Source organism: Moschus berezovskii, chromosome 1 (genome assembly GCF_049115385.1).
Source record: "Moschus berezovskii isolate FMDL1 chromosome 1, NW_MosBer_1.0, whole genome shotgun sequence".
NCBI lineage: Eukaryota > Metazoa > Chordata > Mammalia > Artiodactyla > Moschidae > Moschus > Moschus berezovskii.
The window spans coordinates 101,439,708-101,583,886 of NC_142460.1; the positions used below are offsets into that span (position 1 = coordinate 101,439,708).

Below are 144,179 nucleotides of genomic sequence, written 5' to 3' on the forward strand. Positions count from 1 at the left end.
GTCTTGTAGGTCTTCATAGAACCGTTCAACTTCGGCTTCTTCAGCATTACTGGTTGGGGCATAGGCCTGGATTACTGTAACATTGAACGGTTTGCCTTGGAAACGAACAGAGATCATTCAGTCGTTTTTAAGATTGCATCCAAGTACTGCATTTCGGACTCTTTTGTTGACCATGATGGCCACTCCATTTCTTCTAAGGGATTCCTGCCCACAGTAGTAGATATAATGGTCATCTGAGTTAAATTCACCCATTCCAGTCAATTTTAATTCACTGATTCCTAGAATGTCTATGTTCACTCTTGCCATCTCCTGTTTGACCACTTCCAATTTGCCTTGATTCAAGGACCTAACATTCCAGGTTCCTATCCAATATTGCTCTTTACAGCACCGGACCTTGCTTCTATCACCGGTCACATGCACAACTGGGTATTGGTTTTGCTTTTGCTCCATCCCTTCATTCCTTCTGGAGTTATTTCTCCACTGATCTCCAGTAGCATACTGGGCACCTACTGACCTGGGGAATTCCTCATTTAGTATCCTATCATTTTGCCCTTTGTTACTGTTCATGGGGTTCTCAAGGCAAGTATACTGAAGTGGTTTGCCATTCCCTTCTCCAGTGGACCACATTCGGACCACATTCAGTCCATGTGATCAGATCAACTAGTTTCCTGTGATTATGATTTCAGTGTGTCTGCCCTCTGATGCCCCCTCGCAATACCTACAGTCTTATTTGGGTTTCTCTTACCTTGGGCGTGGGATATCTCTTCACAGCTGCTCCAGGAAAGCACAGCTGCTGCACCTTACCTTGGATGAGGGGTAGCTCCTCAAGGCCGCTCCTCCTGACCTTGAACGTGGGGTAGCTCCTCTCGCCCTCTTGCGCCCGCGCAGCCACCGCCTGTTGGACGTAGGATAGCTCCTCTCGGCTGCCGGCCCTGGCCTCAGGCGTGGGGTAGCTCCTCACGGCCGCGCCTCTTTGCTTGGTCGGTTACGCCGGGGCCGGCGTGTCTCACGTCTGCGCCACCTGGGGTAAGAGAAATTAAACAATTAATTACCTTGTCACATCCTTCCTCTCAGATGACATAAATATAATAGATCCTTAATAAGAAAGTAGTGCTGAGTGTCCATTTTCTTGCTTCTCTTCATGCTCTAATTCGTGACTCTGGAAGTAGTTCTGAATTAGTATGGATTTCTGGCAGTTTTTCATGGCAGTTGAGGAATATTTTACAAAACAATTCATATTACTCTTAAATTTGCATATTCTCTGGTGGCTCAGATAGTAAAGAATCTGCCTGCAATGCAGCAGACCTGGGTATAATCCCTAGGTTGGGAAGATTTCCTGGAGAAGAAAATGGCTACCCACTCTAGTATTCTTGCCTGGAGAATTCTATGGACACAGGAGCCTGGTGGACTACAGTCCATGGCGTTGCAAAGAGTTGGACATGACTGAGTGACTAACACTTTCACTTTACTTTCAGGTTGAGATAATCTCTCTGACAAGTGTGACATAGATTCATAACATTTGCCATAACATAGTCATTAGAAGCTGGTATTTTCAATAGTTTAATTTTTTACAGAAATAAATACAATTTGTTTTTTTATTTCAGTTTTTTTTAATTAATTAATTTCTTTATTTTACTTTACAATATTGTATTGGTTTTGCCATACATTGACTTGAATCTGCCATGAGTGTACATGTATGTGTTCCCCATCCTGAACCCCCCTACAATTTGATTAAGTTAAAAATAAACTTAAATATTAGCTTTACTTAATTTTTATTTAAAATGTTAACATCTATTAATTGTAACATGTTTAGTTTCGTTTTTAATTTGAATTATTAATTTCTGATATTTGAGATATTTTTGAAAATATACATGTAAAGTAATTTTAATTTTTAAATGTATTACATTTACTTTCATTTACATTTTTGATGAAAATATATTCAAATTTTGTACCCTTTGAATACAATTAACAATTTCTTTTATAACCCTTTATCAATGTTGCCCAGTAGAACATCCTGCTATTATGGATGTGGTCTATGTCTGTGCTGCCGAAATGGTAAGACACACATTGCTGCTGAGCATGTGAAATGTGGCTAGTGCAACTGAGGAGATTTCATTTTAATTTCTATTCGATTGTAACTGATTTAAATTTAAATATCCACATGTAGCTGGTGGCAATTATATTGAGCTGCATGTTTCTAGATCATTAAAAATAAGAATACGTCTAGATAATAGAAATTGAAAAAGTATTGGAAGACTTCAGAAAAGATGAAAGTTTAAGGATAAAAAGAAATAGAGAGATTGTCTGCCTAGTTCTTTAAAATAGAAATGATGAAAGTTAGCAAACTAACTTGCACAAAGAAAAGCCCACACAAGATTACATGGACTGAAAAATTTTAAAGGCTGGAAAAATAAACAACAGTTGATAAAATACAACAGAGACAAAGCAATGTTAACATTTTCTTTGAATATTAGCATGAAGTTTTTAGGATGATATTATTTAGCCAATACTTAGCCAAACATAATGTCTATTTTCACAGCATAAATGGATCAATCATTTCAGGAAAATTTCTGGATTTAGTAAAAACTATTTGGAATGTCCAAAACATTGCTGTTGTTGTTTTGTAGCTCAGTAGTGTCTGACTCTTTGCTACCCCATTGGCTGCTGCACTCCAGGCTTCTCTGTCCTTCACTATCTCGTGGAGTTTGCTCAGACTCATGTCCTTTGAGTCGGTGATGCCATCCAACCATCTCATCCTCTGTCAGCCACTTCACCTCCTGGCCTCAGTCTTTCCCAGCATTAGGGCCTTTTTCGATGAGTAGGCTCTTCATATCAGTAGGCCAAAGAGTTGGAGCTTCGGCTTCAGCATCAGTCCTTCCAGTGAATATTCAGGATTGATTTTCTTTAGGATTGACTGGTTTAATCTCCTTGCTGTCCAAAGGACTCTCAAGAGTCTTCTCCAGCACCACACTTTGATAGCATCGATACTTTGTCTCCCAGCCTTCTTTAGGTCCAACTCTCACACCAGTGCATGACTACTGGGAAAACTATAGCTTTGACTATATGGACCTTTGTCGGCAAAGTGATGATGTGTCTGCTTTTAATACACTATCTAGATTTGTCATAACTTTTCTTCCAAGGAGCAATTGTCTTTTAATTTCATGGCTTCAGTCACCATCTACAGTAATTTTGGAGCCCTAGAAAATAAAAGCTGCCACTGTTTCCACTTTTTCCTCATCTATTTGCCATGAAGTGATGTGACTGGATGCCATGATCTTAGTTTTTTGAATGTTGAGTTTTAAGCCAACTTTTTCACTCTTGTCTTTCACCATCATCAAGAGGCTTTTTAGTTCCTCTTCACTTTCTCCCATTAGAGTGGTATCATCTGCATATCTGAGGTTGGAAGACAGATTAAAAAGTAAGAAAATGAATTTTGATTATTTGGGATGGAAATTTCAAAATTATATTACTCATAAAATGGATAGTAAAGTGCAAAAAAGATATGTAAAATTTTAAAATGCAAATATCCAGTACAACTAGATTATTTCAAGGATAAATGTCATGAACAACTAACAGTTATTATACATGTTATTGAGCTCTACCAGTTAGGAAAATAAAGAAATCAAAATTAATTTCCTTGGTTTTATGTCTCTTGTAAAAAAAAAAGTTCAGGTTTTGATTTAAATAAAAAAATAAAAAGGAATTTTCATATTCTGGTGTTTATTTAAACAATTACCTTTTGTATGTCTTCTTTGGTGAAATGTCTATTCAATTCCTTTGCCCATTTTTAGACTGGATTATTTATTGTTTGCCATTGGATTGTAGGAGTTTCTTATAAATTTTGGATAACTCTTTATCAGATACATGATTTGCAACTATTTCTCTCACTCTGTTGGTTGCCTTTTCATTTTATGGATTGATTCCTTCACTCTGCAGAAACTCTAGTCTGATGTAATCCCACTTGTCTATTTTGCTTTCATGGCCTGTGTTTTCGATGCCGAACAGAAGAAATCACTGCAAAGGCCAACGTCAAGAAGCTTTCTCCCTATATTTTCTTCTAGAAGTTTTATGGTTTCAGATTTGATGTTTAAGTTTTTTTAATATGTTTTGACATAGTACCACTTATATGAGGAATATAAAACAGTCAAACTCATAGAAGCAAAGAGTAGGATGATGGCTGCTAGGGGTTGAAGAGCCAGAGAAACGGGGAGGTATTAGTCAAAGGGTACAGAGTTTCAGTTATAGAAGATGCAAGTCCTAGAGATCTACTGTAGAGCATAGTGGCTGTAGCTAATAAGACCATATTGTAATCTTAGAATATTGTGAAGAGGGTAGATACTATGTTGTGTTGTTATCACACACATAAAAACGATAACCCTTATAAAAATATTAATAACAAATAAGAATGCAAAAAGAAACTTCTGGAGGGAATGGATATGTTTTTTTGACATGGATTGTAGTGATGATTTCATGGATGGATACTTATCTCCAAACTCATTAAACCATGTATATAAAATAACTTTTTGTAAGTCAATTATATCTCATTAAAGTGGTTAAAAATGTTGCCAAAGGCAAGTCTAAATGAAACTTGGATAAAAAGGAAATAATGGCAGGGATAATAAGGAAATAATGACAGGGGTAATAGGGAAAAAGTTTATGAATTGGGATTCTACCCCCAAATTCAAAGCACTCTGTGCTATATGTGGTTCACAGTTTAAATTTGTTACTGGAAGATGAGCCTCCATTGTGCCCATTGAAATCACATTCTTTGGAACAATTCAAAGATGATATTCCCTTTTTCTTTCTTGATCTACGTAAAAATAAAGCAACATATAACTTATTTGACCTGCCAAGCATTCTTGAATACATGATGGGGAATGCTATTATCCAATTAGATTTGATAGAAATAAGATATGAAATGCTCTAGAAAAAAGAAGAAAAAAGTAGAATATTCTCAAAGAAACGCTGAATTATGGTCTTTGAAGAAAAATATAATTAATTTTGACTCTACCTTCTGTTATTTGGTATAAATGATTGTTTGCTTTTAATACTACTAAAATCACTGCGGATGCTGATTGCAGCCATGAAATTCAAAGACGCTTACTCCTTGGAAGGAAAGTTATGACCAACCTAGATAGTATATTAAAGAGCAGAGACATTACTTTGCCAACAAAGGTCCGTCTAATCAAGGCTATGGTTTTTCCAGTGGTCATGTATGGATGTGAGAGTTGGACTGTGAAGAAAGCTGATCGCTGAAGAATTGATGCTTTTGAACTGTGGTGTTGGAGAAGACTCTTGAGAGTCCCTTGTACTGCAAGGAGATCCACCAGTCCATTCTAAAGGAGATCAATCCTGGGTGTTCATTGGAAGGACTGATGCTAAAGCTGAAACTGCAATACTTTGGCCACCTCATGCGACGAGCTGACTCACTGGAAAAGAGTCTGATGCTGGGAAGGATTAGGGGCGGGAGGAGAGGGGGACAACAGAGAATGAGATGGCTGGATGGCATCACCAACTTGATGGACATGAGTTTGAGTGAACTCTGGCAGTTGGTGATGGACAGGGAGGCCTGGCGTGCTGTGATTCATGGGGTCGCAAAGAGTCGGACACGACTGAGCGACTGAACTGAACTGAACAACCTTATGTTGTTGTTTAGTCCCTAAGTTGTGTCTGACTCTTTTGTGACCCCTATGGACTGTAGCTCGCCAGGCTCCTCTGTCCATGGGATTTCCCAGGCAAGAATACTTCAGTGGGTTGCCATTTCCTTTTCCAGAGGATCTGATCCAGGGATTGAACTTGCATCTCCTGCATTGCAGGCTGATTCTTTACCACTGAGTCACCTGGGAAGCCCTAGCAAACTTTTACAACCAAACAAATCAATGTTTGACTTTTTCACTTTAAAATGTTTGTTTATTTAAAGAAAATGGTTTCTCTAAATTGAAAAAGGTTTCTAAATTTGAAATGTCAAATATGCAACATAAGTGATACTCCAATAAAATATAAAGTCAAAAGAAAAGATCATAAGAGATACAAATTGTGTATAAATAATCCCCAAACTAACTATCAAATCTATTTCCTGGCTATTATATGAACTCTATTAAAAAGAATTTTGAATAAATTGAGTAATATATTTTTATATTCAATCTTTTGTTAATGATATTTCAGTATTTTTAAAAGTAGAAAAAAATTAAATGCTGTGGGCACCAGAATTTTACTGGTCTGTGAAAACCGTGATGTAGAAACAGAGATACAAAATCACTTTCCGTGATGATGATACTCTGTATGTAATATGCGACCCATAATAATACTTAAAAGTGACATGGAAAACTTACTGGTTCATTTTCTAATCTAACATTTCTTTAATCATTTTATTAACAATTCCAGTCGCTAATTATCTGGGGCAAGAGGATGAATAGGATAGTCTGATGTTGAGGACCCCCGCCTCCCTTTGGAAAAACCCTGAAATTCCTTTCTGAGAGCTATAGGACTCCTGAAAGACAGATATCCAGGTCTTTGAGGATGAGCATGGAGTGTTTCTGGTTTTGCTGTGATTATTTCCTTCTTATTGTTGACTTTTTACTTATTGAGGACACAGATTGCTAATCTTCTGTGACCTCAAAGATATCTGGGTTTTCCCATTGCTAAGATATTTGGCAGTAACTCTTAGGACTAAATGACAAGGAGACCTGAGAAAGACTGGTGGTATCTGAGTATCTGGAAACACTGGAAATAAGACCAGAACTTTTTCCCACTAGGATCGCTTAACCATTGTCTCCCTTAATTTTTACTTTCTCTTGCTTTTTGCGGGGCATTGAAATCCACACATTCATAATCTTTCCACTCTTCATATACATTTATCACTTTGCATGAGGCATTTGATACTCATGAGAGGACTCATGAAGTCTATCCATCCATACCTGTATGTGTATCCATATCCGTATTGATAACTGTGGGTTCTAAGTCTTTCTGACTTTTCAAGTGCACAATTTCAAACTTGTCACCAGTGAAAGAAATCTAATCTGAACCTGTGTTTGAAGATGAGGGAATGGAAAGGATCATGTCTAGTGTTTAGCATCACTGAAATACTGCTGGGTGCAACATACCTTATGTTAAGGTGTTTTTCTTTTAAGTATCTGATTAACATAAAAAATTTTTTACATTATACAAATACATAATATACCATGATTATGGAAATAAAAAGCCACCCACAAGCTTACTATCTTTATAAATCATCTATTTCCATTCTTTCCTGTCTTTTCCAGAAAAGCATATTTTCTCACAGCGTTGGACATGTAGCACAAATATACTTCTGCATTCTAATCTTTGTCATAAGCACCGAACAATGAGCAAGTCCAATGTGGTCTTTAGAACAACCTATCTGAATGCTTCAAAATACGTTCAGTCACTAAGTTGTGTCTGACTCTTTTTGACCCCATAGACTGCAGCACACCAGGCTTCCCTGTCCTTCATTATCTCCCAGAGTTTGCTCAAATTCATGTTCATTGATTCAGTGACGCTATCTAACCATCTCATCCTCTGCCACCCCCTTCTCCTTTTGCCTTCAACATTTCCCAGTGTTAGGGTCTTTTCTAATGAGTCAGCTGTTCACATCAGGTGGCCAAAGTATTGGAGCTTCACCTTCAAAATAGAACGTTGGTGAATATATTGTCATTTATATCAGCATTTTGAAATGATTCTTCAAATAACTGGGATATTTATGTTATCTCCATTTCACCTCAATAATACCTCCATGGGCACTTTCCTGCCATCCCTTTTCCTAGGCTTGGATTATTTTCTTAGAATAAATCTCCAACAGTGCAACAGTTGAGCCTAAAGACATGGGAACTTGATGAAGTTTTTGATGGTTTCTTCCTTCAATGTATTTATTTTTAATTATGGTCTTCTTCTCTCATTTAAGAAAACTACCTTACTAGTTCACCAAGTCACCTTTCCCAGTCTGTACCTTTTCACATCTTACTGATTCACAGAATCCCTCATATTTGCTCTTTCTGAAAATGAAGCTCTGGTTCACATATTTTTACACAAATAAGTTGCACTGGTAATTTTTCTCCCTGAAGCTTCATCACTTCACAGATCTATCATCTGGCTTCAAGGAATTCCCCATCTACAAAAGTGTCCATGAGACATAGTTTCAGTGATTGTGAAAGGAGCATGTTGATAAGCCAGGTAAGGACTGGGCTCTTGGCCATCTGCTTTTCTGCCTCTTATCAATTAAGTCTCTGCAAGACACCTTGGGCTCTGCCACCAACTTGTTCCACCAGCTCTTGCCAAACTTCAGGCAACCATGTGAACGTGGGCGTGGGTACTCTTCAAACACCCACTCTACCTAGCATTGGCCTAGATCTCATGAAGGACCCACTCGGATTTAATCTTTACCCTCAAGAACCCTTTAAAGAAATAAGATATATACAATCTAAAGATATTGCTGAGAGTCTATGACTCTTCAGAGGTTCGGAAGAGATAGATAACATCATGGGCCTTCAGATGGGGCTAGAAAGAAGATAAAAATAGAAGAGGCAGAAAGGTATACAAAGGACATTTAGTTTAGAGGCATTAATTTATTTATCGTTCAATCTATAAGCATCTATTGCATAGCAGGCTCTGGGCTAGGTACCGGGCATACACAGATGAGTTAAAAATAGTCCTTCAGGAGATCACAGTCCATGAGACAGACACTCATAAGAAGATCCACAGCGTGTGGTGTAATATGCCATCCAGAGAAGTTGACAGAGCAATAGTCACGCAGTGGCCAGATCTGCCTGAGAAAGGCAAAAGGAGTAACATAAAAGAAAACTTCCCTCTAGACCAAAGGGATCTGGGGTGTTTTATGAGGATCACATAAACAAAATGGGAGTTAGCAGTGGTAGAGTGGGAAGAAGACTCTGCTTTTAGCTGGAAGACCTAGGTTTTCACCTAACTCTACTCTTTTCCAGCTGTGTGATGGAATCAGGTTCCTCAAAGTCTCTCAGCCTCTATTTTGTCAAAATTCAAGTGGGAGTCATAATATTGGCACAGAACTGCTGGGAGATTTAAAAAGAAAGGAGGTGATAAAGGGCCAGGTCAAGAATTGATTATTAATTATCATCATTACCAGGTACAAAAGCACTTTGGAAATTCTCTGTCCCTGTACACATGAGCAAAGTTATTGGTGCGATGATTTTCATCACCACAGTTACCTGCCCTCGTCCTCCAGGCTCTGCTTTACATCTGGAAGCAGAAGGATTGGCCGTGAATGAGCACGGTTCACTCCTGTCACTCACCACATCTTTTTGCTTTGGGTAAACCTCACCCTGGAAGGCCTCAGAATGTTACCTTTGCATCTATAAGGCCTTCTAAGCTTGATTCTCTGCAATTTTTTTTTTCTTTAAGGAAATTGAATCATGTGGAGTTCAATAAACCTAAGGATATTTAAAGTGCATGGAGTGTTGGCCACAAGCCCAGGGCTCACCTAGTCAACCAGGCATTACTTCACAGGCCATTTATTTCATAATTTCTCACAAGAAACTGTGGCAATAGCCAGAGATGACAGAGGTGACAGATGAGTCAAGGAGAGAGACTGACTCAGAGGCAACCATCTTAGCCTCCGCCAACCCTCTGCAACTGGCAGCCTTGAGTGTTCCGGCTTCTATAGAGATTTATACTTTTGTTTGGATATTGCTTTAAGGAGATTAAAGGATCTGTATTCCTGGAAGCCTCCTTTCTCATTTCTTCCCTGGGGCCCTTCAGACCATGCTCCAATTCATTCCTTTGTAATGAGAAGAGCTCACATTCCTTGGGAATCTATTCTATGCCAAAAATTCTACTCTGTCTTCACACTCATTGCCTTATTTACTGCTCATCACTGCCACACAGGTATGATGGTTAACCTCAATTTACAGATGAGGAAACTGTGGTGTAAAGAAAGTAAGGAACTGGGCTAAGGTGAGTGACTCCAGGAAAACCTGGTAGAAGCGTAGATGTATCAATAGATTGTCAGAGCCCATGCCTCTGACCATTCTGCTTCCTTCAGGTAGGAGAGCCTGGAGCTTCCATGTCAAAACGACAATCTCAGTCACTTCTGTGGTGAGTCAAAGCTGAGGACTGTTTTATGAATGGCTTCTCATAAAGCGAGAACTGGGGAAGAGAGGAAATCATGAAGGATGTTCTAGGCAATCTTTTTCCTGTGCAGGTAGTCAAAGAAAGCCTGGCCCTGGGAACGTGTCCTGCAGAGCTCCTGCAGGTAGATGGAGGCCACCCGTGGCTTACCTTAGTAGGGAAGAGAACAACATCTCCCAAAGAGGAAGTTCCAAGTTTAATGACTGTCTTCCAGACTCCACCTCTCTGATTTCTTGTGCAACACTTTTTTCCCCCTTGAGAAAACATGACTAAGTTTATCACCCCAAACACAGCTCTGATCATGTCTCCCACTGTTGAAGGACTTCCAATAATTCTTATATCTCCCCTATTGAAGGACCTCCAGTGTTTCCTATGTCTCCAATCAGTTGTCTCTAAACTTATCTGAGTATGGAGCCCTACTGGTTAAAAAGGTTTATAATTTGTGTGCCCAAACAGATTTACAGTATGTTGTATGCATGTGTATCAAACCATGCCAATATATTATGTGCACTATAAAAATAAATAAAAACTAGAAATGATAAAAGGAGAGTTAACTATGAAATAAAGAATGCTTTAAAATGTATGCTAATTTTCATCACATCATACTATCTTTTCTACCATCTCAATACATAATTAACATTGTAGGCACGGCTCACCATTAATCACAGGAATGTAAACCCATATTTCAAACATTCTTCCTGAGAATTTTGAGGTTTTTTTTTTTTTTTTTTTGCCTACAGCTTGTTATATGTGATTAGATCATCATTGGCTTTAACCCCTGAAATGTAGCCAGTGGGAAGCCAAGAAAAGGAGAAAAGTTCGTTCTGCATTTTCTTGTTGTTTGCTTGTATTTGTTACACGAATCATTCTCAATTCTCAAGTTCTTTGTGGGAATCTTTCAAAACCATTTGTCCATTTAGTGAGGATTTATTTAATTAAATCCAGGTAAAGTTTCCATAAATCCAAGAAACTAGCTAAATGAGAACAGCATGGGTACCTCTTGGACACTCTGGAGCATAGAATCCCTACCCCTCCCTCAGAATAACCTCAGTTGGAGATGTGACATTAGGGATCTAAAGTGGGTTCCCTATTCAACCTATGTTGGAAATAATAGGAATTTTAACTTCTTTTATATAAATGAAAATAGATAAAAATGAAGATTCCAATATGATTTGCACACCCTCCTGGGAGCATGCATGCCTCTTTGGAAATCCTTATCTACCAAAATCAGGGCCCTCAGCTTCTAAGATTGGTGACCTACTTCTTTAGCCATACCTCCAACCATCACTAATCCTACCCATTCTCATGATCACCCACACATCACACTATGCAAACACACAGAACCAGGCATCTTTCTCTGAAAACTTTACTCTCCTGAGCCTTTGCCCAGAACCTTCCTTGTGCTTGGAACACCTTTGTTTTCCCTTGTTATCTTTTGAAATTTTACTCAGCCCTAGAAGTTCACCTCAGCCTCCACCTTCCATGGAAAATACTAACAACATCAACAGACAGTCACTGACGCCTAACTACATGTTGGACACTGCATTATCTCATTTAACCTTCACAACAGTTCCAGGAAATAGGTACTATTATGAGAAAGCTGAGGGATAGAAGAGTTGCCCACAGCCACACAGCTAAGAAATGGGGATACCAGGAACCAAACCCAGAAGGGCTTGAAATTCCCACATTCTAGCACTGTATGTGTGTTTGGATTTGATTGAACAGGTAAAGCCTGCACTAAACCCTCCCCTTTTCCTACTTGTGAGGAGCTTGAGGAGTTGTTCTCTCCTCAAGTTTCCGAAGCAGCTCGTTTGTAAGTACTACTTACTTCACTCTGCTGTACGCTGCTGTTGTGTGTGCTCATCTCTCAAATCCCCAGCTATACAGTAAATTCTTTAGACAAGGGACCACATTGAATACTTTACAGCACAACAGCAGAGACATAGTAAATGTGTCCAATGAGTGGGTGAGTTAATGGATGAAAGTATAAATGGATGGATGGAAGAAACCAACAACAACAAAGGTCCTGAGTCAGATGTGATTTCTTTACACTTGGTGTTTCCTGGTGGCCTGAGGAGCAAACTACAAATATCCATGTGTGTGGGTCAGCAATGTATTACAAAGATTTCAAATTAAAATGGAAGACACAAATTCCATCTCCCAAGATTTATAAAAGCACTTAAGAGCTGTGTCATACTCTTTAATGAGTACTGACTGGCTGATAAAAACTTAAACCTGTTTATGTAATCTACCTTTCAAAAAAACCTGAATGCAGTAAAGGCTGTCATCTTACAAACTACTTTCAAAAAAACCCAAATGCAGTAAAGGCTATCACCTGACAAACTACCACTTGCTATGTTAAACGGTGGAGAAGGACGTTTGGACAGACCATTCTAAAGATGACAGTAGTTGGCACCATTTACAGAAGAAACTTTAGCACACTTAATCCTGAAAAGAGTGATCTTGAACACTTGAACACACACACACACACACAACCACACACCCCACTGTTTAGACATTTTTTTCTTCAACTTACTGATTCAGAACCAGGCTTATAGGGGTGAAGTGACTTGCCCAGTAATCACATTGCCAAGAAGTAACAGAGCCTATAGCCAAACCCAGGCTTTGGAACTCAAATCCCTTAATCCTTCCCCACTCTGCTCCTTCAACACAGAATGAATCGTAGAATGTCAGGCATCTGAGCCATCAGAAACTCTTTACCACAGGCATAGAATACATAGTCTCCAACGGGGTGTCTTTGAAATGCTGTTTCATATAAGCCCGCAGTCTTGAGGATTGCGCATGGGAGGGAGGGACCAGTGACTTCTAATCCCTAGATGTCTAAACAGAAGCCCAGTCCATCTGTGATAAATATCCCTTCCAAGGGCCACAGGTGCGCATGAGAGAGCAAGTATTTTTTTTTCTGCCTTAGTGCTGAAACCATCTTAGAAGCATTCCGTCCTCCAAGTAATTAATCCCTCCTTTCTAAATTTTCTTATTAATGTTTTACTGTGTCCTTTTGCAGAGGTACAATCCACAGTGCTCTGACAATAAGCTGCACGGTAAAATGGTCTGGCTGCCTGAACCTACTGGAGTCAGGGATGTAAGGGTATAGGGGAAGGGCTTCATTATTAGTCGTTGAAGGCTGGAAAAGACAAAGGCAGGGCCTAATTCCTCAATGCCACCCTTCCAACCTTCTCTGAACATGGCATCCATGGGCTCCCTTGAAAGAAAGGCCATTAAGGCCACCTTCAAGTACATCTTATACATAAAGGATGGAAATAGGGGTATATGCTAGATTTACTTTGGGGAGTCCCTGGAGGACAGAAATAGAGGAAAGGGATGACAATTACAGGCAGCCAGCATCATAAGACAGAGCTTCCTGGCAAATGGATAACAGAGCAGTGAGCTGCCTTCCAGACTAGTGAACTTGCCGTCACTGGAGGCTGGACCATCCCTCCTTGAGAGTGGTGTACAAAGCATATATTTAGATAGTAGATGATTTGGCTAGATTACTGCTAAAATATCCCTTCCAGCAATGGCTGATATTTTGTATGCCTCCACGTTCTCCCCACATGAATGCTTTGGGAGATGGGTTCAGACAAAACTCGTCTGGTCCATAATACTTGGCCACAATGCAACGGCTGCTGCCTGGTCACAAAGCATTTCATAGGCAGCTGTTACCACCCTTATTTCAGAAATGTGGTGAAAAGGGAATGAGAGACAGGTGAGGGGCCTGCTACCATGAGAGCAGGTGCAAAGAAGCCCCTAGCTCCAGAGCTGGCCAGGGCCTGAGCCAACACACTTCTCAACTGGATCGGAGCTCAGTGATTTCCAACCACCAGCAATGACACCATCACCCCTAAAATGCCTTTGAGTTGTTCCTTTCTAGGTTATAAAGTCACCCAATCTTGGGATTTGAATAGCCTTTGAAGTCATAGAGTCATTTGGGCTCTGGAAGCCACAGCAGAGTAATGTTTCCCACTGACTCTAGTGGAGACCTAGAAAATGGAATGAGTCCCAGGGAACCCTGAGGAGTTGTCTGGGCTCAGGGATAAATAGGGCAAAAGTCACAGCCGAGTCTCTTGCCAGCTTGCTCCAAGGAAGCACTGAGCCAGTCTTTGTGGCGGGAAAAGACTGAATTCCAGGAGTGGGGCAAATGTAATAAAGTTTAAGGCTGCAAGTATTTGGAGCAACAAGAAATAATAACAGCACAGCTAGGAGCACTCTTTTTCTCTTGAAAGGTCTTTGCCTGTCACAGATGGGGAAGCAGCAGGATCTAAGAGAAAGCAATGAACTGAGTATCAGAAAACCTGTGCCACCACCGACTTGCTGTGTGATCTCAGAAGAACACTTAACCTTTCAGAGCCTTAACAGTTAACCTCACGAGGATGACAATCTGCACCCAAGCTTGAATAGCAGATCCATGAGACGAAGGATGTGAGGCACTTTGTTGTCGTTCAGCAGCTGAGTCGTGTCTGACTCTTTGCAGCCCCATGGACTGCGGCACGCCAGGCTCCCCTGTCCTCCACCGTCTCCCGGAGTTTGCCCAGATTCATGTCCACTGGTGCAGCACTTTACCATTAGACAAATGGGAGGTGCTAATAGTCAGGCCCGCTTTGTGTGCTTTTCCTGAAGTGACTTGATGGTATTATTGTATAAGTCTCTATTTCCAGATGTGGAAATCAAGGTCCAGTGATATGATGGGATGTGGGTCTCATTCCTTAGTGCCAGGACTAAGAGAAGGGGTCTCCCCACATTGGGAGGACCCCTGTGCCTGCCCATGGCCAGGTGCTTCCTCTCTCGAGACGAACCCTGTTCCATGCCTGTCTGGGGCAGCACTCCAGACCAGGGAGTTTCTTCTGCTCGGCAGTGTGAGGTACGCATCCCCTGGCGGGGTTTCAGGAAATGGCCACTTCCACATTCATTTGGAAGCCCTGACACCCACCTCTCCTCTACCCACACATCCACTGTCCCCCACCCACCCATGCTCACCCCCACTGAGATGATAGTCCCTGCTACTGAGTAAAGGTTGCACCCTCCAGTGCCACCTCTGATCAGCGGAAAAATTCTCTGGCCTCTGTCTGGCTCTCTGCCTCAGAGAAAGTCCCACCATCAGCTGCACCTTCTAACAGTCCCCAGAGTCTTCTCCCTTCTGCTTCCCCACCAACGTGGCCTCTTCTGCGAAGTTCTTTACCCATGGGTTTCCCCAACATCCCCCCCACCCGCAGGCTCCCCCTCACCATCATCTTCATTTCAGAAAATGAAATAAAAAAGAAATTCGTATGACTCATCAGTCCACATGGCAGGAAGGGGAGAAGCAGAGAGAGTGAGTTTGTGGGTCCAGATGAGGATTTCTGCAGGCCTCTTGCCTGCTTCCCGTGATCAGCTGAGCTTCACTAGAGGGAAGATATAAAAATCTGAGCGATGCCATATTGTCTCCAAAAGCAGCTAGAGTGAAAATGAAGTGTGACTGCCGCCTCCCCAAAACGCAGGGCAGCTCCTGCCTTGCGGGCTCAAACGTGGCTCAGTGGCTGGAGGGGCAGCCTCAGGACAGATGCCATCTAGGTTAGTGCCACTGAGTCTCAGCCGCCGTCCTTGCCTGGGGCTCCCCCAGGCCTCAACGCCACCCTCCGTGAGGCTGGAGGTCCACTCCTATTGGGCGCCCTGGGTATGCAGCAGTATTTGCTAGGGACACTGAGCAAGGAGCCAACAAAGGGTGCCTTCTTGGGAGGCACAGCCCACTGGCAGTCCAGGGTTTGGCAAGCCCCAAATTCTATGCCCGTCAGTTGGCTGGAGGCCTGTTAGACCAACAGTTTGTATCAGGCAGAGTGTGCTTGATGGGAAGAGTCAGAGATGGTAGGCCCAACCCTGCCATCAAAACGAGGGGCTCTGCTCTCATCTGCTTTACATACTGGGCAATGCCTGAGATTTCACTGGAGTGGGGGGAGCGGGGAACAAACAAAACCAGAATCCATTGAAATTACAAACCAAAAAATGCAAACAACCTTAAAAACCCCCACCTATCTAGCCCTGTGCTCTTCAAACTTAAACATGGCTCAGATCTCCTGGAGGGCTAGATATAACACATATGTCTGCGTCCCTCCCCAAAGTTGCTGGTTCAGTATTTCAGGATGAGGCTGATAATCTGTATTACTAGTAAGATCATAGGAGAGCCCAGTGCTGCTATTCTGGGGACAAATTTGAAGAACCAGGGATCTAGCCCAAATTTTCTCTTCAGACCTGGGATAGATGATTACTCCAGGCTTTCTTAGCAAGTTAGAAGTGAGCTAGAACAGACCCTGGGTGCCACTAGTGGTAACAAATCTGCCTGCCAATGCAGGAGACATTAAGAGATATGGGTCCGATCACCGGGTCAGGAAGATCCCCTGGAGGAGGGCGCAGCAACTCACTCCAGTATGCTTGCCTGGAGAATCCCATGGACAGAGGAGCCTGACAAGCTCCATGGGGTCGCAAAGAGTTGGACATGACTGAAGAGACTTAGCACACAGCACTTACCAAATAGACCCCACTCTCTGCCAGGCTCTCCCTGCCTTGTCCAGGCCTTGGACGTCATACCTGCACCTGCTCTAGCACATAGGGCTTGGGATGCAGAAGACTACTCTTGCCTAGGCTCTCTGGGGGCTTTATCCCCCGGACAGTGATCCAAGGGGAGCATTCCTAACTCAGAGCCCACACTCAGCTCATCAGTATTGATGACCAGAGGCTACTGCAGAATCTCAGAAAACCAAGCCTGGCAAACTTGCAAGGAGACTCAAAGCTAATGTTCTTCTCACCACTATTAATACAAAGGTTTACTGACCACAGAAAATACTATACTAATTCATTTAATCCTGACAGCAGCTTCTACATTTGATCTCTGTCCTTCTGACGTTTCTTGCCCTTTTATCTCTACTGATAGGTCCCCGTGCCTGGCAAAGTTTTCCTATTAGGGGATCAGGGCTTGAGACTTACTCCTTGAAGAAAAATCATGGACCGAGACAACCTCAGAATCAAGAAATCATGATCGCTGTTGGAATTATTTATTCTCCTCATTTTACAGGTGAAGACGCTGAGTCTGAAGGGGATCAGTATCTTGTCTCCTCTGGACGAGAGTCAAGCAGCCTCTCCCTACACCTTCATCTTGCTCCCCTCCTCCCACTTCGTGAGGCCAGGCTGAAGGCCCTGCAGCTGTGGCGAGTGCCAGATGGCATCTCAGCCACAGGGCCAAGGGCGCCTGAGGACCTCGCGGTCGGTCAGCCCCAGGCTGGCAGCCCGTCTCCACGTCGCTGCTGCGGGCACAGGACAGAGGCCTGAGTGAAGAGAGCACGTGCACGGAGAGGGCGAGAATGCAGTGACTCACACCGTGTGCAGAGCTGCTCACAGCTGTTCGCAGAGCATCCTGGCCTGGGCAAGGCAGCTGCCAGCCTCGGCTGCTACCATGGTAAGAGCAGAGGAGGGGGAATCAGGTTGTCAATGGGCAGCACCGGGCAGAAGAGCTCGTGCCCACCAGGGAGCTAGAAAACTTCAGCCCTGCCCCTGCTCTTTCCAGGAGTGTGACCTTGGGCATGATGTCACCTGGATTTGATGAGCCTGACTTCTCTCACATGTTCATGGGTGCATTGCCCGATGTGGAGAGTGACCGGTAGACTAACGCATGAAAGAAAAAAAGCCTTTTGCAAATCTAGAGGGATTCACACACGTGTTTGAGTCTGTTCAGGCTGCTATAACTTAACACCACAGGCTGAGTGGCTTCTGAAGAACAGAAACTCATTTCTCACAGTTCAGGAAGGTGGGAAGTCCAAGGTCTGGGCGCAGTCAGCATGGTGGCCTTCTGGTGACAACCCACTGTCCTCAGATGGAGGAAGGAGAAAGAGAGCCCTCTTTCATAAGGCACTAATCCCATTCCTGAGAACTGGTCCTTCCTGACCTAATCACCTCCCAAAGGCCCTGCTTCCTAACATCACCTTAGGGCTAAGATTTCAGCACGTGAATTTCGGTGTTATTGTCGTTGTGAATGATCATTGTTGACAATTAACCATTCTCAAAGGCAACACGATGGTAAAATATTAATATCTCTCTGCGAAGGATATATTTGAACCCTTTGTGCTGTTTTTGCAATACTCCTGTCAACTTTAAATCACTTCCAAATAAAACGTTTTCAAAACGCTACATTCTCTGTAATTATATTCTGTTTCATTCAGCCTGGTTCACCATGAGACAGGCAGACCTCAGGAAGATCACTGTCTTGTAGAGTTGACGTTCCAACAGGCAGAAACAAATATTAACCATCACAAGAAATATGAAAAGCACCTGTGGTATCAGAGGGTGTTAATCTAACCAGGGACACAAGTAGGATAGCAGAAGAGGGCACGGATGTCCTAGGTTTGGGGTGGTATGGAGGGACTTGCAGCTGATAACATCTCAAGGTGGGCCTGAGTAAGCAGATATCCAGGAAGAATCTACGGGCCAGCAGACACGAGGCCAACATGACTGGAGCAGCATGGTTGGACGGTGGCATGGAGAGTCGGAGGAGATTAGGTCAGCAGGGCCCTGCGTAGCTACAACCTGTGGGCCCATGAAGTCTATTTTGAGGCCCTGGGGTTTCTCTCTGAGAAAAATGGGGCAATAAGACAGAGATTTCAGCAGAGGAGTGACACAATCTGATCCACATCCCTCAAGGCTTATTCTGAAAACATACCAAGGAGCACAGGCTAGAAGCAGGGAGACCAGGTAGGAGGTGACTGCAGCAACCCAGAGAGATGGCTGCAGGGGTGAAAAGTGACGAGGTTTGCGATTTGTATTCTAAAGGCGGGGCCGACACAGTTGCTTTGACTCAAATTCAGTTTCTAAGGCTCCTTCCAGTCCCAAACCCTTTGGACTAGAATTCCATCATCACCTCCACAAACTACTCTGCCCAAGTGTGGAGAGAGAGACACCAGGCTACTTTTAAAAATAGATTCAGATTCTTTCAAGGGTCTTGCTTCTTCACATGGTATTTTTTTCCCTTTCCTTTTCTTTCTTTTAAAAAACTGAAGTGTAGTTGATGTGCAATATTTTATAAGTTACAGGTGCATGGTAGAATGACTCATAATTTTTAAAGGTTATCCTCCATTTATTTTTTATGAAATATGGGTTATACTTCCCATGTTGCACAATACATCCTTGTAGCTTCTTTTATGCCTAATAGTTTGTACCTTTGAATCCTCTACCCCTGTGTGCCCCTCCTCCCTTCCCTCTCCCCACTGGTAACTACCAGTTTGTTCTTTATATCTGTGTCTTTATTTTTTGTTATTATTCACTAGCTTGTTGTATTTTTTTCTGGATTCCAATAGTTTGTTCCTCCTGCCCTCCCATTCCTATACTGTTCCTCTCTCCCTCCCCAGTGGTAACTACTGGTTTGTTCTTTAAATCTGTGAATCTGCTTCTTTTTTGTTATATTCGCTAGTTTGTCATATTTTTTTGATTCCACGTTTAAGTGATATCACACAGTATTTGTCTTTCTTGGCCTGACTTATTTCACTTTAGCATAATGCCCTCCACCTCCATCTATGTTGCTGCAAATGGCAAATTTTCATTATTTTTGATGGCCGAGCAGTATTTCATTGTGTGTAATGTATATATATATATAGCATATCTTCTTTAAACATTCATCTGTTGACAAGCACGTTGCTTCCATGTCTTAGTCACTATAAATAATGCTGCTATGAACACTAGGGTGCATGTATATTTTTGAATTAGTGTTTTTGCTTTTCGACATGATTATTAAGCCCACATGGAAGTTGTGACTCCCATTGCATGACTCAAGGTTTCTGGAATGATGTTTATTCAATCCTATTCTGTGCCCAAGTATGAATATGGCAAGAAAGACAGACAAAAGTCTGTCTTTTTCTCTACCAAAGGAACTGCCAAGCCCAGAGGCCAACCCAGAGGACAATGGAGAGGCTGAAAGTGTCCACAGAAAACAGCTGAGTAAGAAGGTATCCTCCATATGAAGTGTCTGGCCCCCTAAGAAAAAACTTCATCCAAGTCACTGTTTCTAAGACAAACGTATATGATTCGTCATCTAGACAATTACTGTAATCTGCTACCTGGGCCCCTGACCCAGTGATGACTCCTGTCCCTCCACATTGCCCCCAGCTGCCTGGTTCCCAAGCACAATGGGAATGCATTCTTCTTCTCTTGTCCTGTCCTTGCTCCCCAGAATCTATGCTGGGTCACAGCTTTAAGGACTCTCCTCTTTAGAACCTCCCTCACCCCCAACTCTCTCAGGTGCCTTGTCAGTGGTGAAGAACATTCAGTTGGAACATGAGGCAGAGTGCCACTGAGAGGCATTGCAGCCTCTTGACCTCAATTCTACCTCGGCAGTTTCAGCACCATGCAGCCTTCTTTACTTCCTGCCCTAATTGCCATGCAGCGTTACTATGGGTTGTTAAACAGCTGCCACCTTCCACCCCAGACATGGATGCCATCCAAGGGCAGGTAGAAATATTCCTCCCTTCACATAAGTTGATGGAGGAGACTTCTGGAAGAAACAGGCTCAGAAAATTTGCAACATCTCCGGGGCCATCCAATGGTTTGGGCCTGTCCCCATCCATAGCTTTGTTCTTTGGAACTGGTCACCCTGTTGGCCTTTCTTCCCCAATCACACCCTTTTGTCCTTCCTTTTTAAAGTCTGTGGGTGAGCTTGAGAGTTCTAGCCTAGGATCATGGGGGAGCACAAAACACTTCAGCAATGGGGACTTCAGAAGCCACCCATTTCTTCTAAGAAGTGAAACCTCCTCCTTTCCCATCCCACCCCCAAACATAATTTACATCCCCAATATATGGTGCATGTGAAGGTGAGGTGCCTTTGGTTGAAGAGCATTTGGGGGGCCCAGTTTGCCTCCCCCCCAACTCACCTTCATTGTTGTAGAAACCAAGTTAACAAACCCGTGAGCCCCTAATTTGTTCAAAACTTTTCATTTTACAGATGATGATCTTTGAGGCCTAGAGGCTTATCCCAGTTGGCCCAGTGCATCAAAAAAAGAGGCGGGATTAGGACCTTGACTTCTTGCTGTTCAGCTCAGGTGGTTTAGAGCTTAGCAGTCAGGTCCTCAGGTGCAAAGATTTCCTTGTCTGGACTGTAGGGCCCTGGGAAGGCCGTGGCCACCATGTGCTAGAGTTGCTCCTGCCACCTGCTAGAGCCTCAGCATACATATCCCATCTCTCCTTTCAATGAGTTCATGTCGAAATCTTGAAATTGACCCTGGTGGGAAACTGGCAAATACTACAGATCAGGGCTTCACCTCTCTCTCACCACAAGAGCTGATTATTAAGCACCACTGGCTTTGGTATGTTGAGTCTGTTTTACCAGGTCCTGAAATAGACCTTCTCATGGAATGTGACCCTTGCTTCTCAGTCTTTCAAGACTTCCAGGGAATAGTCATGAAATGTGAGCACTCAAGGAGACCTTTGGGTTGATCTTTATCCAGAAAAGAGAGACTTAAATGCCAGAAGAATCAGTTGAGAAAGTAAATGGGCCAAGCAGCTCCGTGGAAGAAAATAGAGAATAATGAGGAATGTGGTAAAAGACCCCAAAGTGTTTAATTTAAAAACAACAACAAAGGTGGAGTTCACTAGGGCTGCTATAGCAAAGTTACAGACTGAGTGGCTTAAACAAATTTATCACCAAGGTTTTGGCAGCATTGGTTCCTTATAAGGGCTGTGAGGGAAGAATCTGCCCCAAGTCTCTCTCCTTGGTTTATGGATAGCAGTCTTCAGGTTCACATGGCATTCTTCCTGTAGGTGCATCTATTTAATACGGAGACCAGTCATACTGGATTAGAACTCACCCTAAAAATCTCATTTTGACTTGGTTCTCTCTGTAAAGACCTCCATCAAAGGACATATTCTGAGATGCTAAGAGTTAGGACTGCAGCAGATGAATGTGGGGGGAAACACAATTCAATCCGTAATATACGGGCAGGACAAAAAAAAGAAAACAAATCTGAGAATCAGATCTGACCTGCTCACTGCCCCAGTTATAATCCATTGGCTAAATTTGGCAGGTGTGGAAATTAAAGCACTGAGGGATGCAAGTGGCTCTCCAGAGGTCACAGGTAGAAAAAGGCAGAGGCAGGCCTCCAGCCAAGCTCCTCTTATCACCTCCCCGACCTGAGGCTATTTCACCTTGCATGCCTTCTTGACACCCCTGGAGAGCCTGTGAAGCAGCCCTAGGGTCAAGATGTATCTGAAACCCATCTCCAAACTCCCCACAGCCCACAGCATGGGGAAACACACATAAGACACTAGAAAATGCATGCTGAGACTTTATAGACCTCAACCTCAATTCTCTGGGCTTAGTAGAAGTTCTTGGTATTTTGGGGCTCAAGGTTAATTGCTGGCTCCAGCTACAGTCCATGGGATCACAGAGGAGTCAGACATGACTTAGTTATTAAACAACAGCAACAACACTATCGGTTGGCCTTAGATACTTTGAGGTCTCTGGTTTTCATTCATTCTTTCTCACTACTGAACAACAAAGTGAGATCAGGGGAGGACTTCAGGATCCTCCCATTCTTGTTTATAGTAAGAACAAGAAGAGTCAGACAATTTGGTTGAAATCCTAGATTTGATAGAACAAATATCTACTGTAGGGTGATCACTTACAAACTTTCTCTGAGCCTCATTTTTCTTACCTGAAAACTGGAGACAAATAATATTTGGCTCATTCAATAACTCATTCATGTGTTCCTTCAACCAATACTTGCCCTTCTAACAACATGCCTATAGATTTTATTTTCTCCAACTCAAGACTAGAGATATAAGCTTAAGATGAAAAATTATATTTTAGTAATATGGCCTTAAAATGATTGAAGTCCACAGCTTGGTTTATGATATTCTAGTCAAGGCATAGATTTTTTTATCGGAAAAACCTACACTTCAGTTTTCAGATACATCTTTTAATATATATACTTTATTAATTGTTTTTGGTATAAAACAAGCACTCTTCCTTGTCCACACAGGAATGTACTATCTTCTGACTTCAGATTTGAGTGAACACAATGTTATTATCTGTTTTGTAACCTCTGATGACCTCTACACATCTTTCCCTCTTTGACCATTCTAGGCTTTTTCACACCAGGATTCTTAGCACGACTGGAGCCTGGACTAAAGAATCTTCGTGAACCATCAGACTGCAGGGAACTCACTGAAGGTTCTGTTAATAAAACCAAGAATGAGAGCACCAACCTCCAATGCACATGTATTTTTCTTGGAGTTTCTTCATAAAGTATGTGCCAACAGAAAATAAGCCCTTCTTTTTTCAAAGTAATTTTGGCTTATATCACACAAATGAGTACTACCATTTTGACTGATTCATAGTCTGGTAACAGAATACCAGTATGAATAGGGACAAGAGGGGTAGGAAAATCAGGAAAGGATTTGTAAAGCATTTAGTATTTATTTTAAAAATATTCATATAAAGACTAAAGATAGTCCTCCCTTCCCCATTTCCTTCTTCCTTCTCTTTTTTAAAAAATAAAACATCTCTCTAATAATGTCTCTTTGTCCAGGACTTTGCCAGTGATAACACACATCCTCATTTTTCTCTTGCCAGCATACTGTAAGGAAGGTAACTTTTATTTTTATCATCATTCTCATTTTGCAGTAACATGAACTAGTCCCAGGTTGTATAGGTTGTGACAGAGAGACTGAATTATCACTCCAAGTTCTGGCCTCTATTTGTTGCTTCATATTTCTTCTCCCATTATCTAAGATCTCTTCTGAGCTCTGAAATTTGGTGGAGTAAAAGCTTCATGAGGGCAGAAACCTTAACTGTTTGGCTCAGCATTCTATCTCCATTGCTTAGCACAGTGCCTGACATGTCCAAGGAGTTCAATAAACAGTTGGTTATTCATTAAATTGAAATCCATGCCCTCTATACATTTTATTGCCTCAAGAGTTGATGCTGAAGTGATGATTTGAATGATAATAAGCAGCTGGTGCCCAAGAAAGTGACAAACTAAAACCCTATGTGAGACCCAAGGATAAGAAATTTACACATACCCATGCCAGAGCAGCAAACCCAGCATCCTAAAGTGCATAGAGATTTATTCCACTTGCAAGCATCACCACTGCTGGTGAGTTGGAGTGGGGTAAAGAGGCTGGTGGGACAACCCCTGACTTCCACTCTTGCATCTTCCTTTCCCTAAAGACATCACTACAGGATGTTGGAGCTCTGAGGGTTTCCTATAATTTGCTCTAAAAAAAATTCACTGGGTTTTTCCAATCTGTTAGTACTTCCTCCTAAAGCTTTAGCTTCTAAAATTGGTAAGCATTTAATTTCAGTTACAAAATTAGTTGCTTATTGGTATGACATATTAAACTGATAATCTACCCGAGAACAACCCGTTATAATTTACACAGCATTTTCACAAGATGACCATTTTATGAAGAAAGAAAGATCAGGAAAGTTAAGTGTTCTGCCCTAGATTACGCAGCTAGTAATTTAAACCACCAAACCCAGACCTTTCAACTCAAGATGCTCAAGTCCTTATATTATAACATTGCCAACGTGACATTGGTAATTGTCTACCAAACATTCCACGAAAATAATGGTCTGTAAAGGAATCAGGGAAGCCGACTCACTCCTACTGAGGATCCTTCATTTACTCACGATGGATTCCATAAACACAGCACCCTCTTTCCCAATTCCTCTTCTTCAATCCCTCTTTATTATGCCTGCAATGGCAGTGGTGGCTGTAACAATGTCTGTGAATTTTAAGGGTGAAACCAGAGGACCTCTCTTCTGAGCATTTTGCCTTCTTGTCAGCTTCATGAGAATATGCCCTGAACACGTACCCCCAGCATATAAAAGGTTAAGCTCATTATACCCTCCCCAGATTTTTTTCCTTCTTCTGCAGTCCCTGTTCCTTGTCTGCTCAGCCACCTAGTTACCTCAGTTGCTGACCCAGAAGTCAGCACGGGCTCTCTAACTCGCTGGTCTTCTCTCCATCATGCAGTCCCTAAGACTGGTTGATTCTTCCTCTGATGTCTTTTTTTTTGGTCTGTATCCGCATTCTGACCCTGATGCTACTTTTAAGTCCCCATTGTATCCCTTTTGGGTTTCTGCAGTAGTCTCCCGACTGATCTCCCTGGCGTTACCCCCCATCAGCGTCTCTAAACCTAACCCTAACCCTAACCCTAACCCTAACCCTCCCTGGTGTTACCTCCCATCAGCGTCTAAGAGTGTGATGTTTGGCTCTACTGTCTACATGGTGGAAGGACAGGGCAGCAGAACATGCTCAAAACCCTTTCTGACAACAAGCAGATAACGCCAGTGTCTGTGTGCTTGTCCTCTCTTACCAACTTCCTCCACCTTCCTCTGTCCACATTTTTCTTCAGAGAAACCACACTGCTGAATGACAGTTGGACATTCTAAAGAAGGACCCTCTGCCTGGTCAGTCGAAAGTGATATCCTGACCCAGACCAGAAGGAAGATCACAGGCAACAACATCGAAGAGGAAGTGGACATGACCTCAAAACATACACTGTACCCTCTTGCAGGGCAGGGGCTGGGACTCCCCCAGGAAGCGTCTCAGCAGATGTACCCAAAGCATTTGTCTGCAGCCCTCTTAGGGAGCGCCCAATCAGTTCTGGATCTTTGTTGTTCTTGCTCTGTTCACGATTCCTCCCTCTCTGGGGAGCTATTACACAGCAGAGACCAGGTGAGGAGGAAGGAGCAGTGGATGCGGAGCTAGAAGGTCCTGGTGCCTGGCTGTCTTCACTCTCAGGGCCTGTTGCCCCACCTGTTAAAGGAGAATAGTGAGCTGCAGCAGCCTCACCACCTGAGTCAGTAAGAATTGAGACTCACATAACACGTCGAGGTCAGTCATTGAGAGGGTCGGGGATAATGGTTTTGGAGTCAGAAGAGCCGGGTTTTAGAGTCAAGCTGTGCTGTTGCTGCTGCTGCTAAGTCGCTTCAGTCATGTCCAACTCTGTGCAACCCCATAGACGGCAGCCCACCAGGCTCCTCCATCCCTGGGACTCTCCGGGCAAGAATACTAGGGCGGGTTGCCATTTCCTTCTCCAATGCATGAAAGTGAAAAGTGAAAGTGAAGTTATTCAGTCATGCTGACTCTTAGCGACCCCATGGACTGTAGTTTGCCAGCCTCCTCCGTCCATGGGATTTTCCAGGCAAGAGTACTGGCTACTCAGCATCTAATCTAGGCCCAGTCAATGAGCTTCTCTGAAACTCAGTGTCTTCATCTGTTAAATAAATTAACAATACACCCTCATCCAAAGCTCGAGCTTCCTTGATGGCTCAGACTGTAAAGAATCTGCCAGCAATGCAGAACACATGGGTCCGATGCCTGGCTTGGGAAGATCCCCTGGAGAAGGGAATGACAACCCACTCCGGTATTCTTGCCTGGAAAATTCCATGGACAGAGGAGCCTGGCGAGCTGCAGTCCATGGGGTTGCAAACAGTCAGACACAACTGAGCAACTAACAGACACACACTTTCAGAGCTCATGCAGACGAGACATTGCCTGTGAATCATAGAACCCAATCATATATATAGTGAGGTGATCTGATTCTAATGTATGTGGAGTGCTTTCTAGAGCACTAGATCATCTCAGGGTACACTCCACAGCCCAACCCTGCTTCTTGCCCTTCAGAGGTTCTTGCTGGGTGTCGGTCATCTAGGGTTCTCTGCACTGAGGCTCCTGACTCCACCTGCTAGCAGAGAGCATGTCCCTGGGGTATGTGTGATGCTGGCCTGGAAACTCCCTGTTGAAGGGATCCTAGCATGTCTGGAGATGGTCTCTTGCCAGAGGTGGGAGGTGGGGGCAGAGGGGATCTGGTCCCAGTAATCATTAAGTATGAATCAGGCTCCAGCAATGGTCCAAGGACCACCAGACGAGGCAGATCCTGCCAGGGTGGGAGCACTGGCAGAATTCCCGGGAGCATTTTGGTTAAGATTGCCTGTTTCTCCGTGAGGGCACTCGTGTGTGTTTCAGGGGTGAGTATGTGTGTGCACGTACATATAAGAAGAGCAGACAGCAGTGGCCTGTCTTTGATCCATTCAGGTCTTTCAGCCCAGTCAGCCATGCCTCCAGTGGAGGCGGGTGAGGATAGGAAGAACACTACACTGGCATCACCAGGGCTTGGCTTCATCCTGGCCCTGCTCTCTCTCTAACAGCCTGGGCCTCAGCCACTCACCACCTTTCTTGCCCCCGCCTCACAGAAGTCTGTGTGGGTCCTGGCAGGTGTCAGGGAACAGAAAGCCGTCTCTGGAACTGGAAGGGTCCTTGTGCTTCAAGGATCCTCCAGCACAAAGAAGAGCTGTATTTCCAAAACCCAAGATTTATTTCTACCTGTAGGACTGCTAGCAGGTGCAGCTGCCCTGGGAAAAGCTTTGCTTCCACGACTTCCTGGAAACTGCTCTGTCAGGCCATTCCAGGTCTCACTGAATATAAAAGGCAGGCTAACTTCCAGTTCTCTTTGTATTGGAGTAACATAGTTGAGTAACAATGTTGTGTTCGTTTCAGGTATGGCAAGGTAGTTCAGTTATATGTATACACGTATGTATTCTTTTTCAATTCTTTTCCCACTTAGGTTATTACAGAATAATGAGCAGAGTTTCTGCAGAATAAACCCAAAGAGGAATGGGCGGAGACACAGAGTAATTAAATTCACAAAAATTGAAGACCAAGAAAAAATATTAAAAGCAACAACGGAAAAGCAACATAACATGCAAGGGAACTCTCAGATGCTCGATTCTTTATGGATCAAAAGTAAATAAATATGGGTACTTCTCTGGTGGTCGAGCAGTTATGACTCCATAAAGACTCAATGCAGGGGATCTGAATTCAATCCTTGGCTGGGGAACTAAGATCCCACACGCTGTGTGGTGTGACCAAAAAAAGAAAAAAGTAAATAAGTAGGACACTGTGACCTAAAGACAAATTTAAGAAAACAGTGATCTAAAATTGCTAGGCTTGTAAAATTAAATAAATAAATGAAAAACTCACTAAGGAGTCAAACTTTTCCTGGTAATGAAAGCAAACCAGAAGAAAGGGTGCTGGACCAGGGTGCAGGGATCATGCAGTTTTTCCCATTCTTTCTAGTTTGGCCTTGGATCTTGTTTTGCTCATAGCTATCTCACTGCACCTGTCACATACTAGGAAGTTGATTAAAAGTAGGTACAGTAGTGTCCCCTTATCTGTGGTTTCACTTTCCAGGGTTTCACTTACCTGTAGCCAAACTTGGTCTGAAAATATTAAATAGAAGATTCTAGAAATAAGTAACTCATAGGTTGTAAGATTCGAGCTGTTTTGAGTAGCATGTGGCAATCTCATTCTATCTTGCTCTATCCCACCCAGATCATGAACCATCCCTCTGTCCATTAACTCTACACGCTACCTGCAAAAAACCTAGTATATTTAGGGTTTGGTACTATCTGTGGTTTCAGGCATCCACTGGGTGTCTTGAAACATATCCCTGGGGATCAGAGGGTCTACTGTACTTACTGGCATGATGATACATTCATAGCATATCATTGTGGATTATAAAAGAACTCTGGACAATAGGTATATATTTCTTTAGAGAAATGACTAGAATGATATTAATACTGTTAATAGTAATAGCATTATTTTTTATGATGTGATTGCAAGTTACTTTAATTTTCTTCCTTTTTATTTCTACTCTATAACTTTCTACATATAACATGCATTCATTGTATAATAAAAAAGTTGGAAATGTACATATTAATATACAACTTTGTCTTCAATACATCATTCAATTTTTCTCTTTTTGGGCAATCATCAGTTCAGTTCAGTTCAGTCACTCAGTCGTGTCCGACTCTTTGCGACCCCATGAATCACAGCACGCCAGGCCTCCCTGTCCTTCACCAACTCATAGTAAACTGAAAAATAGAGATCTGGGGTTTGAGAAAAAATACAATTTAATTCATAAAAAGATTAAAATGTTTTCAAAAATTGGCATGCAGAAGCAATCATGGAAGCTGCTTTGTTCCTGGTGATACACAGAGCACAGTTCAGTATGATCTACCAACATGTAACAGGAACTAAGAAAGACTTCATACTCTCTACCTACTAATTCCAATCAAATTGAAAACAACTCAAATACGCAAAAATAAAGACCTGGCTCACCAAACGACGGGCTACTATACTTCAGAACCCTGAAGTGTATGTAAAGTCATGACTGACTAATGGTTTTGTATGGCAGAAACCAACACAAACCAACACAATATTGTAAAGCAATTTTCCTTCAATTAAAAAATAAATATAAAAAGTCAAGTATGCAAATTAAAGCATTTATATTTACTAAGTTGCCTGTAGATACTTATTTACAGTTCTGTGAAAAGTCATGTTTATTAAGAAAGATCAAACTTCAAACAATATAAAATGGAACAAAGTATTTTGTAGTATTATTTAGTTTTATAATTTTTATAAAAGTCAAGTGGAAAATAGTGAATGTCTATATACCAATAATTAAATAATTCTAACATTCCTTGGAATTCCACAGAATTGTAAGCAAAATGAATAATGAAGCTAATGCTTACCTGCCTCCTGAGAAATTGGTATGCATATCAAGAAGCAACAGTTAGAATTGGATATGGAACAACAGACTGGTTCCAAATTGGGAAAAAAGTACATCAAGGCTGTATATTGTCACCTGTTTATTTAACTTATACGCAGAGTACAGTATATGAAATGCCAGTCTGGATGAAGCACAAGCTGGAATCAAGATTGCCAGGAAAAATATCAATAATCTCAGATATGCTGATGACACCACCCTTATGGCAGAAAGAGAAGAAGAACTAAAGAACCTCTTAATGAAAGTGAAAGAGGAGAGTGAAAAGGTTGGCTTAAAGCTCAACATTCAGAAAACTAAGATCATGGCATCCATCATGGCATCCGTCACTTCATGGCAAATAGATGGGGAAACAATGGAAATAGTGACAGACTTTATTTTGGGGGGCTCCAAAATCACTGCAGATGTTGACTGTAGCCATGAAATTAAAAGACGCTTGCTCCTTGGAAGAAAAGCTTTGACAACCTAGACAACGTATTAAAAATCAGAGACATTACTTTGCCAACAAAAGTCCACCTAGTCAAAGCTATGGTTTTTCCAGTAGTCATGTATGGATGTGAGAGTTGGACTATAAAGAAAGCTGAGCACCAAAGAATTGATGCTTTTGAACTGTGGTGTTGGAGTTTTGAACTGTGGCCTTGGACTGCAAGGAGATCCAACCAGTCCATCCTAAAGGAAAGCAGTCCTGAATATTCATTGGAAGGACTGATGCTGCAGCTGAAACTCCAATACTTTGGCCACCTGATGCAAAGAACTGACTCATTTGAAAAGACCCTGATTCTGGGCAAGATTGAAGGCAGGAGAAAGGGAAAACAGGATAAGATTGTTGAATGGCATTACCAACTCAATGGACGTGAGTTTGAGTAAGCTCCAGGAGTTGGTGATGGACGTGGAAGCCTGGCATGCTGCAGTCCATGGGGTCACATAGAGTCAGACACAACTGAGCGATTGAACTGAACTGAATGCTCTGATGCTACAGTGTTGCTAAGAATGTGAAAATGTAAATTAAAGTTTTCTGAAGAGTGACTTGGAAAAAAAAATGTCAAATTTTTAAAGTGTCATTGTCTTCATTCCACTGATTCTATCTTGAGACTCTCATCCAAGAATAACCAAAGATCAAGAGACATTTATCTTACTATTATTTGTGATGGGAGAAAAGAGGCATTACTAAACTGTCCAGCAGTAATGACCGGGTTGAATGGATAAACCAACAGCATAATTAACTAGGCAACCATTGAAAACACCCCACAGGGGAGTATTTAATATCATGAAAACAAAATTTCACTAGAACATGAAAATATTAGATCACCAAACATGCCACATAATTGCAGTTTTGTTTTTTTTTAAGACTAGGAAGAATGGAAGGGCTTCCCTGGTGGCTCAGACTGTAAATAATTTGCCCGCAATGCTGGAGACCTGGGTTCGATCCCTGGGTTGTGAAGATCCCCTGCAGAAGGGAATGGCTACCCACTCCAGTATTCTTGCCTGGAGAATCCCATGGGAGGAGCCTGGCGAGCTATAGTCCATGAAGTGACAGAGTCATAAACCAAAACATTGATAAGGGTGGTTTCTAGGTGGTGGAATGATGGGTAGTTTTAATTCTCTCACATTTCTTCTAACTTCTAAATTTTTTATAACAAACATACATTGCTTTCCAGTTAATGATTGTTCAAAATAGGTAATAGGTAAAATTGTGAGGTGGAGTCTTTATTTCTCATTCAATGGAAGATAAGAGTGTCATCTGCAAGTCCTTTTGAACCTATCTGCAGGCAAACCCCTTCTCCCCTCCACCCCTCCATGATGTACAAGAAACCTCTCAGAGCAATCCAGGTTCCCGGCAACAAATATACACTTGTACACACACACACACACATATTTGAGTGGATGTTCCTTGTGGGAGGAGTGGTGCCCAGAGACCAAGGACTCTTCTGCAGCCCCAGCCCACCTCACTGTTTGTAAGCCCTTAGGCAATGCACGCGGAGAAGGCAATGGCACCCCACTCCAGTACTCTTGCCTGGAAAATCCCATGGATGGAGGAGCCTGGTGGGCTACAGTTCATGGTGTTGCTAAGAGTCAGACACGACTGAGCGACTTCACTTTCACTTTTCACTTTCATGCATTGGAGAAGGAAATGGCAACCCACTCCAGTGTTCTTGCTTGGAGAATCCCAGGGACGGGGGAGCCTGGTGGGCTGACGTCTATGGGGTCGCACAGAGTCGGACACGACTGAAGCGACTTAGCAGCAGGCAATGCATGCCCTTTTTCTGGGTCCCAATAAATGAGTGAATTGAACTGGAATGTCTTTAAAGACAGTCTGCACTTGATGTTATTTCATTCCTGGATGGGGAGATCTGTAAGGGAAAGGGAAATAAATCTCCTTAGTGGTACTGTTCCAACCTCTGGATCCCATTTCTCCTTTGGATTCGAAGTGAAGAAGGAGCTCTTGAGGCTCCTCTCTGGAGGTTCGGGGTGGGGTGGCAGGGGCTATTTTCAAAAGCTAGTTTTCAGAAATTGTGGGGATAATGAAAAGGGTTTATAAGTTTGGGTTGAAGTCCCTGGACGGTATGAACAGGACTTTCCTGGGCAACAGGACTTTACTGCCAGCAGAGCCTCAGGTCAGCCCTCTCAGAATCCCTTGTTTAGCATCCTGCATGGGAGGCATGGGAGTGCTTCAGGGCTCCAGGGAGCAGGTGGAACCCTGCAAGAATGGCAGCTGCTATGCTGGAGCTGGAGCCCTGGATCTCACCCGATTCCCATTTTCTAGGCTGGGATGCCTTTACTCTGGACCTCTTCCCAAGATAGCTAGAGTCAGTCCAGGATCTGAGGATCTATCTTCTCAGAGACTCAGTTTCCTCATCTGTGAATGAACTAGGTCCTCTCCAAGTCTGACCTCAAATAAAAGCCCTAAATTTGAATATTATAAGCCCTTCTGGTTGTTTGGCTTATATAGGGCAAGTGCATTACGTTGATACTGTCCATTAATGGTTCACTGAATGTGAGTTCTCTCCTCCTATGTGAATAGCGGAACATTTCAAGCTGCATGAAGCTTCCAGACCTTTATGTGCCTTCCTCCTGTGTCCCAGAAGAGCAGTCCAGGCATTGTACCTCACTGATGTAGCAGTTGAGTTTTGCTTCTCACCGTTTTTCCTGCACATTTTAATTTCTTTTGCATTTCTTTCTTTTTTTTTTTAAATTGGTGCATTGTTTATAAGATAGAGGCCATCAATTTTCCCCTGCCTCTTCTAGATAAGGGAACAGGAAACAACCAATTTAATATTGACAGACTCTATGGTACAAGATACTCTGGTGTAAAGTCCAAACTTGAATTTTCATTCAAGTTTGCTATCTAGAAATCGGCAGTCACTTTAAAAATTAAATGGGAGTCCCAGTCCATATTTGCTACATACAAAGGGCAGTTTTGAAGTTGCATATAAGAAATGAAGTATTAAACAGGAATTGTGTGCCGGGAACCTGTGTGAGAATTCTGCCCTCCAGTCAGGCTGAATTCCGGGAGACTCACGGGGTTGAGAGGGCTCCACCCAGGGGAGGTGTCTGCCTGGACTGGAGAGAAAAACAGGCCCATCTGGTGGTGTGCTCATTGTCAGTCTGCTGCTCCCAGAAAGCATGCTGATGGCCTTCAGGTGATGCAAACTTCATGTGTAAACAGGTCTCTGGTCTTCTAACAAGACCTTGACTATGGACTGTTTACAATCTCACCTTCCAGTCTGGGGGGATATCATTCAAGGTACTGTAGGACCCTAGGTCCCAAAGCTTCCATTGTCATCCACCCGCCATCAACTGGGTAGAAAAGTTATTCTATCCTCAGATGAAGTAGACAGATCATTATTTCATTCTAGTGCCAAAGCTGGGTAACAGATGAGACTTGCTTCTTGAAGAGCTCATTCAGGGGGGCTCATAGTGCTGGCGCTGGGCCAGGCTGCCGGGTTTTGAATCCTGGGTCCTCCTCTTTCTAGTTGGGAAAGCCTGGGCAAATCACTGAACTTTTCTGGTCCCCTATTGCCTAGTCTATAAAATGGAAATAATAAGAACAACACTGACCTCATTCAGTTGTAAGAATTAATAGTGCCTGGCACAAAGTCAGCAAGCAGTAAATGCCAACTATCCCGGCTAACGAGACAGAGAGACTGTCCATAGTGAAAGTACAACACACTCTGTTTCATGCATTACTAGAAGGGTTCAGGCTAGAAATGCTGGGCTTTTGAGGCTTTACAGAAGACTCTTGATCACTTAGGGTTCCATCAGAGAAGCAGGACCGATCCGTGCGGTGCAGAATTAGAGATCCATTATCAGGGCTCAGTCCTCACAACTGTAGGATCTACCTGTCCAGTTAAGGTAAGGCAGTTGCTTCAGAGTTTGGCACTGGACTTGGAATCCTGGAGTCCACTTCCACCTCTCATTGCCTTTAAGTGATAATCTTGGTGACCTGCAGGAGAAGCTGACCTCCCCCATGAAGCCCTACCTGCTGGCCCAGGACTCAGAGGCACTACGATAGCTCTGATAGGAACTGGAGAAGCCAAGGACTCAGCCAGGGCTTCACTCTAAAATATGGTGCCCTACACCAACCTTTTAAATATTATAACATAGTATAATAGCTTCACTTCTATATTCCAAATATTGTGAAAATTATCTCTTGTAGCCAACACTGCTGTGTAAAGGGAGTCTAGGAACATAATTCCAGCTTAACTAAGTTGTCCCAGAACAAATCCACCACAGTCCCATAGAGGAAGTAATGGAATTGGTTCTGAAAGAGCATTTGCCACATGGGGAAAGGGGAAGGATATCCCAGACCCAGAGAACATGATTTTCAAAGCATGAAAAGGTCTGGTGTGTTCAGGATGTTCATAACGGGGCAGCATAAGGTGTTTTTGTTCCTAAACCATAGAACTTGTCCAGTGTAACCATGAGCCACTGCAGAATGAGGAAATACAGATCTATCCATTCAGTTACAATTTTTCATTAAACAAAGAATGACTTCTTTTCCTTCTAGGCTAATGTCTCACCCACTACCAAGGCAATTAGACAACCGCAGTGAAAGAAGCATTGAGCCTACAGCCAAAAGACCTGGATCTTAGGTCCAGCCTTGTCCCACACTCTATGGGTGACCTTGGACAACCTTCCTACCCTCTGAACCCCAGTAACAACCTCATCTCTAAAGGGAGAAATTTAAGACGAAGCGATAGCCAGCTCTCTGGAGTCATTTCAAACTGTGACGTTCTCTGATTTTCGGGCAATTACCAGGAGTTAGAATGGGCACAGATATTTAATTCTGGTTAAAGCCAAAACAAAATACAAGGCCCTTTGCCATATCACTTGACTGTTATCTCTAGAGCCTAGAGGCAGATACAGGTCAATGAAGCCTTCCACGACTGTTTCTGGGGTCTAGGTCTGACATGAGTTGGGTGTCCAAAGTCATGTCAGGACTAAATTGTGTTTGTTTTGGTAACACTAGCCTTGCAGTATGATAGAAGCATCAGGGCTGTCAAAGAATGTTGGATGAAAAAACCTGTGATCTGGTCCCAGCTTCTCCATAGATTTGGAAACTGATGTATGGGTCATTTTGAGAAGACACTGTACAGATTCCTGTCTTAGGGGAAACTATGGATCTGCAAAAGTTTCTTCCAGCCCACTCTAATCTTGCCCTATATTCCTGGGAGGACTACAGGATTGAATAAGAGGGAAGGGGCCAGGACAAAAGCCTGGTGTCTGGTACGTGTTTGAAGTGACATAAATACTAAACAAAGAAGCAATCACCTCACCTTTTATCTTGTGGCTATATTAATAAGTATTTTGATTAAAATATTTATAGACATAGGTATTCCCCTCTCTTTAAAATTCCTGGGGAATGTCAGACTAAATGTCAGACTAAAGCCTCACATTTTTTGCCTGTTTCCAAAGACATTCTTTGTGGGAAAACGGGGAAGCTATGATGTTGTTCTTTGTGGAACCCAATAAAATGCAGATACATCTAATTTCTCTCTCTTATGGTAAATCACTTTTGCTCAGAAAACATGGCTGTGTTTTATCACGCAAATTTTTGATTGTGAAAATTCATGTAGGCTTTGGAGTCAGAAAAACTGACTTCAAATCTGCGCTTTACTACTCATGTGTATAACAGGCAAGTCATTTCATTTCTGAGCCTTGGTGCTTTCTTCTGATTGAAAAAAAGGCAGGATAACACTGATTGCTTAAAGATCTTAAATAAGATGCTGTATATAAACTGTGGGAAACGTTCAATAAATATTATTTATTTCTCTGTTCTGCTTTTAAAAGTAAAAAGGATAGATCATATTTCTGAGTTCTCCTATTGCTATTTGCCTGCTATTTGTTGTGTTAATACGCTTGTAAGCAGACAAGTGATAACAGGTACAAAGAGCTTGAGGGAAAAAGAGTTATGGAAAAAAATAAAACTGAACTTAGTTATTTTTTTTTTTTGTATGCAAATTGCTGAAAGATACCGTTACTATGTTTCGGATGTAGAGTCCATTTATCCCTTACAGGTTGAGGAATCTTGAGGTATATCATGGTAGCAGTCAATTTCTGCCTTCAAAGGACCACATTTTAGGCATGACAAAGCTCTGAGTCTTGTCTCCGAGACACATGGTCCATCAGAACTGAAAGGTTCCTAGATGTCACCCAGCAAAACCCTCCCATGAAGTGGAAGACTGAGACCCTCAGAAAAGGAAGTGACTAGCCCCGGATCTCCGGCGTGTCTAGACACAAAGCAAGGACTGGAATTGATGTCTTCTGATTTCTCATCCAGTAGCAGTGTTTTGCTTCAGAGCCTTTGCTGATTCATCATGAAATCTTGAGAAATGTCCTTGTTTTCTGTCTACTGATCTTTCTATGAAGCAAAAGATGGCAAGGATAACTCATGATCCATATCTCATGGAGGTGCCTGTGGATTAGTCACACCCAGGCTGCAATAAGCATTCAGCTCCCTGGAGTTAGACGCAACCATTAACTATTTATAAAAAACACCTGAGTATTACAAAAGGCGCTGCTTTCTAATTCTCAGGTGGAAGGACCCTCCTTCTATACGGTGGGGAGAATCAATGGTATGGTCCATGAATGTGCTGAATAACCCACTTGCCTTCTCTCAGGTCCATTACACTCATCTGTAAATGGAAAAGCATGGTCCAGAGAATCCCTGAGCTTCCTTCTAGCCCTAATAGTCCAACATTTCATCAGTTTCTTCAAATTAGGACCTGATTATGGGCTGACTGACTACACTTCTGAGCAATAGGGACCCTGACCACCTAAAATCACTAGCTAGAAAATCACAAAAGTTAATGAATGAGATTGAAATTGAAAGTAAGAAAGGAATACTGTGTTGATATTTATAGCATTGCTTATCTGGTCTATAATCATAACCACGTAAGAAAACACTAAGTTCTCTTAAACTTGAAGATTTCCAATCACTGTTAAGGAAGTATTTTTTGGTTCTCATCTGTCTTCTTTCTCAGGGTAAAAACACTTTCCATGGACTCAATATGTGGATCTATATTGATAAACAGTAGTGAAAAGCTAGGCTAAGTGAGTCCAGGTTAGGATTTAAGACAAGGTTTTCGTCTTTATTCAATTTCACTTTCTCCCAGGATGAAAGACAGCATAGGGGAAAGCTATGAGCCCCGACCAGGGTTTTGGGTAGGTCTGTCGCTGGCTGGCTGTGTCAGCCTCGGTCTTGCATGTTCCAATCTGAGCCTTGTTTCCTCCTCTGTATGAGAAAGAGCTTGGGTTAAATCTCTTTGAAGTTTATTTAAGGGCTAACATTCCATTATTTTGCTTACCTGAGTTTTTAAAGCAGAGTCCCCAAAGCTAGCATCCTTGACCAATCTTTGTCTCACAGCACAGAGACCCCCATCTTTTTTCCCTCAAGGTTTCCAGCACTGGGATTCTCTTAAATCCATTTGCAACTCATATCTGTTTCATTACAATGAGTATTTGTGTTCCAATAATTTCTTAAAAGTTTGAAATAACTAAAGCCAAAAACATTCCTCAAGGAGTTGCAATTAAAGATGCATTAATGGTAGAGGGTAACGATAGGAGGGGAGAAAAAGTTCAGAGATGGAGGAGGGGGACCCAGCTTTCCCTTCAAAAGGTAAAGACACAAGCTGTCACAGCTCTGGTACCCTGAAACTGCTGAGTTGACAATGCCTTATTGACATCACCTTTCTCTAGCCTCAGTTTAATATGTTCCCGCAAGGAATCCTTCATCTGTGAAGACAGGCACAATCTGACACATTCATAGAAACTTTTTAAAAAATAAGCCTAATGAGTTCACTCCCATTTTAGAGACCTGGGAATTAATTTGTGGATGAAGAGTTAAAATTTCACCAGGTTGAACTGTACAGCAGGCAAGCCCCCACTGAATGACTGAGAAGTGAATGCGCCAACAGCAACAGTCAAAGTTCTTCAGGTTGAAAGATTTGTTCTGGAAGAGAACCCCCAAAATTCAGATGCTTTTGCTGAAGCTTATCTGATTTATTCAAGCTGGGAATGGGGGCTGCAGAGGCATTTGTGGAGCCAACCAAACCTAAGATGTGCTCCGCTGTCCCTGCCTTTGTTTTCTATTTATTTGTTTTTAATTGGAGGATAATTGCTTTACAATATTGTGTTGGTTTCTGCCACACACCAATACGAATCAGTCATAGGTACACATATGTCCCCTCCCTCACAAGCCTCCCTCCCACCTCCCACCTCATCCTACCCCTCTAGGTTGTCACAGAGCACTGGGTTGGAGCTTCCTGCATCATACAGCAAATTCCCACTGGTTATCTGTTTCCCATATGGTGATGCATATGTTTCAGTGCTAGTCTCTCTGTTCATCCCACCCTCTCCTCCCCCACTGTGTCCACAAGTCTGTTCTCTATGTCTGCATCTCCCTTACTACTCTTATAGGTTCATTAGTACCATCTGTCTACCTTCCTTCAGTTAAGTTCACTTCAGTCATTCAGTCGTGTCTGACTCTTTGGGACCCCATGGACTGCACCACGCCAGGCCTCCCTGTCCATCACCAGCTCCCACAGTTTACTCAAACTCATGTCCATCAAGTCGGTGACACCATCCAACCATTTCATCCTCTGTCATCCCCTTCTCCTCCCACCCTCAATCTTTCCCAATATCAGGGTATTTTCAAATGAGTCAGTTCTTCTCATCAGATGGCCAAAGTATTGGAGTTTCAGCTTCAGCATCAGTACCTCTAATGAACATTCAGGACTGATCTCCTTTGGGATGGACTGGTTGGATCTCCTTGCAGTCCAAGGGACTCTCAAGAGTCTTCTCCAACACCACAGTTCAAAAGCATCAATTCTTTGGTGCTCAGCTTTCTTTATAGTCTAACTCTCATATCCATTCATGGCTACTGGAAAAACCATAGCCTTACTAGACAGACTTTTGTTGGCAAAGTAATGCCTCTGCTTTTTAATATGCTGTCTAGGTTGGTCATAACTTTTCTTCCAAGGAGCAAGTGTCTTTTAATTTCATGTTTGCAATCACCAGCTGTAGTGATTTTGGAGCCCCCCAAAATAAAGTCTGACACTGTTTCCACTGTTTCCCCATCTACTTACCATGAAGTGATGGGACCGGCTGCCATGATCTTAGTTTCCTGAATGTTGAGCTTTAAGTCAACTTTTTCACTCTCCTCTTTCACTTTCATCAAGAGGCTCTTTAGTTCTTCATTTTCTGCTATAAGGGCGATGTCATCTGCATACCTAAGGTTACTGATATTTCTCCCAGCAATCTTGATTACAGCTTATGCTTCGTCCAGCCCAGCGTTTCTCATGATGTACTCTGCATATAAGTTAAACAAGCAGGGTGACAATATACAGCCTTGATGTACTCCTTTTCCTGTTTGGAACCAGTCTGTTGTTTCATCTCCAGTTCTAACTGTTGTTTCCTGACCTGCATACAGATTTCTCAGGAGGCAGGTCAGGTTGTCTGGTATTCCCATCTCTTTCAGAATTTTCCACAGTTTATTATGATCCACACAGTCAAAGACTTTGGCATAGTCAATAAAGCAGAGATAGATGTTTTTGTGGAACTCTCTTGCTTTTTCCATGATCCAGCGGATGTTTGCAATTTGATCTCTGGTTCCTCTGCCTTTTCTAAAACCAGCTTGAACATCTGGAAGTTCACGGTTCATGTATTGTTGAAGCCTGACTTGGAGAATTTTGAGCATCACTTTACTAACATGTGAGATGAGTGCAATTGTGTAGTAGCTTGAGCATTCTTTGGCGTTGCCTGTTTTGGGGACTGAAATGAAAACTGACATTTTCCAGTCCTGTGGCCACTGCTGAGTTCTCCAAATTTGCTGGCATGAGTGCAGCACTTCCACAGCATCATCTTTTAGGATTCAAAATAGCTCAGCTGACATTCCATGACCTCCAGTAGCTTTGTTTGTAGGGATGCTTCCTAAGGCCCACTTGACTTCACATTCCAGGATGTCTGGCTCTAGGTGAGTGATCACACCGTCATGATTATCTGGGTCATGAAGATCTTTTTTGTACAGTTCTTCTGTGTATTCTTGCCACCTCCTTTTAATATCCTCTGCTTCTGTTAGGCCCATACCATTTCTGTCCTTTATTGAGCCCATCTTTGCATTAAATAGTCTCTTGGTATCTATAATTTCCTTGAAGAGATCTCTAGTCTTTCCGATTCTATTGTTTTCCTCTATTTCTTTGCACTGATCACTTAAGAAGGCTTTCTTGTCTCTCCTTGCTATTCTTTGGAACTCTGCTTTCAAATGGGAATATCTTTCCTTTTCTCCTTTGCTTTTCACTTCTCTTCTTTTCACAGCTATTTGTAAGGCCTCCTCAGACAGCCATTTTGCTTATTTGCATTTCTTTGTCTTGGGGATGGTCTTGATACCTGTCTCCTATACAATATCATGAACCTCCGTCCATAGTTCATCAGGCAATCTGTCTATCAGATTTATTCCCTGAAATCTGTTTCTCACTTCCCCTATATAATTGTAAGGGATTCGATTTAGGTCCTACCTGAATGGTCTAGTGGTTTTCCCTACACTCTTCAATTTAAGTCTGGATTTGGCAATAAGGAAGTGGTCAAACAGGAGATGGCAAGAGTGAATGCTGACATTTTAGGAATCAGCGAACTAAAATGGACTGGAATGGGTGAATTTAACTCAGATGACCATTATATCTACTACTGGGGGCAAGAATCCCTTAGAAAAAATGGAGTAGCCATCATAGTCAACCAAAGAGTCTGAAATGCAGTACTTGGATACAGTCTCAAAAATGACAGAATGATCTCTGTTCATTTCCAAGGCAAACCATTCAATATTGCAGTAATCCAAGTCTATGCCCCAACCAGTAATGCTGAAGAAGCTGAAGCTGAATGGTTCTATGAAGACCTACAAGACCTTCTAGAACTAACACCCCCAAAAGATGTCCTTTTCATTATAGGGAACTGGAAGACACAAGTAGGAAGTCAAGAAACACCTGGAGTAAAAGGCAATTTGTGATCTGAGCCACATTCAGCTCCTGGTCTTGTTTTTGCTGACTGTATACAACTTCTCCATCTTTGACTACAAAGAATATTATCAGTCTGATTTCGGTGTTGACCATCTGGTGATGTCCAAGTGTAGAGTCTTCTGTTGTGTTGTTGGAAAGGGTGTTTGCTATGACCAGTGCAGTCTCTTGGCAAAACTCTATTAGCCTTTGCCCTGCTTCATTCCATGCTCCAAGGCCGAATTTGCCTGTTACTCCAGGTGTTTCTTGACTTCCTACTTGTGCATTCCAGTTCCCTATAATGAAAAGTACATCTTTTGGGGGGTGTTAGTTATAGAAGGTCTTGTAGGTCTTCATAGAACCATTCAGCTTCACTTTCTTCAGCTTTACTGGTCGGGGCATAAGCTTGGATTACTGTAATATTGAATGGTTTGCCTTGGAAATGAACAGAGATCATTCTGTCATTTTTGAGATTGCATCCAAGTACTGCATTTCAGACTCTTTGGTTGACTATGATGGCTACTCCATTTTTTCTAAGGGATTCTTGCCCCCAGTAGTAGATATAATGGTCATCTGAGTTAAATTCACCCATTCCAGTCCATTTTAGTTCGCTGATTCCTAAAATGTCAGCATTCACTCTTGCCATCTCTTGTTTGACCACTTCCAATTTGCCTTGATTCATGGACCTAACATTCCTGGTTCCTATGCAATATTGCTCTTTACAGCATCAAACCTTGCTTCCATCACCAGTCACATCCACAACTGGGTGTTGTTTTTGCTTTGGCTCCGTCTCTTCATTCTTTCTGCAAGTATTAATATAGAATATTTGTTTTTCTCTTTTTGATTTACTCCATTCTGTATAAAATAGGCTCTAGGGTGATACACCTCATCAGAATTGACTCAAACGTGTTCCTTTTTTATAGCCGAGTAATATTCCATTGTATATATGTACCATGACTTCTTTATTCATTCATATGTTGATGGACATCTAGGTTGCTTCCATGTCCTAACTATTGTAAACAGTGCTTCAGTGAACAGTGGGAAATGTGTGTCTCTTTCAATTATGTTTTCCTTAGGGTATACGGCCAGTAGTGGGATTGTTGGGTCATATAGTTTTATTCCTCGTTGATTTTTTTTTAAGGAATCTCCACACTGTTCTCCATAGTGGCTACATCAATTTATATTTCCACCAACAGTGCAAGAGGGTTCCCTTTTCTCCACACTCTCTCCAGAATTTATCATTTGTAGAATTTTTGATGATTGCCATTTTGACTGGTGTGAGGTGATACCTCATTGTCATTTTGATTTGTATTTTTCTAATAAAGGGTGATGTTGAGCATCTTTTCATGTGTTTATTAGCATTTGTCTGTATTTTTTGGAGAAATCCTACCTTTGCTCTTAAGCTTATGAGTATTTTGAGGGAAAATCTAATACGTGGGTATTTCAAGTCCTTTGCACTTGAATGCATGGAAATGCTAGTTGGTGAGAGAGCAACTCAGATGGCTAGGTGACTGCTAAATAGTAGGGAAACTCTCTACGCAGAAATGCATCAAAGAATGGAGAAGAGTCGTTTCCCCAGCTGCAGCAGAGAATGAGAAAGTAAAAATAGTGTATACAGACCCAGTGGAAGAACACAGCCAAGTCTGTGACCCCACATAGAAGCTGGAGGTTACTACAGAGAACTCTAAAGTTGGATTTAGAAAACTGTGGCTTGAATTTCTTTAGCAAAGTTAGCCTTAGTTTCCTTATCTATAAATGGCAATTTTCATCAGCAATTTCTTTTCCATGTAGTTGTGAAGATATAATAATGTTTATTAAAATTCATTTTTCTATGCCTGTCATATAATAGGCACTGAATAAATATTTATTATGTTTTTAATATTTCATTTAAGTTCAAGGCAAATCCTGATTCCTGTGTGTGTTCCCCAAACTGGTTTACCCTGTCTCCGACCCTCAAATCCTAATTGTCACCCTGAAAGTAGCAAGAAGTACACTCTTCCTGGAAAACAATATAAATTGGCTCACAGGTTTGTTGGGTTTTTTTTTTCCCCACACCAAACAGCATGATTTCCAAATGCTCAAAAAATCAGAGCCAAAGCAAATTCCCTCTCTGTACCCCCCAACACAGACACGCACACACACGTGAACTTTTAAACCCTGGAAATCAGATGAGAGAGAGAGAGAGGCCAGCCTTCCATTGCTTCACATCATATACATATATATATTGAGTTCACATTGCACACACAAGGTGCACTGTCAGAAGTGCCTTGGGCAAAGTTTGTACTCTGCTTTGAATTCAGACTTTTGTTTACCAAGGCAATAAACTGGTCCTCTGCTGCTCCAGGTGTAAAGCTATTATGAAAAGGCCTATTTGTATTTCACCCCACCTCAGATGTACGGTATGTGGGACGTCCCACACTGTAAGAGCAGCCGGGATTTATTTACAGACAGAGGCACACAAGCAGGTACGGGTGTCTTCAGGCTGGGAAAGGCTGGGCCCTGGCAGAGACGGGCCACCTCACTCGCCTCTTCCTCTTCACGGGCCCCTCAATCGCCAGCATTTGCCTCCTCCAGCATTGGCAAATAACCCAGCCTACAGGTGACCCTCCAGGGCCTTTGATATTTCTGTTTAGACAAATTATTAATACATCCTCTTGGGCTTTTTGTCCTAAGCTTTCCAACCGACCCATTCCTGACACACTTTGCACAGCCAGGAGAGGGTGGAGAAAAGCAGTAGCTGCGAAACTTTTGCTCCAATCCCAGGCCGGAAAGTCTCCACGGCGTTCCTTCCTCTTCATTCCTGCAGGTTGTCACACCCTGATGGGTTATCTGAGGCCTAGCGTGGGTGGGAGGAAACTTTCACCCAAATTTCTGACTGAGCTAAATGGCCTGGAACCCACTCTCAACTGTCTGCTGCAATCTTGGCATGAGAAGGATGAAAGAATGTATGGAAAAGGGCAGACTCAGACTGCCAGGGCCGTTAGCTTGGGCAAGTGGGAGAGCCGCTGAGGGGTTCCAGCCGCGCTGTGGCCTCTAGGCAGGTCTGAGAGACCACCCAGAAACTTATACTAAGGCACACAGCTGTGGCAGCGTCGCAGCTAAACACATAAGCTGCAAGACATAAGCAAAGCTCTCAGTCCTGGGCTGGAATTGGGGCCTGTCTTATTTTTTGGGAGGTTATTCCAACTTCTTTAAAACTTTGGGTTCCCATGTTTCCTAAGCCCCCACTAGGTACAGGAGCTTTAACCAGAGCCTAGCACATTGTGTTATGGTTGTTGTTTAGTCACTAAGTTGTGTCCTACTCCTTGAAGACCCTAAGGACTGTAGCCTGCTAGGATCCTCTGTCTATAGATTTCCCAAGCAAGAATACTAGAGTGGGTTGCTATTTCCTTCTCCAGGGGATCTTCCTGACCCAGGGATCAAATGCATGTCTCCTGCTTGGGAGGCAGATTCTTCACCACTGAGCCACCTGGGAAATCCCCTAGCACATTTTTCAGTTCAGTTCAGTTCATTTCAGTCGCTCAGACGTGTCCGACTCTTTGCGACCCCATGAATCACAGCACACCAGGCCTCCCTGTCCATCACCAACTCCCGGAGTTCACTCAAACTCATGTCCATCGAGTCGGTGATGCCATCTAGCCATCTCATTCTCTGTTGTCCCCTTCTCCTCCCGCCCCCAATCCCTCCCAGCATCAGAGTCTTTTCCAGTGAGTCAACTCTTCGCATGAGGTGGCCAAAGTATTGGAGTTTCAGCTTTAGCATCAGTCCTTCCAATGAAAAGCCGGGACTGATCTCCTTTAGAATGGACTGGTTGAATCTCCTTGCAGTGCAAGGGACTCTCAAGAGTCTTCTCCAGCACCACAGTTCAAAAGCATCAATTCTTCAGTGCTCAGCTTTCTTCACAGTCCAACTCTCACATCCCTACATGACCACGGGAAAAACCATAGCCTTGACTAGACGGACCTTTGTTGGCAAAGTAATGTCTCTGCTTTTTAACACCAACTTCGTTCCTTGAAAAAGCAAGATCTTGAATGAGATAATTAAGCTCTATGAGCTCGGGTTTATCATCTGTAAAGTGGGGTCGTATTAGCCATTTCCTTTCAGAGTAATTGTAAGGATCAAGTGAGTAACCCTTTGCTAATTCTAAAGAACTACACAAATCATTGGTAGTTATAGCAACACAGAGCACCCTCTTAAACTCACAAGGTCAAGACAGACCCTGTCTTGTCACTGTCTCCCTCGTGCTGCCTAGAAACCCAATGTAACACACACCCATCAAGCATCTATAAAGGCTGAGGCTCCATGGAAGCCATCAAGAGTCCAGAGATAAATATACAGGGAGTTTGGCAGGTAAGCATGAGCGCAAGGAAAAGACACTCCATCATTGAACATATAATTACTGAGTGTTTAGCAGTCAGTCAGTCAGTAGCTGTTAAGAGCCAATTATGGACAAAGCTCTGGGAATTCTTGGCAGTGGGAGTTGTTTTGGTTAGGATGACTCAACACAAAACACATTTATTTCTTATTCACACAACAGTCCCAGATGGGTATGCAGGTTGCTGGGGCAACCCTTCCTCACTTAGTCATTCAACAGCCCAGGTTCCTTTCACCTCGTGCCTCCACCATCCCAAAGGGCCTTGTCATCATCTGGCAGAAAGGGGGAAACATGCAGGAGTGTGCATGAGAGGTTTTCATGGGCCATGTCTGGGAAGCAGCACTGACTGTTTCCACTCCTGCCTCACTAGCTACAACTCTGTCCCACCTAACCACAAAGGAATATGACATGAGCCTTACTTTGCTTCCAGGAAGAAGAGATAGATTTTGGTGAACACCTAGCCAATGTTGATACAAGGACATAGCAAGTAGCAAGACAGATCCTTACCCTCAAGGAGCTTACAGTTTGGGGAAGGTTATGATAAATAGGTACACATGTAACCAAGATAATTTCACATAATATTATAATAGCTACTCTGAAGAAAATAAACAGGGGAATATGACGGTGACTTTGGGTGAGGGGGCTTATTTTAGATGGGAGAGGTTATTATATAAGCTGAGACTCCAATGATAAAAAGTTATCAGTTAGGGGAGAGGCGAGAGGAGGAGCAGAGGCCTACAGCAAACAAGTACAAGGTGGCAAGACGGGACTTGCCTTGGCTGTTGAGGATGGAACAAAGGCCAGCATGGTTGGGATGTTGTGAGTGAAGGGAGAACTTTATAGGATGAGGGCACAGAAGTTAGAGAAGGGCTAGGTTAGGTCAGGTCTTAGAGGCCAAGGTGAAGAATTTGGATTTTTAAACAATAAACTGCTAAAGATTCAAGGTGATCAAAGTAGGAAAGAGTTGTGTATCAGTCTGGGACCTATTCAACAACAGATTCTTGCTTCCATTTGGTATTATTTCCCAGCTCTTTTCTGACCTGCAGAAGGGCTGTGTACCCAGGCTCCCATGTCACCCACCTTCCAGCTGGTAACAGTCAATGGAAGATGTTGGCGGGAGATTGGAGGGTAGGAGAAAGGGTGAAACTGGATGTGTACCTCTGTCCCCTTGCTGTCTCAGGAAGCTTCTACAGCAGGCCTCTGTCCCCTCCATAGACAGGCCCACCATGGGCCAGCTTCTGCCAGGTGATCCTCTGGACTCAGTGTATGACCTTCTCTCTATGTCCCTCTCTAGCCCAGCCTGGGAGAATCCTAGTAGCAACCACTTTTATGGCTAATGGCTGGATTGGCTTTGTGGCTTCTTCCTATCACCTGTTTAGCCAAAGACTGGCCTTATATTTCCTGCTTTTAGACACTTAGACTGGCTTTAGTTTCCCTGATGGACCCTGATGATTGATGCAAGGTAGAAATCACATGCTTGGGGGAAGTTCCTTCAGCTCGCCACCTGGTCCCAGGCTGGGTACATGGCAAGTACATGGTGACTGTCTTAGTTTCCTATGACTACTGTCACAGCACAAATATTACAGCTCTGGAGGTCAGAAGTCTGAATAGGTCTGTCTCACTGGATTAAAATCAAGGAGGCTCTAGGGGAAAATCTGTTTCCTTGTCTTTTCCAGATTGAAGAGACCACTCATATTCTTTCTTGGTCCATGTTTCCTTCCTACATCTTCAAGGGCAGCCACAGCAGGTCAAGTCTTTCTCACCAAACCACCACTCTGCTTCTGACTCTTGTGCCTGCCTCTTCTGTATTTAAGGACTTTTGTGAATACATTGTGGGCACATGATTAGTCCTGGATAATATTCCTAGTTTTTAAGGTAGGATGATGAGCAAGCTTAATTCCATCTGCAGCCTTAATTAGCCCTCACCATTTAATATAACATATTCATGGGTTCTGGGAATTAGGACATGGACATCTTTGGGGGCCATTATTCTGCCTGCCGCAGTGACTCACTAAGCAAATAAGTCAGAATAGGAGGAGAGAGGTCATGGAGGTTTGCTGAAGGGGACAGTTGCTTGGTACCTTACCCTGCACACAGGGACAATTGATGCCCATGAGCTGAAAGGAACACAGAGTGTCTAGTCCTGTGGAGAGAGCATGTGTCCTGTGTTTCAGAGGGTTTCTCCAGATACCCTTGTGGCTAGCCTTGCTGTCAGGAACCCCTCTGAATCTTCTCTTGCCTATCATTCCAGGGATGTGATGCTGGGACCCAGTTCCCGTTAATCTCTCACCCAGGATGGCATGTAGGTTTATTGTTTTCTCAGAGGAAGGTTCATTTCAGAGAGGGGAGTGGGTGAAGGCAAACTGTTGGCTGAACCATGTGAGGCCCATCAGTTCCAATTCGGGGACAACTGGAGTTGATGCGGGCACTCCAGCCAAATGTAATCAAACGCCTCCTGCTGCCAGACGATGTGTTGTTCAGAGAGGGGCTGGTGGGGCTGGGTGGGGTGGGGGGACGGGAGGGTTGTTGTGAATCCAAGATGCCTCTGTAAGTTTATCAGATGGATCCTCGGAGGCAAGGAGGGGAATTCACTGTACTGGCAAAGGAACTTCAAAATTGCAGCCGATTCCTGAAAAACTCTGAAAACTGCCTACAGGGGAGAAAATCTGCAAGCTGTGGTGGCCGGCACACACTCGGAGTGGGAGGACTTGTGACCACATAAGCCCATGGGGCACCACGTGGCACCAGATCTTCAGGAAAGAATCCTGGGCCCCTCCACCACTTCATCGTGTTTAGGGTGGGGAGGCGAGTTTGAAGAGGACAGAATGTGGGTAAGTATAGAATGGCTTTCTCTATTTTGAGCTAAATTTTATGGAAATGACTTTTTAAAAACCGCTTCATTGGAGCTGGAATTCCCCCACCCACCCTTCCTCCACCTCCCAGCCCAGCAAGCACACGAGGGCAGAACACCATGAGGATGGCCCTGCCAGGTCTGAGCCCGGGAGTAGGAGGGGCCTGGGACGTGGGCCTGGGGTTAATGTCTTAGTCACTGCAATCCAGACACACAGAGACTCTGATTTCAAGTTCTGAGCTTTGTGAAGATTCAGATAAATCTTTAGAGCAGAGAGCTGTTTTTAAGGGAGCATATCATGGTTGAGAACCTCCAACTGTCTTTGTGGGTTAAGAATGATCTTTAGGAAGAGATACAGGATGCAATTCTGGTTATGTAACTGGCATCCAGGTGGTATAATTGCATCTTTCTCAGCACAGATTACATTACATTAGTGGCAAGCTTTGATCTGATAGTTTTGGGTTCTTGAGAACCTTGAAGGACTAAGGGACTTTTTAAGGATTAACTTTAAAAATGGACAGATATAAGCATCAGGGCTTCCCCAATGGCTCAGGGGGTAAAGAATCTGCCTACAATGCAGGAGACACAGGAGACGTCGGTTCTATCCTTAGGCTGGGAAGATCCCCTGGAGGAGGAGATGGCTACCCACGCCAGTATTCTTGCCCGGAGAATCCCATGAACAGAGGAGCCTTACAGGCTACAGTCTGTGGGGTCACAAAGAGACAGACACAACTTAGTAACTGAGCACACATGAGCATCAGACTCATCTCAAAGGAGATGTAGGCAACTTGGGAGGAATTTGGGTGATGAGGAACAGGAGCAAGAGAGAGACTGTCTTCTCCCTGCCCCCTTTTGTGCCTTTTAAATTGTGTATGTTATGTGTGTGTTATTTACTCTAAAAATAAACTTAGAACACTTTTTAATCCACAGAATCAATATCATCTCCACAAAGTCAAAAAGGTAGAACAAGGTAACTATAGTGAAATTTAATAGTACCCACTTGCCATGAAGAGATTGCTTTTCTTATATCTACCTTTGGATATTTTCTGTATCTTCCTCAATGAACAATCATAATAAATGGAGTTTTTGTAGTGATTGTGAAAGTTATATTTTTGAAGCAATCAGAGGAAGCAACATTTCCATAGGCCACGGCTACCTTAATCTTTAGATCAGACCGAAGCTGATAAGATGGTCCCCACCCAAATGCCTTTTCCATTTTCCAGTTTCTTCTCAGCTTACCAGTGAGTGGGCCGTGTTTCTAGGTCTGATGCATGGATCTCCTGTTGTTTTCTCAGTCATAGTGAAACGTGCGTACAGCGCCCTTCGTGACGGCTGGGTTTCGGTTCAGTTAACCTCCTTCCTATCACTGTTATCTTCGCCGTCAATCCAGCACCATCACCCACTGTCAGCAAGCTTTTCTCAGTTCAGAGCTGTGTGCATTTTTAAGTGCTTGCAACCCCGAGCCATGTGCTGTGAGGGATGCGGAGGTGAATCCTTTCCACCCCTAAGATACTCCGTAGCAGAAGCGAGAAACCATATACGGAGTCAGCTTCCATTGGAACTAGAAAGTGATGAGGACTTTAAAAGGGACCATGACGTATTGCGACTGGCAGATAGGAGAAGCTGAAAGGTATGCTTCAGGGAGGAAACCTTCTTTCCTTTGATCCTCCTGAGTTCTTCATCTGAGCTTTTCTCTCCAGGCTTTATCACAGTCTGCCATGTGTCATGTCCTTATCTTGATCCTTTTTCTTGCCTACCATGGCCCAAGTGAGTGTCTTAGTGTAACAGAGATACCAGCAAAATACTATGGAACTTGGAGGAAGCTGAGATTAACCCTGGAGGCAGAACGTACAGAGGAGCTAGCATGTGAACAGGCTTGGGGGACAGATGGCATTTAGATAGCGGGGACAGGGGAAAGAGTGACTTCAGAGGAAGAGGAGGGCACAGAGATGTGGGGGTGCCGTGAGGGAGGGGGCGTCGCGTCGGGACACGCTTGTCTGAACTTTAGATTCCACTTCTGCAAAGTGAAGATGATCACACCGCTGACCTCAGAGGTTGCTGTGAGCATCAAGTAGCACATCAAACAGCACAGCTAACATTTACAAAGCACACACTGCAGGACCAGGGTCGCACAGCTGACAAGGAGCAGAGCCCGGATACACACTTGTGGCTCAGAAGCAAGTGCCCTCAGCCACTATCCTATGCCATCCTCAAAAGATGAAAGAGCAATCCATGCACCAAAGAATTCACAAGTGTGTGTTACACTACCCCTTCTAACTTGAACCTGTCCCTTGGACCTTAGAGGTTTCTGCTTTGAAACTCTAGATTGTTTCTGAGCTAATTGAGCTTCCTGGAGAGTTGCCCTGGGCCTGGCCTGATTTGGCTTTTGGCCTGAGGTGTTGGAAGGGTCACCCATTCTAGGCCTGACTGTGACCAGAGCCCCTTGACTCCCACTGGGAGGAACCAGCAGCTATCAGAAGCCTTTCTTAGTCCTGAAGTTTTCTGTTGTCAAAGACAGGAGTCCCTGAGGCCTCTTCCCCATTGAAGAGTCAACACAGCACCAAGTTACTTCCAGGGATGTGAACAACTATCTGCTTCTCCTTGCCTTTGCCTGATAAACACCATGACACCTTCTTAGAGGAGGCTTTTCATTTTTACTGGATAAATGCTAACAAACTCAAGCCCCGTGGAAATCCAGTCTTGAAAGTGGTGCTGCGGCAGTATTCCCTAGGTGTTCTCTATTATTTGTTCTTATATTGCTGTGGTGCCACCTGCAATGGCACCATTACCACTTTTGATAGGAAAATCATTCAGTAATAAAGTTCCTTTTCTGTGTTCTCTTAGAAAAATCAAACCTTTTTTTTTTGGCTGCACCATTTGGCATGTTGAATCCTAGTTTGCCAACCAGGGATTGAACCCATGCCCCCTGCATTGACTGGGCAGAGTCTTAACCACTGGACCACCATGGAATTCTCCTGAAACCTGAGCCTTTAGAGTGATAACACATATTTGACATTTTAGCTCACAGTGTCTTTCACATACATAGCTTTTGGTCCTTCTGCCAGTGTTTTGTTGGTGTACATGGAGGCTGGGAAGTGGAAGGGAGATGCATGGAGACGAGGTACCATTTCCCTTGGATTCACAGGGACTCAGGCTCAGAAAGGTCAGCAACGTGAATGTCAAAAAGCCAGTCAGTGATAATGTAGGGCTCAAATGCTAATTTCCTGCCTTCAGACTCCATGCACTTCTACCTTTCCTGAGCTCTGTGGGAAGCCCCATTTCCAGATCCTTAGGTGTGAAGGGAGGCTGTGCCTGCTTTCCACACCCTCCCAAGTCCACGCTCAGCTACGCTAATCTAAGGAATCTTTTATTTTCAGTTGGGAATGCAACTCATGGCCTATGGTTCTCAACTAGGGACAATTTTGCCCCCATGGAACAATTGGCAATGTCTGGTTGGGTTCTTACAACTGGGGAGAGGGAAGAGGATGCTACTGGCATCTAGTGGGTAGAGATCAGAGATGTTGAAAGACATCCTACAATGGAAAGAACAGCCCTCTACAGCAAACAGTTGTCTGGCCTCAAATGTTAACTGTGCCAAATTTGGGAAGCCCTAAGTCAGAGTAAAATGAAAACCCTCCAGTTCCCAGATCCCACGCACATAGAGAGTTTTCATGGATGTTTTGTTTAAAAAAAGAAAAAAACTCCATAGCTGTTTTCACAGACATTTCCCCTCCTACAATAATGGGGATCTGTCAAATATGTCAAAAAAGAAAGGGGAAAATGAGCCCAGAGAAAAGAGGTGAGTACTCAGGACCACAAGCTCATATGTGTTGGAGAAGGAACAGGCCAGTCCTCCTGACCTGAGTTGAATGCATTTTCTACTTCTCATGCTAAATTCCCCACTCACCAGCTCTGCTTTGAGCCATTTTCTGACTCACTGATTCAACAAATGTTGTGATCTGAATATGCTCCCTGACACAGACATGCTTATAGCTTATTCTAACACAGAACAAGGAGACGCGAAGCAACCTAACGCAATGTGAGAAGAACTTTGATTCTGCCTCAGTTTTCTGTGTGTAAGTTCTCTGTGTGTTTCCAGACCCAAGGCCCTGGCACAGCTGCTGGGCAGAGGGGGGGGATGGGTGACTCTTTCCCTCTCTCCCAAGGAGACAGAAGGTCAAAGCTCTCTACTGGAAATGAAACTGACACCATCTAAGCCCTCAGGCTTCCTTGCAGGAGGCACATTACTGAAAATACCTAAGTTTCTTGGAACTGAAAGATTTTTTTCTTATTTGATTTTTCGTAGCTTGTTCTGTTGGTTTAATGTTTGTTTTTTACTCAGTCAGTTAGTGAAACTGGGTTGGTCAGTGAAACTTTCTAGGGACTGCAGGTTTCACTTTCAGGGGCTGAAAGTTTGGGTTTGAGCTTTTAAAGCCTCGATAAAGGCAATCAACACTCCTAGGTTCGGAGTGAGTTTAAAATTACATGAACACACACAAAAAAAACACTTAGATAGTATTTATTGAGTAGGTTCATTCATACGAAATATTTATTCGACATGTGCTCTATATTAGACTCTGCTGTGGGCAACAGACAAACAGCCCTGAGCCAGACAGAGACGTTTCCTTCCCTCAACTGCTTGCTGTCTGAGTGGGAAGTGAATCAGTAAATAGCTCTGCTCTTCTCCTGCCAAACACCCTTTATCCACTGTATCAGGGTCTTAGCTTACATTTTATTCTCTTACAAGAACACTTCTACCTTTTTTTCTTTGTCAAATTCCTACCTAGTCTACAAGAGCAGAATCGGAGCCAACTCAAAAAAAAAAAATTAGAAATCTCCCTCGCTGACTGGGAAATGCTGGTTGAGTATATCTTCAACTTCTCCAAGTGGCTACAAAACTATTTCACATTTATCGTGTCCCTTTGTAGGCAAGCAGTGTAGCCTGGTTGTTAAGTGGCACCTGTGTTCAAATTTGAATTGTATCATGTACCTGTTGTTGCCTTGAGCAGGTTACTTAGCCTCTTTGTGAGCCTAGTTTCCTGGTCTGCTGTAAGGAGAAAATATCACAGAGCTTGTGGCAGTTGCACTTGGCAGGTGGCAACTGCTCAGTGCAGAGTCAGACCAAGAAACAGGCACTGGGTAGGCTCTGTGCTATGAAGGATCCAAGAAGCCAGGGGACATGGGCACGCCCCCATGAAAGCTCATCATAAAAGAAGTAGACAAAAACTTTACAAAATCTCTGTAGAACATAGACATAGGTATGTTAAGACATTTGCTATAAGACATATTTGGGAACAAGTGAAAATTAATTCTAAACAAGTGGATCAGATTCTCTGCAAACGTTCTTGGAAAGAAGAGGGTTTGGGATTGAAGTGGGATTGGATATGGGCTGATTAACAGACTTAGTTGGAAACATAGTTAAACCCAAAGTCTTAAAGGCTTAAAAAAAAAAAAAAAAAGGCTTCATTGGGTCTTCGTTGAAGCGCAAGGGCTTCTTGTTGTGGTGGCTTCTCTTATTGCAGAACACAGACTCTAGAGCACTCAGGCTTAGTTGCCCCAAGGCATGTGGAAATCCTCCCGAACTAGGGATCTATGTCCTCTGCATAGGAAGATGGATTCTTAACCATGGGACCACCAGGGAAATCCTCTTAAGGGCTTTAAATGCTCAGCATGAAGGTTTATAGACTTCCACACAAGAGCAAAAAGAAGCCACTGAAGCTTTCTGACTTGGAAGTTTCGCTTAAGTTGATTAGATTCCTATCAAGGAGCTCACAGACTGGTCAAGGAGAGACACAAATGGAGAATAAACGGTAAAAGGATGTGATAAGTGAGATGCTAGAGGCATGAAAATAAGTGTTTGTGAGATGCATGGATAAGGAAACAACTAAAGAGGAAGGTTTTATAAGAGGAGATGAAGAAATACAGCATGAGCAACGTTAGATCCTCCACCATCACAGTTCCACATCAGGTTGTACTTAATATTTTAATTTTCTCTGCCTTTCTGGACTGTGAATTCCTGAAGCTTTCAGGCACAGAAACTATGCACGACAAATCTTCATAAAATACTGATTCAAATCAAAGATTGGAGATAACTCTGAGCAGAGCATGCAAGTGAATTGAAAAGCAAGGGTATTAAGGCTGGGAGACCACTTAGAAAGTTTCTGCAACAATTCAAGTGAGAGCTAGTGAGGCAGAAAGAAGAGTAAAGCAGACAGGGAAGGGATAAGATGGGCTGGAAATGGACACCGAGAAAGAACAGACATCAGGGACTGGTTGAAGGTGAACGGGGAAGAGAGGAGAAGGGGTTAGAATTTACTCAAGATGTTGAATGTGAGTGCTTGGAAGGATGATGACTGCCATCAACCTATCAAGGACTCTAATCGTATGGACATAGCACAAGTAGGAATTGAACAAATATTTGTGTAAAGAATGGATAGATGGATGATTGATGGATGGACTGATCTTCAATGCTAATCAGGGAATTAGGGACTCATTTATTATTGTGGCTGAAGGGGAGCTTACGTGTCATCAACCCACTCATTCTATATATGAGTGAAATGAGGTAAGATGAGGGAACTGACTGCTTTTGATCACAGAGCTACTAGGTGATAAATTTAGGGCATGAAATTAAATCTCTGGATGCCTAGGCTAGTGTTCTTTCCAGTATGTTATATGGTTATTTTCTTCAATTCTTAAAAAGAATCTCAGAGGAAATGGTATGCATGAATATCATATACCACTTGTAATTTGTTTTTTTTTTTTTTAACTAAAAGCTACATTGGAATTTCATTTCCGTTTCACTGATTAAAATAGGAATTCTGAAAGTCATGCATATTGATTGAGGAGTCCTCGGCTTTGGGGCCAAATTCTTCCAGTGGCTGTTACCTTCTACAATCCTGTTTCCCCAGACATTCCTCTCTGGCCGACCCAAATGCACAACTTGCAACTGAAAAATTTGGGACATGCCTCGGTGAATATGAGCAGAAGACTGGCTAGCATCATTCTGAGGGTAGTTCTGAAAGCATGTTCACTACTTTGCAAAGACGAAATTGACTTTTGGATAGACAGCCACTTGACAATTTAGTCAATCAACATCTATGTGGCATCACTCTAAAACAGAGAGTTTTCTAGTTTCCTTAGCCAGTTTCCTACCCCTTCTCCAAAACCCAAAACCAGGTTCCTTACTGTCCCCATTTTGTATGTTTAGTGCCTCCTGTCTGCTCCTCAGCACACTAGCTGTCGAGGTGGAAGTAAAGATAATAAGTTCAAGATACAATTCTTAAAGAGTTTACATCCCAATTGAGGAGAGGAAACTCACACATACAAAAATCACACAATAATTTATGATGGAAAAGCACATTCTCTTAGGTAACTTTTAGCATTGAACAGCCAATAGAATGAGAGAATCTCAAATTCAGAAGCTTATCACTCCAAATTTCTTTGGGTATTTGAGGATAATGACAGCATCCTAGCCCATAGGCCATTAGTCTCTGAGGTTAGAGAACGTACCTTCTCACTTGCTGCTCCTCCTAGAACAGTACTGTGGAGGACAAAGAATCAATTAATTAAATGGGATGTTGTGAAGAAGTGCTAGAACAGGAGAAGGGCACTCCACCCAGTCTGGGAGGAGCCACTTGAGCCTCCATGCTTCTGTCCTGTCTCCTCTCCAATTCACCTTCCAGACTGCTGTTGTTCAGCCGCTCAGTCATGTCCCACTCTCTCGCGACTCAATAGACTGTAGCCTGCCAGGCTCCTCTGTAAATGGGATTTCCCACGCAAGAATACACACCAGTCAGAACAGCCATCATCAAAAAGTCTATAAACAATAAATGCTGGAGATGGTATGGAGAAAAAGGAATGCTCTTGTACTGTTGGTGGGAATGTAAATTGATATAGCTACTATGGAAGACGGTCTGGAGATTCCTGAAAAAACTAGGAATAAAACCATCACATGACCCAGCAATCCCACTCCTAGGCATATACCCTGAGGAAACCAAAACTGAAAAAGACACACGTATCCCACTGTTCATTGCAGCACTATTTACAATAGTTAGAACATGGAAGTAACCTAGAAGTCCATCGACAGATGAATGGATAAAGAAGTTGTGGTACATATACACAAAGGATTATTACTCAGCCATTAAAAGAAACACATCTGAGTCAGTTCTAATGAGGGGGATGAACCCAGAGCCTATTATACACAGTGAAGTAAGTCAGAAAGAGAAATATCGTATTCTAACACATATATACAGAATCTAGAAAAATGGTACTGAAGAACTTATTTACAGGGCAGCAGTGGAGAAACAGACGTAGAGAATAGATTTACAGACATGGAGAGGGGGGAGGAGAGGGTGAGACGTATGGAAAGAGTGACATGGAAACTTACATTACCATATGTAAAAAAGATAGCCAACGGAAATTTTCTGTATGGCTCAGGAAACTCAAACAGGGGCTCTGTATCAACCTGGAGGGGTGGGATGGGGAGGGAGATGGGAGGGAGGTTCAAAAGGCAGGGGATATATGTATACCTATGGCTGGTTCACGGAGAAGGCAATGGCAAGCCACTCCAGTACTCTTGCCTAGAAAATCCCATGGATGGAGGAGCCTGGTAGGCTGCAGTCTGTGGGGTCGCTAAGGGTCAGACACGACTGAGCGACTTCACTTTCACACATTGGAGAGGGAAATGGCAACCCACTCCAGTGTTCTTGCCTGGAGAATCCCAGGGACGGGGGAGCCTGGTGGGCTGCCGTCAGTGGGGTCACACAGAGTCGGACACGACTGAAGTGACTTAGCAGCAGCATGGCTGGTTCATGTTGAGGTTTGACAGAAAACAGCAAAATTTTATAAACAATTATCCTTCAATTAAAAAAAAAAATACCAGAGTGGGTTAATTTTTCCTCCTCTAGGGAATCTTCCCAACCCAGGGATTCAACTTACGTCTCCTGCATTGCAGGTGGATTCTTTACTACCTGAGCTGCCAGGGAAGCCCAGATTGAGCCAGCTGTGAAAGCTTCTAAAGGGTACCTATTGTGGCAGTATGCTTTAATCATAGCTATGACCAGCATTTATTGAGCATTTACAGTGCACCAGGCTTTCTCCTTAATACTCTGTATGCATTATATCATTGTATAGTGACAACAGATCAGACATCTTGGTGCCAGCATTGCCAGAACCTAGGTGTGTGTTATTAGAACTGCTAATTCTCTCTAAGCCATTTCCTCATCTGGCAAAGGAGGAGGCGGTTCTAGTACTGGAGAGCAAGTGTGAAAGAAGCAGCCCTATTAGACTGTCCGTAGGAGTGTAAACCATTAATAGTACAACTCTTTTCAAAGGGAATGAGGTAATTCCTAGTAAGGTTTTAAATGTGCATAGTCTGATTTAACAACCTAACCTCCAGGAATCCACCTATAGAGATCACAGCAAGGGCATGTCAGGATTAGCATGCAAGGATGCTTGAGGTAGCGTTATTTGTCAAAGCAAGCATGTTAAAGCATCATCGATGTCTATTAACAGGAAAAGAGTTGAAAACTTTTGGTCTATCTAGTCTAAGGACTAGACTGCTTGTGCGGTATGGAGTTGGAGATTTTTTCACAACATATTTTTAAACTAAAAAGCAGATCAATATGTAAGGCATAATTTCTTTTCTATAAATACGTGTGTGAGTGTACATGTATATATATGTGTGTGTGTGTGTGTGTGTGTATGTAGAGGGAGATATATTTGCTTTAACTCAGGAAGATATCTTGACTGATAAATGCTAACAGACTGAAGGAGGAAACAAAGTTTGTTATATAATTTTTTAAAAGAACAGCATAGGATAATTTTTACTTTGGGGGGCTTTTAGAACTTTTCAAATACAAACTAACACCTGCCTATACGGAAGGAGAATCTGGGCAAACAGGAGGCTCTTTTGTTCTCTGATTACTTACTGTTACCTAAAGGAGACCCAACAGAGAGAAGTTTCTGTGCTGGGGGTGGGGGCAGTCTGGAGGGCTAGGTGAGGACTTGAGATGGAAAGAAGGCAGAGAAAAGCCCCTGAGAAGGCAGAAAGCTAGGGGTTCACAGCACAAGGTAAAGCATTTAGTGAAGACAGCCTACAAGTTCACAAGTTCAGAGGAGAGGAATCACATATTCAGTCTGAAATTATTTTAGTTTTTGGCCACGCCACACGGCTTGCAGGAATCAGGGATAGAACTCGTGCCCCCTGCAGTGGAAACACAAAGTCTGAACCATTGGACCACCAGGGAATTCTCCAGTTTGAAATTATTTGAGTTACTATCATGCTTGGTCCTCTGTGTCCAGCCCTGAATATTCCTCAGTGAAGCTTATTTCACACACATACACTCATGTTAAAATTTAAAATATGTGCAACAAAGACGAAGATTACTTCCATCATCCCTAAGCTCCCTCCTGACGAAAACCTGGGACGTGTCTGTGCCTTTATGTTTGCCTCTCCTTATCTGGACCCACCCCCATCCCACCTTTATCTCCTGCCAGGCCCACGTGTCTAAGGAGGTTCATCACGTTCAACCCCCAGCAGAGCCACCTGCCCTTCCACACCATCCAGAGTCTACCTGTGCTTCTCTTGGTCTAGAGTCCCTCCGCTTTCTCTGCCTGGAGGATCCTACTGCTCCTAGTGCCAGTATGCTTAGTCACTCAGTCGTGTCTGACTCTTTGCATCCCCATAAACTGTAGCCAACCAGGTTCCTCTGTTTATGGGATTTTCCAGGCAAGTATACTGGAGCGAAAAGCAAAGGAGAAAAGGAAAGATATAAGCATCTGAATGCAGAGTTCCAAAGAATAGCAAGGAGAGATAAGAAAGCCTTCCTCAGCGATCAATGCAAAGAAATAGAGGAAAATAACAGAATAGGAAAAACAAGAGATCTCTTCAAGAAAATTAGAGATTCCAAGGGAACTTTTCATGCAAAGATGGGCTCGATAAAGGACAGAAATGATATGGACTTAACAAAAGCAGAAGATATTAAGAAGAGATGGCAAGAATACACAGAAGAACTGTACAAAAAAGATCTTCACGACCAAGATAATCATGATAACATGATCACTGACCTAGAGCCAGACATCTTGGAATGTGAAGTCAAATGGGCCTTAAAAAGCATCACTATGAACAAAGCTAGTGGAGGTGATGGAATTCCAGTTGAGCTATTTCAAATCTTGAAAGATGATGCTGTGAAAGTGCTACACTCAATATGCCAGCAAATTTGGAAAACTCAGCAGTGGCCACAGGACTGGAAAACGTCAGTCTTCATTCCAATCCCAAAGAAAGGCAATGCGAAAGAATGCTCAAACTACCGCACAATTGCACTCATCTCACACGCTAGTAAAGTCATGCTCAAAATTCTCCAAGCCAGGCTTCAGCAATATGTGAACCGTGAACTCCCAGATGTTCAAGCAGGTTTTAGAAAAGGCAGAAGCACCAGAGATCAAATTGCCAACATCCACTGGATCATGGAGAAAGCAAGAGAGTTCCAGAAAAACATCTATTTCTGCTTCATTGACTATGCCAAAGCCTTGGACTGTGTGGATCACAATAAACTGTGGAACATTCTGAAAGAGATGGGAATACCAGACCACCTGACCTGCCTCTTGAGAAACCTGTATGCAGGTCAGGAAGCAACAGTCAGAACTGTACATGGAACAACAGACTGGTTCCAAATAGGAAAAGGAGTACATCAAGGTTGTATATTGTCACCCTGCTTATTTAACTTATATGCAGAGTACATCATGAGGAACACTGGGCTGGAAGAAGCACGAGCTAGAATCAAGATTGCTGGGAGAAATATCAATAACCTCAGATATGCAGATGACACCACCCTTATGGCAGAAAGTGAAGAGGAACTCAAAAGCCTCTTGATGAAAGTGAAAGAGGAGAGTGAAAAGGTTGGCTTGAAGCTCAACATTCAGAAAACAAAGATCATGGCATCTGGTCCCATCACTTCATGGGAAATAGATGGAAAAACAGTGGAGACAGTGTCAGACTTTATTTTTTGGGGCTCCAAAATCACTGCAGATACTGATTGCAGCCAGGAAATTAAAAGACGCTTACTCCTTGGAAGGAAAGTTATGACCAACCTAGATAGTATATTAAAAAGCAGAGACATTACTTTGCCAACAAAGGTCCGTCTAGTCAAGGCTATGGTTTTTCCCATGGTCATGTATGGATGTGAGAGTTGGACTGTGAAGAAAGCTGATCACCGAAGAATTGATGCTTTTGAACTGTGGTGTTGGAGAAGACTCTTGAGAGTCCCTTGGACTGCAAGGCGATCCAACCAGTCCATTCTAAAGGAGATCAATCCTGGGTGTTCATTGGAAGGACTGATGCTAAAGCTGAAACTCCAATACTTTGGCCACCTCATGCGAAGAGCTGACTCACTGGAAAAGACTCTGATGCTGGGAGGGATTGGGGGCAGGAGGAGAAGGGGACGACAGAGAATGAGATGGCTGGATGGCATCACCGACTTGATGGACATGAGTTTGAGTGAACTCCGGGATTTGGTGATGGACAGGGAGGCCTGGCGTGCTCTGATTCATGGGGTCTCAAAGAGTCGGACATGACTGAGCAACTGAACTGAACTGAACTGAACTGATACTGGAGTGGATAGTCATTCTCTTCTCCAGAGGGTCTGCCCAACCCAGGGATCGAACCTGGGTCTCCTGCATTGCAGGCAGATTCTTTACTGCCTGGGCCACCAGGGAAGCACTCCATGTGTACCTTCCTTCTGTTTTGTTGAGTAAAGGAAGCAGTCACCATTGTTCTCATCCCTGAGGGTGTGTCTACTTATCTCTTTGGCCTTCTCCACAGGGCCCCATCCATTGTAGATGCTCAAAAATTGTTGGAAAAATAACAAATGTGCAAATGAATGAATCTGACTTTGTCTATCTGTGATTTCAAAGCCCTTCCTGGCACTGAATCTTTCTCCCTATGATGGGCACCCAGTGATCCAAGATCTACGGGAACATTCTGGTCTGGACACCTCCTGCTCCACCGGCAAATAATATTGCTTCATCAACTGGACATTCTAGGCTGTGCTGGCCCCTGGAGGGTCCTTGAAGCCTGTACAGATTCCCAGTGATTGGTATCCCCAGGCCAAGGGGTACAGGCTGACTGGGTCTGGGTCTAGGCCTGGCTAAGAGGTGGTAGCCAGGCCAGCAGAGGGAACATCAGCCTGGGAAGAGTTATTTTCACTGAAAAGGCTGATTCTGCCCTGTAGCTGCTGGCCTGTTAATAGCTTAATGATCATCTGAGAGTCCTTGGCCTGGCCTGGTCCAGTGCTGAGAACTGGCAGTGCCAGGCCTGACACAGGAGAGCCCCACCCAGGTTAATTGATCTGTTTCTGTCCTCCAACAGGCCCTGGGCAGGATCAGCACATTTTCCTCTCTGTCCAGGTCTTTACTGTGCCAGACTCACAAATGAAATTTTTCTGGGCTGAGCAGGTCAGGAAGATGTTTAGTTGTCCCTGTCTTGTGTGGGTACCCACACCCCTTCATTGCATCCCTCTTCTCTCTCCTCAGAGTTTTCTCTCATTCCCAACTTAGCTCTGATTTTCTCTCTGGATGTCTTTGCCTGTCTCTTTTTAGCATTAGTGCCCCTTCCTTCATCTCCTTTCCCTCCCTCCTTCCCTTCCTCCCTCCTTCCCTCCTTCTTCCCTTTCTTCCCTCTCCACCATCCTTCCTTCCTTCCCTCATTCCCTTCTTTCCCGTGTTTATTTATTCTCAGTTTTTCTTTTCTCTGTCTCTCATTCCTCTGCCCTCAGTCTAGACTCTTCCTCAGGGCTTCCCTGGTAGTTCAGAGGTTAAAGCATCTGCCTCCAATGCGGGAGACCCGGGTTCGATCCCTGGGTCGGGAAGATCCCCTGGAGAAGGAAACGGTAACCCACTCCAGTATTCTTGCCTGGAGAATCCCATGGATGGAGAAGCCTGGTAGGCTACAGTCCACGGGGTCACAAAGAGTCGGACACGACTGAGCGACGGAATGGAATGGAATGGAAGAACGGATCAGCTTAACATATTATCTGTCATCAGTGAATCAAAAAATGTTGTTCCAAAGCTTCATTTCTAGACTCTTCCTCCACCTCCTGTCCACAAGGACCTCCTCCACTCCCCCATCCTCCTGCCATCTTCATCTTGAACTACCACTTGAGAAACCTCTCCTTTGCTCTCTTGCTTGCACTGTTGGACAGAAGTCCCGTAGGTTTTTATATGATCTCCCCCTCCTTATCCTCCTCCCAGTTTCTGAGTGAAAATGTCACTTGATCCAAACTTGTTTCAGGTAGCACCCTTGTTGTCTGTCTGTTGCCAGGATCCCCTCCCGATGGCCAGGTTGACAAATGCTTATTCACAGAGAACAGACCTGGATCCCTGGCCAAAGTTAGTGGGGGATGAGGTAGGGTGTTGACTGGAATGAGTCTCAGGATGAGACTCATCCTGAGTCTGACAACCAGAAGTGTAAGAGTTGGCTTCTTGCTCTTCTTCCCCATCTCCCAAGCCTGGGCAGGGTCCCTCTGTGTACCCTGGCCACGTATGAGTACTCAGAGACATAAAGTAGGAAATCCAATGATGCCAAGCCAGATATGCCCATTTTCTGACCTTTTCTGATTCCTCATAAAGGATGAAACAGAGGCCACTGCTAAGCTTATCATTACTCTGAGGGGCTTCAAGGGCACAATCTGGATACAGATGAAGTTCTTCTTTCTTCCATGAATTCATTCAGTCAACAACTGGGCAGCATTTCTGGCCTTGTAAACAGTGATACAAAGATGTTCCCAGTTCTCAAAGAGCTTATGACTTAACAGAGGCAATGGATCCATACACAGGGATATTAGAAAAGCTCAAGGAAAGTATGGACAAGGTGTTAAACTAGAGACTGACTGGCAAATGGGAAGATATGCAAGAAGGAGAGAGTTCAGCATTTAATTTTTGCCAAACAAAGAAAAAAACAACTGTGTGTATGCATGGTGATTGATAGAACTGGAGAAAAATGAAAAATTATGGGGAAAGTATGAAAAACTTAGTGACACCCTAATTAAAAACTAGTGGTCAAATATTTAATTCACTGCCCACCCATACAAGAATCTACTGACATTTTATTTCAATTGGACACATGTCATCAACCCCTAAGCCCTGACTCTGGTTAGATATACCAAAGCCAGAGGAAGAAAGACAAGCTGGAAAGAGGGTTTGGAACCAACAGATTGACTCATAGTTGTCTTTACCTTGCCACTTTGAGTGAATCTCTTCTCCTTCAGCCCTCAATGATTCCAAGGTCCAATCAACTTTAAATGTGATGTTTGTTTTGCAGGTTGATGGCAATCTGCTGGGCTCTTCCATGGCCCTGCCAAGTGGACCTTCTGTGTCCCTCATGTCGGTCCTGTGTTCCTAAAGCCACAGCCTTTGTGGGGAAAGAAGTATGGGGTATATTTTCACACGTTTTATGAAGAATAGAAAAATATTTGAGTCCTACACCTTACTTCCCAGCCCGGCATTCACCACATCTTCCCAAGCAAGGGGATAAAACGAAGCAGAAAAAGACTTGAGTTTTCAAAGGGTAAAAAAACCCACATGGAATAAAGCAAGAAGATAACCTGGTGGCCCAGATGTTAAAGCATCTGCCTCCAATGTGGGAGACCCGGGTTTGATCCCTGGGTCGGGAAGATCCCCTGGAGAAGGAAACGGTAACCCACTCCAGTATTCTTGCCTGGAGAATCCCATGGACGGAGAAGCCTGGTAGGCTACAGTCCACGGGGTCACATAGAGTCGGACACGATGGAGCAATGGAACGGAACGGAACCCTGTTCAGCCCCTCATTTTAAGGATGGAGAAAATGAGGCCCAGAAAGAGCAAATGGTTTGGCCAAGTTGACAGTGCAAGTTAGTGACACAGCCTGGACTCAGAGTGCTGTGGAGCCAGTGACTGGTGCTCTTTATCACACCTGAGTTCGTCAGGTCTCCGTTTGCTTCTGCAGTCTGACCACAAATGCCAATGATAAGACTCCACCCTTGACACGTCCTAGAGAGCCTGGGATGGGCCACTGTCATATGTGCACTCCTGGGTTCTTCGGAGCTGCCGCCCTTTTTCAGTATGTACCACTGAGGCTTGCTCCAACAGGCAGGTGTCCCACGGACAAAGGTCGACACTGCTTCGTGCAATGGGCTTCTAGGGGCAGATCTTCTGAGCATCCTGAGACAAAGCAGATCCTCTTGTCATCTACACCGATGGTTGGTTGAGGCCCAGACTCACTCCCGTGAGATGGAGTCCTAGCTGTCTGTGTGCTAGAGGCCACACACCTCTCAGTTTTAACTGGGATAATATGCACAGAATCCATGGTTCTCCCTCCCTACCCTCCTGAAACAAATCAGATCCTTGAGTCACTGAAATAACATGACTGAGGTCAGCAAGGATGCGTTGAGGTCATTGCTGTGGACGTTTATATAAATAATAATTTTCCAGTGGGAACTGTGAACTCTCCTTGTCTCTTCTATTTTTAAATGTTAATTGCTTCTGATTTTGTTGATATAGGCGGAGCTAATAAGAACGTTTGCTTCCTAACCATTGAACCTAACGTATCTGTTTTTGGACACTTGTGATTTATTTTTGCACACATGCTCCAAACTGGTGCTAATTACTTGAAAGGATCAGGGTTTCTATTCCAAGAGGGATGACGACAGAATGTCAATTTGTAGTCTTCTGAGCATAATGTCCCAATTATCAATGCATTCCAGACCAGAATGGACTTGGCACCTTCTTGAAGGGATTTGGCTGTTCTTTTATCAGCCAGTCCCTGGACGTAGGTTCATGAAAACTTGCTTTCTAGTAACTTGTGGGTGTGCCTGTTCTTTCCTTGTTCTCAAAGACCATTTAGTGACGTATCAATGTCCCAAATACCTACCATACCATGTCCAGCTTGAATGCTTCTCTCTCAGAGCCTTCTTTGATCTCTTTGGCTAAAGGCAAGTTTCACTTCCTTATCAAAGTCTCAGAGTATTTGGCTGATCCCTTCCTCAAAGGACACAGCACTTTCTACTTTGAATTGAAATTATTTGCCCACCTTCTTATCTCCTTTCTGCATTATAAGCTCCCCAGGGACAACACCTTATCTGTGGTATATTTGTCCCCACTGACAGCACACTGAAACTTCACCTCATGCCCCATGTTTCATTCATTGATTTAATTGAGGTGTTTTTCCTCTAATATTTCACCTGCTCAAGAAAAGTTCAAGGCAGGTTTAAGTAAGTATGGGACAAATGATTGACTACATCTATACACACACAAACAAAATGACTAAAGTCTATAATGATTATATGAAGTTTAGCTGGAGAATCCAACTTTTAACTATCACACCAAGGAAAAAAACAAAACACTGTGCAGTAGGGAATGGTTGGAGAATAGTGACAAAGGATTTAAAACTCGATCTGCTTAGCAAGTGTCTGTGCCAAGTATCGTGTCTACACTGTGGATACAAAGGTGAATGAGAACTTACCAGTTTAACTTTTTAGTCCAAGGGTCGGCAAACTATACCCAGTGAGCCAAGTCTGGCTTACCATCTGCATTTGTGAAAAAAGTCTAATACACTTGGTTTGTGTAGTGCCTGTGGCCACTTTCCCTACCTACAGAGTTGAGTAGCTCTGACCAAGGCTGTATGCCCTGCAGAGACAGAAGTATTTATTATCTGTAATCTATCCCTTTATAGAAAAAGTCTGTTGAGCTGTTTTGTACCCAGGTTTAAAAGTCCTTAAAATATACCAGGGACAGAACCATGTAGCGTGAGGACAGGGTTCCATATGGAACTTAACAGATTTGGAAAGTCAAGAAAGGCCACCTGGACTGGAACCATAGGGGCAGAGACCACTTAGGTCTTGCTTGCTGTGGTATTACAAGTGCCTGTGTGGTGTCTGGCACATAGTAGCTTGCTTAGTAAATATTTATGAAATGAATGAATGAGTGGGGTCACTTCCAAGGTGGGAGTGAGAGGATGATTGGAGTGATTTAGGAGGAGTGTGGAGGGATCAGCAGAGAAGGAGGATAGCATGTGCAGAATGCTGAAGCAAGAGAGACCCAGATACCATGGAGAGCAGAGGCGGCTCCACTGGTGGGAGTGTGGTGTTCGGGAGCAGGGTTTGCTGTTACCGGTGTTGAATGTAGCAGTGTGGACATATCCATCCCAAACTCCCGAACTATCCCTCCCTTATCCCATCTTCCCCCCAGCAACTACAAGTTTTTTCTCTAAGTCTGTGAATAGCTTTCTGTTTTGTAAATAAGTTCATTTGTATGGTTTCTTTTTAGATTCCACATATAATGGATGTCATATGATAGTTCTCCTTCTCTGACTTACTTCACTTAGTATGACAATCTCTAGATCCATCTATGTCACTGCAAATGACACTATTTCATTCTTTTTAATGGCTGAGTAACATTCCATTGCATATATACACCACATCTTTATGCATTCCTCTGTCAATGGACATTTGGGTTTCTTACATGTCTTGGCTATTATAAACAGTGCTGCAATGAACGCTCGGGTGCATGTACCTTTTGGATCATGTTTTCCTCCAGATATATGTCCAGGAGTGGGATTTCAAGGTCATATGGAGTTCTATTTGTAGCTTTTTAAGGAACCTACATACTGTTCACTCTTCACATCTGGCAGCTATCTGATGTGAAGAGCTGACTCATTTGAAAAGACCCTGATGCTGGGAAAGATTGAAGGCGGGAGGAGAAGGGGACGACAGGATGAGATGGTTGGATGGCATCACCGACTCAATGGGCATGAGTTTGAGTAAACTCTGGGAGTTGGTGATGGACAGGGAGACCTGGCGTGCTGCAGTCCATGGGGTCACAAAGAGTCAGACATGACTGAGTAACTGAACTGAACTGATATTGTTCTCCATAGTGGCTATACCAATTTACATTCCCAGCAACAGCATAGGAGGATTCCCTTCTCCAGGAGTGGGGTTTGAAAGTCAGAAGGAGACAAGGCTGGAAGGTAAGCAGGAGTCAGACCACGCAGGCCACTGAAGCCTCATTATGGAGTTAGATCTTTATTCTGGAGGCCACAGAGAGCCACTGATAAGTTGTAAGCAGGGCAAGAACAAGTTCAGAGTGCTGCTTCAGAAAGACCACTTTGGTTGCTTTATGGAAAATCAGTTACAAGTATGGTAAGCCCGGGCACAGCTGGTTAAGAGCTGTGACAGAAATCCAGGGGCCTGCCCTAAGGCAGTGACATTGGTGAGAGGAATCAGTGGACTGATTTGAGAGATGTTTAGGAAGGAGAGTTAATAGGACTTGGTGGTTGATTATTGGGGGAATAAAGAGTCAGAGAGATGACTTAAAGAGGATGACAAGATCTCTATCTTGTCATAGATGCTGGGTAGAAGGCAGGACCCTTCACTGAGATGGGGGGGGGGCACATGAGGAAGAAAAAGTTAAGAGGAAGGAAAAATATGGGCTCTGTTTGGGGCATGCTGAATTTGAGGTGATATTTACAAGGTAGTTAAATATGTGTGTTTGAAACTCAAGTGGGTCATCCATTCTAAAGATCAAAACTTAGGAGTCATTAGAATCTAAAGAGTAATTAAAGTCATTAGAGTCAATTAAATTTCCTTGGGAGGGTATGTAGAGTGAAAAAAGGGTCAAAGGAGACCTCTCAAAACTCCAAGGAATGCCAACATTTACTAGAGGAACAGAGCTCAAGCAGTCCTTGAAAAAGCCTAAGAGAGAGAGAAGATCCAAGAAGAAAACCAGTACAGTTTTGTGTCACAGAATCAAGAGACATGGTCTAGCAGTGGTGAGAGTTCCAAACAATTAAGAAATGTCTGCTGCAATAAAGAGGGAAGCAGAGACACAGACACATTTACTCTGGCACTTCAGGATGGCAGCTTGGGTAGGATGGTCAGAGCAGAAGTAAGACTGTGTGAACTGAACCATGACTGAGAGGCGAGGAAATGGAGACATCACAGACCATGTACAAAGGAATTTGGTGGGGAGGACAGCTGCTGATGGACGTCTCTTTTCTTTTCTTTCGTCTTTTTTTAAGTTGGGAGAAATTTGATGATGCTTAAACCTTAGCTGGGAGGAAACAACGGTCTCATTTTAATAAATCACTAGGGAAACTTGGCTTCTGCTGATGACTTCACAAGTCATATCTTATTAGAAAAAGAAAATTCAGTAACCCAATGTGTTCTCTTTTTGTAGTTAGTTCCAGGAAGCTTAGAATCAAATTCAGTTCCTTCTAGATGTCTGGTAGTACTTACCGTCACTTCCTTCACTTGCTTTCTGTTCTGTTTTGTATCTCAGTATCTTATTTCTGAAGAATAATTATTGTGAGCTGTTTACAAGGCCCTTTCACACATGACAGGTCACAGCGTTCATCCTCCATTCCACTCGCATTTAATTTGTGTCCATGGCGGCCATGCACTTTGCTCTGTGTAGCAGATACAATGTAAATAAAACAACCCCGTGGCTTGCAGTCTGGTTGAGAAGACTGACATCAACTGAATGAATACAGTAATAAGTACAACTGTGGTAAGTGGAACAAAGGAAAGTACTGGAAGATCTCAGAATCTGAGGGGTCAGGAAGAGTATCTGAAGCAGGAACAGAGACTTGGAGATGGTGGGGTGCGGGGGAACTCCAGTCACAATGAAATGTCCTCTATGGAAACCCTGTGATGACCATCCAGCTCCTTCCTGGACACTGGCAGTGATGGAAACCAGTGCTGTATTTTTGGACAGTACCAATAGTCAAAAATGAGTAGAATATGGCTCATGTCACCTCTGCCTGGAGACCTGTACCTTGAGCTCACACAAATAAGCTTAACTTTTTTCTAGCATGCTCTCTCACAGCTGGAAAGTGGCAGCAGAAATGCCCATGTGCATATATTTAGATAGATTTGTTCTCTCAGTTAAAAACAGGTTTTCCAATTTTCCTTTTCTTTATTTCCAGATGATGACTTGTTAAAAGAGATTTCTAACTGTTTGCAAATATTCATCCTTAACTTCTTCTATATAGCTACAACTCCTTGCTCCCTTATATAGAATCGTTAGCTAGATACCTGCTGCCCAACTAATAATTCCAAATAAGGGACCAAAGAGTTGTAACAAAAGACTACATTTCTAAGCTTCTCTTGCAGCTAGGTGCACTATATTACAAGTAAAATTTAAGCAGTCAGCTCTCTTAGAAGGAAAAAATGTCTTGATTCATAGCATTTGCCAATTTTCCTGGTGTTAATTCTCCTGAGACTAATTTAAAGCTGTCAGCATGACTCACTCAATGTGGAGTTTGGAGGAAATGCACACAATGGGCTTTCACTTGCCCTGGGACTGACTCCAACACACTATTGAGTAAATGGACCAGAAGATGAAGTTACCAACAGGATGCGAGGGAAGCAATGTGTGCGACTGCCCAGATGTGCATTAAATTGAAGTGGGGTACCTCCATCTCCCCCTTTCCTCCTTCCAATGGTCTGGAATACAGAGGCTCTGTTCTATACCATGGAGAAAAGGGCAGCATTCTAGAGATAGCAGAGCAACAAGATAGGAGGAACCTGGTTTCCAAATATTTTAGAGCTACCTTACTAGCCCTAATTTCCTTGTGGATAGTTTTTTAATGTAAAAAAAGAAATTTCTAACTAGTTTTTAACTTGGATCCCTCATTTGTTGTTCTGTCGCTCAGTCATGTCCAACTCTTTGCAACCCCATGGACTGCAGCACGCCAGGCTTCCCTGTCCTTCACTGTCTCCTGGAGCTTGCTCAAACTTATGTCCATTGAGCCAGTGATGCCATCCAACCATCTCATCTTCTGCCACCCCCTTTTCCTCCTGCCTTCAATCTTTCCGAGCATCAGAGTCTTTTCTAATGAGTCAGCTCTTCACATCAGGTGGCCAAAGTATTGAAGCTTCAGCTTCAGCATCAATCCTTCCAGTGAATATTCAGGATTGATTTCCTTTAAGATTGACTGGTTTGATCTTCCTGCAGTCCAAGGAACTTTCAAGAGCTTTCTCCAATACCACAGCTCAAAAGTATCAATTTTTCAGCCTTCAGAACTTTATAGTCCAACTCTCACATCCCTACATGACTAGTGGAAAAACCATCGCTTTGACTATATGCGCATTTGTTGGCAAAATAACGTCTCTGCTTTTTAATGTGCTGTCTAGTTTTGTCATAGTTTTTCTTCCAAGGAGCAAGTATCTTTTAATTTTGTGGCTGCAGTCACCATCTGCAGTGATTTTGAAGCCCAAGAAAATAAAGCTTGTCACTGTTTCCTTTGTTTCCCCATCTATTTGCCATGAAGTGATGGGACCAGATGCCATGATCTTTGTTTTTTGAATGTTGCGCTCATAGAACAGATGAAATTGTATCCCAAATGACAAAGTCATCCATTACAGAATGGCAATGAGACCACTGCTATAACATCATGTTGAATCCTGCTACTTACAAGGTACAGTGAGAGCAGATGAATTAGACATGCTCCCTGTTCCAGAAAGCCCATCCCAGGATGAAAAATATCATGTACTCAAATTGCTATGAGGCAAGGCAGAAGTCATGAGTGCTCTAAGGTAATGCAACCAGTCAACAGATTTAATGCAGATTTAAAGGAGAGGATGACGGTGATGATGATGATAGTCATGGTGACGATGAGGCAGTATGTGATTCCCACTTTCAAAGATGGTTATAATTTTGACAAGTAGAATGCAGCAACAAAGCATTTCAGGCAGAGGGATTGTACTTTTCATTCAGATTTTAGATTCCAATCATTCTGAAAACGTGATCCCTCAGAAAATCTCTAGACTGTTTTTTCTTCCAAAATAGAACAAATTAATATTGCAAAACTATGACAAAAATGTTTCAGATATTTAAGAGAACCAATTGTTTTCTGAGTCTCTTATCCCGCCATTTACAAAGAGCCCTTGATTTGTTCATTTTGAAGCATTTTGGTGGATTAATTCAAGCATTCCTCTGAGTGTTTTCCTAAGTAAATCTTTCTGGCTTATTTTTAACTGTTCAAGGTGTATAGAGATACTAAAATTTCATTCCTTAAAAACATCTATAATGCAAACTTTTCACTAAGGCAAAAGGCCTCTCTTTCTCTTAATTTTCCTTAAGGGAAGAAATGATGCCTTATGTTCCTTTTTCATCGCTTCACAGTGCCCAGCATAGAGAAGCTCTCAGTAAATATGTATTCATCTAAGTGTGCGTCACAGATTTGAGACTATGAAGGAGGATATTGGGATTGTGGAATGAGGAAGGGACCACACAAATGGCCTGGGGATGTAAGGAAAAGCCTGGCTTATGTGTGGTAAAGTCTTAGGAATGAGGCTTCGAGGTCCCCCAGCAGATGCTAACAGTAAAGCCCCAATCTCCTTTTCTCTTCATTGCATAGATCAGATGGTAGAGGCCCTGAAGGAAAATGGCCTTGATAAAGGAGACAAAGCCACTAAATTCTAGAACTGGGTCTAGCTTTCTAGGGCTTTTCTGGGCTGGACAATCTTTGGTTTCAAGATTTTTTTTTTTTTTTTCCAAATTCATGTCACCATAAACATAACAAAAAGAATCCTATGCATTTTTTGACATTCAAATTCACACTGCGTTCCTTCCTCAGAAAATGAATGCATGAGTACCTATAAAGTAGTGGGAACAAAGCCATATATTGAAATTTCAAGGCTTGAAAATGTGACTTCCTTTTGGCAAAGGAACAAAAACATTAAAATTGGGGAGTTCTCCCAACCCATCAGGACATCCAGGTGTTATCTGCTTAGCCTCTCCCTCTCAGTGGAGTGAGAGTGTACAAGTCAGGCAGGCAGATTCCTTAAAGAAAACCGAGCAGAAAATATCTAATCCCCATGGGGTTATGTGCGGATGGACAGTGAGGCAGGGAGGCAGATGAAAGAAACAAGCTGGTGTGGTCAGGATGACGTGGATGGAGCCAGCTCTTGTCAGGAGTCTAAGAAACGGAGAAGACTGCAGTGTAAATGATACACTTCGACCCTTCTTACATATTAGCAACAAGATATATTTATAAGGAAAAGTTTTTATGGAGGAGGCATCATGCTGAAGTGAGAACCGGGTTCTGGTCTAAACTTAGTAACTTTTCTGTAACTTGGACAGTTTATCTCCCTCCTGAGTCTCATTTTCTTCATGGACAAACTGGGATCTCTTCCACACCTAGTGACTTGTGTCTCTTTCACGTGTTAAGATACTAATACTTACATTTCTGAGAGAACTTCAACTTTTATGATTGCAGTATATTCTACCATGAACTTCTGTAGAGCTCTGAGAATTGTTTTCTTTTTTGTCATCACTTAACAACTGTCTAAGATATTCAACTCACAACCCATTTCGTGACTCAAGTCATAGAAAATCCAAGAGAAGTGATATGGACTGTTATTCTATTTTCCAAAGTTGGAAGGGGAAATTGTCTATATACTTACCAAAGATAATACTTATTTGTATTACCCTAGAGAAGTAGAATTAGCCACGTAACTTTAAATGGAGTTTAAAGTTTCCTGTACTCTCTCCCATGGTTCAAGTATTTACAGATAAATTATCCTTAAGTTTGGCCCAGAGATTTCTCTTTATTTGGGATCAACAGGAAAGCCAATTGTTAGCCTACAATTAGACAGTGCTTTCCTTTCCTCCTGGGGAACTTAATTTTACAGCAGAGGTGCTATGTAGCTATGTCACCTGACAGTAGCTGTACTGATGTGGAGATCTTCCTTTAGATTGTCAGGACATCATATTATCTTGATTCAACATTATTGGATGGCTTGGGCTTGGGCTTGGGCAGGCATGTTCCTGTCCAGTCGACTAAGGCATTAAGATTGGGAGAGATACACATGGGGAAAGGATGTTGGGAACAGGACCCAGAGCCTCTGCAGGTGCTTTCAAATCTGGTTTCAGCTACTCCACACTGGGTGAGCTCAAGCAAGCTGCTTAAGTAACCCAGAGCGCAGTCTTCTCTTCTGCAAAACATTAGTCAAATAATTCCTACCTTACCACCTCATGGCATGAAATAGCCAGTGTGAGAATTTCTCAAAGTAAATAGGACTCCATGCAAACCACTCAGTAAATGACTAAATGTCATTGCTGGGGTTCTTTAGGCTGATTTATGAGAAGATGAGTAGGTATGTCTAAGTAAACAGTCTTATCTGAGTCCTGCTTTTCACCAAGAGAATTCAACCAGGATTTTATGTCAGTTTTAAGGAATCTGAATTTAGAAGTTGTATGTGGGGATCTGTTTATTCATCTAACAACACATCTTGTGAGCATAGCCCTGATCAGGGTTTTAAGTTCATACTAAGGGCTCCTAGCTCTTCTACTGGGGAAGATGGGTCTGTGATATTAAATTCTTGAACATTTCTGAATCCCTTAACCAGATACCAAACAGGACTAGAGCAAGTCACTTTACTCCCCCTCAGATCAGTTAGGTAATAATGCCTCCATTTTAAGGGTTGTGAAAATTAAGGATTAGAACAGACAATGTTTGAAAAAGCATAAGGAAGTCAATAAAGGACTATATAACTATTTTGCTTCAATAAATGACTCATGCTTTTCCTAATCCAAATGTTAATGATGATACTGTTTACACAATTTTACTCTAAGCCTTCTCAAATATGTTGATTAAGTGGGTAGTCAATAGCTAATAAGTGTATGAATAATTAAAATCTTTTATTGGATTTTTTATCTGACATCTTACCAAAAAAGAAGAAACTGGTTTATAGCTTATAAATGCACATATGTGCCAAGATGGTCATATAGACAAAAAATATTACTGTTGTCATACTAACATTTATTGAGCACACGCTATGTGACAAAGACTGAGCTAAGTACTCTATTCCAAAGACTGAGCTAAGTACTCTATTTTCCATCATCTCATTTAATTATCAAGGAAGTGAAAGTGTTAGTCACTCAGTCATGTCCAGCTCTTTGCAACCCCATGGACTGTAGCCTCACAGGCTCCTCTCTCCATGGAATTCTCCAGGCAAGAATACTGGAGTGGGCAGCCATTCCTTTCTTCAGGGAATCTTCCCAACCTAGGGACTGAACCTGGGTCTCCTGCATTGCAGGTAGATTCTTTACCATATGAAACATCAGTTCAGTTCAGTTCAGTTCAGTCATGTCCGACTCTTTGCGATCCCATGAACCACAGCACGCCAGGCCTCCCTGTCCATCACCAACTCCTGGAGTTCACTCAAACTCATGTCCACAGAGTCGGTGATGCCATCCAGCCATCTCATTCTCTGTCATCCCCTTCTCCTCCCGCCCCCAACCTTTCCCAGCATCAGAGTCTTTTCCAGTGAGTCAACTCGTCGCATGAGGTGGCCAAAGTATTGGAGTTTCAGCTTTAGCATCAGTCCTTCCAATGAACACCCAGGATTGATCTCCTTTAGAATGGACTGGTTGGATCTCCTTGCAGTCCAAGGGACTCTCAAGAGTCTTCTCCAACACCACAGTTCAAAAGCATCAATTCTTCGGCGATCAGCTTTCTTCACAGTCCGACTCTCACATCCATACATGACCACGGGAAAAACCATTGCCTTGACTAGACGGACCTTGGCTGGCAAAGTAATGTCTCTGCTTTTTAATATACTATCAAGGTTGGTCATAACTTTCCTTCCAAGGAGTAAGCATCTTTTAATTTCATGGCTGCAATCAGCATCTGCAGTGATTTTGGAGCCCAAAAAATAAAGTCTGACACTGTTTCCACTGTTTTTCCATCTATTTCCCATGAAGTGATGGGACCAGATGCCATGATCTTTGTTTTCTGAATATTGAGCTTCAAGCCAACTTCTTCACTCTCTTTCACTTTCATCAAGAGGCTTTTGAGTTCCTCTTCACTTTCTGCCATAAGGGTGGTGTCATCTGCATATCTGAGGTTATTGATATTTCTCCCAGCAATCTTGATTCTAGCTCGTGCTTCTTCCAGCCCAGTGTTCCTCATGATGTACTCTGCATAGAAGTTAAATAAGCAAGGTGACAATATACAGCCTTGACGCACTCCTTTTCCTATTTGGAACCAGTCTGTTGTTCCATGTACAGTTCTGACTGTTGCTTCCTGACCTGCATACAGGTTTCTCAAGAGACAGGTCAGGTGGTCTGGTATTCCCATCTCTTTCAGAATGTTCCACAGTTTATTGTGATCCACACAGTCAAAGGCTTTGGCATAGTCAATGAAGCAGAAATAGATGCTCTTCTGGAACTCTCTTGCTTTCTCCATGATCCAGTGGATGTTGGCAATTTGATCTCTGGTGCCTCTGCCTTTTCTAAAACCTGCTTGAACATCTAGGAAGCCCCAATTACCAAAGGGGCTCCTTTGGTTAGGTAATTACCTATACCAAATTACCCATAGCCCCAAGTACCAAAGGTACTATTTTTATTCCCATTTTATAGAGGAAACTGAAGCCCAAAGCATCTAAGTAACTTGACTAAGGTCACACAACTATTAAATTTAAAAAGATAACTTTTTATATGTATACACAGTGTATTTGATATTACTTTATTCTGCTGTTGTTGTTTAGTTGTTAAGTCATGTCTGACTCTTTTGCAGCCCCATTGACTGTAGCCTACCATTTTCCTCTGACCGTGGTATTTCCTAGGAAAGAATGCTAGAGTGGCTCGCCATTTCCTTCTCCAGGGGATCTTCCCAACCCGGGGATTAAACCCATATCTCCTGCATTGACAGGTGGTTTCTTTACCACTGAGCCACCAGGGAAGCCCTACTTTATACTGAATCCATCAAAATAAAACTTTTGAAATGTCTTGAGTGACATGACGTCGAGGTCACCAGCACAAAAGAACATGGGCAAAATGTTAGTACACAAGTAGTGAACTTGTGTGAGTATGTATGCGTGTTTGTCAGAAGGGATGGGAAAAAAGCAAAGAAGCATAAGAAAATTCTAGTTAAAGAAAATCACTGGAGTTGCCTACAAGTTGTTGCTCCGCACTTCTTTACATGGAGAAACACTTGCCAGCTTACTGATTTGCTGATCAACAAATACACTGAGCACTGACTGTGTGCAAGGACAAGTGTTCAAGTCTAGGGAACAGAGAACACTTAGTCACAGAACCTCCTCACTGGACCACACAGACTCCTGGATAAATCGTGAGATAGAGGCACTGTGATTATTTCTTACGTATATGTGTACCACCTAAGTAAATTTCCTCTGGGGTAATGCTCTTAAGTTAGTTCTTACCCAAACTGTCCTTTTACACAACTGCTCAAGAAAAGAAATAAGGGAGAATGTCCAACTTTGTAGAATATGAGGATAGCATTTGGAGAAGGTGAGTTATTTAAATTGGACAGGATGTTGGGACATAGGATACTTTTATCTTCAGCGGTACCTCAAGTATTTTGGGGGGAAAAAAATCCAATGTCCTGAAAGCTAAATAAAGGAAACTGAACCTCTGACTCCCCAAGGTTCAGATTAAGGGCCCAACTCTTCTGTGGAGTTCAGGAGGGATGAGAGACTAGATTTCCATTATAAGTAACCCTGGAGTTCAATCAATGTGTATTTCTTCTGAAGCTTTTTAAGAAACCTGGGATAAGGCCAGAGGGGATGTACCCAGTAGGCCGAATCAGGAAAGCAGGGAATACCTATAGTTGATTTTGCTTTGCTGCAAATCATTTACTGCTGCAAATCACAGCTAAAGGAAGCAGCCAGTGGTGGCAGAGATAACCCCCTGCTGGAGGCCTGGTCATCAGATTGTCTCTCTTCCCCCATGTAGGCAACATGGGTTTGGTTTGCATGTGCGGTATATGTGTACTTCGCCACCTCAGAAAACAGAAGGTCTTGTAATTAGAGGCCATGACATTCATAGCCCAGCCCATCTAAGTACCAGTTCTTGCTACAGGCAGGTTATCTTACTTTTCTCTGTGAGTTTTCTTATCTCCCTCATGAGGCTGATTACACAGAGCTACTGAGTCACTCAGGTGACATGAAGGACATTCATCTACAGTCTGTCATACAAATTGAATTCAGAAAGAGAAAAACAAGTATCATATATTAACACATATATATGGAATTTAGAAAAATGATACTGATGAGCCTATTTGCAGGCCAGGAATAGAGACGCAGACATTGAGAGCAGATTTGTGGGCACAGCAGGGGAGGGAGAGGGTGGGACGAACTGAGAGAGTAGCATTGACACATATACACTGCTGCTGCTGCTGCTGCTAAGTCGCTTCAGTCATGTCCGACTCTGTGAGACCCCATGGACTGTAGCCCACCAGGCTCCTCTGTCCATGGGATTCTCTAGGCAAGAGTACTGGAGTGGCTTGCCATTGTCTTCTCCGGACATATATACACTATTAACTGTAAAACAGATAGCTAGTGAGAAGCTGCTACATTGTGCAGGGAGCTCAGTTTTGTGTTTTGAGATGACCTAGAGGAGTGGGGTGGGGGAGACAGGAGGGAAGCACAAGAGGGAGGGTATACATACAACCAATTCACGCTGCTGTACAGCAGAAACTAACACAACTTTTTAAAGCAATTATACTCCAATCTAGTAAATAAATAAGTACACTGGGAGGTGACCAAATTTCTCAAACATGAAAGTGTAAATAATTTAACATCTAAAAAGCTTTGAATACAGATGACCATACCCATCCACAGTCAAAAACAAAAATGAAACTAATGAATGATGCACATAAAGCCATAGCTACACACCCTGTTGACATAGAACAGAACTCAAACTCACTCACTGATTTTCAAGATCCTCCCCAAGATATTTTCTTTTTACTCTCATTGCCTCTTTCTCTAGTCCCCCTTCGTCTCTTGTAGTCTTATCAGATTAACTGCTCAGTAACTCAGGAGTCCAGAATACGGGCCTGTTATACCTCCATTTATTTGTTGGGCTGTTTCCACCTCCTGGAATGCTTTCCCCTACATGTCTGCATTTCCAAACCTGTTTAAACACAGCCTTCTCGAGGAAGGGTACCATCTCTGATTTTTCCCAGTTTGCAAATCATCTCTACTTAATCTGAGCATCCCTAGCATTTTTATTTGTACCTCATACACTAAGAACTTCTATACCCATGAATATGCTGGTTCCTTGAGAAGGATTATGTCTAATTCCTCTTTGTTTCTTTTTGTTACTTACCAGGGAAATGATAAATAGCTAATGGCTAAGATTTACTGAGCACTTAACATGTGTGATCTCTTTTAATCCTCACAGCTAACTGAGGACGCTGATACTATATTTCCCTCATTTTGCAAATAAGGAAACAGGAGTACACAATGGTTATGGAAGTTGCCCAGGTACACAGTTATTAAGGGGTGAAATCAAGTTGAAAACCAGGAATTTCCAGTATAAATCTACGGTTTTTAACACCCATACTTCTACTTACTGCAAATTCTTTGCATAGGAAGTACTCATTAAATGCTTGTTGAGTGAATGAACACACGGATGAATGAAGAAGTGTGAGTCTTTAAGCATGAATACTCCCATTCTATGTATAGGACTTCAGGTCCTATTTCAGGTCATGGACACTCAAGGAATATTTGCAGAGTTAATAACTGAAGAAAGCTGATCGCTGAAGAACTGATGCTTTTGAACTGTGGTATTGGAGAAGACTCTTGAGAGTCCCTTGGACTGCAAGGAGATCCAACCAGTCCATTCTAAAGGAGATCAATCCTGGGTGTTCATTGGAAGGACTGATGCTAAAGCTGAAACTCCAATACTTTGGCCACCTCATGCGACAAGTTGACTCACTGGAAAAGACTCTGATACTGGGAGGGATTGGGGGCAGGAGGAGAAGGGGTCGACAGAGAATGAGATGGCTGGATGGCATCACCGACTCTGTGGACATGAGTTTGAGTGAACTCCGGGAGTTGGTGATGGACAGGGAGGCCTGGCGTGCTGTGATTCATGGGGTCGCAAAGAGTTGGACACGACTGAGCGACTGAACTGAACTGAACTGAATAACTGAAAGAATCCGTACTAGAGCAGATGTAAGGGACCACTTAGTCTAGAAGGTTCTCAAAGGGGAATCATTTGCTCCTTCGTTCAACATTTACTCACTACTATTTATTCTTTCAGCATTTATCAAATAACTGCCAAATACTGGGAAGATGACATGGCCTGCTGCCTGCTAAGTTGCTTCATTTGTGTCTGACTCTCTGCTACCCCACGGACTGTATCCCACCAGGCTCCTCTGTCCATGGGATTCTCCAGGCGAGAATATTGGAGTGGGTTGCCAGGCCCTCCCCCAGGGTATCCTCCCATTCCAAGATGACACTGAATAAAGAATAAATCAGACATGAGGCCAGGTCTATGGATGCTTATGTTTTGGTAAATGAGAATTGACTGGTGTTTTTCAAGTCTGAAAAAGAGCAGATATTGTCAGAGTAAAGGTAACGCAAGCTCAGGGAATGACCAACAAAACATTCAGAGGTGACCAGTAAGGTAAGCCTGGTGCTGAAGGGGCAGGGGCTTCCCCTTAAAGAGGAACTGCAGCTGAAGATCATGAAGCGCCTGATGACTCACCCATCAAAATAGGAAACTCTGTCTGATAAGGAAGGTGGTGGCATCCAGGCGGCTGAAACCACAAAGATCCTACACAAGTACTCACCACAGCCGACTTCATCCTCGCTGCTTGGGCTAGTGTCTGAGGAGTGGAGGACCCATTCACTGGCCAGGGCTGGAGGCAGGGCAGCACTGTGGTGAGAGACCCCAGGCTCCTGGGGTCACTGTCTGACTCTGAACAAAGACTCCTTCATGCAGCAACTCTGCAAATTCGGGCATTCAGGAAAGCAGATAATCACAACACCTTTTTCACTAAGTTGTTGTGAAGATCGAAGAGCTAATACCTGAAAAGAACATAGAAAGAGCCTGGCTTACAAGAAGGTTAGCTATTTTTATTACACTTCTATCATTGATTCTAATTGTTTTTATTGAACAAACAATTCAAACAATATATTTGAATTGAATAATCCCTAGTGAATTTTCCAAGGAAGAGAAGATGTTTATATTTCACTTGGGTATGAACCAGGAGTATAAATCACCCATCCTATACGTTATAACTACTTCATTCCTAAGATGACAGTACTCTCATTGCCCCAGGGGCTGGCTTCTCTAAACTGCCATACAGTTTCTTATGTGGCAGAACTCCAAGTAGATGTCGATGTTCCGTGTTTGTGAACCTTAACCCAAGACTTTAAGAGGAGCATAGGATAATTCTGCCAAAGTTACATGGTTATATTTTCTTTTACTTTACCAGAACACTGCATCTATCAGAATCCACGTTCTATTTTTTAGTATTTAAATGCTCAGTTCAGTTCAGTCGCTCAGTCATGTCCAACTCTTTGCGACCCCATGAATCACAGCACGCCAGGCCTCCCTGTCCATCACCAACTCCTGGAATTCACTCAAACTCATGTCCATCGAGTCGATGATGCCATCCAGCCATCTCATTCTCTGTTGTCCCCTTCTCCTCCTGCCCCCAATCCCTCCCAGTATCAGAGTCTTTTCCAGTGAGTCAACTCGTCGCATGAGGTGACCAAAGTATTGGAGTTTCAGCTTTAGCATCAGTCCTTCCAATGAACACCCAGGACTGATCTCCTTTAGAATGGACTGGTTGGATCTCCTTGCAGTCCTAGGGACTCTCAAGAGTATGTTACTCTAACCTAAAAAGTAGATATTTCTTTATTAAGGCAAGTGCTGATGTAATCCCTATATTTATTTTCCATTTAAAATATCAAATATATATCTTAAGACATATATATTATAGAAAAATTTTTTTATTTATGTAAGGAATTTACAAACAGATGCTGGACCTAACTCTACAGAAAAAAGAATTCTGGTTTTATATTTCACATGTAGTCTTTTCATATAAATATGTTTTAGTACAAACAACAGTTTTTAAATTTATGACCAATGAATAAACTTTTTCAGAATGTTATTGTTTCTATTTATTTATGTTTATATATCGAACATTGCAACTTATCACCAGATGCTAGGGTCTTAGTTTGCCCTGTTTTCTATAAGATTCCTTAAATAAAAGAACACACCAGTAAAAGGGGAAGAGACTTCCCAAACTGCCTGAAGGGATAACTTAGTTGAATAGTCAAGGAATTAAAAAAAAAAAAATCTCAACTTCACGCCACACTAGCATCAGTCATAGAAAATATTTGGGGCTAATTGGTGGGTGAGGCACAGGAGTAGGTTTGAGATAATCTAGAGAAGATGGGAATACCAGACCACCTGACCTGCCTCTTGAGGAACCTGTATGCAGGTCAGGAAGCAACAGTTAGAACTGGACATGGAACAACAGACTGGTTCCAAATAGGAAAAGGAGTACGTCAACGTTGTATATTGTCACCCTGCTTATTTAACTTATATGCAGAGTACATCATGAGGAACGCTGGGCTGGAAGAAGCACAAGCTAGAATCAAGATTGCTGGGAGAAATATCAATAACCTCAGATATGCAGATGACACCACCCTTATGGCAGAAAGTGAAGAGGAACTCAAAGGGTTCTTGATGAAAGTGCAAGAGGAGAGTGAAAAGGTTGGCTTGAAGCTCAACATTCAGAAAACAAAGATCATGGCATCTGGTCCCATCACTTCATGGGAAATAGATGGAAAAACAGTGGAGACAGTGTCAGACTTTATTTTTTGGGGCTCCAAAATCACTGCAGATGCTGAATGCAGCCAGGAAATTAAAAGACGCTTACTCCTTGGAAGGAAAGTTATGACCAACCTTGATAGTATATTAAAAAGAAGAGACATTACTTTGCCAACAAAGGTCCGTCTAGGCAAGGCTATGGTTTTTCCCGTGGTTATGTATGGATGTGAGAGTTGGACTGTGAAGAAAGCTGATCACTGAAGAATTGATGCTTTTGAACTGTGGTGTTGGAGAAGACTCTTGAGAGTCCCTTGGACTGCAAGGAGATCCAACCAGTCCATTCTAAAGGAGATCAATCCTGGGTGTTCATTGGAAGGACTGATGCTAAAGCTGAAACTACAATACTTTGGCCACCTCATGCGACGAGTTGACTCACTGGAAAAGAGTCTGATGCTGGGAGGGATTGGGGGTGGGAGGAGAAGGGGACGACAGAGAATGAGATGGCTGGATGGCATCACCGACTCGATGGACATGAGTGCGTGAACTCTGGGAGTTGGTGATGGACAGGGAGGCCTGGCGTGCTGTGGTTCATGGGGTCACAAAGAGTAGGACACGACTGAGCGACTGAACTGAACTGAACTGAACAGAGAAGGTAGTGGCTATGGTAAAAATCGCGGACTTTAGTGCCAAGAGGACTAGGTCCCAAATCTAGACTCTGCCACACTGGCTATGTGGCTTCTGAGCCTCAGTTTATTCACATGAAAAACAATCATAATAACATCAACCTCACAAAGTTGTTGGGAGGCTTAGAGCTAATAAGTTAATTAAAGTGCTTGAAACAGAGTGTGTGTGCCTGCTCAGTCTCCAAGTTGTGTCTGACTCTTTGCAACTCCATGGACCGTAGCCCACCAGGCTTCTCTGACCATGGGTTTCCCAGGCAAGAATACTGGCATATGTTGCCATTTCCTCCTCCAGGGGATCTTCTATACCCAGGGATTGAACCCACATCTCCTGCCTTGGCAGGTGGATTCTTTACCACTGAGCCACCTGGGAACATAGTAGATGCACAAATAGCTAGCAGGTCTTATGATGAGGATTATTTTGATATATTTGCATGCAGACACAAGTAGATGGTGTTCACAGTGTATTTTGTTGTTGTATACCGATAATTTTCAAAGGCATATTAGCCACTTCCATGAGGTTGCCACAATGGGATCCGAGAGAAGTTGGCTCATTCTTGTACTCCCTAAAACTTTCTATAGAGCCTGAGCCAAAGCACACTAGAGACAGCATCACTCTTTGTACTTACTCAGCAAATCACCGCTGATAATGAAGGGCAGAGCATTCTACTAGGAGTAGGGAGACCAGTGATTTAGTCCTGACTCCATCTCAAAAGGGCTCTGTGATCTTGGGTCTGATGCCTCCTCTTTCTGGGCCTTCGTTTCTTAGTTTTAAGATAGAGAACTCAGATAAGATTTCTTTGGGGAATTTTCCAGCCCTAAAACTGGATTAGGCCCCAAATCTATACTTTTTCTTACCTAGGTACAGGTCCAAGAGGAAGAAAACCTGTGGAAATGACTGATCTGATGGGAGAGATTAAATGTCCATTGGTGTCTGAAAAACTATGATATTGACCTGAAATATATGATATTTCATACGTTCTCTTGAAAGTCAAAGGTGATTAGGTCAAGTTCTTCTCTGTGACCAGTGAACAATTTTCACACAAGCTTTATCACAAATACCTAAGACTGTCATTTGAAAGTATATCACTAAGCCCTGACACTGTGTACAGCAGTCAATATTTTTCTGTTCACTCTGCTGACTGAAGGCTTACATTTGGGTTGGGATGTAGGGTATAGTCTGTGATCATGGATCCTATTTGCATCCATTATGGTCACCAACCTACACACAGACCCAAATATCTTTGGTGAATGCTATCTTGCTGGGATAAATCACTTCCTATAACTGAGTCAATAAACAAGTCGAAGTTTAACACACCTAACTTCTAAATCTGATCAACCATAGAATGGGCCACCTTGGGAGGTAGAAAGCTCCCAGCCTGGAGATATCTAAGAAGGAGCATGATGGACATTTTGTTAGGGGTATCATGTAGAAGTTTCAGATATGGAGTGATCTCTGAAGTCCTTCTGAACCCAACAATTTTATGATTTTGGGGTTCTACCTAATGTTATCAGGCTAATCCTAGAATGTGGGTAATGGGTTTTATCTTTATATTAAAAAAAGAACAGAGCTGTTTAACTCTACTGAAGAAGAGAGGCCAATGCTGTACATGGGATAACTGAGTCTTTTAACACTAAAGACATCAATATTCCAGGTTTCTGAGCCATGAATTATAAATTTTGATTAAATATGAAAGGCAGCATTGTACAAAAAAAGTTCAGTAGAGGAAACTGACATGCCCAAGCCTGGACTTGGTGCACAAGAGTGGTCATGATCACCTAGCTGGTATTTGCTGTGATGCTCAACTATTACCTGCCAGCCCACTTCTCCCTGGATCTTCTGAGAATCCCAGGAGTCGGCTTGGTTTGTGCCCAGCTCAACATCCATGGTTCAAAAAATTGTTCTCCTGTTTAATTCAGTCCTCCTTCTCTTGGCATGCTGCCTGCTCCAACTCAGAAGTTAAAAGTTTGCACTTCCTTAAAATGTAGCATTTCCCAACTGAATCTGCATCAATCAACTGATTAGTATAACTACACATGCATTGCTCAAGCCACAACACTGGCTAGTGATCATTGGCTTTGCTTTCTACCAGGCTGTTCTTTCCTTGATCCAGCGGAGAACTGACCACTGGAGGAAAAAGATCCTTGTGAAGATCTAAAATGCAACCGGAGAAGACCGTGTTGAATTGCCGTAGCCATTGGAGGCAGCATTTGCAGCCTTTATCCTGAACTGGTAAGGCGGTTGAATCTTGGTTTGCACCGTGGGGTGTGGAGAGTGACTCAGGAGTTAAAGAATGGCTTGGAAAAGGAGTCACTGAAGGGGTTTCCTGCCCTAACTCTCTTCTTGGGCCCTGTAAAATTTTCTAATTTGCATGCCTTAACTTGGGCTTGCATTGATTTGCTGGCTGGATGAAGGAGGTGTGCGGTCCAACACTGGCAGGCCTGGCCACTTGGTCTGTGTGGATCAAGACGGTTCTGAATCTTTACAGGACTCACCCTGGCCTCAGGCAGGATCCAAGACGAAGGGGAGAGGCCCATCCCTGGAAGGACTGTACCTGACAGGCCAGGTCCATGCTTGTTAAAGCAAGGCAGGTGTTAAGGCTTGGCTTGTTCCTCTGTTCTGTCTCAGGAATCACAAATGGGTGGTAACATCACTAGTTGGAGAGCAGGCAGGGCTCATGTTCCTGCTCCTGCCTGCTCCTGTCTGGAGTTGCTCTAGCCTTCTCTGTTTGAAAAAAAAATAAATAACTGTTTGGCTCAAAACTAAAATATAGGTCTCATTAGCTACCCTCCTACCAAAGAATACAACCCAACCTCTCTCTTTCTCCTCTCTCCTATTCCTTGGCCTCTGTCTTCCTTTCAGTTGTTTAGGTTATTATGCACATTTGCAGGGGATTTAAACATTTAACATGGCCACCAGGAAAGCCCAAACATAAAGGTTTTGAATTTGTTGGGGAGAAAGGGGAAGTGATACTGGCTATGGGGTGAGGGTGACATCAAAGAGAAGCCGAGCTCTATTCCCTACAGTGTGGTTGGGATTTTTTATTCCAAGAAGAAAATTGAACAGCAGAGCTTTCTAGGAAAAAAAAAAATTGCTCCTTCTACATTCTTTTCTCAATCCCTTCAGAAACATGCATATACATTTGATACCTGGAGACCCATTTCATTTTGTGCAGAGGCCCGATGCTGTTGAAAACTAGAAATAAAACTATAATTAATGAAACGATAATCTTCAAATAGTTTTAAACCTACTGTGTTGGTCCTCTGAACAACACACCAGAGTTTGAAGGGAGAAGTATGAATATTACCCCGGGTTTCTGAGAAAAGCAGGGCCCCAAAGTGAAATGACTTAGCTGGGGTCATACACCTGATGGATAGAAGCATCAAAACAGAATCACTTTGGGACTTCCCTGGTGGTCCAGTGGTTAAGACTGTGTGCTTCCAGTGTAGGGTGTGTGGGTTTGATCTCTGAATGAGGAACTAAGGTCCCACATGCTGCATCGCATAGCCAAAAAAAAAAAATACTTTTTTGACTTTAGGCTCAGTATGATTTTTTTACTGCATCTCCCTGCCTCTCCCTACACAATAATCTTTTAAGATTAAGTCTTTAGACTCTAAAGCTGAGTCCATGGAGTTACTAAAAAGGACTCAGAAAAAAAAGGAGCTTTCTGAAGGTTATATTGTCATTCTTTCTCTGCTCAGTGTCTGGGAATCAAGGGAAGGGATTATTTTTTAAGACTGCTTTGAAATTTTGCTGGCCCATGATTACTTGACTAATGCCAATAACAAAATCCTGTATATCAAAACCATACTCTTTTCGGTTTTTCTTGGCTCATTACTTGTCTTAGCTGAGTGGCCAGCTATGTGCAAGTTTACGATTAGGGAGGTTTTCTGGGAGCAATGGCTGGTTATGTAGTTTCTGTTGAGATTCAGGAGCAAATTTAGGCAGATCCATTTGTGTCATCAGGGAGAAGGACCTGATACGGAGCACACTTTCAGCTGGTTGGCCCAGGAGCTTTGTCTAGCAGAGTCTAGACTGATCACACCTGGATCACTCCTTTCACTGGGGAGAGGAGTGCAGTTATTAATCAGAAGCTTTAATGCTTCTGTATCTGCCAGATGTGTGACCCTGGGTAAGGCATTTCACGGAGCCCAGTGTCTTCTACTGTGGGCAATCTGGGACCTTGAAGAAACCTAACCAACCATTTAGGGTGGCTAACCTTGGGAGCGGAGAAGGCAATGGCAAGCCACTCCAGTACTCTTGCCTAGAAAATCCCATGGACAGAGGAGCCTGGTGGGCTACAGTCCATGGGGTCGCTACTAGTCAGACACTACTGAGCGACTTCACTTTGACTTTTCACTTTCACGCATTGGAGAAGGACATGGCAACCCACTCCAGTGTTCTTGCCTGGAGAATCCCAGGGACAGCGGAGCCTGGTGGCCTGCCGTCTGTGGGGTCGCACAGAGTCAGACACGACTGAAGTGACTTAGCAGTAGTAGCAACCTTGGGAGAAAGTTTCCAGTTCCTACCAAGTAAGGCTAAGATTAAATGGCTCCTGCTCTCTTCTCTCTTAGTCACTATCAGCATCATTAAATCAATCATGGGTGGGACCTTGGAAAAGTCAAGGTATGGTGGCCAGTGCACTCAACTAGGAGCCTGTTTCTCTCCAGGCTCTGTATGGTCTTAGACAAAGTGATCTGCCCTTACGGGTTTCAGTGTCCTCGTCTTAAAGATAGGGATTGGACTACATAGTGAATAGTGAAAGTCACTCAGTCATGTTCAACTCTTTGCGACCCCATGGACTATACAGTCCATGGAATTCTCCAGGCCAGAATACTGGAGTGGGTAGCCTTTCCCTTCTCCAGGGGATCTTCCCAACCCAGGGATTGAACCCAGGTCTCCCGCATTGCAGGCAGATTCTTTACCAGCTGAGCCACAAGGGAATTGGACTACATAGCCTTTGACATTTCCAGTCCTGACATTCTTTGGCTCTATCTAGAATATCAGATTCTGGTCCAGACCTGCTTCACAGAGAATGTTAAAAGATCCTCAAGCTTCTTGCCGTTGGTTTGCCTCTCTCTTCTCGGGGTTGCCAGGGTGACAATGGACAGAAGAAGCAACACATTTCCCCCCACAGTAGTCAGAGGTCTTACTGTGATCACCCAACAGCCACCTCCCAACTTCCTTAGTCCTTCCATCCGCCAGTGACCATGTGGGTATGTGTGTATGTGCTCAGTCGCTTCAGTCTGGTCTGACTCTTTGCAACCCCATGGACCATAGTCTATCAGGCTCCTCTGTCCATGGGATTTGTCCAGAAAGAATACTGGAGTGGGTTGCTATGCCCTCCTCCAGGGGATCTTCCCAACCCAGGGATCAAACCTGCATCTCTTCTGTCTCCTCAATTGCAGGTGGATTCTTTACTGCTGAGCCACTGGGGAAGCCTTCCCAGTGACCTTAGGCTTGGCCAGATGAAACACATAGACATGACAGGAATCCCTTTATGCTGAGGGCTTTTACTTTAGAAAGGAGAAAGGGAGTCACGGGGAGGGTGAGACACAGTCAGATCCTCAGGGGGACTAGGATCCAGCCCAGACACACTGACATCCCAGTTGAGTGCTTATTTCAAGGCACCATCACACTGGGTATTTTTCTTTTTAAAGCTCTCTTGGATATGATAGTATCTTCTGTTCATGACTTTTAGAATCCTGAGGAAATACTTAAATCAAGTTCAAATAATTATCTGCCCTGTATTTCTATTCTACGTCCATTCTAACTCCTTCTTGTCTCTTCCCCATCATTAGCGTTATAATCATATGTGATTCCAATAATTTATCTTGTGGTTTTTTAGAGAAAAAAAATGTTAGGTAAGAAAGAAGTGAACAATAAATAATTAACAATTAAATACTTTCTGATCTGAATACCTGTTCGGTGTAAAAAATTAGGAAGCAAGTAAATGAAAGTGAGTTAAAACCTCTCATTCCCCCATTGCTCAGGAATATTCACTACGAACCCTTTGATGAGTTTCCTTCCAGTGTTTCTTCTATACATTCATATGCATACTCTCTATTTTTATCTTTTCATTAGTATTTCAAAGAGGTTTTTAGAACTCATCTTAATATACACCTTTGGTTTTCTATCAGTTGTGTAAGAGCTAATTCCTGTAATTCCATATCACTTTCTTTCCTAGTCGAATCCATCCTGATACAGAGCATGTTGTTGAAACTCCTAAAACCTGTCAGGTTTGGAATTTAGTATTGGCTTCCCCACCTGGATATATTTCAGAAATAAATTTTGAAACATCAGATGGTATACTTCGAAACAACTCCAGGGTTGTTTGTTTTTTTTTTTTTTTTCCTAAAAGGTCAGCTATTGACTAATACAGTTAACATTTATTGAACATCTGCTATACATATCAGACACTGTGCTAAATGACTTACACATATTCTGTTGCTTAATCTTAACTCCCTGTGGGTAAATATACCATTGTTCCCATTTTGTAGATGAGGAAACTAGGGCTTAGGGAAGTTCTATGGCCCAACATTGCATAGCTAGTAAGTAGCAGAGTCATGATTCAAGTCCAGGCAGTTTGGTTGGAGAATTCATACTCTGGACTCAAAGTTAAGTCACTCTCCAACACACCAAGCCGAACGGGAGTCACCTAGGGATAGGAAGGCAGGGTCTGGGGCAGTCAGTCAAACAGCTGGATTATATAACCTTGTGAGACTGACTTGCTGGGAAAGGCAGCAGGTGTGCTGGGTGAGCGCTGCACACCGAGTCAAACATGCACAGCCTCCATTCCTGCTCTTCCAGCTCTTCAGTCATGTGACCACGGACACATCACTTTCCAGTCTGAGCATCACCACTCTCACCTGTAAGAGTGAGAAATGGGCTCCGTCTTAGAGGTGGCAGTAAGGATTAAGAATGATAACATGTAAAAGCTCCTGGAATGTTTTCAGGCATATAGTAAATGCTCTTAGAACTTAGCTGAATCTGATTCTGATCAGAAAGTTTCAAGTTGAGACCTGATTTTTAATCTTGGATCCAACACACTTGGTATGTGATTTTGAACAAGATGCTGGGGACTTTCTAGGCCCAAGGACCTCATCTTTCGAGGAGGTGGTTAGACTAGATGATCTCTATGATCTTGTCTAGGATTCTGGGCCTACATCTGGTCTTAAGAGGGAGGAATATGGCAGATGGTGTTTCTCCCTCTCAAATCAATATGAAACAAGGCCAGAGTCTAACAGTGTGTTTCTCTTTAAACCCTCTGACCAGTGGATGTTGTTGACTAGATCCAAGCTTTTGGAGCTTTCTGAAGTGTCTGATGGAAATCTCAAATATTTCTTAGAAGAAAAGGCTGAGTCCTTTGATTGCCAGAATGCTGTTTCTTTTATTAGCCCTTTTAGGAAAAGAAAGGCCACAGCTTTATAGGTTTCCCAATGATGAAAGAAAAGAACTCTCTGACTCTCTCCAAAGAATACAGTTGGGAAATCACAGAACCAGATGATTTCTTGGGTCCCTTATGCTCAGTCATTTTGTGATTCAGCTATAAGCCAGCCAGCTGAGTTTTAACTGAAGGGCTCCTAGCTGCTGAGCATCATGGAATGTGGAGAAGTGATGTGGTTTCACTCTAAAGATGCCTGAGTCTGCCTCCACCCAGGAACATAAAGCAAGAGTTAAAGAGGATAGACAAGTTTTGTCAGGATTCCACAGATAGGATATCAAGGTTTTCCCCTATCTCCCTGGCCATTCCACGTTCATCTTGGCTGGTGAACTTCTTCCAAACCTCTGACCGGAAAATGTCCTAAGGCACCTTTTCTTGTTTGTGCTCACTTCCCTGAGGATCTTATTCAGTTTCACAGTTTTCATAAAATCTGAACAACAACAACTCCTAAATTTGTATTTTCCACTTTGATTTCTCTCTGGGACTCCAGACTCCAAAATCCAGCTGCCTATTCAGTCACTGACCTTTGCCTGCATATTTCACTTCCCTGGCTGAACACCTCCAAGTTGGGGTTCCCTGTGTGCCTCTGGCTGTTTCAGATATACTTCACCTTCAGCCCTTCTTTATTTTTTTGGTAAATAACAATTCCACTTGTTACAGTGGCTCAGGTCAAAATACTTAGAGCTGTGTTTGACTCCTATTTCTTCATGAGCTACAGCCAAACTATCAGTAATACTGTTGACTCTGCTTTAAAAACAAATAGACAGAATTTGAACACTGCTCACCGTTTCCTTCTCCAAGCCACCATCATCTTTCTCCAGAATTATTATACTGCTTCCTAAATAGTGTCTATACTTCCACCTTGCCCATCTCCACAGAGCCTCCAGAGGGATTCTTCAATGACTTTCCATCTTATCCAGAGTCCTTCCAGTGCCCAGTGGGATGTGCACAAATGTACTTCACTTTCCTCTCTGTCCTCCTCTCCCACTGCTCTGGCCTCTGCTCTGCTCCCATGACACCAGCCTCCATGCTGTTCCTCCAACACCACACGCACGCTGGCTCAGGGCCAAGGTCTTGCGCCCTCTGCCTGCTGCTCGTACCCCGTAACCAAATGGTCTATTCCCTCATGTTTCAGCCTCTAGTAACCTGCTCAGAACACCTACACTAGCAGCCTGTCTCACTTTGCATCTTTCTCCCTCACACATGCCCTATCCCTCTTCCCTGCTTTTTTCCCTTTTTAACTTTTATTATCATCCAAGCTAGTGTACATATTCTGGAGAAGGAAATGGCAACCCTCTCCAGTGTTTTTGCCTGGAGAATCCCATGGACTGGGGAGTCTGGCGGACTGCAATCCAAAGGGTCACAAAGAGTTGGACATAACTGGGCGACAAAACACACAACACAATGTACGTGTTTACCTTGAATTTATTGCCTGTTTCTCCCTGCTAGAAGACAGCAGAACACAGTGTCCAGCATTCAGTGAGTAGCTGGCCAAAGACTTCGTGGAGGAGCGTGAGTTTAAGTGACGCTCTGAACCACAGGGAGGACCTGGGTGACCAGAAACTGAGAAAGGAGCAACTGGGAGAGAGGAACACTGGGCAAGGGCCCGATTCGGGGAGCACCAGACTAAGGAAATTGCTCCCTGTCAGTCTATTCCTTCCTGGTTTTATTTCTTCCAGAAGATCTACTGTCTGTCCTTTATTTTATTTTTTTTTAAATATTTTTAAAATGTCTTGGCTGCACTGGGTCTTCTTGTGGTACACAGGCTTTCTCTAATTGCCCCAAAGCATGTACAATCTTAGTTTCCCAACCAGGGTTCGCACCTGAGTCCCCTGTACTGGAAGGCAGGTTCTTAACCACTGGACCACCAAGGAAGCCCCTATTGTCTGTCTTTTAGTAAGCAACAAAAATCCCATAACTGTTTGGTATAATAGAAAACTTACAGATGGTATTCAGAGCCATAGAAGACCTGTATCTAGAAGTGTGACCCTGGACTAGCCACTTAACCTCTTTAAGCCTCGGCTTGCTCATCTGTCAAAGTATCATACCACTGGCTTGGGTTCTGATATGGCTGCTGTGAAGATCACATGAGGTGACGGATAGGAAAGTGCTTTACACTCTGAAAGCAGGACGTTTGTAGGGGATTAGTGGAATGCATGAGAGTGTCGCTGAAATAATCACTCAGACTCACATGTAGATTATCTACCTCAGTGGCTAGGAAAGTGGGCAACGGCTCCACACTGGTGATGAATTCAGAAGTCCTTCATCAAGGCTTTAAGATACGGGAGGGACACAGAAAAGGATATTGGAAGATGTACCTTCCTGAAGACAAGGACAGTGCCCAAACAAGGTGCTATTTATCCCCTGTGCTACTGTTAAATGACAATTTCCTTTGTTACCCTTGCTCAGGCCAAAAGACTTGGAACCATGCTTGATTCCTATTAGCCCTTATATACCATGTTCTGGAAATTAATTTTCTATTTATCTTTACATACATTTGTGAGTTGGGTACTACTCCTCCTTTCTTTAGAGTTAAGAAAACCGAGACTCGGAGAAGCTAACTTTTCCAGGGTTACACAGGTATTTGGTGTCAGAGCCAGAAGAAACTAGTTTTGTTTAAAGTGCCTGTGCTCTTTCCACGGGCTGCCTTTTCAGAGACCTGCTGCTGCTAAGTCGCTTCAGTCGTGTCCGACTCTGTAAGACCCCATAGACGGCAGCCCACCAGCCTCCCCCATCCCTGGGATTCTCCAGGCAAGCACACTGGAGTGGGTTGCCATTTCCTTCTCCGATGCATGAAAGTGAAAAGTGAAAGTGAAGTCACTCAGTCGTGTCCAACTCTTAACGACCCCATGGACTGCAGCCTACCAGGCTCCTCCGTCCATGGGGTTTTCCAGGCAAGAGGACTGGAGTGGGCTGCCATTGCCTTCTCCCTTTCAGAGACCTAGATGCAGCTAATTCAGCAACCAGCAGCACCGCCTTAGTCTCCTGATTTTGGGCAAGTGAATAATATACAAGTTTAACATTAGGGGTCCAGGTAGATAATAGACTAAGCTGTTAAACGTAATTCAGAAATTGAGAAGGAAGGTCCGTGAGCCACTGTGAATCTAAACCCTTCTCTAGGCCACTGCCCTGTGCTATGAACGTGCTATGTGTGGCAGCAGTACATGGTAACAATTAAGAAGAGACCAGGATTTTGAGCTAATTTTTCAGTAAAGCATAAGAATAATATAGCTCATAGCAATGTCTTCTGGTCTAAGTATCAGAATTTTTTTTAAAGTGATAGTATAAGAAAAGACTTTTGAGATAGCTAACAATCCAGTCTAGATTTAACCTGTGACACTTCAAACTAGGTAACATGGGATTTAATCAATGCCCACTGAATATATGCAGGCATCTCCATGCACATCTATGCCATGTATATAGTAGGTGTCATTTTGGTAATTATCTATGTAAATTCATGTGGATGGATAATGGACATACAGATGGATGGATACTGGGGCCACAGGTCAGAGAAACGCAAAAAAAAAGAAAAGAAAAAAAAAATCTGTTTCAGTGTATAGGATGCTGTTAGAATTAATGTTTCCTTTACCTGTGTATGCATCCAAAAGTATATTAAGCACCTACTGGGTGCTGGTGGAAGGAAGTGAGAGGCATGTCTCTTTGCTGGCCTCAGGTAACAAAAAGAAACATATGGAGACGATTTTAAAGAAGTTATTTTTATAGATAAGAACTACTTGAATTTGGAGGCTAAGGAGGACCATTTTCTGATTGTGAAGCACCAATTAAAGTGTTAGGGGTGAAAGAGGCCTGGGGCAGCCAGTGCACTTAGACATTTTAGACCATAAAACTGAGCTGCATAAAGTAGGGTTACACAGTGATTCATAGACAGACTTCTAAAAAAATAAGGACAACCCCTTCCCTAGCCACCAGTGCTTTCTGAAGGTGCTATGGAAACCTTGAAAAATCAGTCCGTGCAAGGAAACAGAAAACCTGGTGAGATGGTATAAGGTCAAGACCATGGGCTTTGGTTTGAACTCAACCAGGCTTTGAACAACCACCCTCATCTGCTTATTAGCACTTTGATCTCAGGGAGGATATTTCCACTCGGAATCTCTGGGTCTGACTTATGAAATGAAGACCCCTGCCTATGTCTCCTGTCAGTATAAAATTAGATTATGTCACAGGGGCTCACTCCTCCCCACACCACCTCCCCCAGCCTCTAACTTCCTCAGATAAGTGCCTAACCCTTAGGCAAGGCACTTACTGCCTTCTCCCTCCTCATCTACTGCATTCAGGTATTGGATCAGATGATTTGTAAGTTTCTCTTAAATGAGACTAAACTGTCTAGTACTTTTTACCAGATGGGATAGCTGGACAGGATATCAAACAGTCTATTTTCTACACATTTATGTTAATGGGCCATTTACTGTGCTTTACCATATTTAATCCTCAAAAGAATACCTGTGAAGTAGCAGTTGCTTTCCTCTTTTATAAATCAGCAAACCAAGGCCAGAGGCATCAAGAGAGATATCTTAGACCTCTGGTCTGGCATCCAGTTTGCTTGGAAGACTCTTTTGAAAGGCATGACAACAGCTTTAAAAAAAGAACCCCTTCACTATATTGTTCGCCTTGAAAATCAAGTGAAAACTTGCAAGTTTCACTCTATCCATTATCCCCTCCACCCCCCACAACCCTGCATTAAAAGCTCTAGCCATTTTATCTCTCCTTTTTTCTGGTCTTTTTCCAATGTTGCCCTTCGAGGTTGAAGTCATGACTCTCTTAGAGCCTTCATCAAATCTGGAAGGCAACAGGACTGAACACAGAGTGTTTCCTCTTCCCTACCTGATTCTCCAACTGAACATGCACAAACAAAGTTGGTGCTCAGGAATCCAGCCCTTGTTGCCTCAGGCCATGGGGCTAGCTGTGAAGTTTTACCAGCTCTTACTTGATCAGCTTTCCTTGGCATTTGACATACTTGTCACCGGATCCATGGTACAGCCAGTCTTTTTCTCTAGCCACTAATTTATACTTCCCCAGAGGGCCTAGAACTATGCCCTACACAGAGGGTACTCACTGATTTGGAATGGTACCACCAACCAGTGCAGACCTGGATTACATCAAGAATTTCAACAATTGCACCAAATTGCTGGGCAGCCTTGAGGGTTTGGTCAGCCTCATTTCCAGTCTTTCCCCTCAGAGATTCATAAGGCCCAGGTGTAACTAATTTTTAATAATGCAATTAAAGTTTTGGAAACTGAGCCGGGCTTCATATTTAAATGTTGACTTTCACCACCCAGGAAAGGTTGGCCAAATGAAAGGAGTGACTGGAAGATTTTGGCAAAGAGATGAGTTGGATTTTTCCATTTTTAGAGACACTGCTTGGGCTCACACACGGGTAATACTCTAGCCTCAGGGGTTCCCAGGGACCAAAGAATAGACAAAACATGAACTCAAAACTCAACATGCTTGTAGGGAACCATTAGTATTCTAAAAAAAAAAAAAAAGACGTAGAGGCAGAGTTGAAATATTTCCTCTTTGAAAATGCAATAACACCTACCTCTCAGGGGCATTGTGGAGATGAAATTAGAATATATACAGAAAGAACAAACTTATAGTTGCCAGGGGGAAGAATGGGGGGAGGAGACAGTTAAGGAGTTTGGGATCGACATGTGCATGTATGCATGCTCAGTCATGTCCAAGTCTTTGCAACCTTAAGGACTGTAGCCTGCCAGGGTCCTCTATCCATGGAATTTTCCAAGCAAGAATACTGGAGTAGGTTGCCATTTCCTCTTCCAAGGGATCTTCCCGACCCAAGAAGTGAACCCATATTTCCCTTGGCAGGTATGTTCTTTACCACAGAGCACCCTGGGAAACCCCCTGTGATCTACATGTACACACTGCTATATTTTAAACAGATAACCAACAAGTTTCTGCGCTATAGCCCAGGGAACTCTGCTCAATGTTACGTGGCAGCCTGGATGGGAGAGGAGTTTGAGGAAGAATGGATACATGTAAATGTGTGGCTGAGTCCCTTTGCTGTCCACCTGAAACTATCACAACCTTGTTAGTCAGGTATGCGTGCGTGCTCGGTCGCTAAGTCATGTCCAACTCTTTGTGACCCCATGTACTGCAGCCTGCAAGGCTCACCTGAACTCCAACATAAAATAAAAAAAACAACAAAAAAAAGAAAAGCCTAACATGGGGCCTGCTTAGAAATGGGAACACTGAATATATTTAGTTGCTTACACTACAACATGGGAAAGGGCACTGGTCTGAGGAGGAAAGACGGGGTTTTGCCTCTCACTGTACATCTCACTAGCCCAGCTGGTGCCTTCCTGTCCGGGCTCCCAATGTCCTCATCTTTCTAATTGGAATGATAATCACGTCATACTTCACAGGGTCACAAGGACAAGCGTATTAAAGACTGTCTGAGAAAGTTCTTTGCAAACTAGACAGCTTTCTAGGCAAAACAACGCATCATTCAGTTATACCTAATCTGTGCCTTTGTTTCAGCTCTCCTCTCTGTCTGAAATGCCCCCCTTCCCCAAACCCCTTCTGCTGAACCTGGCTGTTGAAGTCCTTTCATTCATAAGGCAGGAGAGCATGAGACTTTCATCACTAGCGTTCAAATCCCTATCTCTGCTGTGTGTTAGCTATTTGACCATAGGGAATTTACTTTCTGTGCTTCAGTTTCCTGTCTCTAAAGTGATGATAATAGCACCATCCAATTATGTGAGATTGTTGTGAGGACTGAAGGCTTCCCTGGCAGTCTAGTGTTAAGGTTTCACCTTCCAATGCAGGAGGTGTGGGTTTGATCCCTGGTCGAGGAGCCAAGATCTTGTGTGACTCGTGGCCAAAAACTCAGAACATAAACAACAGAAGTATTATAACAAATCCAATACAGACTTTTAAAAAATGGTCTACATTAAAAAATCATTAAAAAATAAAGAAGATTGCTGTGAGGATTAAATAGACTCACAAATGTAAAGTACTTACACGAGTGTGTACTAAGTCCCACGTATGTGTTAACTCTTACTATTTCAGAGATTTATTATCTTGATATTTATTTCAAGGATATGTTCATTATTTTACATTACTTGATTATTATGTTCAAACTCCATCCCTCCAAGAACCATTTTTAGATCTCTCAGTTTGAAACAATCACACTCCCATATATTTAACCAAGGATGTAGCTCAGAGATGGCCCTCGACATTGCGAGTGTCCAATACGCCTCTCTCCTGCACTGGCCTAATAGCCCTGAGTGACAGAGGCTTTTCAACTCTGTACACACGGTTGATGTACAATATTCATCTAATCAGATGGAAGGTATACAAATGTGTACAGATGAATAAGCATAAATACACTGGACAAGAGCTAATCACAACTATAATATGATATCTGTATTAAAAGACTGAACACAGTTGTAACCTTTAGCACCATACCTGACGTATAGCATGTGCTCTGTAAATATATTTCCTTGGAAGAATGGAAAGATAACTAAAGGTGCATTAAATCTGATGGAAGGTTTCAATTTATCGGGTTCCTCTGATTCAGAACATGTGTTAGATGAGTAAGTTACTTATTGCAGGTGTGACAGTAAGATTAACATACATAACAAGAAAAGTAAAAGTAACTCCTGACCTTCAGGGGCTCACACTTGGGAGGAGGGATGGTCCAGTTCCTAAATAATTGCAGGGACCACAGGTGCAAAGCTGAGTAGGACGGAGCTACACAGGAATGTGGCTTTAGCAGCTTTGTACCCACTCTAAGGCATGGACCCTCTCGATAGCAAATTGCCAGGCATGTTCATTTGGGATGACTGTCTTTTCAGTAAGCAGGGAACCAGCAGAGATGGAGATATGACACCGTGAGCCAGACCTATAGAATTATGTCTCACAGTTTCTCAGTCTACATCGTTCTGATGTCAGATGTTGACAGACATTGTAAAATAAAAAAAGTGTTGCTCCAAAAAGGAGACCCAGTCTCTTATTAACTCCGTTTCCACCAATGGCTTCACTTTAGTTCCCAGTTTTGGTACTAATTGAGAAATGAGTTTGGACTGGAGTAGTTCTAAGACATGTTCCATCTTTACTATTTTTTATTCTATTTTTCAACACCTGGTCTGATATGAAAACCTACCGTTTCTCCTAGCTTCAAATACTAGCTCTATTTTGATGTATCCAAATTTGATATCTCCAAACCAGACATCTCTTTTGAGATCAGATCTTAAATATTCAACTGCTCACTTTGACATCTACTCCAGAGACATCTGAAATATACCACATTCAAAACAGAGTTCTTGATTTCCAGCAATTATCTCCCAGCAAGCTCCCCCTTTGCAGTATTTTTAACTCAGTCAATAGAAACATATCCACCCAATTACTTAAACCAGAACCTTGGGATTCATTCTTGATACCCTTCTCTCCTTTGCCACCCACTCCTAGTCAACCCAATCTTTCTTTCAATCTTGTCAATTCTACCATTAAAGTATGTGTCAAACCTTCCCATACCTCACCACCTGCACTGCTACTTCTACAGTCCCAGCTACCTTCATCTCTCACTGGGACTCTGACCTTAGCCTCTTCAAGAATCTCCTTGTGCTTCTTTCTAACTCACCTTCCACACAAGAGCTGGGGTGCTTTTCTTAAAACATAAGTCATATCATGGCATCACCCTGCCTGAAAATATTAAATAACTTCTCACCACACTTCATCTCTAAATTTCTGACCATCGTCTATAACGACCTACATAGTGCAGCTCCTGATTCTCCCTCCAAATTCATCTTTACCACTCTCTCTGTGCCATGCTGGCCTCTTTCAGATCTCCGAATGTGCCACGGTTCTACTCCCTTTAGGACTGATCTCTGTTCCCTCTTCCCAGTATACTTTCTTCCTCATTCTTGATGTGGCTAACCTACCCTCTTTTTTCAGTCTCAGCTTAAACTTGACCTTAATAGCGAGGCCCGTACATTAGGTAAGTTCCCTTCTTCTCCCATGTCAGAGCACCTTACCTATGCCTGTATTTCAGCTGTCATAATTTATAATGTATAATCATCTGTGGATTTACTTGTATAATGATTGTCTCCTTGACTAGATTACCAGCTTCTCTTAGGGCAGGTCTGCAATTGTTCTTTGTGTGTGAAAAGTGTAGCCTAGTACTTAGCATAGGTGCTCAATTCATTACTTTTGTAGCTGTAAATTGATAAGAACTGAAAATATCAACACATATTTATTCCACGCTGAAAAAAGTCCAACCAAGCGAATAATAAAATAAGGGAATACAGTTGAATATTTTCTGTTTCTCCATCTTCTCAGTTTCTAGTTCCTAGAATCTTACAGCACTCCTTCATTTTCTTCTGAACCTTCCCAGCTTTCAGTGTTGAAAAGGGAAGTATCTTTATGTTACTTTGCTTTCTCCCAGGGCCATCCCACACCCCCACGCCTCACCCACCACAATACACACACATTTAGCTTTGTGCAGGAATGCAACTTCACAGGTATGCTTGGGTTAGAGGTGTTGGGAATGGGAAGGGTAGAAAGAAAAAAAAGGAACCATATGGGGGAGGTGGCTGCCCTTGCACAGCTTGGACATCGTCCCAGCCCTCCCACGTTGGAGGTGTTTTTTTTTTTTTTTTAATGCCATATACATCCAGTATTCTCTTCTTCCCACCTCTAGGAATCCAAAAATAAGTTAGCTGTTCATCATGGGTTTAGTGTTGGCAAAACTGGCAAATATGGGCAGATGAGGTCCCAGTTCTAGGAACTTTCTCTTGCCATGCGTCCTGGCCCTTTTGAAGATTGTCATTTTATTTCCCCTGAGTCCACCCGGTATTTCGTTCCTTTTAGGGACCTATTGTCATAGATTATAATTAGGATGTAGACTTTTGAGTAGTTTTTTTTTTTTTTTTAATTCTAACAAAGGTCTGTTGCTGCATCTTACACATTGCCTTGATTTGTTACTGGAGCGAAGCCCTTACCTTCTCTCCAGCACCCATATTCATGTTTTGTTTCCTCCTCTTTATCAAGACCAACTTGTTCCTAACTCTTTTTTTATATTCACTGTCACATCCATGAACTCTGTTCTACATTTGTTGTGGAGGCAGAAGGGATAGAGAGATGCATGGATTCTCTTACAGGACAAAGCTAGTCCAAGGCTCTCTCTGTCATTTGTAACTCAAGCATCAACTCAAGAGCTTAAAAATCGTTATAGAAATGCAACTTGTTGCTCCTAGAAAACAGCCCTGATGAATTTGTGCTTTGTTAATACCTTTTTCTAAGACTAAAGTTAGCTCAAAACAAAAGACTTATTCCATTTGGGTGCAAGGGAGGAGTAGGGAGGGGCCAAGGTAGAAAGAGGAGGAAGAGGAAGAAGGTACCAAAAAGGAGGATCTAATACTGGATTTCAGTTCCCATTACTGGGAAATGGGTCATTTCCAATTCTGCATTTCAAGAACATAAAGACTTTCTGATGATCTTTTTTATTCTCTATGGATGAGTATGAATCCTCTGCAGTAATTTATGTCTTCCTGTACTGAAAGAGTTAAATTATTTCGGGAAGTGAAATAACCATATTTAAGGATGGTTAAAAGTCAAGGCAGGACACTGCAAACACATTGCTCCCCAGATATAATCTGAATCACAAAATCGGTTATGGAATAACCTGATGGCTTCACTTCACTGTGATGGCTCATTAGTTTGTCCACTCACTCAACAGTCAACAACTACTTTGAATTATGCGTTATAATTTCCAAAGTACCTTCCCTTCCATGGTACTTGACTCTCATGGGAATCCTGTGATGTCGTCCCTGAACAGAAATTACCATTTTAGAGAACAAGAAACTGAGACTCACAGAAGTTAGTCAGTTGTGGAACTTTTAACTGGAACCCAGATCATCAGATTTCACATCAAATTCCCTTTCAGTTCTACCTACTTGAATTCAATCAACATTTCTGAAGTGAGTACCATGTGTTGGATATAAGTACAATACAACAAAAATGAGGTATTCTTGTCTTTGAGGAGCTTCTAGCCTATCAAAGGCAATGATCAAGCCCTGGGTGTGGAGTGGAGGTAAGTGTCTGGGTCCTTGGAGAATGCTAAGAATCTGGGGTAGAAAACGGTTACAGGAGACAAGACTGGGAAGAAGTTTGAGGGCCTAAAGTGCTTGGTTATTGATTTATCATCACCATCGTCAAGTCTTCTCAATATATAATTCCAAATTATGACCTTTATTAATGTCATTATTAATCTTTTTCTGTCCCATTTTCTTTTGAGCATTCTGCCAGCATTTCAGTGCCAGGGACGGGGGAGCCTGGTGGGCTTCCGTCTATGGGGTCACACAGAGTCGGACACGACTGAAGTGACTTAGCAGCAGCAGCAGCCACCAAAGGGTGAGCTGCAAGCTGCCACTTCATGCGCCTTCCAACTAACTGAAGATTGTTGAAATTGTATCAGGAATTCTTATGCCATCTTTATAACCAACTCATCCTTGCCTGGCCATAGAAAGGAAATGGTTACGATTCCTAGCACATGGGTTCAACCGTCAGGCGGGCTGGGCCTTGGCAACTAGCATACTATGCAAAGTGGTCTGGATGCAGGACTGGTACCTGGTTTTATCACTTGTTAGTGTATTACCCAAAGGTCCAGGATGCCCAGAGGGTTGGGGTAAACTTGGATTTAGTTGAGAAGGCATCAGGATCTATTAGGTGTTTAGATCCTGTTAGATTTGGTATTGGGTTCTGGATTCCAGGCTGTGGACATTACTTGAGGCTGTGTGCTTTGGAATAGCACGAGGCTGTGTTCATCCTAGAACCTGTCAGGCATGCAAAGATGTAAAAATCACAGTCCAGGCAAAGCTCTGGCCTGTAGGCTGAGCTGACCTGGTGTTGGGGGTGGTGAAGCTGCACATGCTTCAGGCTCTTGTGGATTTCTCCGCATTGGGTATTGGGTGCATTGCATAGTGCATCCACCATTGCTGAATGGTACATTGAGGCAGCTGAGTTATAGTCTGTTCTCATCAATACTGAACAAAAAACTCAGAGGCTGAAGCTGCCCAAGGAGGCAGTCAGTGCCTGGCACTGGTTTGGACTGGGAGGTAGACACAGCATCTGAGAAGCAGCCAGAAAGTTTTATTTGGCTCAGAATCAGGATACTGGGGCCCAGCCTGGGCACGGGGACTATCTTTTGCATGACCTAGAACAGCTCTTGCACCATTCTTGGCCTTTGCTTTCTCAGTAGACTATGTGCCCCCTAGAGCCAAAGTCCCCTGTTGTATTCATATTTATTTTCCCAGTACACAGTGAAAATAGTTTCTATCCCACTGAAGGCTCCCAATGAACTGTGTGTTGTGTGAATGACTGAATGAATGCACTTGAGTGTGAGGAATTAGATCAGTGGTCTAAGGGAAGAGAGTTTAACAGAACCCTGGTCCTTACCTCACCTCCTAGATCCTGCCATCTCCCCCTATGCCCTTTTCTGAGAACCAGAGATTCAAACGATGGATGGTAGCCACTCACCCCCTAGAAGTTCCTAACAACCCTGTGAGTCTCTGAAGGGAAAAAAAATTGATAGAGTTTGTTTTTAAATTGTTTTCCTTAGAATTCACTAGTCAAATAGGTTATAAGAATTAAAAACAAATCTCCCATAGTCCCAGGAGGATCTCAAAGAAGGTCTCTTTACCAGGAGATCTCCTGGGTGGCCTCATAGAGACAGTAAAGCAACCAGGAAACCCTTTGACATTTGCATATGCTGTGAAACACCAACAAACCAGATAAGCACACCAAGACCCAGGGGGCGGAGACAGATCAAAGATTTACAGGATCCATTCAACCTCTTTATGGTCAATGTGCTCAGAAAGGGTGATGTTTTGTTGGTTTGGAGACAAGTGTCTCCCAGAGTAAAAGGTCTTCTCCAGGACTGAGTGGGCAGTTCTCACTTTTGCTCTAGGCCTCAAAGATGTGGGAGGCTTCAACTTTAGGTCAAACATTCAAAACTGTGAATTACAGGACTAATTGCTTGTATTTAAAAGACTTCACTCAGGGCTTTTCATGGTCTTGAGTATGTGCTTATGAGACAGATAGCTATCAAACTGATATATAAACAATATACAATTTGGAAGACAAAAAATAAAGGAGAAAAAAGTATCCATGACCCTACTACCTTAAGAGAGAGCCAATGTAAATAGTTTTTTTGTTTTGGGTTTTTAAAATTTTTTTTGTAATTGTGTACTTTTATTTATATCTAGTTTATTTTTTATGTATAGTATTTTTAAACAGAATTATAAATACACTGGACTTCCGGGGTGGTATTAGTGGTAAAGAAACTGCCTGCCAATGTAGGATATATAAGAGACTCAGATTCTACCTCTGGGTCAGAAAGATCCCCTGGAGGAGGGCATGGCAATCCACTCTTGCCTGGAGAATCCCATGGACAGAGGAGCCTGGAGAGCTACAGTCCAGAGTCACAGTCAGACACGACTGAAGTGACTTAGCGTGCACCCATGCATAAATACACTACATATACATTCTACCTCTTTTCACTTTATCTATTACCACAAGTATTTTCCAATCCTGGTTTTTCAAAATTAGTTGCATTTATATTTAATTAGATATGTAGATTGTTCAACCTTTTTGTTGCTAGATATAATGCTTAAATGCATATATTCATTCAAAGATTTCTTTTTCCCCCTATGTGTTGAATTGTGCCTTGAAGATAGATTCCTAGAAGTAGAATTACTGGGTCACAGGGCATGACTACATTTGTGATTCTTGAGACATGTGACCAAATAGATTGCTGAGAGTCATGCTACCCAAATTGGACTGTGATAGCATTTAGTCTCACCTCATTTCACCAAGAAGTATTTAAATAGCCTCCATAGTGAGTACAGCTGTTGGTCCAAGGATCTTATAACCACGTGGCAGAGAGGTTGATGCAAGTGGGAAAAGGTGAGAAAACAGGGAAAGAAGAAGAGATGCTTAAAATGCAGTGCAGCATCGGAATTGGACACCACGGGTAACTGACAATTAGTTAGAAATAAATGCGGCATTTCTGAAATAATGTATTAATATACTAATGCAATAGTAGTCCTTAGTTTACTAAAGAGAATACTGCAGCAAAAAAACTTTATTCAGGGTAGGTTGGTTGATGGGAATCAACTCTACCACTGATTTGTGGGGTGGTCTTGGCAAACCATTTCTCTCTCTGGATTTTTCTAGTTTAGGTAAGGGGGTCATAGATAATGAAGACATACTCAAGAGTTATGGGGTCCAGCCAGCATTCTTCTCTAGACCCAGAGTTAAACTATGATGAGATTCACAGATCTTTTGGAGTTGTACAATGAGATACTAGACATTCTGGAAGATCCTGGAGCTCCCCCAACCTCCGTGGTGAATCCCTAAGTATTAGGTGTCCTGTATGAACTGAAGGCTAGATCTTTCAGGACATTGTTTCCATGGAGGGTTTTCAGAAAGAAATGTAGAATAAGTAGATTAATGAGGTGGCTTGAGTCATCCACCACCATGACAACACTTGGTCTTTGGTGCTTCTCTAGTGTTCTGACAGTTCTGTGTCCAGATGGTGACATACAGAAATTAGCTAAATTGCTTTCAATTTAGTAAACTGAAGAATACATGCAGGTTCCCTCATTTTCCTGACTCTATTTTGGGGGCATGACTGAGTGAGAAGAAAATCTCCTAGATTTCAAGAGACCTAGCTCATTTTTGGAAGTTTCTCATATTGAAAAAAAAAAAAGATATGCCTCCTAAATATTTTTTAAACAGAAATATTGAGAAGATGGAACAAACCTGTAACCATTTTCTCGTTATCATGAACATTTAATATTACATGGAACATTTGTAACAACTGATAAACAACACTGATAAAACATTATTAACTAAATTCTGTCAATTATTCAGATTTATCTGGGTTCACCTTATCTTCTTCTGTTCTATGACCCCACCAAGGACTCTACATTATATTGTCATATTGTGTGAGGTTACTCTTGGCTGGAGCAATTTCTCAGACTTCCCTCGATAGTTTTGAGGAATACTGGTGACGTCTTTTGTAGGATGCCCTTCTGTTGGAATCTGATACCTTTCTCATAAATAGTCTGGGGTATGGGAGAAAGACCACATAGTTAAAGAACCATGTTCAGATTGCTCATATCAAAGGTACACGCAGTCAACATGGTTTATAATTGCTGATGTTGCTCTTGATGAGGTGGCTGGAGTAGTGTTTGCTAGATTTCTCCATGTAAAATTATTCCCTCCCCTGTCCCATCCTAAACTGTACTCTTTGGAAGGAAGTCATTACCCATAGCTCACACTTGAGGAGTGAGCAGTTATATACCCGCCTATTCCCATCCTTGACAGCAGTGTATCTACACAAATTCTTTGAAATTCTTCTGCAAAAGAAATTTGTCTCTTTCCTCCCATTTGTTAATTTATTTAGTAATTAATGAAGATCAGTGTGGATTCATGGATATTTCTTTTATACTTTGGGTTGAGATCCAATATTATTCAATTTCTTTTTCTTGCTCCAAATTTTCCAGCTTTGGCCACTGGGAGTTCTTCAGGTGGCTCCAGTCTCTTTGAAATACCCCTATGGATGCAGTTTTTGTTTGTTTTTCAGCAATTCCTTATTTACAGTGCTATATAATGTCCCATTCTAATGTCGTATATACCTCTTGCCCCAGTCCTAGCCTAGAACCAGCCATTTCTCCAAGGAGCCTTGCTTTCTGTTACTTCAGAAAGGGATCAGAAATCAAGAACTGGCACCAGGTGGGCTCTTGGCTACTGTAGCATCATTGTTTCTAGGCCAAAAATATATTAAATTTTACATTTTTAACACCAACGTACACACAATTACAATGCAATCGCACTACTCATAAGATAATTATAGGTTTATTAACAGTGATAAGTCACAGTACCACAGGAAACTGTGAGGAATCCTATACGGCATCCTACACTGGGACCCACATGCAGAACTTGTGCCTGACAGTCTGCTCCTTTCCATACTGTCATTGTACTGTTAGGACTGATGTAGAACCTCAGTGGAGATCATCTCAGGAGTCCAAAAGCAGGGACTTCTCTGAAGGTCACAGAAAATGCAAGGCCACAGAAAATGGCTCTTTGGCAGGTCTGCCCACCACATATCCTCTTCTCATGATAAGCTATGGAAAAACACAGAGGATTTAGAACCAGGACATCAAAGTTCTGGATCTGACTCAGCCTGATCCAGTGTGTGTGGCAAGTACATTCTGTGTGGGCCTGTTTCCAATGATACAAAATCAGTTGTGTGGGATCGGACACTTGCTGAGGACAGAGGGCTTCCCTGGGAGCTCAGCTGGTAAAGAATCCACCTGCAATGCAGGAGACCCCGGTTCAATTCCTGGGTCGGGAAGATCTGCTGGAGAAGGGATAGGCTATGCATTCCAGTATTCTTTGGCTTCCCTGGTGGCTCAGCTGGTAAAGAATTTGCCTGCAATGCGGGAGACCTGGGCTCAATCCATGGGTTGGGAAGATCCCCTGGAGAAGAGAGAGGCTACCCACTCCAGTACTCTGGCCTGGAGAATTCCATGGACTGTATAATCCATAGGGTCGCAAAGAGTCAAGACACCACTGAGTGACTCACTTTCACTTCCCAGTTCTAGCCTATTATAACTCTCAACATGAGTTTTTCATTGTGAGAATGTAACTGGCTCCATCTCTCCTTGTCAACAGGCATCAATATTCCAGGTTTAAATGGAGGGATGGTGGTGGGGGGGAGGTCGCTGTTAATAAATAGGAGTTACTTTTAAAATTATTTCCTGAAGATACTAAGGTCCATTAAAGGCCTTTTGCTTAAGACAACCAGGCCTGAGAAACTTTAGACCTTTCTTTTTAAGGAATGGAGATCATAGAAGTATAGGAAATATTGGTAGAAAGTATCTCTTTCACTGCCTTTGTTTTGGTAGAGGAAGGCTTTTTTTTTTTTTGGTAAGGTCAAACTCCTCATCTGTTATTTCCTCTGACTTCAAATAATTATTTTTAATGCAGTGATGGCTGAGCTACCTCTGTTTCTTACCAGGAATTTCTATCTAGGTTTTTTTTTTTTTTTTCCTTCTCCTTCTGTATGAGTATTATGATGTATTTTTTACATCCACATGGGACCCAGTGGCTTAAAGTGTGCCCGGTTTACAAGTGTCAACTCCTTCCTGTCATTGACTAGGACTGATTCCAAAAACAAACAGAAGTGGTGGGGCGGGACAGAACTGTGGTGCAGAAAAGACACTTGGGAACTGTCACATCTGATTAGGAATGCAGGAGATCAAAGGTACAAGGTCTTAGAACTGGCACTTCCAGTTCTTAACATTTGAAATCTTCAATTGGCTTTTGGACCTATTCAGCATAATCTCAGACTTTGGTCTACAATTGGTTAAAAATTGATAGAGGTGAGGATTCTGGGACTGCCTTCTTTACTTAGAAGTTTACATTTTAACTCTTTCTCCCACCCCAGGGACACATATATATACTCAGCTTCTTTCCATTCCCCTCTCCATCTTAAAGTTACAGATATATATATTTAGACATAAAGGTATCAAATTTAGAACTGACAGACATCCTGCAAACACTTGGGTTATACCTTCACACAGTTAAGGAAACTGAGTCCTGACAAGTGGTTTTGTTCCACATCAGATAAGGAGTTCCTGGCAGAACTGTAATTAGAAACCAAGGTCTTCTGGCAACAAATCCAGTTTTGTTTTGTTTCTTCCCCCACCTCTCACTGTGCCCCCGCAGTTACACAGTTTTTCGCCTGTGTCTCTGTATGTACATGTGTTACACAGATATTGACATGGAGGAAACATGCACCGGGCTTCTGTGCTCTGACCTCAGGGAACAGTTTAATGACTCCGATTTCAGGCAGCTCAAAGGGTTCTGCGGGTGGAGGCTGAAATAAACAAGAAAAGCCACTGTGGAGATGTGAATGGAAAAGTACCGAGTACTCCCTCCCTCCCCCTCCGCACATTCTTCTGCTCTCCAGCTCTCCCTGCCATCAAGCCGGCTTCAAATAGGCTTTGGCATGGTCAGGTGTGCAGAGGGCGGTGTGGAGAAGAAAAAAAAAAAACCTGCAGGCACAACACACAAATCAAGTTTCTCCACTTCTAGCCTTAGGTAGTAAAGACAGCTAAGTCCTGCAGCCGGTAGCTGGTGGCAGGGTGGGCCAGCCACCCTGAGTTTACAAACACTCCAGTGCCTTCCTCCCTCCAGCTCCCTCCTGGTCCAGCTGTTGCTTTCCCTCATGCTAAGGTTTCAAAGGAAGTGAAAACCCTGTTATTCAAAACAGTGATCGAAGGCAATAAACAAATGATTATGCACCCCCAATTACTTCTCTATTTTCAGCTCCCGATATTTATTTCCATTTTAAATTAGTGAGAAAAGTATGGGAAAAAAATCAGTGTTTTGGGGGTAAACTCTGAGCGAGGCTGAAAAGGTTTCTAAAGAAGAAAAAACGTCTCAGAATAATACAGGCTGAAAGCAGGCAGCATGTGGATCAGAATTAAACGTTGACACTTCTTTTTCTGAAGGGAGTGACTGGAAATCATCTTTTTAAAAAAAATCTCTCAAAACTTTCTGCTCAATTTCTCTAAATCATACCAAGAAAATGCTTTTTTCTCTCCAAGGATAATATAAGGGGCTTGTTTACAATAGCTCTAAATGAAGGATTTGAAATAAAATGAATGGGTACATAAAATCTCCCATACCCATCAAAAGTAGTTGTTGAGTACCACAGTATAGGCGACACGCACCACCAGGTCCAAATGACCGTCAAAACTCAATACTCATTGTGACTTGGAGTTTGTTCTGAGAACCAGTTTACAATTCAGAGCCCAAAGCAGCCTCGCTTTCCTCAATTCTGTCAGAAAACAAGACACCCACCTCAAAGCCCAGGTAGTCGGATCCCCATGATTCTCTAACACAGGACCATAGAACCACAAAGACCTGTTTTCAGTTGTGTCTCGGAGTCCCGCATGCCTCCAGTGATGGCCCTCCTGTCCTCCTGAAAGAAGGAAGCCTCGAGGAGTTGAGTGATTGATCTGCAAAGTTCCTTCCAGTCCTAAAATCTATAATTCTCTTATGTGACAGTTTCAAGATCTATCAAGGTGCCAGAAGTTCCTGACAGGTGAAACCAATTTCCTCTTGGGAGTCCCCTTAGAAAGAGGACAAGATAGTGTTTACTCCAAGGACAGTTTCCATTTCAGCTGTGACTGTATTGTGGGGAAGTTTGTGAGGGAACTGGATGCAAAATCTGTTCCTTTCCTTACTACTACTACTACTAAGTCACTTCAGTCGTGTCCCACTCTGTGTGACCCCATAGACGGAAGCCCACCAGGCTCCCCCGTCCCTGGGATTCTCCAGGCAAGAACACTGGAGTGGGTTGCCATTTCCTTCTCCAATGTGCATAATATTAAGACCAAGCTATTTCATTTTGCAACAAAGCTTATATTTATCCAGAACCTGTGATTAAGAACCTATTACCATGCCCAAACCACCAGGCAAACGGGCTGACATGATCCTCTACTCTGAGAATTAATAGCCAGAAGCCATTAAATCATAGGACTGGTTTGATACATAACCCTCCAAGTTCACAAGAATCACACATAAGACCCCAGACATGAAATCTCTCTTCAGGGCTTCTTATGGATGATTTGAAATAATTTGAATATATTCAAGTCAATCCTTTCCTTATTCACTGCTGGGGAGAGGGCAGTTCCCAGAGTGACGCCAACTGGTTACTAATGGGGAGAAATCAAGAAATGAGAGAAGGCAGGACATTATGGAAGAAATTCGATGGGTATAAAAAATTTGATAAAGTTACTTTCTTAGTAATTGAAAAGAGATTGAGAGGTGGGTGCACAATCTTCCTCACCATTCATTTGAAAAAGAGAAGGGGACCTACAAAAATGTAAATACTTATCTTTAAAATATTTTCAATATTTTTTTTTTCTTTTAACGTCTCTTGTTCTGGTTAATTTCTTTCAATTGGGGGGGGGGTAAGTATTAGAAATGGGGGACTCTGGCACTTGGCCCCAGAAAGGGTCTGAGGGCCCTTGTGATGGGATTAATTATCTACAAACCAGGCCTGGTGGGGTCTTCCTTTATGGACTTCTCGCAGAGAATTAGAGGGCTGAGGTACTAGAAGGGTGAATTCATTCCCAGCCCCCACTCCGGTTGGTTCTACTGCTAGAGAGATTTCCCTTTGCTCTGCAGCGCCCCCACGGGGCTAAGATTGGAGTGGCAAAGAGAACGCGAGAGGGACAAGCAGTGTGTTTAAAGCGGTAGTGGGGAGGACCCAATGAGGCTGGATGACAACTTTGACAAGAAAAGGGACCCCACATCACAAAAGTTATCACATTGCAGAATCAGCAGCAGGGCAGAACCACACAATTCACATTCCAAACCACACAGATACACCTGAGAAACATACTCATAAAAAATACAAAAATTATCACCCATAGAAATACACAAAGACGATCGCTTCAGCAAAATCGGGTGTCATTTAGAATCCGGTGGGATTCCTTTAAAACTCTTTCAGGGGGAAATCAGGGGGAAGGGGACAATTTAAAAAATAGTCTGCCTTCTGGAAAAATGAATCTGCACTTAAACGATAACGCGTGGCTTCGGGGGTAAAATGTTCATTTCGACAACGGTGACAGGATTAGGCCTATGTATATTTTTCAAAAATCCGTCACAAGACAGGCTTTTCTGCAGAAGCTGCAGTAATCCATCTGTCAATAAGTATTAAAATATTCAGATTTCAAAGGGACAGACACACTTAGGCATTTTTCCTAATCTCCAGCCCTTGTGGAAAATAATCAACCCCTTTGGATCTCTCCTGGTTCTAAAAACTCCAACACGGCCTTTTCAAAAGGGGGGCTGTGCTGACATTTGCAGCAACTGATCTGAACTTCTTACAGACTTCTGGGAAAGAGATCCCCAAATATCCCAGGAAACAGCCAGTAATCTCTCTGCTCACTTCTCCACTATAAACCCAAATTTGGAGAGGTAGAGTATTTGGGGAGATATCTTTATTGGAAATTAACATGTGCAGAAATTTTGTGGAACCTTTAAGAACTCGTCTGTAATTTAATGAGTCCGCCTGAAGGACTTTCATAGCCAAGGCTCAGAACAGCCTGACCTTTGAAAGCTGCTTCTGGTCCAAACATTTTGGGTTAATACTTGAGGAATCTGAAATATTATTTTCCCCTCACACCCTTCTTTTAAGAGAGAGACATAAAAGAAACAAGAGTCTCCCTCATTCAGGGATGAGTAGGAGGGGAAAAAACCCCAACCAACATTTAAATAGGGAAACTGGCCGTTCTGAATAAACAAACCAAGGCCCACAGTGAAATGATTCTGCACTGCATTTGCCTTTAAAAAGAAAGGAAGGAAGAAAGAAAGAAAGATTCCCCTCCTTTTCCTCCTCCTCTTAACTCAGCTCTAAAACTAAGAGGACCGTGCTGCGTGAAGCGCGTTGTAGTTGTAGCACAGTGTGTTCTAAATCCACGCAGTATCTGTGATACTGGCACCGCAGGCCTTTAGAATTCCCTTCGGCTGGTCTCTTTAAAGACAGACTGGAGAGATTTTTAACAACGACCTTGAAACGAGCTGGGAGGGAGCGGGGGGAACCAAGACCTAAAGAAAAAGCAAAACACAAACATGTATTTGACTCACAGAATGTTGTGGAACACACGCGTACGCGTACACATACACACACGTCTCCGGCAGCAATAATTTCCCTAAGAGTCAACAACAACAGAAAGAATAAACCCACCACTTGCTGTCCTGGAAAGAAACAAACCAAAACAAATCCTTTGAACATGCCTCTCAAGCGCAGGAGAGCGTCCTCTCAGTAAAAGTCCAAGGGGAAAAGGAAAATTGAACACCCTCCCCCGTCCCCCTGAAAAAAGTGGGGGTTGGAATTGTTACATACGACAAAAAATTCAAGCTTCTTTCAACATTATCAGTATTAAAATAACACGTCTTCCTTAAATCGCTTGAGAGATTTCACAGGGGTAAAACAAAACAAAATCCAACCGATGCGGGATCCTACGATTTACGTAACATCACAAAGTTGCAAAAGGCAAAAATCCGAAGCAAAAATCCGAAAACCATCATAATACAACCACCCCAAATCCCAAACCACCACACCAACAAGGAAAAGAAAAATCCAAAACTGTCCCAAATAAAAATAAAGCAAATGAACCCACCGAAAACTGCTTGGCAAATATTTTTCTCGTGGTGCCTAATATTCTAGCTGGAAAGAGCTGTGGTGTTTATTGTTTTTTTTTTCTCTTACTCGCCCCGAAACCTACTATATATAACAGACTTTTCCCAAAGGTTCGAACCTCTCGCTTCCTTTTGTGTTTTGAGCTCGGAGGAGCTAAGTTTATGGGGAAGAGAGGAGAAATAAGCCCCGGACCCCAGGAAAGCGAAGCGCACTCCCCCTCTTATGTCACCGAATAGCAAATTAGTTCTCAGAATTCCAGAGGCCGAGCTTTGCTACAGCGAAGACGCCGACGTCACAGAGGGGGCGCCCACGTGACGGTGGCGGAGCAGGCTGTACCACTGACCGGGGGCCGGGGAGGGAGAGCCACCGTCCGGCCCCTCGACCCTCGCGCCGAAACCTCCACACCCGAGACGTCCAGCCTGTGAGGACCCCGAAATCTGCCGGACAGTGGGAAAATATTTTGGCTTGAAGGGCTTTTTATGGCCCGGAAGAGGCAAAAGTCGTGGAGAGCTGACACCGAGTCCTCCCCTGCTACGTAGCAGTGGTAAAGTCCCCAGCTCAAATTCCGAGAATTGAGCTCTGTTGATTCTTAGAACTGGGGTTCTTAGAAGTGGTGATGCAAGAAGTTTCTAGGAAAGGCCGGACACCAGGTGATTATTGCTGTTGCTGCCGCCGCTGCTGCTGCCGCCGCCGCTGTTGCCGCTGGTGCCGCTGCCGCCGCCGCTGCTCATGATCATTATTTTACCTTTTAATTCTTTTTTTCTGCTCTTGCCAAATGCTTTGGCTCCAAGTTTCCTATGTGTATCTATTGATGTAAATGTATATATTTATTTATTGTAGCTGTCAGGTGTTAAAATAAATGCCGAAGATTAGTCCCACGTCTCTCCCACTCTAGGATGTAGATTTTTATATTTTTATTATTTTATTCTTGTTGTCTTTGAGTGAATTGGCCGGTTTGGGGAGGCTTTTGCCACCCTCCCTTGTGTTGTTTTGGTTTTTGAAGAGGAGGTGGAGGAGAGGAAGGAGGGGAATTAGGGGGCGGCCGGAGCAGAAAGGACGAGACAGTGCTTGGGGGGTGATTCGGGCAAGTCTGGGGGCTGTCTGGCCCCAGACGGCGGAGAGGACGCGCGCTCGCGCTCTCGCTCTTTCTGCTGCTGCTGCTTGCGTACGGCTTGTGATCTCGCTGGATTCGTGCGGCTGTGTTTTTTTCCCCTCTTTTCTCGCTTGCAAACTGCCTTCCTTGCTCCCTCGCTCCAGCCTCGCCTTCCCTCCCTCCCTCTCCTTTCCCTCGCCTCTCCTTCCTTCCCCTCTCCCGTCCTTCTTGGTCACTCCGGGAGGCGAGGAGGGAGGCTGCCCTTTCGCTCTCCCCGCTTGGCTCCCTTCCACCGGCCTCGGTCCTCTAGATTCCCCACCTCCGAGCCGAGATTTTGGAGGAGAAATGCAAGCGAACTCCTCGTGGTTATTTTATTTCCCCCTTCATAAACCCAGATGAAGTATGGGTTCTACTGTTTCCTTTCTGAGCCGCGATCTTCCTAACGAGATCCGAGCGTTTTGGTGTCCTCTTCCCCTGCGTTTTGGGGGAGGTTTAGCTTGCCTGGGGGCGGGGATGTTGAATAGTTTGGAAATTATTCTTTCTTGGTTGCAGTCTAGGGAGTCGGGAACCCCCGCGCGCTCCCTCTCCCGGTCCTGGGGAGAGAGGCTTGTGGCGGGATGGGGATTTGGGGGTGGGGGTGGGAAAGGGGTGCGCGTTTGCACCTGCGGTACTGTTCAGAGTGCGGGGACTCCGGGAACCTTCGCAGGACGGCCCAGCCAAGCGGGAAGGTGGCGGGATTTCTGGCGGTCGCGGTGTTTGTATTTTGGGCGCTGCGTGACTCGGTGTTAGCTCCCAATGGCTGTTTCCCCGCTTTCCTAAATTTTTATTTTTCCCATGGTGCAAGCTTTGTGAAAACAAAACAAAAACTGCGGGTCGGAGAGTAGCGGCGTCAGGCTTCAGATTCCCGAGGTCCTTGCATAGGGCGAGGGAAAAAACAAACAGCCCCAGCCCGCGTTCCTACGTGCAAGACCCGGGAGGAGAGAAGGGCACTTTGTGGCCCTGGCTGGGGAACCTGGCGCGGGAGGAGGGGGCGCGGGCGCGAACGGGAGATCTTTGTGAGTGATTTTGCAGAAATGGATTGCGAGGTTGGTTGGATTTGCAACCTGTAGCTCTCCTCGAGGGAGCAGGAATGGGGGAAGGCGGCGGCGGCGGCGGCCGGGGGCGGGAGCCGGTAGGGAGTCGGAGCCTCGGAAATCGGCTGCGCTGGGGAGCCGCGGGAGCGAGGGGGCCACTCCGCTGCCGGATGTAGTGACCGTGGTAAATGTCTTGAGAACTGTAGATTGCGTTGCCGTTATGATGCCGTGTTATTGGAACTCTGGCCAAAAATGGAACTCGTGTTGCAATAATTGAGTTTTAAAAGCTATCCCATGGAAAAACAAGTACACAATCCTACAAATTAAAAAAAAAAAAAAAAGCTTGAAAAAGATCCTGTTTATGTTGTGCCCTTTCTCGAAATGTGTGTCTTGGTGGTGGGGGTCCTGACAGCTGAGCCGAAGGAATGGCCCCAAACTGGGCGCTCAAAGTCGAGAATTGTTACTGGATCCCTGACCTCTTCTCTTCACCATCCCCTCCAGGAAACTGATTTAATCCTTTCGGATTTTTTTGTTCAATCAGTTTATAGTTTCCAGGAGGGAAATATTGTAATGTTTTACCCCCACCCCCTTTTAAAGTAAAGTGAGTGTCAGTAGATGCATTTTTTTTACTGTCAAAAAGAAAAAATAAAATGGGGCAGGAGAGAAGGAACCAGGGAAAGGGCTGTTTAGAAATACAGTTTGTGGCTCAGAGCGATGCCACTGGCTTCCTCTACAGAGACTGCCAGTTTCCCTTTTTCTTTGCAAGGTGTGTGTGGTTTTGATAAATAACTTAAGAAAAAATTAAGAGAGGGGCCGGCAAGATCCGTCAGGAGACAGGTATCTATTTTGCTCACTATTTACTACCAAGAGCTTTTGGCACTTGAACAGAACCTCGTAAATCTGCAGCCCAAGTTGAAGTTCATCTGGCCCTAGTCCACACGCTATTCCTGGAGGTAGCAAACATGAGCTCAAAGGAACGAGGTGAAATCACATTCTCTCTTTAAAATATATGCTTTTTTTTTTTTAAAGGAGAAAAGATAATGTGTCTCTGGGGGAGGAGGAAATGGAAAGGGAGTACCAGGAGATGGGCATTCCCTTCCTCAAATGACTGTAGTTGAGTTTTCAGGTCAAAATAGAAGCCTGTGGATGGGAAATAGTCCCTCCCTCTCCCCATTTATAAATAGAAGTTTCCAATATTCTACTTGTCCAATACTGCAGGCCCAAGCATTGACTGATTTTAAGGGTCTATTGATAGTGACGATAAGGCTATCTGTAAAAACCGAGCAACTTAAAGGAGAAAGCAGATAGAAATGGGAATTCTCCAACTGGTTATTTCCTCTATGCTCAGTTTCTAAGGGTTCTACCCCTTGCTTTCTTGAAAAACAAATGTCCCATTTTTATTCTGGGTTTGGGACAGGAATGGGACTCTAAACTCTTCAGCTGTTGTTAGCTGAGCCTTAAAGAGTTCCAGTTATTGGTTGAGTAAATGGTAGCCATGACTAGATGTCAAAATTCTTCCTTCCCTCTCTCCTTTGCTGGGTAGCCACACTCACAACCCACTTTGTTGTGAAAAATTCAGAAATTCAGAGGAGGTGGTGCGGCAGCGCCACCCCTCGGTGGATGAAACTATCTATTTGCAAAAGTCAAATATTTGAAAAATATTGTGAAATGACCTTACGAGGATTTTTTTTTTTTCCTTTAGGAAGGAGAGATAAAGCTAGCTTAAAAAAAAAAAAAAGTTCATTTCTCAAAAGGAGGGAGAAAAACGGTTTTCGAGCTAGAATGGTGTCAAAATAGGCAAAGTAGTTCGAGTGTGTGTGTGTGTGTTTGTGTGTGTGATGGGGGAGGGTTGCCTGGTTGGCCATAAGCAGGCGAGTTTTACAGGCGGAAGTACCCCCGCCCCGCCTGGACTTGACTTCTCTGGGCACCCGAATTGTGCTGCCTGTCTGATTTTGAGATAAGAAAGAATGTTTTGGTGTAAAAAAAAAAAACATACTGACTGGAAGTCCTGTAGTTTTTGCTGGCGGTGGAGATGGTGTCTGTGGGGGGTTGGTTGGGGAGGGAGGGTTGTGGATTGCCAGGGGCAGTGGCAGCATCTGTAGCCGGTTTGGAGACCTCTGGGAGTTGAAGTAGTGTGGCGCGTGCCAGTTTCCTGCACTGCGCAACAAGTGGGAAAGCTGCCGCAGTGATCGGAGTGAGAGTGCTGGGTTGTGGGAAAGCTGGCCGGTTTCTCCTGGCCCCACTGGAAGCCAGAACGGCTCCACCCTACCCTGCCCGCCTCCCACTCTGAGACCACAGCCCCACCAAGAGACCAACTCTTCCCCACTCCCCCATCCCCGATTTAGCCAAGCGCTATAAGACTGGGTGGGACCCTTCTTCTGCCCTTGGCCTCCAGGGTTCCTTTTCTCCGTGGGAATCAGTTTGTTCCCGACTTTCTTGGTGGTCGATAGGGTTTGGCAGGAACCTTTGCCAATACTGCCGAGTGCCATCCTGCTTTTTGAAGACAAGTGCATTCTATCTTTCTGTTCCCAATACATTTAGGGCTGGAAAAATCTACGTATAATACATGCACGCAGCTTCAGATATTGCGTTGTGGTTGCTAGAGGTGTGAGCATGGGGAAAAACGAATTACCTTCTGTAAATTAAAACGTTTTCCTGCTTTGCCCTATGGAGGCAATCCCCTCCCCCTAATACACCACCACAGCAGAAAGGTGGGGGGCAGTCGGGGGTGGAAGGCTGTGGTCGCGCGGCGGTTTTCGGACGGACTGAGTCTGCCACCTAGTGGTAGGTCTTGGCGGAGTTTCCCGCTTTGGGCATTAGACAGACCGCGTCACCTTCGGGTCCCCAAGTATCTCAACCAGGTGCTAGGATTGATGGAGGGCACCCACCAATGAGGATGACACCCGACCTCCAAAGTTTTGGTAAGGCGGATGAAAATTAGAAGGCCTGCGGATGCTTACCCCATCCACTGTCGCTCAGCGACGGGCAGTATCTGCATCTGCTTAGAGAACCAAAAAGCACCCCCTTTTGAAAACACTGCCTCCCAGTCTGTGTGGCCTTTCCCGGGGCAAAGTCTACAGTGGAGGGATACCACAAAGGCTCTAGGGCATACAGTTCTTTACAGTGAGGAAACAGGTTTGATGTGAGGGTTAATGGTGAGTTAGTGACCTAACCGGAACCAGATTTTAAGCTTCTGAATTCCAGGTCAGTGACTTAAAGTCAAAGGCGAGTTTGTCTCCGCCCCTTCGAGGTAGAGGAGCAGAAGTCAGAGGGAGCCATAATTTTAACCTCTTGAAATGAAAAAAATGAAAGTCACTCAGTCGTGTCTGACTCTTTGTGACCACATGGACTATACAGTCCATGGAATTCTCCAGGCCAGAATACTGGAGTGGGTAGCCATTACCTTCTCCAGGGGATTTTCCCGACCCAGGGATCGAACCCAGGTCTCCCATATTGCAGGCGGCTTCTTTACCAGCTGAGCTACCATGGAAGCCATCTTAACCTCTTAGGTAACCATAATGGGAAAGGGTTCCTTCCCCAGATTTCTCCTAGGAACTTGTTTACAAAGTATGGACCAAGATATTCAGTAACAGACTTTGAAAAGCCCACTGAAGTGCTGGGGGGTGGGAGCCTCAGATCCTGGGGGAGGGGGTTGTGCGTGTGTTGCTGCTGCTGCTGCTAAGTCACTTCAGTCGTGTCCGACTCTGTGTGACCCCACAGACGGAAGCCCACCAGGCTCCCCTGTCCCTGGGATTCTCCAGGCAAGAACACTGGAGTGGGTTGCCATTTCCTTCTCCAATGTGTGAAAGTGGAAAGTGAAAAGTGAAAGCGAAGTCGCTCAGTCATGTCCGACCCTTAGCGACCCCATGGACTGCAGGCTACCAGGCTCCTCCATCCATGGGATTTTCTAGGCAAGAGTACTGGAGTGGCTTGCCATTGCCTTCTCCGTGCGTGTGTTAGGGCGTGATTAAAGCCCCGTCCCTAAACTTGCAGAGATTGCACCTCACTGTGTCGGAGGCTCACATTTGGATCCTGAAATAGCTCTGACCACCCCACCCCACTTACAAACTTTGCTTAGTGGATTGGCGAGAAATCAGTTGTGTGCGTGGGTTCTATGGACATGCAGGGTGTAATCCACAACAGCTCAGTAAAGTTTTCTCGCTTGGAGTTCAAAACTTAAGATGGCAAATGCGCGTCCGTGTGCTGGCGGCCCCTAGCGACCACTGGCGCGCACACCCGCGGGAAAAGCAGTTGATTCCACCGCCCTGGTCAACAGGAATCAAGTTCTGCCTCTCCCACTGCGGGAGCTGTTGCAGGCCGCGTTGGAGAAACGCGCCTCTGTTCGGGTTGGAAAGGAATCTGGGGACGTGTTTGAAGAGCGGTCAAGTTTGACTCATCATTTCCCAAGGACAGTTAGTGCCTTCCATCTTCATTAACGTGAATAAAGACCTTGGCTGACTTCTGTCCAGATCGGATTTTTAAAGGCATTGTTTGCTTGGGGAGATCATGCTTCTGCCCTCCCCCGCCAGCCTTTTTGCAAAGGCCGAGCCCGCTCCAGCCAGGATGGCCAAAATATCTTTGCTCGTGGTCTGTTGGCATTGACTGCCGGCCCTTTCTGGAAGGCAGTCGCGAGCTGGGCGCCCGGGGAGTGTCCCTTCTGCAGCTCCTCTTCAGATCTTGATGATAAAACACATCCCTCTATTTTATTGCATTTCCTAGAAGCTTGCAGGCTTGCAAGAGCGCTGCTGGCAGGAAGTGTGATAGAAATGAAAGTCAGGACATCATGTCCCTAAACACCTCGGTCACCCAAAGCAACTGCAGAGGCCACCGCGTTATCAAATTCACTTTTATCTACGGTGTCTGAACCCTCCCGCCCCGCCAGACAAAAGCGCGAGGGGGTGTTTCTCCACCAGAACAAAAGCAACTCAGCGGTTTGACCCTACCCTCACCCCCGCCCCAACCGCCAGACCCCCGAGACTAGACCCGGGCGGCTCCTTAGCCGAGACGCTGCGGAGAAAGGGAGCGCTGCGGCCAGAGCCCTGATGCGGGTTCCACCGCGGCGGCTCCGGCCTTATTAAAATGCCTCGTCCCTGCCTCTAAAGAGTGCTTTGCACTTCCAGATTCTCCTCTGGGTTTCTCAACGAATTATTGGCGTTATTAGATTACCAATAATCCAAAACCCGACTGGGATAGAGAAGGGGGAAGGGGGAAAGGCTTTCTCCAAATCCGGAGACTCAATCTAAACTAGGTCAATGGGAAGGAGGGGCGGGCCGACAGGGAGGAGTCGGTTTTAAGCCTTGATGGAGGGCTCTCTCTAGTGTCAGGCAGCGGTAAAACAGGATTAGGTTTGAGCTCCCGGAACCACGGGGACTCCTAATTTCCAATAAATGCATTTACTTAATTTTAGCTTCCCTTCCTAGATTCTCACCCCATCCCGTATTAAATTGCAGCCTTCGCTTTCACCTGTATTCTACCCGGAGAAGGGACGAGAAAGTGGGATTTTACGAGGCCAAAGAGGCCAGGTCTTTACTGACCCCGCCCCCGCTGCTGAGCTGCCGCGCGGCGCAGTGTGGCGCTACCCGCCAGTTTTAGGACTGGGCTGCGGCCTAAGAGGCTGCATCTTTCGCGTCCCCTTCTGCCTACCACCCGGTCCCGCAGGTGCCTCTCGGAGTCCGATGCTGAGACCGATTAGGAGATGGCGCCGGGGGGTTCTAACTCCGAGGACGGCCCGGGGAGGGCAAGGCAACCTTGGAGCGCTCCCATGAACGCGCTAGAGTTTGAGCCCAGGCTTGTGCCAATCCCGACCTTTTTAATCTATGGTTTCAGAGAAATCGGATTCGGAAATTTCGAAATCTAGCCAGGTTCGGCCTGGCAGCTTCTATTCTGGGCGGAAATCGAGCCGAGCTGCGTTCTCCTTCTTGCCAACGTAGGCGGAAGGGGCTTTCGGTTTAGTTTTCCTTCAGCTCGGCTGGGGCGCGCTGGATGGAGACCCTCAGCTCTAGGGACTCCATCTTTTTGGCTTGGGGGCCTCGACCGGCCACTCCCTTTCAAACGAGGGAACAGGGGCGGAGGGGCAAGCAAAGAGAAAGAGAGGAAAAGACGCACCAGGCAAACAAACGCCGTAATGGGGCAACTTGAAGTCAAGCCTGGGACAGAACGCGAAATCCTGGCTTTTAGACCCGGCTGTGCTCCTAACTTGCCCGACTTTCCCCGTTTATAAAATTGTTGTGGGGGAAGGGTTGGACTGGGTGAACTCTGATGGACTCCTGGACCTGGCGCGGACGAGGGATTTAGGGGAAAGTGCGCCGTATTCCCCGCGAGCCTCCCCGGGCGGCCCCCCCTCGCCGGGTGAATCCCCGGCGGCCCGAGCGGCGCAGGCAGCGATCCTGGCTGCCGTCGGGGCCGGCAGCTTCCTGGAAAGTTACTTCTCGTTGGAGCCGGCGATAGGCAGAGAGTGTTCTGTGAAATACGCTGAGTTGAGATCGACTGTGTTCCGGGAATGAGAGGGCTGTGCCATTCCCCTCACTGCCCCCTGCCTTGACGGCGTAACAGGAAAAAAAAAAAAAAAAGGCACACATAATGTTAGCTACGGAGGTGCACGAAAAGTTTTACTTGAATGTAACCAAATTCACGGCTATCGCCGGGGCTCCGCCGCGCCTGCGGGGAGGTGGACGCGCCGCGGTGCAGGCAACACGCCCGGGGGTGGGCGGTCCCTAGCAGACAGGTACGGTGTGATGGGGGTGGGCCAATCTGCGGGTCTGCGCCGGCTTGCCCGGCCGCAGGGCTCGAGTTTGTGCCCTTGTGTGTGAGCAAGAGAAGAGGGCCACCTCTGGAGGTGGGAGGAAAAGGATGGGATCTTTCCATGTAGGCTGGCTTCGCCCTTCACATCCCTTCTCTCTCTCTGCCTTTCTGTTGTCTTCTTTACCTTTGCCCCCCTTTTTTTAAAGGGGAATTCCCTCGTTTTTCATCAAATCCTTTAAAGGATCTGCCTTCTCAAGGTGCCTCGTTTACACAGGGAAAGTGCCAAAGGAGAGAAAGTGTATGGGGGTGGAAAAGACCAGTCTAACTTTCACTTGGTAGTTACTGCGGCTGGGGCTGGGATGGCGTCGGGAAAGGTCTGGGCTCTTGCAGATATCAGTTTTTTCTTGATACCTCTGCTCTCTTGATTGCTTCTGTGGAAGGAGTCTTGTGCTGACATTGGTGGGATGGCTGAAGCTAATAGGCAGGGTTTCTTCCAGGCTTTGCTTGGAATTAGTTCTGAGATCCTGGGTAAGACTTTATCTCATGGAGCCTCACTCTCCTCCCAGTAAATGGTGGCTGTTATAAGGATCAGACACAAAAATGGATGAGAAACAGCTGAGTGGTCTGTGAAAAGCAAACCAAATGCTAGTGGTGCTCCCACACCTGCAGCATCTAGAGGGTGGCATCATTGCCCACACCCACCATGACCAACATACTCACTGGTTTTGGGGGTTCCTAAGATAAAGCCTCATGTGAAGAGTTGACTCACTGGAAAAGTCTCTGATGCTGGGAGGGATTGGGGGCAGAAGAAGGGGACGACAGAGAATGAGATGGCTGGATGGCATCACTGACTCGATGGACATGAGTCTGAGTGAACTCCAGGAGTTGGTGATGGACAGGGAGGCCTGGTGTGCTGTGATTCATGGGGTCGCAAAGAGTCGGACACGACTGAGCGACTGAACTGAACTGAAGATAAAGCTAGCTTGGAAAGGAGTGGACTTAATAAAGACGGGGCTTTAGTGTATGTGCATTATTTGGTCAAGCCAGGCTGAGAGGTTTACAGTGGAAAGTGCCCAGCCAACAGCCTGACTGACAGTGGACCCAGGGGGATTGTTTAGTTTGTTTCATTCCGCATCAAGGGTGAGTCATTGCCACTTGTCAAGGTGAAATGGCAAATCTGCACTTCCTGTGGTTCCTAGAGTCTGTGTGACTGGAAATCCACAAGCGAGACGGTGGTTGAAGCTGCTTAAAGGACAGCCTTAAGTATTCCAGAGTTGTTGAGGGATCCCTTCCATAGGGAAGAGGAGAAGGTTTATAAATAAACCTCACCTGTGTCTGCAGCATTCCTTTTCCAAGGAGACAATCATTGAACTTTGGTTAGGACCCATTCCATGTATTTCTCTTTGCCAGTCCAAGTTTGGATGGGGAGAGGAGGAAGTAGGTTCTTTTGTCTTTTTCTATCCTCTCCCTTCCCCCATTCCTTTCCTGCCTCCACTCACTCACATGCACACATTAACCTTGAAGCCGAGATTGAGTGACTGGCACTTGGGACCACAGAGAAATGTCAGTGTTTGGTTACAGTCTCAAGGAAACCTCTCATTTTAGAGTGCTCATTTGGTAAGACTCAGCAGCCTGGAATGGGGGCAAAGTGTCTGTGTGGGGGAAGGAACTTAAAAATGAGATTCACCCACATCAGGGTGCTGTCTTGCATGTTCTACAGCACGTAGCCTGATTTGGAAAGGGGACAAGAATTTGAGCCAGAAGACCTAGGGCTGGGTCACTCACCATTTATGTGGCCCAATATGACCTCCTTGGCCTCGGGTCCCTTTACCCAGAAAATAGGTCTGAAAAGCTACATTTTAAAAAAAGACGAGTTGGGGGAGGGTTAAGATATTGTTTTGTTTCTGCAGCCCACATGTGATCATAAATGAGTCTTTAACCTAGACTTTAAATGATTTTGTTTTAGAGAAACCAATTTGGAGAGGGTCCTTATTTCTTGAGTGCTCCCTGGCCAATTCTCAGCTAAATCACACAGTTAAATCTCTCACCAGCAGGGGGAAGCACAAACTTGGAAGTCTGTGGCACTTATCTGATCTTAGACCCAGGAGAGATGGGATTCAGTTCAGTTCAGTTCAGTCACTCAGTCGTGTCCGACTCTTTGCGACCCCATGAATCAAAGAGTAGATAAACCATCTCAGGTTGGATTCAGCAGATTCCTTTTTTAGTCTTAAGTGCTTCAGACCGTCAGGAAATACTGCCTGACTGTTTGTCCTGGGCAAGCCACTTGAACTCAATTTTGTCCCCTGTGAACTAAGGATAAAGATATTGACCTTGTTGGTCTTGTGGAATCATTCTAAGTTTGAAAGATAGTATTTTAGCAGGTTTTGAAAAGCATCCAGAGTTTTTAGGCCCCTGAAGGATCATTTCATTAATATTGAAAGAATCACTTTTCTTATTTTTTTCTTTCCCATAAACTCAATTACCTTTGGATGACATACGTTTTTTACTTTGAAAAAGGAAGTAAATATGTATATGTGTATGTAATTAACGTATGAAAGTGTATTCTGAGTACTCAAGGTAAAAACATTACTATCGCATAGCTTCGGGTGCCTGTTGTTTCCGTAAGAGCCGAGCTGGATAAAGTGTTTGCTCACTTGTAAAACCGCACCAGCTGGCAGGCTGCAGCTATCAGAGTAAAACTAAATATGTGTGTCCTAAAATAAGACTATAGTGGACAATCTTATATTCATTAAATCAATTTCTGCTTGGTTTTTCTCTTCCCTGCAGGTTTTAAGCAAAATTTTAGACTGTGAATCAAGGCACTGGGTAAGTAAATTGAATTATACACTTTACAGTTTTGTGGACAAACTGTTTCTTTTGAATTTGCCAGTGCATGTGTCTCTGTGAACGGTGCCACTTTTCTTTAGATGAGATAAAGGACAGCTGATTGCCTCTCCATCACACCCCACCCCCTCCTTTGCCCCTGCATTTGACTATCTTAACCCTGTCATGTGACCAGGGCTTCCCTTACTTGTTGCTTGGTTCACATTAATTTTGCTGCCTACTATGCACCAGCAGTTCTGACAGTTGCATCCTGACAATTCTGAAGCTTAGCAGAGGAGAGACAGATGGTGGCTAGGATGATGAAATGAGATACTGATGAGAATAGCTATGATTTTTGAGAATCTAGTGTGCTGCTGCTGCTAAGTCACTTCAGTCGTGTCCGACTCTGTGTGACCCCATAGACGGAAGCCCACCAGGCTCCCCCGTCCCTGGGATTCTCCAGGCAAGAACACTGGAGTGGGTTGCCATTTCCTTCTCCAATGTGTGAAAGTGAAAAGTGAAGTCGCTCAGTTGTGTCCAACCCTTAGCGACCCCACGGACTGCAGCCTACCAGGCTCCTCCATCCATGGGATTTTCTAGGCAAGAGTACTGGAGTGGCTTGCCATTGCCTTCTCCGGAATCTAGTGTGGACCAGGCACATATCTCTAAGTTTTACCACCACAGAGGAATTAGTACTCCCCATTTGGGGAAACTGAAGCCCAGACATCGTAAAACAACCGGTTCCAAGTTACACAGCCTGCGAAAGGTATGGCCCATGTGCTAACCTTCAAAGCATGCTTTCTCTCCCCTGTCACTCGCTCACTGCCTCTCAGTGCTGGCGGCGTGTTTGGTATGTGGAAAAAACGTTCAACAAAGACTCATTCCCTTCCTCTTTCCCCTATAGGGTTTTCTATTAACAAGTCAGGTAAAGATGATTATCTCCTAGTACAGACATGAAGAGAAATGCCCAGAGGTGGGCCATGAATTGTTCAAAAGCAAACACAAGGGAGCAGGAACCACCTGCACTCACACTCCTGGTGAGAAGGAAACAGGTTATGGAGGACTAACAGGATTTTGACCTTTTCTTTCAGGTGAAGAAAAATGGCCTCGCCGGCTGACAGCTGTATCCAGTTCACCCGCCATGCCAGTGACGTTCTTCTCAACCTTAATCGCCTCCGGAGCCGCGACATCTTGACTGATGTTGTCATAGTGGTGAGCCGGGAGCAGTTTAGAGCCCATAAGACGGTCCTCATGGCCTGCAGGTAAGGGGTCTGGAAGGCAGATGATGGATATAAGGGGAACGAAGGTGCTGGCTGCCAGGGTGGCGGGTGGGGGGCCTCTTGCAGTGTTTGGGACCACATCTCATTTGTCCTTAGGTCCCCAGCACGTGGCCTGGCAGAGTGGGTTCCCAGGCAGCAAATGAATGAATACACTTTTCGAAAAGAAAGCGTTTCCATTCTGTGGGAATAGAGGGAGAAGAAATCAAATGCTGTCTCCAGAAGAGATGTGTTTGGGGCAAACGGAATGACTTTAGTGAACCAATGGAAAAAACGTGAAATGTGAAAGCGAGTTTTTAAATATTTCTAGCAAGTTAATTTGAGATCTTTTGCTGTTTTTTTCTGTGATTGTATTTATTTATGCTATGATTATATTTCCATGGGTGTTTCAGAGAATATGTAAGTTGGTGAAAGTGAGCTGGCTAATTCTTCATATTTGTCAAGTATTTCAAATGTTCAGAGCAGTTTTACATTCTATCACCTCCCTGGATTTTCAAAGTGGCCTGTATTATGGATGTCATGATTAACTCTATTTTATAGATGATAAGATGAAGACGTTTATAGGTGAGCTGATGTAGAGTAAGGAATCTTAATTGCAAGTATAGGACATATAGAACATCTACAACAAGCACCTTTAAAAAAAAAAAGTGGAAAGGTTTATAGAGAGTTAAAATAATAGGTGACACTAACCAAATGCTTACTGTGTTCAGGCATCAATTTGTCCCCTTTACATTTTCATTCTTGCCACAACTGTGTAAGGGAGACATTGTTATTCCTGCTTTGCAGATGAGGAAACCAAGGTACAGAGAAGTGAAGTCCCTTACCCAAGGTTTCATAGCTACTTACTAAAGTCTAGTAAGTCTAGCTCATTTCTGGCAACACGCTCAGGAAGAGCAGAATCTAGATGACAGTCCAGAATTCTGGCCTCTCCCTGCATGCTCTTTCCTGAACCTGACATCACGGTACCAGGAGGTATAGCTTGACTCTGACTTGGCTCTCCTGGGAGTATTGACCTTGTGATGGACTTTTAGAAAATAATCTATGGATTTTTAGAAAATCAGTAAACTATAGATATAGGTATCATTTTATTTGTTTGTCATCAATACCCAATTTGCTTCTAAAAAATACAATAAGATTTTTAGAATAAGAATAATGTGGTGGAGCAAGAAAGGAAATGCTTATCCCAAAGATGTAAACTAAAAATAGTTACTGCAAATGAGTGCTAAATTTAACTCTGGTAATCTGTGCAGTGAAGACCAAAAGGAATACAGGTTCTGTGACTTTGAGAAAATTACTTGACCTCTTTGATCTTAGTTGCCCCATTTGTAAAGAGAGAGAAGGATAGAATCTATCTTATAAGGTTGTGAGAAACACAGGAGAGTAGATGTAAAGTGCTTAATGACTCTCTGATATTGAGTAAACTCTCCATAAATGGCAGCCATTGTTAATTAGCATGGAAGGTCCAGAGCTTGGTCCAGGGAAAAGGGGCTTAGCACCCCTGCTAACCATAATTGATGACAGTTTCTGTAACTGATGTCTGCTATAGTGAGACATTCCTTTGTTTTACAGTGGCCTGTTCTACAGCATTTTCACAGACCAGTTGAAATGCAACCTCAGTGTGATCAATCTGGATCCTGAGATCAACCCGGAGGGGTTCTGCATCCTCCTGGACTTCATGTACACATCTCGGCTCAATCTGCGGGAGGGCAACATCATGGCCGTGATGGCCACAGCTATGTACCTTCAGATGGAGCATGTTGTGGACACTTGCCGGAAGTTCATCAAGGCCAGGTGAGCTGCCACCCAGATGGAGGCCTTAGAGATGGAAGGGATCACAAAAGATCAGTAACCTTTGATAATGCATGCACATAGAAAAAATAATCCTCTGTGATACGCCAAAGCCGACTTTCCATTGCTTTTGCACACTCCTGCTACTCAGGTATGCCACGTGCATCCCCACTTCTTGCTTCCTTCCATTCACTTGACTGACCCTCTCCTCCCCCGCATCCTGTTGACCACGTCCGGATGCCAACTTCTTCATTGTGCAGTTATCACTTTGCTCTTTCGCAGTTCTTCTGTTGTGTCCCAAAGCCCTTTGTATTCCCGTTAGACTTTGCTTCTATTTCACTATTTGCATGCATGTTTTAGTTCTCCTTTAGGCTTCCATTTTAACTATTTACATATTTAGTTCCCCCACCAGACTGTGGGCTGCTGTACTCACCTCTTGTGTCACTCTGGTCCTAAACGAGAGAACATTTATTGAATTACATTGGGTTCACTGGGTTTAACCCCCTACTTGGGATCTGGTGAGATAGGACCATCATTGAAAGATGAGAAACCTGAGAGCCAAAAACGTGAAGAGCTTTGCTCAGCAGAACAGACACTGAGGCCTTGACTTCTGTAGAATCATTTGATTCAGCTTCTCTAGGGTGATCGCAGCCCTTCTCCAACAGAAAGGTTTCCAGCCTCTGTTTGAACATCTTCAGGAGCAAGGAACTCATTGTTCCCAGAACCACAGAGCTCTACCTTGGACAGTCTGAAAGTTGAAATATGGCTCCTTTCACCTTCATTCCTTGGTTCTAGCTCTGTTAACTGCGATCAGATGGAGCTGGTCCACTATCCGCCCACGTAATGTCCCTTCAAGTATAGGCAGCTTGAGCTCTTTGTCTCCTGTGGGTGATAATGGTGGCAAGATCATTTATAAGTGCTTTCCCTGGGTCCAGCCTCATGCTGGGAGCGTTCAGCAACTAGCTGCAGGTCACAGAGCTGCTGAGTGTCACCACGGGGACTACAAACCATGTCCTGTTGCTGCAGAGCCAGGGCTTCCCACCCTGGCACGTGCTGGCTCTTCTCCAAAAGGAAACTCCCCTATGACTCCAGGCATCGTACAGGGTGAATTCCTTTTTCACAAGCACCAGTTTGACAATGACCCTCCAAACATGTGACACCAGCATCAAATAAATACTTCCCTCCCTGAAGCTCAGGTTTCACATGTATAAAACGGAAACAATAATGCCTTCTCAACCTTCCTTTCAGGATTCTGTAGGGATGAAATGATATAAGGGCTCCAAAAGCTTTCCGTTTTATAATAGCGGAATAATTAGAGATTCTCACGTATTTGTACATATGGGACTTACACAAAATCACGCCTGAACAGGCCCTGATTGTGTGGCTAACTCAGCTTCTCTGGGCTAGATTGCTAGACTTTTAGCAGAACTGCCTTGTAACTACACGTGTTTCCCTAGTCCAGGGCCATGTCGCCTATGTCTAGCTGACCCCTGCGCCTGTGTGGGTTTCATAGGCCAGTGTCACTTGGAAGGTTCTGATTAGGAGGCCGGGGTCTTCTCTCTGTTTCCCTCCTGCAGTGAAGCAGAGATGGTTCCTGCCATCAAGCCTCCCCGGGAAGACTTCCTCAACAGCCGCATGCTGATGCCCCAGGACATCATGGCCTATCGGGGCCGGGAGGTGGTAGAGAACAGCCTCCCACTGAGGAACGCACCTGGGTGTGAGAGCAGAGCCTTTGCCCCCAGCTTGTACAATGGCCTTTCCACACCGCCAGCCTCATACCCTGTGTATGGCCACCTTCCGGTCAGCAGCTTCCTTTTCTCTGATGAGGAGCTCCGGGATGCCCGGATGCCTATAGCCAATCCCTTCCCCAAGGATCGGGCCCTCCCCTGTGACAGTGCCAGGCCAGTGCCCAGTGAGTACAGTCGGCCGGCCATGGAGATCTCCCCCGGCATGTGCCACAGCACCATCTACTCACCCAAGGAGGCCACTCCTGAGGAGGCGCGGAGTGACATGCACTACAGTGTGGCCGAGGGCCCCAAGCCTGCTGCGCCCTCAGCCCGGAGCGCCCCATACTTCCCCTGTGACAAGGCCGGCAAGGAGGAAGAGCGGCCCTCCTCAGAAGATGAGATTGCCCTGCATTTCGAGCCCCCCAGTGCACCCCTGAACAGGAAGGGTCTGGTTAGCCCACAGAGTCCCCAGAAGTCTGACTGCCAGCCCAACTCACCCACGGAGTCCTGTAGCAGCAAGAACGCCTGCATCCACCAGACCTCTGGGTCCCCACCGGCCAAGAGCCCCACCGACCCCAAAGCCTGCAACTGGAAGAAGTACAAGTTCATCGTGCTCAACAGTCTCAACCAGAACGCCAAACCGGAGGGGCCTGAGCAGGCAGAGCTGGGCCGCCTTTCCCCTCGAGCCTATGCTGCCCCGCCAGCCTGCCAGCCACCCATGGAGCCCGATACCCTTGACCTCCAGTCCCCAACTAAGCTCAGCACCAGTGGGGAGGACTCCACCATCCCCCAGGCCAGCCGGCTCAACAACATTGTCAACAGGTGATTTCAGAGGCAGTCGGGACTTGGGGCCAGGGCTTATCTGAGCAGGGTTCTGGACTCACTTCTGGGTGGATGCAGAGGCTGTGTTCTCTTGCCTGAAATGCTGAGTGTACTGGAGGTGTGGGCTAAAGTCTATTGACTGAATTAGCCTAAGTAAGGAAGGTCCTTAAACTTCAGTGTATGTTCATAGTGAGAGAGAGAACTTCCTCTCCATTGTAGATGAGCATTCCAAAAATCCCAAACTCCTGTAGTCTTGGTCTCGGTATGGCATGGGGCATCCTCCTACTGTCTTGGACAGGGGGTGGCTGTGGACTGCAACACTGAGGGGAGGGAACTGAGCCTGGAGAGAGGTTTGGGCACCGTGTGACCCCCCATCAGTGATCTCGGTAAGTCCACTGTTTGAAGGGAGGCTTGGGGATAAGTAGCTCTGTGGTTCCTGATCTCAAGTGGCCTCTGGGCTGCCCTGAGCACAGGGAAGAGGGATGAATGGAGGCCAAGTGGAGGCTCTGCCCTGCTCCATTTGCTGAGGCCCTTTCCTCCTGCCCACAGGTCCCTGACTGGCTCCCCCCGAAGCAGCAGCGAGAGCCACTCGCCGCTCTACCTGCACCCCCCCAAGTGCACGTCCTGCGGCTCGCAGTCCCCACAGCATGCAGAGATGTGCCTGCATGCCGCTGGCCCCACGTTCCCCGAGGAGCTGGGAGAGACCCAGTCTGAGTACTCAGATTCCAGCTGTGGTGAGTCCCTTCCCTGCCCTGGCCTCTGCTTCAGAGGTTTGTGTGTCCATTCACTGATTGGAAGGAGCCCCTCATTGGAAGTCCGTTGGCATTTAAATCACCAGCCCAGATTCCCACTCTTGGAGACCTTATGTAGGGAATGAGACTGACCAGAGCAAGGGATGAAGAATCTGAGTTATTCTTGGGGAACAGAGAAGGACCACACAGCTCTCTCAGCTTCCTTCCAGCAAAACTAGCAATGGGGCTGGCTACCACTAGCTTCCAGAGCCTTCTCAGGCTCTCTGGACCCAAACTGATTGTATGCATGTTAGTTCACCCTGCTAGACTGTACATTATAGAAGCAGAAGCACCTGGCCTTCTTCATGCTTGTGTTTTCCACAGGGCCTAATGAGTCTAGCACGGAGTAGGCACTCAGTTAATATTAGCTGAATTTCATTCACTGAACAGATTGTTAATTGACGTTTTTGGATAGTTTGTGATTAGCACCCCCAGTTTTCCCCTCTTCCCCCAGCTCTGGCTCCAGTAGGGTAGCCCACTAATACTTCTTTTAGGGGTAAGTTACCATGATATGTCATTTCCAAACTGTTAAGACAAAAGAAAAAGATGAGCTCCTTACACTGAGAGGCTTGGCACAGGGCCATGGGCCAGTCGTTGGGAGGGCAGGGAGGGACTGTCCCGTCCTGGCTCCCTGGCTGTTCACTCTACACCCCGGTTCCTTTCCTCTGGGCTTCTGTTTCTACGTTCACCATCATCTTTTGTCTCCCTATCTCAGAAATGCTTGGGAGACGTGAAGTCTAGATGGGTGCAAGGGTGAGCACAGCCATTGTTAATTCCTCCTTCGATGACCTCAAAGTATTTTTGACTCTGATTTGTATCTTACATTCCTGAGATGCTTGATGTTATACAACATGCTCCTGTGAGGTAGGCAGGACAGGGGTTTATTATCCTGATTTTGGAGATAGAGACACAGACAGAGGCTGTCTTACCCGAGGGCTTCTGTGCATGAATGTAAGCTGGTGCAGGCCACGTGGGTACCTTGGGTGTGAGTTTCCCTCTTCTACCTTAATATTTGAATCTGTCTCCTTTATCGGTTCCATGACTGAGACCCTAAACACTAAGAAAGAGGGAATTCTCACAGGCCCTTTGCTCTGGGCTCCTGAGAACAATGGGCAGGCGGGCACAGGGGGCTCACTTTGGCCCTGGGGGTGGCTCCAGAAGAGAGAGGCTGTGGAGCCCCACCTCCCTTTCTTGCTGACCCTGGTGTTCCCCTCACCCTCCAACAGAGAATGGGGCCTTCTTCTGCAACGAGTGTGACTGCCGCTTCTCTGAGGAGGCTTCCCTCAAGAGGCACACGCTGCAGACCCACAGTGACAAACCCTACAAGTGTGACCGCTGCCAGGCCTCCTTCCGCTACAAGGGCAACCTCGCCAGCCACAAGACCGTCCACACGGGTATGGCTCTGTAACCCATCCCCAAACTCGCCAGGGTTCCCTGGAGCAGGACGGGGCAAGGATTCTAGGGAAAGCAGCGTGGGGCTTTGGGGCCTGGTGGGGTGAGGTAGGGAGCAGGGATTGTCCTGGCCTGAGTGCAGGCCTGGCCTGGCGCGTCTCGGCTTGGTGACCCAGCCACTCTGTGTTCCCTTTGTCTTTCCTTTGAGATGCTCTTTGTTGCTTCTCCACCTTCACTGGGGTCAGAAGTGTTCGTCTCACTGTACAGGGGATGAACCTTGGCTGAGAGAGGCAGAGCCAGGTTGGGTTTTATAAACCAGAAAAACGCTAAAGCCTCTCTGGTCTCTCCAAGGGCTTGTTCCTTATCAGCTCACATTCCTTCACCAGGTAGCATCTCATAACCTGATTGTTGTCCAAAGTTGCCTCTCTCCTGGAATTTTAAATGGGCCCATTATCCCAGAAACTTTCCATGAAGGAAGACTTGGCCCTTCTATTGGTTTCCTCTGTCTGAGCATCTACTCCAACTCAGGCCCCACCTCTCTTGCAAATAGAATCCAGCTGTAGTTGCCGCAAGCAAAAAGGAAAAGCATGTTTTTTCTCAAAGAGAGAAACTAGAGCAGCCGGAGTGTTATCTCTCTGAGGAATGGGTTGACTGAATCAGCCTTACCCAAGGGAAGAGCTAGCAGAGCCTTCCTGGGTCATCTCAACTCACCCCTCGGGTGCCAGAGAGGGAAACTGAGGCCCAGAAAGGATGAAAAACATGTCCACATCCTGAAGTTAGATCATCCTGATGACAAAGCTGGTTCCTGGGACCTCAGTCCATCCCTGACCCATGCCTGACATTGTCTCTCCTCCACATCACCACCTGCTTCTTGACCCTGGTCATGGGTGCGGTGTGCTGATGTGTGTGTGAGAGAGGGGTGGCAGGTAGGGGTGGCAGGCCCCTGACACCTCTCTCTGACCTTTCCAGGGGAAGGAAAGCCAAAGTGGCACAAGGAAGGGCCAATTGCTTTGCAATCCAGGGCTCAGGGACTGTGGAAACTTTCTCTAATTATGGCTTTCCTGTTCTTCTCTCTGCAACAGGTGAGAAACCCTATCGTTGTAACATTTGCGGGGCCCAGTTCAACCGACCAGCCAACCTGAAAACCCACACCCGAATTCACTCTGGAGAGAAGCCCTACAAATGCGAAACGTGCGGAGCCAGATTTGTCCAGGTGAGCAGGGGGTGTGGGCTAAGGACCCCCACCCAGCATGCTGATCAGCGGCTTCAGGGGCCTGCAGCCCATGCCGACTGGGCCGCTCAGTTTGCTCTCCGCTCTTCCGTGCAGGTGGCCCACCTCCGTGCGCACGTGCTCATCCACACTGGCGAGAAGCCCTACCCCTGTGAAATCTGTGGCACCCGATTCCGGCACCTCCAGACGCTGAAGAGCCACCTGCGAATCCACACAGGAGAGAAGCCTTACCATGTACGTGAGCCTCTTGTGGCCACTGGCTGGCGTGGGAGGGGCGGGGAGATGGAGGGCTGGGGCCACAGGACTGTTCGCTCCAGTCTCAGGCATGTAGTGGGATGACCACTGAACTCTCATGGTCCTAAGACCAGATTTCAGTCTGATTTTCAAAGACAACCAGCTTGAGGTTGGCCTGAGTCTTAGTTTGTTGTTGTTGCACAGTTGCTGAGTCATGTCCAACTCTTGTGACCCCATAGACTGAAGCGTGCCAGGCTTCCTTGTTCTTCACTGTATCCCAGAGTTAGCTCAAATCCATGTTCATTGAGTCAGTGACGCTATCTAACCATGTCATCCTCTGACGCCCCCTTCTCCTCTTGCTTTCAGTCTTTCCCAGCATCAGGGTCTTTTTCAGTGAGTAAGCTCTTCACACCAAATGGCCAAAGTATCGGAGCTGGAGCATCAGTCTTAGTTTGCTCATCTTTAAAGTGAGGGTATTGGGCTAGGTAATTCAGGCCTTAAGAAAGAGGTCTGGACTGTGGTTACGTAGACACCAGAGTCATTCATTCCTTCTACAAACACTTACTGAGTGCTTCCAGCTGTCCCTCAACTGGGCTAGATGTCTACTTCAGAGGAGCTAAAGTGTTTGAAAAGGAACAGTCAGAGACTAGGAGGGGAGCCAGAGAAATGTGGTGATATAAGGGGGAAAAAAATAGAGAAAAGACAGTTACAGATGACCAAAAGCAAGAGGCCATGATCGGGCCACTGGAATCACAGTGTTCTAGAGTGGAGTCTTGACTAACTATAGCTTATGGGTTAATTTCTGAAATCCCACACGCTAATAATGGTTTTTATACTTTTACATGGCTAAAAATATTCATAATATTTTATGACATGCAAATTATATAAAATTTAAATTTCAGCATCCATAAATAAGGTTTTGTTGGCACACAGCCAGGCTCACTTGTTGACGTATGTCTCTGGCTGCGTTCATGCTACAATGCAGAGCTGAGTAGTTATGTCAGAGAATGTCAGGCCCACCAAGTGTGAAATATTTACTGTCTGGCTCTTTACAGAAACAGATTGCTGATCTCTGCTGTAAAGTGGAAAGATACTGGCCAGGGAGCTGAGATATCTGCATTCTTATTTGGACTTTGGCAATGACCCTTTTTAAGGCTATGGGCAAACCCTGACCCCCTCACTGGGCCATAGTCTTCTTTCTCTATGAAATGGTGAGAATGAGGTAGATGAGCAGGTTTCCAACTGTGCTGTTTCAATCACTGACGTTCTGAAACCCTGCAGGGCAGGACTGGAATGATATAGCAGCCTCTTTCCCTTTCCAGTTTCCATTTAATTTGAAAAAGAGTCCCATGTCCTACAAGTGTAGAAACTACTGGTATAGATGAGGCTGGCTTTGCTGAATTTATGACATCTCTGTAGGCAGTGATGGACACAAGGACAAATAAAGGAAGGGTTAACCCATATCAAGTGAACTCCGGGAGTTGGTGATGGACAGGGAGGCCTGGCGTGCTGTGGTTCATGGGGTCGCGGAGAGTCGGACACGACTGAGAGACTGAACTGAACTGAACTGAACTGAACCCATATCAAAATGTTAACCTGAAAAGGTGGTTATTTTCATTCCCTTGTTTATCGCTCCTTGAGTGACTATCTTCTCACTTGATTTTGTTCTTGGGCAAATTAGTTATCTTCTCAGTACTTTAATTTCCTCATCTGAGCCTGAGAATAGTGCTTACCACACACAGTTATGTTAAATTAATGGATTCCCGGAAGTGTTCAGAAGAGTACTTGCCACAGAGTAAGAGTCCAGAACATATTTGCTGTTATAATTATTTGCTGGACATTTAGATACACAGGATATCAGAGTTGAGTGACCTTCAGAGTATACTGACTCAGTCCCGTGCAGAAAGGAAAGCCAAGGCTCAAAGAGAAATGCCATGCGTAGGGCACATGGCAGTGGGTGGCACACATGTGAGGGGCCCTTGTCTCCCAAGACTGGGGCTCTTTATACTCACTGCACACCTGTTTTATTTGTTTCTAAGTTTATTTCCATTTTTACTTTAAGACATATTCTCTATATGAATATATTTTATTACAGTTTTATTAGAGAATAGTTTTAGATTTGTAGAAAAGTTGCAAAGATAGCACTGAGAATTACCATATGTACGCAATTTCCCCTGTTATTAAGTCTTATAACTAGTGTACATTAACCACAACTAATGAATCCGTACTGGGTATGTTATTATTAACTGGAATCCATGCTTTATTTTTACTTTCGTGGTTTTTACTTGGGTTCCTCAGGTGGTGCTAGTGGTAAAGAATCCTCCTGCCAATGCAGGAAAGGCAAGTTCAATCCCTGGGTCGGGAAGATCCCCTGGAGGAGGGACTGACAACCCACTCCAGTATTCTTGCCTGGAGAATCCCACAGACAGAGGAGCCTGGTGGACGATAGTCCACGGGGGTCACAAAGAACTGGACACGACAGAAACAACTTAGCAGCAGCATCAGTTTTTGCCTAAAACATTTTTCTGTTTCAGGATTACATCAGGGTACCACATTACATTTAGTCATCCACTTTATTTTTAAAGAATTTTTCCACTAAAATTATTATCACCCATTCTTGGAATCAAAACAAGAAACAGCTTTGCTTGCTAATGCCTTGTTAGCTGATCTGAGGTCTGTGTGTGCATATGTGCTCTGACTGACACACTTCAGTTGTATCTGACTCCTTGTGACCCTATGGACTGTAGCCTGCTAGGCTTCTCTATCCTTGGGATTTTCCAGACGAGAAAACTGGAGTGGGTTGCCATGCCCACCTCCAGGGGATCTCCCTGACCCAGAGATTGAACCCAAGTCTCTTGCATTGGCAGGTGGATTCTTTACCACTAGTGCCACCTGGGAAGCCCTCTAAGATGTATACACTAAGTTAAAGGAATATAACTGCCTTTTAAAAGCATATCTGAGATTTCCAGAATTTTCATTTGCAAAATTCAGACTGTTCTAATCCATTTGTCCAAATATATTCAGATGTATTGCATAATTGCCTGAGAGGTATACTCACAGGTACTGGGAAGATTACAAAGTTTAGTGAGAAGTAGTCACCACTGTCAAAGCATTCTGCATCTGAGAAGGATGGTAATTTTTGGGATGCCAAGGCTTTTTGGCGTTAAATGGCAAGGCTGGAAATCTTACAGAGGTCAAAGGAAAGAAGGGTTATTTTCACCCTAGAGAGATTCAGGAAAACTTTAAAAATTAGAAGAATTTGCATCTGAACTGCATTTTTGGTTTAGACTTGAATTTGTTAAGTTAGAGCAGGGAAATGAATCTCAAGCAGGGGAAGAGCATGACCAAGACTTTGGAAAGCAGGGAAGAGACATTTGCACAAAGTGTACTTGTCCCTTAGCAGAAGCCAGCATTCCTTTGGGCTTTCACCTGCCCACAGGAGGGAAGGGAAGAACTGCCCCATCCCTGGAAGGGAGAATCTCCTTCTCAAGGTCCTTGAGTAATGACACGTTTCCTGAGAGGATGTCTTAACAGTTTGCCTCTGGTTCTCCCCCAGTGTGAGAAGTGTAACCTGCATTTCCGTCACAAAAGTCAGCTCCGTCTTCACTTGCGCCAGAAGCACGGCGCCATCACCAACACCAAGGTGCAATACCGCGTGTCCGCCACTGATCTGCCCCCGGAGCTCCCCAAAGCCTGCTGAAGCATGGAGTGTTGATGCTTTCCATTCGAGCCCCTTTTCGGAATCTACCCAAAGGATACTGTAACACTTTACAATGTTCATCCCATGATGTAGTGCCTCTTTCATCCACTAGTGCAAATCCTAGCTGGCGGGGGCGGGGAGGGGGGAGGGCCGGGGGACGGGGCGCCAAGGCAGTTCCCCTTCCCCGACTGCCGTAAAACTTTAAGAAATAATATTGCTTCTTCTCCTATGTGTACGGCAAACCATGTCAGCAAAAAGCAAAATCATTTTATATATCAAAGCGGGGGAAGTACGCAAAAGTTCTGACTTGACTTTGTCTGCAAAATGAGGAATGTATATGTTTTGTGGGATCAGATGTTTCTTTTGTATGTAAATGTGCATTCTTTTAAAAGAAGAGACTTCGGTATGTTATCAAAGAGAGGGCTTTAATTTTTTTAACCAAAGGTGAAGGAATATATGGCAGAGTTGTAAATATATAAATATATATATATAAAATAAATATATATAAACCTAAAAAAGATATATTAAAAATATAAAACTGCGTTAAAGGCTCGATTTTGTATCTGCAGGCAGACACGGATCTGAGAATCTTTATTGAGAAAGAGCACTTAAGAGACTATTTTAAGTATTGCATCTGTATAAGTAAGAAAATATTTTGTCTAAAATGCCTCAGTGTATTTGTATTTTTTTGCAAGTGAAGGTTTACAATTTACAAAGTGTGTATTAAAACAAACAAACAAAAAGAACAAAAAAAGCTGCGGAAGGAAAAAAACGTGTAGTTTTGTTCTAGTTTTCGGTTTGTATATACCTGTACGTGTCCTACGGTGCCTTTTTTCATGGAAGTTTTCAACAGGGGACGACTGCGCCATCCCTTTTGGAAGTGTAGGCAGACACAGGGACTTGGAGTTGTCACTAACTAAGCTCTCTTTGGGAATGTTTGTCTCATCACATTCTGCGTCATGCTTGTGTTATAACTACTCCGGAGACAGGGTTTGGCTGTGTCTAAACTGCATTACCGCGTTGTAAAATATAGCTGTACAAATACAAGAATAAAATGTTGAAAAGTCAAATCAGTTTGTTCTGGATTTTTTTCCTGGTGCTGGAGTCAGGACTTGAATGGGTCTGTTTCCCCAGCTCTCCACCTGGGTGGGCGGTGCTCATGGAGGGCAGGGAAAGACTGAGGCTGGGGTTTGCATCTGGTTGCTGGGCAGGGCCCACCTTCAGCTCTTGGCAGAAGGATGGTCCACAGATGCCAAATTCTGCTCATGTGGCACCCAGGTCGGGGATTTTGAATGGACCTCTCGCCTCTTATCTCTGGACGACCTCAGTTCTAGCCCTTCTGACACCAATGTCGGGTCCTTTCGTCCTCTGGGTCTTGGAGAGTATGCTCATTCTGTGAAGTGAGAAGGCTCATCTTGCTTCCTGGCTTCATAAACAGTTTCTTTCTCCTGGGGTCCAAGGACAGTACGGGAAGCCTCAGCTTCGACTCTTGCCTTCCTCACTGTTGGTGCCTTTGGAGGATTTTTGCTGTCTGCTAGGTGATGGATAGACATCTATAGACTCAGAAGCTTTATGAATCCCTATGAGCCAAGTCAAAGCCCATCCCTGCAGAAGTGTTCTTTGCACCAAGAACTCTGTGGTGGAAGTCAGCCACCTCTTCCTGCGTGACAACCATTACCCCACTGAGTCCCTTTCCCACCCACCCCTGAGGGAATCGGATTGACTAGATTGTTTATGATTCCATGGTTCACCCTGGCTTGCTTTGGCACCTGGTTTTATTTTACCTCAAACCCCCTCAGAAACCGTTTGACTGACAGAAACTAAGAATGGTGAGGACAAGTGTCATGGCCGCCTGCCCAGAGGAGAAAGTCCTCACCACCCCATCCCATTCCTGGGTGGTGATGGTGGCGGGAGGGGGTCGGGGATGTGAGGCGGAGCCTTCCCTGGGCCCTCAGGCCACTGTCTGGACAGTGGTGTCCCTTGGCAGTGCCTCTGCAGCAGGCTCCAAGCACGTGCTGGGAAGCCTGTGGGAGCTGACCACCCAAAGCCCCTGAGAGAACACAGAAAGTCACATTGCCCCTCTGCCAGCTACATGGCCGGCCTTGCAGCTCAGGTTTCCTTTGAAGATGACTTTAAAGGACTCGCCAGCTCAAGGCCTCGGCTCACCCTGCTCTTTGAAAGGGGGGAAAATGATCCCTCTGCTCCCATAGACACTTGGCAGAAGAACTTACAAAACAGACAGCTTCAGGAATGACAATTCACTGGCCTGAGGAGGCTGGCCCCAGGGCTGCTTGGCTCCGCAGGGGCCTCCGAATTTGTTTACATATCATTACTGTTTAATAGAGAGAGAGAGGAGGCTGGGGCAGACAGTGTGGGTGGCATTCAAGTTCAAACAAAGGAGAAGATCAAAGAGTAACGAGTTACAGCAGCCAATTGACAATCAATAACAGGTAAAAGGCAAACATCTCTAAACAGTTGAGCTGGGGCAGAGGGAATACAGAAATTTATTACCAAAGCGTGACTGGAGCACAGCTTTTCACAAATGCATAACTTTAAAAACAGGGTGTTTGATGCTTTTCTCTCGGTTGTGGGGTTTTGAGAGGAGACGTTGCTAAGGACCAGAACAGTGGTTGGAGGGTGGACCTGGAGAGAGGGGTTGCTTAGAATCACCTTAGGAGCTGGAAAGGACAGAGGATGGTGAGGATCATCTCACTGAAATCTGTCCTTGACCCAGGAAGGGACCGAGGTGGAGAAATGAGGTGGAGAAACAAGGCCACTAGTGGAGGACAGGCTTCTGCCTCTGACCCCACTTGGAGGGAAAAGAGGTCAGTCACAACGTTCCCGTTGCAGAAATGAGCGCTGATGCACGGGCTCGTCCAGGGCCCCACAGCTAAGATGCAGCCAACTAATCCGAGTCCATACAACTGCTTGTTGGTGGAAATTCAATCACCTCTGTTTTGGGGAAAAATGAGCTATTTCCTTTGGAATATGGGTTTATTTGCCTCTCTGTGTCACTCAGAGTAGTATATCTATGAAACACGGTAATAACATCTGGCATTTGTGAGGCGCTTAGGATTTTCAAAGCACGTTGGTATCAGCAGTCACATTCTATCTCATAACTACTCCTCAGAGTAGAGGTTTTGGGGGCGAGGGGATACACACACACACCTCAGAAACTCCAGAATAGCAGTAGTTCGAGAAGTTACAGTGGAAAACCAGGGGCCATAATAACACATCAAACTGCAACTGCACACAGAATTTTTCCAAAAAAAAAAAAAAAAATCTGCTTTGCCCCAGCCCTGATGGAGGAGTCAGACCTTGGGCAGCCACATCTCATACCACGTGACCTACCTCCCTGATTCGTCTAAGGATGGACATGGGACCCCAGGGCAAAGTGCTGCCTGAGAGAGGCAATGATGAGTTGGGCCGCTAGAATCTTGTGTCCTGGGGATTTACAGTGACATTTGGAGACAACAGCCAGTCCAGTGTTTCTCCATTTTCGGTGATTTGTAGTCCATCTTCATGATGTTGCTATCTCATCATACCTTGAACATTTATGTACTGCTGCTGCTGCTAAGTCGCATCAGTCGTGTCCGATTCTGTGCGACCCCATAGACGGCAGCTTACCAGGCTCCGCCGTCCCTGGGATTCTCCAGGCAAGAACACTGGAGTGGGTGCCATTTCCTTCTCCAGTACATGAAAGTGAAAAGTGAAAGTGAAGTCGCTCAGTCATGTCCGACTCTTCGTGACCCCATGGACTGCAGCCCACCAGGCTCCTCCATCCATGGGATTTTCCAGGCAAGAGTACTGGAGTGGGGTGCCATTGCCTTCTCTGACATTTATGTACTGCTGCTGCTGCTGCTGCTGCTAAGTCACTTCAGTTGTGTCCGACTCTGTGCGACCCCATAGACGGCAGCCCACCAGGCTCCCCCGTCCCTGGGATTCTCCAGGCAAGAATACTGGAGTGGGTTGCCATTTATGTACTAGTTTTCTTTAAATCAACTCACTTTCAAGATATAGTTCTTCCAACATAAATGAAAATAAAGAGTCATCATTCATAATAAAAATGTTCACTCTGTGCCTTCTAGAAACCATATGTTCTATCAGAGGTATGTTTGGAAAACACTAAGAGAATTGGGATAAGGAAAGAAAATGAAGGCAATGCAGAGAGAAGCTGATCCCCTGGGGAGGAGCTGGGTGTCATTAATGGCACCACAATGAGATCCCTGGATGAGGATTTTAACTAGAATGCCCTACCACCACCAGGTTAATTTCTAGAAGATTCCATCTTTTTTATAACCACTTCATAATAAGATCTCTGCCTCTACTCCTATATCAGCCATCACACTGCCTGGTTTGAGTGAGTCCCTGTTTCCTGGAACCAAAAGAGCACAGTTTACACATGTACCCAGGTTTAAGGTGTGTGCCATCAGGAGACCATTCAGTACTCTCAGATTGGGTTCAGGGTTCTCAATAAGAGGCTAAGGAATGCTGTAATCCCTCCCATGTAAGACACAAAGCATGGCCTACTCAATGTACTGTAACCACATGGAAAAACCATGTTCCTCCAATTCCTCAAAGCAGTGGCAGGAGGCTTCTCAAAGGCACGCAGCTGCCGAGCCCTGGTGGGTACTGGCAACACAGTCTCCAGGGTCAGGCCTTCATTGAAGGAGGAAAGGCTTCAGCATCACTAAGGAAATGACCTTCTAGAAAGGCAGGTGCTGAAGCACGAGGGTCTTAGAGTCTAGGAAGAGCACTCAATGGGGTTTGGAACCCACAGAGAACGATCTTAACCTAAGCCCCTGGACAATGGAAACAGTGACAGACTTTATGGATTTCAAAATCACTGTAGAAGTTGACTGCAGCCATGAAATTTAAAGACACTTGCTCCTTGGAAGAAAAGTTATAATCAACCTAGACAGCATATTCAAAAGCAGAGACATTACTTTGCCAACAAAGCTCCACCTAGTCAAAGCTATGGGTTTTCCAGTAGTCATGTATGGATGTGAGAGTTGGACTATAAAGAAAGCTGAGCACCAAAGAATTGATGCTTTTGAATTGTGGTGTTCGAGAAGACTCTTGAGGGTACCTTGGACTGCAAGGAGATCCAACCAGTCCATCCTAAAGGAAATCAATCCTGAATATTCATTGGAAGGACTGATGCTGAAGCTGAAACTCCAATACTTTGGCCACATGATAACAAAGAACTGACTCCTTGGAAAAGACCCTGCTGCTGGGAAAGATTGAAGGCAGGAGGAGAAGGGGACAACAGAGGATGAGATGGCTGGATGGCTCGATGGACACATGAGTTTGAGTAAATTCCAGGAGTTGGCGATGGACAGGGAGGCCTGGCTTGCTGCAGTCCCTGGGGTCGCAAAGAGTCAGACGTGACTGAGAGACTGAACTGAACTGAAGTCCCTGGAGTCTTGCCCTTTATTAAATGATTCTGACTCATGTAATCACAAGAGACTAACTTCTCTGTACCTCTAAGAGATGAGTTTCCTGAGTCCCTCTCCTTTAGTACTTGCAACAGGCAGGTTGATGAAATAACAAGCATGCTTAGAATCAGAATCACAGAATCGCATGCCTGTACGGGCCTTAGCGATTAGGATCTTAGTCTGAAGAAAGAAGTAAAAATGTTAGTCACTCAGTTGTGTCTGACTCTGTGACCCCAAGGACTATAGCCCACCAGGTTTCTCTGTCCATGGAATTTTCCAGGCAAGGACACGAGTGGGTTGCCATTCTCTTCTCCAGGGGCACCCGGGAAATGAACCCAGGACTTCTGCATTGCAGGTGGATTCTTTACTGTCTGGGCCACCAGGGAAGCTTGGGATTCTGGGCTGTGTGCGTGCTAAGCCACTTCAGTCATGGCCAACTCTTTGAGACCCTATTGACTGAAGCCCTTCAGGCTCCTCTGTCCATGGGATTTCCCAGGCAAGAATACTGGAGTGGGTAGCCATGCCCTCCTCCAGGGGACCTTCCCAGGCCAGGGATCGAATCTGTGTCTCCTGCATTGACAGGTTCTTTACCACTATCACCACCTGGGAAGCCCAGATTTTAGTCTATGGGTGCTGAAACCAGGGGAAAGGCAACAAGCTTAAGGTCACACCCAGAATTTTTAACAAAGAGGTCTCCTGACACCCAGGTGGTTTATAACATGGTCCCAGCCTCCAGGGAGTGTGCGGTCACTTGGAAAGACAAAACACGGACAAACATGGAAGTAAAATCACACAGAAACATGAGACATGCCATTGTGGCTAAAAAATGATGTTTCTGACTATTGGGTGGGGGAGGGGAGGGGTGTGGCTTTGAGGATTCCAAAATGCTAGGAATGGCAAGCTGTTCTTTAGGGCAGCACAGGGGAGCAGGCCTGTGGAGCTGGGGCTGGATGGAAGCTCTCCCGGGACTGGTGAAGTCCTCCTTTTTTCTGTGGGACTGCAGTGCCTCCTTCCGTCTGTGAAGATCTCCCCTCCGTCTGTGAAGATCTCCCCTCCTTGATGTCACCCATAGCAGCCATCTCTGGAGGTGGTTGGTTTGCTAGGGCTTCGTTAATAAAGCACCAAAAACTAAGTGGCTTGGACTCAGAAGTGGGTTGTCCCACAACTCTGAGATCAAGGAGTTGGCAGGCTTGCTTCCTTTTGAGCTCAGTGAAAAGAAAGTGAAAGTCACTTAGTAGTGTCCTACTCTTTTCGATACCGTGGACTATACAGTCCATAGAATTCTGCAGGCCAGAATACTGGAGTGTGTAGCCATTCCCTTCTCCAGGGGATCTTCCCAACTCAGGGATTGAACCCAGGTCTCCCGCATTGCAGGCAGATTCTTTACCAGCTGGGCCACCAGGGTAGCCCAAGAATATTTGAGTGGGTAGCCTATCCCTTCTCCTGGGGATGTTCCTGACCCAGAAATCGAACCAGGGTCTCCTGCAGCTCAGTGAGGCAGGGTCTTATTCCAGTCCTCTCCTCTTGCTTCCATTAGTTTACTGGAAGCCCTTGTGACTCTTTGGCTTGTAGAAGCGTCACCTTGATCTCTGTCTTCATCTTCAGCTGGCATTCTCCCCGTGTGTGTGTGTATGTGTGTGTGTGTATGTGTGTGTGTGTA

General features: G+C 44.2%; 1 protein-coding gene and 2 long non-coding RNA genes across 8 annotated transcripts; 1 reads left to right on the forward strand and 2 right to left on the reverse strand.

Annotated features, from left to right (window-relative positions):
- Window positions 1-450: 450 nt before the first annotated feature.
- On the reverse strand, window positions 451-87,004 carry LOC148778780 (uncharacterized). Its single transcript, XR_016037949.1, has 3 exons — window positions 85,177-87,004; window positions 80,007-80,244; window positions 451-1,021 (listed from the first exon to the last, which is right to left on the reverse strand). It is a non-coding gene; the product is annotated as an uncharacterized LOC148778780 (long non-coding RNA).
- A 19,002-nt stretch (window positions 87,005-106,006) lies between these two features.
- On the reverse strand, window positions 106,007-112,633 carry LOC129544612 (uncharacterized). 4 transcript variants are annotated; one of them, XR_008683495.2, is made up of 4 exons: window positions 112,370-112,633; window positions 111,616-111,794; window positions 109,038-109,158; window positions 106,007-108,048 (listed from the first exon to the last, which is right to left on the reverse strand). It is a non-coding gene; the product is annotated as an uncharacterized LOC129544612 (long non-coding RNA). The 4 variants fall into 4 exon arrangements; XR_008683494.2 differs by having other exon boundaries at window positions 111,594-111,794; XR_008683492.2 differs by lacking the exon at window positions 111,616-111,794 and having other exon boundaries at window positions 106,007-106,291; window positions 107,989-108,048; window positions 112,370-112,625.
- Window positions 112,634-112,929: 296 nt separating this feature from the next.
- BCL6 (BCL6 transcription repressor) lies at window positions 112,930-138,151 on the forward strand. 3 transcript variants are annotated; one of them, XM_055408310.2, is made up of 10 exons: window positions 112,930-113,039; window positions 124,084-124,122; window positions 125,211-125,381; window positions 126,966-127,187; window positions 128,762-129,733; window positions 130,283-130,467; window positions 131,751-131,918; window positions 132,999-133,129; window positions 133,244-133,381; window positions 136,938-138,151. In XM_055408310.2, the coding sequence occupies exons 3-10, from the start codon at window positions 125,221-125,223 to the stop codon at window positions 137,079-137,081; spliced, it is 2,121 nt and encodes a 706-aa protein (XP_055264285.1). In that variant the 5' UTR covers window positions 112,930-113,039; window positions 124,084-124,122; window positions 125,211-125,220; the 3' UTR covers window positions 137,082-138,151. The 3 variants fall into 3 exon arrangements, with proteins under 3 accessions (XP_055264285.1, XP_055264293.1, XP_055264302.1); XM_055408318.2 differs by lacking the exon at window positions 112,930-113,039 and adding an exon at window positions 114,221-122,913; XM_055408327.2 differs by lacking the exon at window positions 112,930-113,039 and adding an exon at window positions 114,221-121,279.
- Window positions 138,152-144,179: the final 6,028 nt, after the last annotated feature.

Excerpts from the sequence above, each read along its gene's own strand:
- BCL6 (XM_055408310.2), top strand. The coding sequence starts at position 125,221 with ATGGCCTCGCCGGCTGACAGCTGTATCCAGTTCACCCGCCATGCCAGT. Across the intron at positions 125,382-126,965 it reads ACGGTCCTCATGGCCTGCAG|TGGCCTGTTCTACAGCATTT; the intron begins GTAAGGGGTCTG and ends TTTGTTTTACAG. Across the intron at positions 131,919-132,998 it reads CCACAAGACCGTCCACACGG|GTGAGAAACCCTATCGTTGT; the intron begins GTATGGCTCTGT and ends TCTCTGCAACAG.